Here is a 144,179-nt window from a genome sequence, read left to right on the forward strand (position 1 = left end):
GAGCTGCCAATCATTCAAATTCTAAAATATACTTTTGAAAAGAAATTGTCGGGCCTTTTAATTGTTTCACGTGGGAGTTAGCACTAGTTTTAGTAGTCTATTTTATATGGGTATATGATGAAACACTTTATCTTTCTTTTTAAATTATCTCTAACCCACTATTTAGGAAGTTTTGTTTGTGTACACCGAAATGAACCATTCTAAAGCAATATCTGATTCTCTTTGTCTCTTTAAAAATCAAAAGCAAATATTTTTTGGCTGAGTCTTCTTATAAAAGTGAGTGCTATACAGATCTGTCCTCTGTCTTACCAGGATAAAATTGGACAGATCAGTGCAACCAAAGCTGTATTTGGAATGTTACATTTGCGACAAATTTTATCCAATCAGGTATGACAAGCATTTATTTAGGAATAGGGGTTTACTTAATATTTGGAGACAAATTCTGTACTATTCTTGCAAGAAATCTGACTTGCTACCTGGATTTCCAAGTACGTGCCACAGTTTTAAAATTCACAGGTAAATTTCTTAGTAAGAAATGCATTATCTAGTAATCTAAGGACTTTAACACATCTTAGGGATTCTCAACTAAGAAAATTTAGCCAAATATATAGATGTAACAGTTGAAATCTGATGAAAATTGTGTCTTGGGCTTGAATTTTACCTTCACCAATAAAGAAGTAGTTATATAATTTGGGGAGTCAATCTAGGATTTCTTTTGAAAATTTATACACATAGGTTAATTACTGACATTGTTAGCTGCACAACTTTTCAAGTCTGATTTACAGAACTGAAGACAGCTTATTGAATTAAGTAACACTCTTGTTTTATCTGTGTAAATAATCAGTCTAAATCTAATAAGGTCAGATTTTGTGTGTGTGTGTGTGATCAAGAATAATTTTTGGCAATTGTGATCACAACAGGGGAAAACTGTCAGATCAAAAATATTCCCAACTTGGATATAAGTAAAAAGATTACCAGTTATTAGTGCCACTTCAGGTTTATTTATTAGTGATTACCAACCCTCTCGACTTCCCAGGTTGATGCAGTGGTAAAGAATCTGCTTGCCAATGCAGGAAAATGCAAGAGACGCAGATTCAATCCTTGGTTTGGCAGGAAGATCCCCTGCAGTAGGGAATGGCATTCCACTTCAGTATTTCTTGCCTGGAAAATTCTTTGGACAGAGGATCCTGACAGGCTACTGTCCATAGGGTGGGAAAAAGTTGTACACAACTGAGCACACACATACACAGACACACATAAACGAACCCTCTAGGGGCAGTGGTAAACTTACAGAATTTTGCCTGGTAGAGATATAAATAATTTCTATACAGTAAAAGAGATAACCCTAAATATTGTGATTTATGGATTTGTTGGATGCTAGCCATTTTATATTTTATCCAGCAATCTATAAATTTCATATCTATCTTTATTTCTATTTCTACATATACACTTAATTCTCTCTAGCTGTTCATAACATGTTACCACTTCCATTATTAAATAGTAGGTTAAATATCAACTCTGTCAGATGTTCATTTTATGTTTGTATAAGAGTAATGCTTTACAAAGCTTTTAAAAATTACACACTAACAATTTCTATTAAAAAGTTTCTATCATTACCCTGGATTTAAAGGTGAATATACTCATATATTGTTAGGGCTTATAACTATGTCAAGGTCACACATACAGGACTGAATGAAGTAAGTTTTATTTATTTATTTTTTAATTTATTTATTTTAATTGGATGCTAATTACTTTACAATATTGTGGTGGATTTTGCCATACATTCACATGAATCAGCTGAAGTATGTTTTAAATACAAGCATCTGGTGCTTTAGGATATAATCTTACTCTGCACACTACATGAATAAAATCACCTTAGAACAATAGACCCTATTTCATAATACCACCCTAGTGAAAAATTTTTGATCTAAAACAAGCATGTTTGCAAAATTATCCCCCATCCAAATGATTAGAATATTCTATACTCAAACAGAATGCTTTCAGCTTAGCTTCTAATGAAACTCTGAGAGCTATTTGCAAAATAAATTATGAAAGCATAAATCTCTTTTGAGACTGAGTCTGGCACTTGACTTTACTTGATACTTTTTTTATATATTTTGTATATAAAGGCTTCTTCAGATAAAACATGTTTTTTTGTACTAAACTATTTAATAAAAAGTGTCAACTGAATTGCAAACATGACTTTCTTCTACAACCAACAAGATCTGCACATTTTTTATTATGTTAGAGTAGCGTGCATCTCAGATAGACCATCAATATTACTTGTACTAAAACATAAAATTTCCTATTTGGCATTACTTTGAATGAGGAATCATAATTACAAAATAAATAAAATATTAACCTAAAATTATACCCCCAAATCATCATGGTGGTCCCACAAAAATATAATCATAATATATTTAAAATCAGACACTATAAATTTCTTCAAAGGAAAACTTCACTAATAGCACATTCTACCTAACAAAATTAATAAGTATTAATAAGCATTAATTTTGTTATACTTATAAAAGTATTTATTTAAAAAAAAAAAATGAAATCGCTTTCTCTTCTAGATGAATTGGTAGAATTTTGGGACTCTGACAGCACCCATACAGCACATATTGCCAAAAGAGTGAACAAATATTACATTGATTCTCTGAATGTACTCTGTTCAGTTCAGTTCAGTTGCCCAGTCGTGTCCGACTCTTTGTGACCCCATGAATTGCAGCACGCCAGGCCTCTCTGTCCATCACCAACTCCCGGAGTCTACCCAAACCCATGTCCATCAAGTCAGTGATGCCATTCAACCATCTCATCCTCTGTCACCCCCTTCTCCTCCTGCCCCCAATCCTACCCAGCATCAGGTCTTTTCCAATGAGTCAACTCTTCGCATGAGGTGGCCAAAGTATTTCAACATCAGTCCTTCCAATGAACACCCAGGACTGATCTCCTTTAGGGTGGATTGATTGGATCTCCTTGCAGTCCAAGGGACTCTCGAGTCTTCTCCAACACCACAGTTCAAAAGCATCAATTCTTTGGCGCTCAGCTTTCTTCACCGTCCAACTCTCACATCCATACATGAACACTGGAAAAACCAAAGCTTTGACTAGACGGACTTTTGTTGGCAAAATAATGTCTCTGCTTTTTAATATGCTATCTAGGTTGGTCATAACTTTTCCTCCAAGGAACAAGTGTCTTTTAATTTCATGGCTGTAGTCACCATCTGCAGTGCTTTTTCAGCCCCCCAAAATAAAATCTGTCACTGTTTCCCCATCTATTTGCCATGAAGTGATGGGACCAGATGCCATGATCTTAGTTTTCTGAACGTTGAGCTTTAAGCCAACTTTTTCACTCTCCTCTTTCACTTTCATCAAGAGGCTCTTCAGTTCTTCACTTTCTGCCATATAGGTGGTGTCATCTGCATATCCGAGGTTATTGATATCTCTCCCAGCAATCTTGATTCCAGCTTGTGTTTCTTCCAGCCCAGCGTTTCTCATGATGTACTCTGCATAGAAGTTAAATAAGCAGGGTGACAATAGACAGCCTTGACGTACTCCTTGTCCTATTTGGAACCCGTCTGTTGTTCCATGTCCAGTTAAAACTGTTGCTTCCTGACCTGCATACAGGTTTCTCAAGAGACAGGTCAGATGGTCTGGTATGCCCATCTCTTTCAGAATTTTCCACAGTTTATTGTGATCCACACAGTCAAAGGCTTTGGCATAGTCAATAAAGCAGAAATAGATGTTTTTCTGGAACTCTCTTGGTTTTTCGATAATCCATCGGATGTTGGCAATTTGATCTCTGGTTCCTCTGCCTTTTCAAAAACCAGCTTGAACATCTGGAAGTTCACGGTTCACGTATTGCTGAAGCCTGGCTTGGAGAATTTTGAGCATTACTAGTGTGTGAGATGAGTCCAGTTGTGCGGTAGTTTGAGCTTTCTTTGGGATTGGAACGAAAACTGACCTTTTCCAGTCCTGTGGCCACTGCTGAGTTCTCCAAATTTGCTGGCATATCGAGTGCAGCACTTTCACAGCATCACCTTTGAGGATTTGAAATAGCTCAACTGGAATTCCATCACCTCCACTAGCTTTGTTCGTAGTGATGCTTTCTAAGGCCCACTTGACTTCACATTCCAGGATGTCTGGCTCTAGGTGAGTGATCACACCATCGTGATTATCTGGGTCGTGAAGATCTTTTTTGTACAGTTCTTCTGTGTATTCTTGCCACCTCTTCTTAATATCTTCTGCTTCTGTTAGGAATGGAACAGCAATTTCTGAATGGCCTCTGCAGTTTATATTCTTATTTGAAGTGAATGGAACATAGACTGTTCTTGCACTACATCAAAAGAATTAGTTTCTCAGGATTAGCACAATGCAATTCTCTGAATCCTCCTTTTCACTTTACTGTTTCTATGTGCCTATTTGTTTATAAAAATGTACTATCATTCACTCCAATTCATTAAAAAAAATGCTTCAGCAGCATAGTTCTGTATAATTTTGAGCATCATTTTAAAAAACCTATGCAAGAGAAAACTACATCTGTACAATTTTTTATTCAGCTTTAATACTTTTTGTTGAGACATATACAAGATTTATTTCAGGGCTGATTATGCCAAAATATGATTAAACTGCTATAAAAGTGTGTAAGCAATGACACTTTTTATTAAATAGATTCTTTTTTGTACGAATATTGTTTGTTATGGGCTAACTGGGAAGATGTTTTGCTATTTTCATTATGGAAAAACTATATCCAACTGCTTTCTAGCATTTCCTTGCAAAATGTAGCTCAAAATGGAAATATATGGTGACAACTGACATGCACACCAAGCCTTACCTGAATATTTTGATCACTTATAGACAATGAGAGACCAAAGTGCAACATGTTGTTTTGGATATTCAGAGCATCACTCTGCATTGATCAATTATCTGCAGCACCTTTGAACATTCACTGTTTTATAAAGAATTATCTCTGATCATGTATTTGTCATTTAATCAGCTTTATTGTCTATCAGGTTTTCCACACCTAATTTAATCTTACATAAACCTATCTAAGTCAGATCTTAAAACAGTCCAAATATCTGGACATTCTGTGTCTGAAGCTCTGCACATTTATACATAAAAAGCCCTTTTAATACAGTAGGTAGATTGTCAGTGGACTCACACTAGCTACTTCAAAATGTAGTGGAGAAAGCTTGAAAAAATCTTTGAATTAGGTGCAAATTAGAATGATGTTTCCATGTTACTTGCTAGCCTTTTGTTCCAATTTTTCTATTGGTTGCTGAGAGCCAACTACACAATCACCTTTAAACAAATCAAGGATGACTTGATTTTTGTCTCTCCTCTCTGTTTTCAAATATCCTGTCTGGATTTGTCATTTCTTTCATGATCTCTGCTGATTTTGAGTAACTGATTTCCACATTAGCTCACCTGCATCACAGGTTTGTTACATGTGTTTTTGTGTTTGCTAGCTCTTTCTCTCCAGAAACATTCATTGCATGCACTATATAAAGAAAATAACAAAGCAAAGCAAAAAGCTGGCCCTTATGCATAATAGACTCACAGTCTAGAACAAAAAGTTTTGTGTGTAAATTATGTGCTATGAATACATATAAATACAAAGAACACAACTACAAAAGAAGGATTTCGATAGAAAAGAGGCTCATTAATTCAAAAAGAAAAAAAATGCTTAACAATATTTGTAAATTGCAAATTAAATGAGATAATACTGTTTAACATTATCAATAAATGCATATTAGATAATGAAATATTACTTAACTATTACATTTTTTTAAATTGAGAGAATTTGAATATATATATCTATCACAAAATGTAGTGAAGTAATATATTTAGCACTTCATTCTAAAAGGCAACTCAGATACAAATATTTTAAAATGTTCATATTCTTCATGCCAGTAATTATAATTACATGAATATAACTTTAAGAAGTAATCAGATTCAGGTAAATATTACTGAACTATTATTTTTGTTAAACATCATTAACCTTACTAGGAAATTAGTAAATGAAAAATCAAATATAATATTTCATTAAACATGATATGATAATATATGGGGCTATTATATTATAATAGACTTCTATACAAAATTTTAAATTATTTTTACAATAATTTTGTCATATATATGATAAAACGTGAGATAAAAGAAGTAGAATGCAAAATTTTTAACAGAATAATCTCAAGTACACAGATATGTATGTGATGCACACATATGTTAACAGTATTTATTAATTGGTAATATGATTGTGATTAATTTTCATTTATTTTATTTTGATGTATTTCCCTAATTTTCTATATGGGATGGATATATACTATTTCCAAAGAAACAATTATTTTTAAAATAAACTTACTAAAGGACATCTGAGAATACTGTGACTGCTGAATTTTGCTTTTTGCAATAAGTAAGCAGGATATTGAAAAGCAGACACAAAGGAAACCAATGGAATAGCCTTAGGTGTACTGATGAATCTTCATCATGAAACATTATTTCACATTATTTCTCTGAAGTCACCTTCCCAGGTGACTGATAACATCCAGCTTGGGCTATAAGTGTGTGGGAAGGCTGGGTTTGTATCAGACTCTGGACTCTTCAAAGAATTTTCCACATTCAGGGCAGCTTTGGATAAATACATAATATGGTATAAATTGTGATGTAATAGAATTCTAGCAGTGTTGAATTTTACCTGAGCTCTGTGATTATGAAAAAGAGAAGATTAAGAACATTCTACCTATGTTAATACTCCGTCTCCCCTGTTGCAGTCTTCTCTTCCCATTCTTTGATAACCCTTTCAAAAAAGCCTTTCCTGATAAGCCCAGGTTTACTTTTTGCTTGACAGTATGTTAACAAAGGAATTGTGACTTAAGGAGATAACTACAAAATGTTGTATTTCTTCTTTTCAGCTATGTAATTTCAATATCTATTTGTCCAAAAATATATTTTCCCTTAGATATGCTCGACTTAAACATTTTGAAGTTTGTTAAAACAGTAACTGACAAATAGTGCATCATGTCTCCATAATGTATTATCAACAAAAGAGTATACATTTGGCATGTATGCAAATAGTTTTAAACAATGTATATTTAAAAAGTATTTAATATATAAATGGTATGGTATGTAAATAGTATGTAGTTCTGATACTTTCACAATTTTTTTTACTAAAGAAAAAAGGTGAAGAAAGTGATTCAACAAGTAGATTAACTATTTAAATTTGTCAAAAAATAGAATTCAGGTTAATATTTTATGAAATTTACCTTTTCAATCACGAATATATATGATAATAAGAAAATTTTAACCTACATTGGAAAATATTTGAGATAAATTTTTAATTTCTAAGGTATTTCTGAAACCTCATTAGAAATTTAGAAATTTTGTCACACTCGTTCAATTTCTGCTCTGTGTATGTTTAAGAGAGACAATGATTTATACAGGGAATTTAAAAATGAATTACACCTAACTCCTGCCTTGGAACAGGTACAATGGTGAAAAAGAAACCTAGTTTGACACAGGAGGAGAAAGGTGGATGCACTAGTAAGTATTTTAGGCTTTGAAGGCAATAAAATAATAAAATTTACATATGGAAAACTAAATGTTCAAGATAGCACACAAATTCTTAACTCGCTAAGTCTTCTCATCTGTACAATGGAGATGATAAAATAATGAAGGGGCACCTAATATAGTGTGACCCCAGGTTATTATAATGTGAATTGGAATACTATGGGGATTCTAAGATACAGGGCAATGGAGACAAGGGGAAAAGCAGGGACATTTGTCTGAGAATGTTGGTGAAGAGATTATATTAATCTGGATCTTGAAGTTTTAGATGAATATGAAATCACAGGCAAGAAAAAAAAAGGAAAAGCAATAAATGAACAATGTTGTAAAAGTATTTGTCAAACTAACAAAATATTCACATCCTTCAGTTCAGTTCAGTTCAGTTCAGTGGCTCAGTCCTGTTCAACTCTTTGCAAGCCCATGCACTGCAGCATGCCAGGCTTCCCTGTCCATCACCAACTCCCGAAGCTTGCTCAAACTCATGTCCATAGAGTCAGTGATGCCATCCAACCATCTCATCCTCTGTCATCCTCTTCTCCTCCTGCCTTCAGTCTTTCCCAGCATCAGGGTCTTTTCCAGTGAGTCAGTTCTTTGAGTCTTTAGGGACATATATAAAGCAGGGAAAGGTAAAGGCTATGGAAAAGGGGACTGAACAAGGATTTGAAGTTTATTATGTTTGGGATTTATTGTATATTAAATACAGAATTAACTTTATGTTTCAAAGCAAATTTTATGCTTTAGAAATAAAGATTTAGCAGCTTGATGGTATATAGATTAGAGTTGGGAAAGATTGAAATTACATACACTACTTAGGGGTATATTACAACTGTTCATTCAAGAGATAGCTAAAACCTTGACTATATCAGTACAAATAAAACTCAATGAACAAGGGGAATGGTGAGTACTCCATACTTAAATATAAGTAAAAATATTTTCCAGGTATGAGTGGACAGCTTATCCATTTTTTTGGAAATGCTTTTGTAATATCCAAATGGATATATCTTAATTGTCATTTTTGATAAGTGAAACTCTGACCTGCTGGCTGCTAAACTGTTAAGAGAGAACTGAGAATTGAAAAATAAACCACAGCTTGTCCACTACACCATGGTTCAGAAAAGAAAATGAATCAAATCAAAGTAACCATGTTCATTACAAAATATCTAACTCAATTTTTTTTCTAAAAGCAGTCCATCCAGAGCCATAGGGTCCAAGATGATAATAAAGAAATTGACCTAAGATTTATTCAGCACAAATTCATGGGTTCTTAGAGACTGAATATAAAAATGGACACTTATCAGCCATAAATGACAACAGAGCTCTGATTCGCAAGTTCTGCAACAACCTAACCAGAGAGCCAAACCACACTTCTGTAGCTGTCAGTCCAAAACAGTGACTGTCAGCTTCCCCAGCTTTCATCCCTACTTCTGAGGGCCAACCAGAGAAAACCAAAAATGGTCCCTAAACCACTTACATAAATGCCCAACCTATAGTCATACTGCCCCCACTTTCCTCATGCAAACAGCCTCCTCTCAGAGGAGAATTGAAGACTCTCCTTTATTACCCTCTATAAAGAAAAGAATGAATGCTTTCTCACTGGATGCATACCGATGAACCACTAAACTTCAAGTGATTCTGCCCAACTCCTTTGTTGTAAACAACTTTGAATGAAGAGCTTCTGTTCTCCTTTGGGTTTTCTTTGTTTAGAACTACAATTTAAGTTCACTGACTTCTGAACCATTCCTTTCAAGACTCTCCTACAACTAACTTTAACACAAACCATTCTAGTACATCTACTACCCTTTCTATGCTATGAAATAGTTAATATAACTATACTATTATTATTTAATATAAATAATCTCCCTTGTTCCAGGAGGTAGAGAATCTAATTTTGCTAACAACTGTTTCTGATGGTCTTTGGCTAATGAGTATCTACAGTTGAATTGCTGTTCAGCCACTCAGTCGTGTCTGACTCTTGGTAACCCCACGGACTTCAGCAGGTCAGGCTTCCCTATCCTTCACCATCTCACAGTGCTTGCTCAAATTTGTGTCCATTGAGTCAGTGATGCCCTCCAACCATCTCATCCTGCGTTGTCACCTTCTGCTGCCTTCAGTCTCTCCCAACATCAGGGTCTTTTCCAATGAGTCGGCTCTTTGCATCAGTTGGTCAAAGTATTGGAGCTTCAGCTTCAGCATGAGTCCTTCCCATGAATATTCAGGGTTGATTTCTTATAGGATTAACTGGTTTGATCTCCTTGCTGTCCAAGGGACTCTCAAGAGCCTTCTCCAACACCATAGTTTGAAAGCATCAATTCTTCGGCACTCGGCCATCCTTATGGTACAACTGTCACATCCATACATGACTACTGGAAATACCATAGCTTTGACTATACAGTTGAATTATAAGTACAATACAAGTACATTTCAAGTACGATACAAATATTGGGTAAAATGGCTTCCCAGGTGGTGGTAGTGGTAAAGAACCCTTCTGCCAATGCAGGAGACAAATTTTAGTTCAGTCACTTGGTCGGGAAGATCTCTTGGAGGAGGGCACAGCAGCCCACTCCAGTATTCTTGCCTGGGGAATCCCATAGACAGGAACCCGAGGTGCTATAGTCCATTAGGTCACAAAGAGTCAGGCACAAATGAAGCGACTTAGCATGCTTGGGTGAAAAGAAAAATAGAGTGAAAGGAGTTAAATATAAACATCACTTTAGAAAGGAAGGATAGTTAATATTTCTTGAGTGGTATGTGTATCAGATACTATTAAATATTCTTTTTATGTATTATCAAGTGTAATTACTTTAGTCAACCAAGGAGTAGGGCACTAGTCCCATATGAGAAGAATGAGAATCCAAAGTAAATTAAAGAACAAAAATGTATGCACAAGTAATATACAAGTGGTTTTTGCACAGAGACTCTCTGATTCCAAAGAATTTAGTCAAAAGACTAAAATGCTTCAGAAAGTAAAATAGAATGAAATCTGATTAGATCACCTTCAATTCAGCTCTTGGTCACTGGTATGTCTGGAAAGAGCAATTTCACAATTGTGTTGATGACCAAAGCCAGACTTCTCTGAAGGGCCTAAGGGAATAAGAGCAGAGGCACTGGATATTAATTTCTCAAGAAATCTGATTAGTAAAGTAAAAAAGTGGTAATTTGAGAAGAGGCATGAATATGGCTAGTCTTTTCTAGATGAGAGATGATTGAAATTGATTATAAAATAGAAAAAAATGGAACCAGTAAAATGAAGTAATTGAAGATGCACATGCATGCTAGGTTGCTTCAGTCATGTCTGACTCTGTGACCCTCTGGACTATAGCCCACCAGGCTCCTCTGTCTATGGGATTCTCCAGGCAAGACTACTGGAGTGGGTTGCCATGTCCTCATTGAAGGGATATTCCAGACCCAGGGATTGAACCCGAGTCTTCTGTGATTCCTGCATTGCAGGTGGATTCTTTACTGCTGAACCAAGGGGAGAAGCCCTTACTGAAGATACTGTTTAACAAAAATGAGAGTGTTGTATAGAGTTGTATTTGGGAAAGCTAAGGGAGCAAAGAAAACAGAGCTTTAATGTTTACTCTTGTTAAATAGGGGCAAAACGTAGTCCTTTGGGAATTAATCTGAATTTTGGAAATGGTCAAAAATACCAGCAGTCTGGTTTGATGAATATATTTGAATTTTATGATAAATGTTATAATTTGAAGCTCAATTTAAAGTGTGATGATAATATTGTGATGTGCCTTAAGTGATTTTTCATTTTCAGATGTCAAAAATAATTTTAATTTGTTTAACATTATTTTGTTGTTTAGTCACTAAAGTGAAAGTGAAGTTGCTCAGTCGTGTCCAACTCTTTGTGACCCCATGGACTGTAGCCCACCAGGCTCCTCTCTGTCCATGGGATTTTCCAGGCAAGAATACTGGAGTGGGCTGCCATTTCCTTCTCCAGGGGATCTTCCCAACCCAGGGATCAAACCCAGGTCTCCCGCATTGCAGGCAGATGCTTTTAACCTCTGAGCCACCAGGGAAGCCCTTTAGTTCACTAAGTCAGTCACTAATTATTTTGTGACCCCACGGACTGTAGCCTGCCAGGCTCCTCTGTACATGGGATTTCCCAGGCAACCATACTGGTGTGAGTTGTCATTTCCTTCTACAGGGGATATTCCTTACCCAGAGATCGAACCCACATCTCTTGCATGGCAATTGGATTCTTTACCACTGAGCCCCTTGGGAAGCCCTTTGACATCATAGAACACTATATATTATTTCCTAACAAGCCAACATTCAGGTTAACATAAATTTTAATATATTCCAACTCATATAGTTTATACTATAAATTAAGGAAACACTTTTGTATATGTTTCAATAATATTGACCTCTCAGGAATATTCATATTACAAGAGGATAAGCAATAAAATAACATATGTATATATATAAATATATGTGGGCTTCTCAGGAAGTGCTAGTATTATAGAACCCACCTTCCACTGCAGAAGATGTAAGAGGCACGGGGACAATTCCTGGATGGGGAAGATCAACTGGAGGAAGGCACAGCAATCTACTCCTGTAGTCCTGCCTGAACAATTCCATGAACACAGGAGCCTGGTGGGCTACAGTCCATAGGGTTGCAAAGAGCTGGACACAACCCAAGTGAATTAGCACAGCATATGTATAATATGTGTTTTCTTGTGTGTGTATATATATATATATACATATATAATATATATGTATAGCTATGACATATGTACACACCCACAAGTTAATCCAAACAAAGTGAAAGTGAAGTCGCTCAGTCGCTTTGTGATCCCATGGACTGTAGCCCGGCAGGCTCCTCCATCCATGGGATTTTCCAGGCAAGAATACTGGAGTGGGTTGCCATTTCCTTTCCAGGGGATCTTCCTAACCAAGGGAGTGAACTGGATCTCCCCCATTGCAGGCAGACTCCTTACCGTCTGAGCCACCGGGTAAATCCAGACAAAGTTATCTGTAATTTATTCATTTTTGTGAGAAGTTGTAAACATTGCAAAACCATATTGCAAACCTTGAAATCTTAATATTTATTTTTATGAAAGAACATAAGCAAGCATAAATTCTACATAATCAAGGCCATTATTTCAGTTTACAAATATATAGTGCATAAAAATTGATAGGATATGACAAACTGAGCTCCAAACCTTTCAATAAAATCTAGGTAATAAATTTCTTTTTGAGATAGACGTATAAAAGATTTCTGCTATAAGTTTTCTTGGTCAGAAGAGAGTTTGAGTTTTAATCTTTTTGACATTCTTTACAGCAACTCTATCTTTATCAAAAAGGAACATTTATTGAATCTCTAAGGTGTGTAAAATTTTAGCAATGATAATAAGAATTTTAAAAGGAAAGTCACCTTTAAAAAACCAACAAGGAAACATTTCCTTTTTTATGGCCCAAACCTGATTCTGTTTATATATTCACTGTGAGTATTTACCGTTGTAGAACTAAAAAAGCTTACTGGTGATTCAGTTTCTCTGCTCATCTTATTGATTGTAAAGAAAACTTAAAATGACTCTCATCCTGCTAAAAAATCTTTGTTGTTAATGATAATTTGTTAGCATAATAAACTTTGAATATGGTAAGCTCCGATTTCCAGAATAAGCATAAAAGATGATTGAATGCAAAAAGGTGACTAAATAGAAAGATGAGTTGCACTGATAATTGGAGAAAACATTGTGCTTGAAATGTATTCACTTTAGAATGAAAATAAAATATTACAAAGTCACACGGTTTTGGTTTCATAAAGGACTGATTTTAATGGAGCATCGTGTATCATAAAACAACCTTGGGATGTAGTCCTTACACCATTCTCAATTGCCTGATGCACGCTGTAGTCAAAATAACAACTATCTACAGATATTGTCATAGGCCATTTACCTTGCTAAAAGGATTTGATCTCCTTCAAGAGCTTCAAATATCATTCTTACTAACAATTTTTTCTATCAATCTTTCTGTACTTAGCCATTAGTCAGAGATGCGATGTGGGAGAAAAAGGCAATCATAAGCATCAACAATAAAACTTGGCTTTCTGTGCATTAACCAAGTTGAACAAACAAATAAAATGAATCCACTGTCCAACATGTTTTTAGCCAAGATAAGCAAGCATCAGTCTTATGAGATGTATTTTTTATGAAGTGTATTCTCCTATATGTTGATTCTTTTTCAAATGCTACCAAATGACTCTCAAGTAAATTTCAACTTTATAGAGCATTTTTTTTTTTGAGGTTAATATCATACTTGGAGGTGGAATAAAAACCATAACACCATTAGTGTCAGGTCTCATATATGAACTCTAATAATGCTTGGACAACTAACAAATTGTATTTGAATTTTTAAATTTTAAGTTTGTTCTCCTTCAGCATCCTCCCCACCTCTCACCCTTTGGTAGTGGCAAATTATAATAGTAAATCATAAATCCAGGGGTGATTATACCTGAAATAATAAGCTTCTATGAAGACAGGGTTATTTTTTTATCTTTTTGATGCATAGCATATCTGGAAAATAATCCACCATGCTTCCTGAAAGTGAAAGTAAAAGTCTCTCAGTAACATCCGACTCTTTGCAACCCCATGGACTGTATAGTCCATGGAATTCTCTAGCCCAGAATACTGGAGTGGGTAGCCTTTCCCTTCTCCAGGGGATCTTCCCAACCCAGGGATCGAACCCAGGTCTCCTGCATTGCAGGCGGATTCTTTACCAGCTGAGCCACAGTGAAGTATATTTAAAATATTGAATCCATACATTCTGAAAGTTTCTTATATTTCTACATAGTTGATTTAATTAAAATTTGAATTTATGAAGAAAGAGGTTTATAGCAAAACTCATAAAAAAAAAAAAACTTTAAGGATGTACATTAAGATGCATCATGCATTAATTATCCTAGAAATAATCAAAATAGTATTATAGGCCTATATTTCAAACTAAGATCAGAAAACTTCAGTAATTTTCCCAAACCGAAGCAACCTACTGTATGGAAGAGACAGAATTTAAGATCAGGGCATATATTGAAAAATTTTTTATTTCTCTTTGCCTTTTTTTTTTTTTTTCTTCACTTCTTGCCTTCTATATCAAAAGCTTCTGTTCTTAGGAATGAAATTTTGAGTTATTTTTTTTAGCCACTTTATAGGACTTTTGTGCCCAACATCCTGAAACCAAACTACTGCTTCATGAGAAAATGTATTTTGAGTTCTGAACAATCAATATGCAAACACTTATTGGTTACAGTTCATAGATATGACATGGTATATGGTCTGATTAAAAGATGGATCTCATATAAAATGTTCAATATGGAAACTCAAATAACCCTGAAAATTAGATCATTTGCAAGTGAGTCATCAGCAGGTATGTTTCACAGGGAATGGATTTTAAGCCTTTGAGCTATAAATTGTTTTATGGCAAGCTGTTAATACTGTAAGTACATCAGAAACAATGTGATGTTATTACTAATCTTGGCAGAGCCTCAGCATTCAAATTTCCTGTTCTGAAGTCAGTAAGAATGACACTTCTCTTTAAAGTGTATTAAAGGAAAAGAAGATATTATAACCATTTATATAGAAAGTAAAAGAATGTTGAGATGGAGGAATATAGATAATGCTTGCTGAGACAGGACAAGTCTAATCCATCTTATTTAAAAACAATATTTTTTTTTACTCTAGTTTTAAGTTTCATTTAAGATGAATTAAATTTGTCCTTACAAATATTTAGCTTGGCTAAAGCATTATATATCAAACCCTATTAAAATGTAGCACCAATGTTTAGTGAAGATGTTTAATTTTTAAAACATGTTTGTTGCCTATATTTTTTGAAAATAAAATGAATGAAGGATAAATTCTTTCACATTAAATTGTTTCAGATTTAATCTGAATAAGTTTCTTTAAATGTTTCTGGATGTATATCTGGAAATTAATAGAAACAAAATTTAAAATTAAGAAACTTGTTTTAGGTTGGTGGAAACATACCTGTGGCTTTGTTTGCATTGTTGAAATTTACCATTTGATATTGGAATACATTCTCAGTAAATATGGTTGTCATACATCATTTTAATTTCTTGCTTTATATTTTTTGCTAATGACATTGCTTGCTGTTTATTTTTTATTTATTTTGGACAATGGAAATGATAATGAGACAAAAAATCAAATCTGAGCAATTTTCTTATTTGAGTTCAAAATGGGTCACAAAGCAGCAGAGACAACTTGCAACATCAACAATGCATTTGGCCCAGGAACTGTTAACGAATGTACAGGGCAGTGGTGGTTCAAGAAATTTTTCAAGGAAAACAAGAACATTGAAGATGAGGAGCACAGTAGCCAGTCATTGGAATTTCATAATGACCAATTGAGAGCAAATATCAAAGCTGATTCTATTACAATTACACGATAAGTTGAGGAAGAACTCAACATCAACCTTTCTATGGTTGCTCAGCATATGAAGGAAATTGGAAAGGTGAAAAAGCTTGATAAGTGGGTGACTCATGAGCCGGCCAAAACTTTAAAAAGCCAACATTTTGAAGTGTCATCTTCTCTTTTTCTATGCAACAGCAATGAACTATTTCTTGATCAGATTATGATGTGAAATGTAAAGTAGATTTTATACAGCCAGTGATGACCAGCTCAGTGGTTGGACTGAGAAGAAGCTCCAAAGCACTTCCCAAAGCCAAACTTGCCTCGAAAAAAAAGATCATGGTCACTGTTTGGTGGTGTCTATCAACTCTTTAAATGAGTGTATTATCATTACAGGTATCTTTACCTTTGTGGTGCAAACATACAGGTTTTAGTAAGAAATATGGTGCTTGATGGTCACAAAGTAAATGTGTAAAAATGCTGTATTAATAAAATGAAATATAGTAGAAATTATATTTCCAGTTTTATTGGGATGTAATTCACGTAATACATGGTGTAAGTTTAAGGTATACAAGTGATGATTCGAAAGATGTATATATGTGAAATTATTAACACAATACAGCTAGTTAACACATCTATCATCTTACATAGATGGTGTGTGTGTGTTCAGTCATGTCTGACTCTTGCGACTCCATGGACTGTAGCAAACCAGCCTCCTCTGTCCATTGAATTTCCCAGGCAAGAATACTGATGTAGGTTGCTATTTCCTTCTCCAGGGGATCTTCTCGATCCAGGGATTAAACTCACACCTCTGGCATCTCCTGAATTGGCAGGCTGATTCCTTACCATGAGCGCCACCTGGGAAGCCCTATCATCTTACATTGTTTATTTAATTTCATTTCCTAAAATATGCATTTATTTCTGTAATTATAACATTAATTCCTAATAAATATTAAGATACCTATCAATGCAGACATAAGAAAAGAAAAAGTAACTCAACATCAAACCTTTCCTCTCCTCTTAAGGCTCTAAACAATTTGATGTATATTCTCCTGGACATTTTTCTACACAGGTTTTTGTGTGTCTTTGTGTTTACAAATTAGAAAATATAAGTGGAGTTATATATGCAGTTAGGTTATTGTTATTTTTAAGCAAAATTTCTTATGATTGTCTTTTGTGTCAGTATATAGATACATACATCATTCACTGTAACCCTGGTATAATATTCCATACCATAATTATATTTTCTTCCTTTTTTTTTTGTATTACAAACAATGCTGCAACTAGCATACTTAAATACATATACAGTTTTGTCTACAGGATAGATCCCTAGATAGACAATTTCTAGAATGACAGGAAATATTCACTTAAATTTTGATTAATACAGTTAATATAGCTATACATCTTTGACTGGACTGCTTTTCATGTCCATCAGTGACATTGATAGAATTAATTTTCACATCTAAAATAAATTTAGGTAGAATCAACTGATCAAGTTTTTATTTTTGCCAATAGGATAGGAGCAAAATCATTCTTTCAACAACGATAATTATTGTTTTAAATTGTTTCCAATACCAGTGAGTATTTTCAATGCATTTTAAGATTTACATGTCATGTATTTTTTATTATTCTTGGACTGCATTTCTATCTGACTTGTTCATGTTTCCATTAAATTGTTTTGATTATTTTATTTCAGGATCTTTCAAATATTTTGTATTACAAATGTTATCTGAAACAGAGTCCTTATTAATGAATATGTATTGTTGTAGCGTTTATTTTATTCTATCTTTCTTATTTCTCAGCCAATTTGATTCCATTCACCTCCAAATTCTAAAACAATTCACTAAAATCTCTGGAAAATTAATGGTAAAATTGCATGAGTTTTTCACGCCAATTATGTGCTCATCCTTAAGTACAAACATGCATATATTTACCATCTCGCTAGGATTTGATGAGGGGATGGAATTGCATGCATTACCAAAATGCATTTTTAGACCAAGTCTGACATTAATGGCATATTTAGAATGCTGTATTTTTTGTTGAATTGAAGAACGTTTGCATAGGCTCTTGACTGAGATGTATCTTGCCTAGAATATCAGTTTCTTCATTTAGCAACACATAGATAAACTAACCTATCTAGGACTTATTTTTTGTATGCATAAGAGATATAATAATTCTAATTTATAATGTTGTAAGGACTAAGTAAGAACTGGTAGATAGTTACTCATGAAATTCTAGAAATAGGCAAATTTGATACTATGTAGATTTTTTTCTTGTATGTGTTTGGTGGTGTGAATATAAAAGGATGTCCGTGTTCACGTTTCTCCTCTTATTAAGCATCGGGAGCAAGCATTATATATGATTTCAACCCAAGGTATGAAGACATATAAATCATGATTATATAAACTTTAGTTAATGAAATAGTAATCTTTTAAGAACAGCATGTGTATTATCTCACTCACAACTACACCATGTCTTCCCTCCTTACCAAGGTTTTACATCTTGAGCCACTGTGAGCCAAGAAGGAAATGTGCACTAAAGGAACATGTACAGGGCTCAGCTTGAGAGAAAGAAACTCGATGTGAATATATCACTGGTTTCTGGGAATTAAAAAATATGAGATTTTGATTGCAAGAAGCTGATTACAGATGAGAGCAGAAAGATACTGAGCATCTCTAATTACAGTTACTTTTTTTTTAAGGGTTAACTATGTGTCACTCTTTATCTTAATTTTTTTCCTGTAGTTTATATTGTCTCTATTAGTACATAAGTGCATGTAAAATAACATTAATGGTCACTGAAATTATGAATTTACACATAATTGCACTTAACTTCATAGTTTTCAAATGCAGAAATAAGGGTATGTTTATATTCAGAAAATAGGCTTAAGAAAAAATAAATCCATTAGTTGTGCATTTTTTCTCTTGGAGGTAAAATAACTTTTTTTGATTTTTACATGAAAATTTGACTTTGATATGTACACATTTGTATGAATTCTTATGTTCCCATAGTAACAGTGATACATTTCAATGAAGAACAGTAGTATTTACAGATGGAATTCATATATCTCATAATTTAGAACTGGGGAAAATGATAATTGTATAACAAAGAGTAAAACTATGACCTGATGACTATTCAGATTGTGCTGAATTTACTACTTAGTGTTTGACCAGAACCAACCAGGCAACTGTGAATTTCAAAACAGTGATGGTGCATTTATATAATCAATCAGATTTTTTTTTTCAGAATTTCTATACTTGTAAATCTGATTGCTGTATCAGATGTGTTTTCAACCTGGAGAGTGTCACCCCAAGGGAAAGAAAAATTATTTTTGAAGGGGCTTGGTTTTTATTGGGATTTGTGGCCTTCAGGAAGGCCACAGTACATAAATAGATACACAGTATATCTGTGATATTAAAATTTCATGGAGGAAACAGGAAAAATAATATCTAGAAAAGTGTTTTAGGGAAGAAAGAATTTAGAAAAAAGTCTGAGAAACATTGCAGTAACACAATCCAGACAACAATGTATGGATAGTTATTTTGCAAAAAATATTATGCTCTGTTACACATATTGAGATGCATTTCTTTTATGACAATTTGAAAGCCATTGAGTAACTTCAAGCTCAACATAGTGTTTGTAGGCCTGTGCATAAGACTTTGGTTTGAAGTTTTGATGTACTAAAGCTTGTTTTAAAAAAGTATTCTGAGGTTTGTTTGACAACATATGAGTAATAAAAATGATTCTTATAATGATCTTTAATGAATGTAACTAAGAATAAATATTTGTCATTTTTATAGCAATTCATAGAAATAGAGATTGCATAATATATTTTTCTTTCATCACATATGTTAAATTAAAGGTCTTTCTTTGTCTTTTTGGTTTGTTCATTGTATTCCAAATAATTAAATATTATATAAAACATTTTTTATTCTTCCATAAACAGGAATAATTTCTCACTTCAAGATTTCATTATGTTCTCTAAGGTTGCACCTGATTCAAGGACATTGCTGATACACAATTCATCCTCTGTATGTGCTTAATCACTACTAGATTGTGCTAAGCTTGAGCTATTGAATTTTCTTTCATTCTCCCAAATATAAATTGCGTTATACTACTGACTATGCCTTTTTAATCCAAACCATCCACATCCCTATGAAGATTTCAATTCTTTCTTGTTGCCTTCTTTGTTAGCACATCACTATGAAGTGAGAACTGGAACATTTGCCAGGAGTCTGTAGCTAACTATGGATTTGTAATAAGTTGTTTAATTTTCATGAGCTTCAGTTATCTAAAAATTGAAATAAAAATCAGTCATTGCTCTGTTTTGTATCTTGTAGGATGATTTTCAGAAATAACTATATAACTGGAATACTTTTAAGTTTAAAGCTAAAGTTTCCCCAATATCAGATTAGCACTTGTTCTTTCCACTGTACAAAAAGTCACACATTGTCAATGATTATAAAGTATGCCACAAACAGAAGATGTTCCAAAATTTTATAAAAGTGAGATGGAGTGATTTTTTAGATACAATAAGCATCTATTAAATACCTTCTAAAGTTCAGGCAGTAAAGAAAAAATTAATATTTCTTTCACCCTTGAGGTGATAAAGTGAAAATAGTACTATTTATATTAAAAATATAGTGAAAAAATATAGCTGTTGATTCTAAGACACATCATATGGCATAAAATTAATCTCTTGCATACTTAATAGGGTATATTTTGCTTTACAGTTTATAAGAACATATATATGTGTGTACTACAGATATGTCGTGGAACATGCACAAATCAGCTACTATAAATTGTTTCCAATTCTGAGAAAATAATAATTATTTCTACTTATTGCAACAGTATCTATTTTGAGCACACTGTTGGTTTGTTGCTAAGTTTTTCACATTTCCAGTAACTGATTTAAAAAGTCATGTATAGATAATAAAAATTTCTTAGCATCTATAAAAATTTTAATGGCCTATTTTATTTTTCAAAAAGAGCGTCTTTTCTTCTCCTTATAGGAAATGAGGGAGTAGATGTTTCTGCGTGGTATGGTTCCATCAAATGTACTTTGGAAATAAGAAAACATGTTCCAGCTAGATGAGAACTTAAAAGTTAGTTGGTTGAAAATTTAATTTAATTTATTTTGTTTTTGGCCATATAACATTCCATATAACACTCTTGGACAAAAAATGGTCATTCAGTATCTGTTAGAAAATGTCTATTGATTGGACTTTTACTTATTTCAGAGCCAACTCCTTTCAATAGTAGATGTTTCTAATTTATATAAGCCCTATCTTGTTTTGAATGAACTCACCTACCTGGAAAAATTACCATCCTGCCATCTAGAGTTTTCACATATGTTTCTTGACTACATACAAGGTATCTATACTTTTCACTTTATATATTTGAAAGCAGCAACTGGAATCCGTCTAAAATGTCTGTTATCTAGATTATAGGAAATTCTGGTTCATAGCAAGCATGAGTTTCAGTTACCAATGTTAATAGACCCCTTCCTAGATCTCAACATTGTCATGGCTTGCATAACTCAATGAAGATATGAAACCTGCTGTGCAGGGCCACCCAAGATGAATGAGTCATAATGAAGAGTTCTGACAAAATGTGATCCACTAAAGGAGGGAATGGCAAAACACTCAGTTTTATTACCACAAGAACCCCATGAACAGTATGAAAATTCAAAAAGATATGACACCAGAAGATGAACCTTCGACTCCCACCCCTACTCCTAGGTTGGAAAGTGTCCGATATGCTACTGGGGAAAAGTGGAGGGCGATTACTAATAGCTCCAGAAAGAATTAAGCAACTGGCCCAAAGCAGAAATGATGCTCAGTAGTGGGTGTGTCTGGTGGTGAAAGTAAAGTCCAATGCTATAAAGAGCAAAATAGCACAAGAGCCTGGAATCTTAGGTCAATGAATCAAAATAAGTTGGATGTGCTCCAGTGGGAGATGACAAGAGAGAGCATTGACATGTCAGGAAACAGTGAACTAAACTGTGCAAGAATGGGCAAATTTAATTCAGATGACAATTATGTCTACTATTTTGGGCAAGAATCCCTTAGAAGAAAGGGAGTAGCCCTCATGCTAGAACTGGACATGGAAGAACAGACTGGTTCCAAATAGAGAAAGGAGTACGCAAGGCTGTATATTGTCACCCTGCTTATTTAACTTATATGCAGAGTACATCATGAGAAACGCTGGGCTGGATGAAGCACAAGCTGTAATCAAGATTGCCAGGACAAACATAAAAAACCTCAGATACGCAGATGACACCACCCTAATGGCAGAAAGCGAAGAAGAACTAAAGAGTCTCTTGATGAAAGTGAAAGAGGAGAGTGAAAAAGTTGGCTTAAAACTCAACATTCAGAAAACTAAAATCATGGAATCTGGTCCCATTGTTTCATGGCAAATAGATGGGGAAAAGTGGAAACAGTAAGAAACTTTATTTTGGGGGACTGAAAATCACTGCAGATGGTGACTGTGGCCATGAAATTAAAAGAAACTTGCTCCTTGGAAGAAAAGTTATGACCAACCTAGACAGCATATTAATAAGCAGAGACATTATTTTGCCAACAAATGTCTGTCTAGTCAAAGCTATGGTTTTTCCAACAGTCATGTATGGATGTGAGAGTTGAACTATAAAGAAAGTTGAACGCTGAAGAATTGATTTTTTTTTGAACTGTGGTGTTGGAGAAGACTCTTAAGAGTCCCTTGGATGGCAAGGAGATCCAACTAGTCCACCCTAAAGGAAATCAGTCCTGAATATTCATTGGAAAGACTTATGCTAAAGCTGAAACTCCAATACTTTGGTCACCTGATGTGAAGAACTGACTTATTTGAAAAGACCCTGATGCTGGGAAAGATTGAAGGACGGAAGAGAAGGGGATGGCAGAGGATGAGATGGTTGGATGGCAACACCGATTCAATGGACATGATTTTAAGTAAACTCTGGCAGTTGGTGATGGACAGGGAGGCCTGGGGAGCTGCAGTCCATGGGGTCGCAAAGAGTTAGGCACGACTGAGCCACTGAACTGAACTGAGCCCTCATGCTCAACAAAAGAGTCCAAAATGCAATACTTGGGTGCATTTTTGAGATTTCAAAAATGGCAAACTGATCTTGGTTCGTTTCCAAGACAAACCATTCAACATCAGAGTAATCCAAGTCTATGCCCCAACCACTGATGCTAACGAAGCTAAAGTTAACTTGTTCTATGAAGACTTACAAGGCCTTCTAGAACTAACACCAAAAAAGATGTCCTTTTCATCATAGGAGGTTAGAATGCAAAAGTAGAAAATCAAGAGATACCTAGAGTAACAGGCAAGTTTTTCCTTGTAACACAAAATGAGGCAGGGCAATTCAACAGAGTTACATCATGAGAACTAACTGGTCATAGCAAACACCCCTTTCCAACAACACAAGAGACAACTCTAACATGGGCATCACCAGATGGTCAATACCAAAATCAGATTTATTACTTTCTTTTCAGCTGAAGATGGAGAAGCTCTATATAGTCAGCAAAAACAAGACCAGTAGCTGACAGTGGCTCAGATCATCAGTTCCTTATTGTAACATTCAGGCTTAAATTGAAGAAAGTAGATAAAACCACTAGACCATTCAGATATGGCCTAAATCAAATCTCTTATGATTATACAGTGAAAGTAACAAATAGATTCAAGGGATTATATCTGGTAGACAGAGTGCTTGAAGAATTATGAAAGAGGTTCATAATATTGTACAGGAGGCAATGACCGAAACCATCCCCAAGAAAATGATGTGAAAGAAGACAAAGTGGTTGTCTGAGGAGGCTTTACAAATAATTGAAGAAAGGAGAAACAAAAGACAATGGAGAAAGGGAAAATATACCCAAAATATACTCTGGAATGCAGAGTTCGAGAGAATAAGGCAAGATAAAAGTTTAGCAATGAATCTAAAAGTCAGAATGCTGAAAGTGAAATTTAAATCAAATGTAAATGGAGTTGTAGAAAAAATAGATGATCAGGAAAATTTTAGTATCACCACTATTAGAGAGACTCTAGATTTGCAGCCATAGAAATTTGGTAAGGTCAAACTTATCAATATAACTAAAAAAAAAAAGTGTGATGAAAAGGATGAAGAAACACCACTCACTGACACTGGCATAAACTTCACATTTAAGAGACTCTTGGAGATATTTCATAACATTGAAAGTGCCAAGTATAAGATGCTTGAAGTTCATCTCAATATGTTTAATGAGAAGGCAAACATTGCTTAAACTGCATAAACTTCTCCTTATCTTTTTTACAAAGAAATAAGACACCTTAATTCTCTATGTTTCCAGTATTTTATATTATAGTGTGATAAGTAAATATTGACTTCTATACATGATTTTTTTTTATTTTTGCATACATTTATAACTGATAGTAGAAGAGTTTTAATGTTTTGCCAAAAAATTTAAAAGCCATGCAACAATCACAAATTTTCCTTTTATTAAAGATTGCTTTGTTTAACTTTCAGGGTAATCTAACCATCCCATACTATTGTGCAAATCAGGGGCTTGCTGTAAATGTCCACACTTGCAATACTCTACTTGAGGCCCAAATACAGTGAGTGTATCAGCAATTCTTGTTCACTCAATCTTCAAAATATTGTTACATCCAAATTCTCACCACTTCTATCTGCTTTCCCTCTCATAAAGAGTGGTGACAATTAACCATTATGTCTTAATTTTTTAATACAAAATTTTCCTAGCTGATTTCCCTGTTTTTATCCTGGGAGACTATTTATATCAGAGCAGCCTGAGTGGTTCTGTTAAAAGTGAAACCTAACTGTTATTCTTCTGCCCTCTTCTATCTCATTCAGAGTAATAGTCTAAGTCCTGAAAATGTTCTAAAAAACTCTTATCAGGCTTCTCCTGAGCCTTCATCCCATTGGCCTCATATCTATTTGGCAACAGTTACCTCTGTCATGTGGTCCTGTTTCTATTTCTTGAGCCTCTGCAGATAAGTTATGGCCTTATGAAATTTTCCTTTAGTAGTATTCCTTCCTGCTTGAAAAGTAGTTCAACTATCCACTCACAATTCAGTTCAGTCGCTCAGTCATGTCCGACTCTTGGTGACCCCGTGGACTGTAGCACCCTTGGCTTCCCTATCCATCACCAACTTCTGGAGCTTGCTCAAACTAATGTCCATCGAGTTGGTGATGCCATCCAACAATATCATCCTCTGTTGTCTGCTTCACCTGCCTTCAATATTTCCCAGCATCAGGATCTTTTCCAGTGAGTCAGTTCTTCACATCAATTGACCAGAGTATTGGAGTTTCAGCTACAGCATCAGTCCTTTCAATGAATATTCAGGACTGATTTCATTTAGGACTTACTGCTTTGATATCTTTGCAGTCCAAGGGATGCTCAAGAGTCTTATCCAACACCACCGTTTGAAAGCATCAATTCTTAGGTGCTCAGCTTTCTTTATAGTCCAACTCTCACATCCATACATGACTACTGGAAAAACCAAAGCTTTGACCAAATGGACCTTTGTCAGCAAAGTAATGTCTCTGCTTTTGAATATGCTGTCTAGTTTGGTCATAGCTTTTCTTTCAAGGAGCAAGTGTCTTCTAATTTCATGGCTGCAGTCACCATCTGCAGTGATTTTTCAGCCCCCCAAAATAAAGTCTCTCACTGTTTCCATCGTCTCCCCATCTATTTGCCATGAAGTGATGGGACAAGATGCCATGATCTTCATTTTTTGAATGCTAAGTTTCAAGCCAGCTTGTTCACTTTCCTGTTTCACTTTCAAGAGGCTCTTCAGTTCCTCTTCACTTTCTGCCCTAAGGATGATGTCATCTGCATATCTGAGGTTATTGATATTTCTCCTGGCAATCTTGATTCCAGCTTGTGCTTCATCCAGCCTGGCATTTCACATGATATACTCTGCATAGAAGTTATGCAAGCATATATGTTAAATACCCACTCACTAGTCCTTTTTCTCTCATTGCCATCAGGATTTTACCTAAATGTGACCATCTTTGTAAGGCATTCTCTGATCACCTTTTAGCTAACCAACACTTTCTCCCAACATAGAAGTAGTATGCAAGAAGACACACAGGGAAAACTGGGCCAGAAATAGTGGCATGTCCAAGGGAAGTGTAAGAGATAGGAATCTCAGACCTGTTCCATGATTATAAATATATGTGTAAGATTATCCTCCTAAAGAGGGACTCACCAACTAGATGTGTTTTAGGGTTGAGTTGGTCCTAGATTTAAAAGAAATTGATAAGATTTAAAACTGCTATTTTATTTATAAAAGATGAAGATATTATCAATAAAATTGAATAACTGAAAAATATTTTACAAGTGCCATTTTAAATTCAAGATACTTTTTGCAACTTAATAATTTGATACAGAGAAAAAAATAGAATAAACATGTACTACTGAAACTAAATAACACACATATTTTAAGACATTTAAATTCAGACTTTTGAGAAGATAATGTTTAATACCTCAAGTCAAAGGATCAACACAGAAAATTCAAGTAATATAAATGGTGAAAAAAATGATCCTAATTTGACCAGGTACACAGGGCTCCTAATTGTTTCTTCTTCAAATGAGATGGTGTCATCTGTGGGAAGGCAGGGAAAATGGTTACACACACTGTCGTCCTGGATGAAGCACTAAATGCAGGTCATGATCAAGAGTCAGGATATATACATCCCAATGGCTACCATTTATGTCTCATCCAAGATGGCATGAAAGATTCTACCTCATGAAAGGGAGTAGCATTATTTTGCTCATTTAAATTTCTTGTTTACATAACAGGACTGTTGGAGATGTATGCAGACATCTATCTACCTTTCTCTATATCAGCTTCCAGGGTAGCTCAGCTGATAAAGAATAAGCCTGAAACTCAGGAGACCCCAGTTCAATTCCTGGGTCAGGAAGTTCTCCCAGAGAAGAGATAGACCACCCACTCCAGTATTCTTGGGCTTCCCTGGTGGCTTAAACAGTAAAGAATCTGCCTGCAATGTGGGAGACCTGAGTTTGAACCCTGGGTTGGGAAGATCTCCTGGAGGAATGGCATGGCAACCCACTACAGTATTCTTGCCTGGGAAATCCTCATGAACAGAGGATCCTGGTGAGCACAGTCCATGGGGTCACAAAGGACTGAGCAACTAAACACAGCACACACACATGCACTTGTGCAGCCGCGTACGTGCGCGCGCGCACACACACGCACACACACACACACACACACACACACATATATTCTTGTTCCTAACTGAAATTATTTATTTAAAAGGCAAGGTTACACCGAGGAAACTAAAAGCTAACTGGATAGATGTTTAAAATGTGGTTTACTTTACTGGGCTTACATTATAAAACCAGAACAGATACTGAAAGATAGGAGTGCTAGCATTGTTGATCGTACATTGTAAAGAGATGACTCCAAGGTCCTTACCTTAAGGAAAGATGTTTCTGAGCTGTAAAACCTAACAAGATACTAAGAGACTTACATCTCAAAGAAGCAGAAAAATAATTTCTAATTGTTAGTTTATGAAGCAAATTCTCTTAAGAAAAGGGTGGCATGAGACTTAATAGTCTGAAAGAAACTTGTTTAAAATTTACTCATGCTGAGTTGAACATTGAAGTGGTCTCAATCACAGGCCATAGAGACCTAAGTAGAGGGACTGAATGAGGTTAAAAGAATAAAAAGTAACAATGATGATGGTCTATGTTTATGTATCAAGCACTGTGCTAAGCTCCTTTATAAGGATACTTTAATCCTTTAAAATAAACTTTTAAGGCAGTGACTATACTATTTGCATTACAAATCTTCCTAAATTTTCAGTGAGGTTGTCCTGGCAAACCCATCCTAAGTTGAAAATTAAGTCAAAATTCCATTTAGTGCGCCTAACCTGCTTAGCCTCCGTTCAGTTGCTCAGTTGTGTCTGACTCTTTGCTACGCCATGAACTGCAGCACACCAGGCTTCCCTGTCCATCACCAACTTCCAGAGCTTGCTCAAACTCAAGTTCTTCAAGTCGGTGATGCCATCCAACCATCTCATCCTCTGTCGTCCCCTTCTCTGCCTTCCTTCAATCTTTCCTAGTATCAGGGTCTTTTCCAGTGAGTCAGTTCTTTGCATCAGGTGGCCAAAGTATTGGAGCTTCAGCTTCAACATCAGTCCTTCCAATGTATATTCAGGACTGACATCCTTTAGGATTGACGGTTTGATCTCCTTGCAGTCCGAAGGACTCTCAAGGATATTGTCCAATTCCACAGTTCAAAAGCATTAGTTCTTTGGTGCTCAGCTTTCTTTATGGTCCAACTCTCACGTCCATACATGATTACTAGAAAAACCATAAATTTGACTAGATGGATCTTTCTGGGCAATAGCTGAGCCTGGGCTAACTTAAACATGCTCAGAACAATTGCATTAGCCTGAAATTATGTAAATCCTCTAACACAAAGCCTATTTTATAATAAAGTATTGAATATCTCCTATAATTTATCGAATGCTATAGAGAAGGCAATGGCACTCCACTCCAGTACTCTTGCCTGGAAAATCCCATGGACAGAGGAGCCTGGTAGGCTACAGTCCACGGGGTCGCTAAGAGTCGGACAACTGAGCGACTTCACTTTAACTTTTCCCTTTCATGCACTGGAGAAGGAAACGGCAACCCACTCCAGTATTCTTGCCTGGAGAATCCCAGGGACGGCGGAGCCTGGTGGGCTGCCGTCTATGGGGTCGCACAGAGTGGGACACGACTGAAGCGACTTAGCAGCAGCAGCAGCAGCATAGAGAAAGTAAAAAGCAGAATGGATATATGCGTCCAGAATGGTTGTAAGTGTTAGGGTTGTTATCCTTGTGATCACATGACTGACCAGGAGCTGCTGCTCGCAGTTGTCATCCAGTCTCACAAGAAAATGTCTACCACATATAGCTAGCCTGGGGAAAAGATCAAAATTCAAAGTATAGTCTCTTCTATTCTGTAGCATATTTGAAAGTCTATAACATTCCCACTATTGTCAAATTTAATATTGTACTAATATTATTTGCACACAAATAAACATATATATATTGAATGAAAGAATGAATCTGTGGGAATTGTACAATATTTGGAAAAACAGTGGCCTAGGATACATCTGTAGAAATAATATTGGATCTAACAACCTCTTCGGTTAAGTTTTCCAAACGCATAACCTAATCTTAAATCTCTAAATCTCAATAATACAATACTGAGAAAATCTGAAAATAGAGAACAGTACAGAAATGAAAAAAGTATAGTCTGTTGGATCCTACAGTAAAGCATTTTATTATATCATAAGTAAAATGCAAGTTTTATTTCGTTTTAAATATCTTTATGCTATGTGTTGCAAACAATATTATTTAGAATAAAACAAATGTAATGCAGATTGAAGAGATGGAAATGGGAGGTATAAAATAACTATCTATCCATCTTTAAATGTTTGAACAATTTGTCTTGCAAAAACAATTACATTTATGTTACAGGCCTAAAATGTTGGAAGCAAAATTACATATGTAAACTAAAGAGTATCTGGTTTCTGTTAAGTATCTGATTTCCACTAGACTTAATATTGCTATATTGGCTAAATTAGAAACAAATGTCTTTGAAGTCAGAAACTTCTCCATTATGAGATATATTCATTAAAGATTTTACATGCAGCATTATAAGATAGAATAAAGAATATAACAGGGAGTGATATACGTATTCACTTTTTTAGATTCATGTTTTTTGATTCTGTGTCACTTTTGTATCAAAATACGTTCATTGTATCTTCTCTCTTGGCTGTATCAATCAAATCAACTTCAAATAATTTCACAGTACCACAATCAGAGTAACTCTGGGCCTGGGATTGGAGGAGTATCATATTCATTTTTAAAGCAAAAAAGGGACTGTTTTGGATAGAGAGTAGGCTTAATACATCACTACAGAGGGAAGAACTAAAAGGGACTTTAAAATTCAAATTTAGAAAGGAAGTTTTATAATTAGAATTTTTTTTTTCTTATTTTACATGTGGTTGATTCATGTTGAGGTTTGACAAAACAGCAAAATTCTGTACAGCAATTATCCTTCAATAAAAGACAAATTAATTTAAAAAATAAAATCACAAGTGAAATATCAAGTTACTCATTCTTGGAAGATTTTTAAAAAAAGAATGAGCAAGAACCTTTCAGAAGTTTGTGACAGGATTTTGCAATTTGGTAAAATATTTGGCCTGATGACATCTAAGATGACTCTAACATCAGGATTCATGTTTTATGTTCTTTTACATTATAGAAATAGATATGGTCTAAACATTCTTTCTAGCATATAAGAGAGTTCCCCTGTGTAATGATTTTTCAAAACACCATCTGCCTTAAGATTCTATTACTGTGTAGCCAATGATATACTGACATGAAAATTAGTATGCCACCTGGCTTATGCAGTGTTTGAATGAATCCCGCAGTACTTTGTTATGAGGCAAACACAATGGTTCAGTTGTGCTAGACAGCCACAGTCCATTATGTTAGTAACTATGATATATATCGCTCTTGCACCTCATGATTTTATTTAACAGAAATAAACAAAACAAATATGACTCTTGTTCGTGCACTGGATCAATAAAGTGGAAAGGCCCCCTTGTAGACTCAAGTACTATTACCTTATTATTTGTTTTCCCCTTCCAATATTTAAATTCATTACGTGAAATGGATTTAAATCTCCTATTGAGATTGTACAATTTGAGAAGCTAATGATTATATCTTAATCTCTTATTTTTAAGTTTAGTAACTGCAATTTATTAAAAAATATTTTGTTCAAGTTTAAATAGTTTTTGTAATATGAGTAGAATGGTAGTGATGAACTACATACTAAATTTTAAGAGTAATTCATTTGTGATGCTCTTAGAGTATTTATTTTAACTTTTCTAGAGATGGCACATTCATGTGTCTTTTCATGATGACAGAAAAATATAAATAAATATTGTAAATGTGAATGCACTTTGGCTTGAAATGCTATATTTTAATGAAAATATCATGCTTGTCACATTTTAATTTATGCTTTGGCACTTTTTCACTATGGAGCAGATATGCAAACATAAAAAAAAAAGAGAAGATTTTAATGTGGAGTGCTAATGGTGACAAAATTGCCTTTTTTGAGAAGACAAGTTATTTAAAAGTTGCAGTCATCATATTAGTTCCTTAAATTTTATTTCTAACAGCATTGAATAGGAATGGAGTAGTCACAATAATCACAGTTAACTTTATTGAGTGGTTATTATGTGATTTACTATACATACCACTTGACATTAAATTCTGAATAAAATTTAGAAATAAATTATCTCCTCTATCCTTCCGCTTTTCCTATTCTTACTTTATAGATGAGCATATCAAGGCTAAATTGAATAAATAGAATTATTTTGTTACTGGAAAGATAGGAACCTTGTTTGTGGATGATGGCAGGATAGTGAGAGAGCTTTATACATGGAAGAATGGCAATTAACATAAAATGAGAAAGATGGGAAGAAGAAAGGCCAGATAATGAGGGGCTTACACACCATGGTAAAAATGTCAGACATCATTTTGTAGGTGATCAAAAACTATTTTAGTACTGTGAAAAACAAATAGAAGATTAGATTTTAATGAGCAAGACAGACCAAGTTCTGATATTACAAAGTGATAGATGAAGGAAGAAAAGCAGATACTAGGACAGAGAGTGACAAGTGGTCATGCCACTGGGGGATTTAATTTGGACATTATAGTCAAGAAAAAATCCTTTAAGGAGGTGACATTTGAGCTGAGACACTACTAATGAGAGACATTTAAGCTAAGACTTGAACACTTAGAATGAATAAATCATCTGAAAATCTTGTTGAATAATGTTCTAAGTAAAGGTCAAGGAGAGATCAGATATCCTGAGAGTGAGAACAGTTTGGTGTACTTCTTTAAGGACAAGCATATGCCCAGTGTACATGAAATATAGTAAAAGAAGGAAACATAATTGAAGATAATGTCTGAGATGAAAGACCAGTTCCTGTGTATGTCCCTGTGACACCATACTGAGTAGTCTGAATTTTATCCTAATAGCAATGAGTGTGGAAAACCAATGGGATAATGGTTTTCCAACAGCTGCCCTAACCAGAGCTCTTAGGTACATGACTGACCCATCAATCAGAAAAATTAACACAGGAAAAATAGTAGATGGAAACATGAGCAAGTGAAAAACAGAGAAAATGAGTTCAACTCTGAATATTCTAAGTTTTAAGTGCCATTAAACAATTAACTGGAGAACTTTAAAAAATCACATTCTTTGTGGAAAGACAGATCAGACAGCAAATGGGCGGCCATTTGCAAGCCAAGGAGAGAGGCCACAGAGGAAATATACCTCGCCGGCACCTTGATCTTGTATTTCCAGCTTCCAAACTGTGTGAAAATAAACTTCTGTTTATACCACTAACACACTCCAGTCTGTGGTTCTTGTTATGAGGATGCTAGCAAATACTACAGTGCCTTCCTTACTTGTGCTATTCTTTAGATTAACATCTCTGGTCTCAATCTATATTTTTCCCCATATGCCTCCATCTTTTGGATTTTCTGTTCTATGTGGTCTTAATTCTGATAGTTTGAAATAGTACACTGACGTTTGAACAATGTAAATTTCAAGTCTGATGTCATTCTGTAGTAATCATTCATAAATATTTTAGATATTGGCTTAGATGAAAGTAATAATGCTGTGATGATAAAAATCTGCCAACAGATGCAATTAGATGCCATGATACAGTGAACACAATGCTTGACTGAAGGGGCATCCAAGAGATGAGCTGGCATGAAGCCAAGTCTAATAAAGAACTATTAAACAAGCACAAATATAATACCTTGAATATAAGTCTAAAAACTATATTTATAAAGTAGAGATGACACAGCCAAAAACACATCACATGAAATGCCAAAAACAAAGTCTTAACTATTTTAACTATTTCAATCGACTGTTATTAAAATATTTATCAGTGCTATTAGGTTTAGGTTTGTAATTAACACCAGTGTGAAGTTAGATGCATTGGAAACAATGGCCATTTTTTTTTCTAGGCTACTCAAACTATATTTATATAATTCTAGCTGCTAAAACTTAAGAACCTAATTATTAATCAACCTAATTATGTCCAGAAAGCAGGAATATGGATGTTGAATAGCCTCTGTATCAAGTACAAAAGGAGGGACTGGGTGGGGGGCAGGATTTTAAACTGAAGATGAAAAAAACTGGAGAGTACTCATAACAGAGACTTTAAAATATTTAAAGACTGTCATTGAGACATTTATTTTCTTTCAAAATGATCACAAAGAAAACATTTAGACCAAGGGAAAGAAGTTACAGTCACAGAATGGATATTTAAGAGTTTATAAAAAAATAAATTTGCTTAAAATCTAAAATGAGTTCTGCCATTGATAGGGCTCCAGTTTTGGCTGAGTAAACATTGCTGCTAATGTCTTAAAGAATAGTAAAGCATCTACTGAGGATTTTAAAATTAGACTCCATGATCCTTGTGTGTTTTTCTGGAGTTGCTTAATGAACCACACACCACAGCAGGGGTGAGATGAAAGTGGCTGAGTAGCTGGATTTCTCTAATTTTGTCTTATTGCAAACATAAAAGGCTTGCTTTTATGTGCATCACATGCCAGACTTCTGACTCTTTCCAATCTTCTCTTCCTTGGAATTCACTCTCCATTATCGGGATCCAGGCAATAAAACAAAAGCTACCTCTCTAGAGCCTAGAAAAAGAAAAGAACGGGACTTAGGTTGCAAAATTGTTGGAAGGACTGAAATATTTGAAAAAGGAACGTAGTGTTATCTGGAAGTCAACAGCTTTAGGAAACTGCCACTGCCCTGAAGAAGCAGGCACTTCCCTGATGCAGGTGCCACAGGTAACTAAGCTTATGTTCTGTCCTTTAAAAGCCCCATTGCTTCTGGTTTTTCCTAACCAGTACTTGGGGCTTTGTACTGGCAACACATCCCAAAATTTCAATGGCAAGGAAGCCTAAGAATTGCAATTTCTGGTGGTTATAGCCAAAGCATTACAGAGGGGAGGCATTATGCTAAAATGATAGAAATTCAAAACTGATGACATAAACTCATCTACTATGGAGAAAATAGAAGTAATCAGGCAGGAACCAGTTCCTGCACCTACCAAAGATGCATCAGCCTATGCACATCCTTATTGATATGTTTCCTTCCCTTCCTTTCACAATGCATAGCTATCAGTTCAGTTGATCAGTTGTATCCGAATCTTTGCAACCCCATGGGCTACAGTACGCCAGGCTTCCCTGTCCATCACCAAATCCCATGGTTTTCTCAAACTCATGTCCATTGAGTCAGTGATGCCATCCAACCATCTCATCCTCTGTCATACCCTTCTGCTCCTGCCTTCAATCGTTCCCAGCATCAGGGTCTTTTCCAATGAGTCAGTTCCTCACATCAGGTGGTCAAAATATGGGAGTTTCAGCTTCAGCAGTAGTCCTTCTAATGAATATGCAGGACTGATTTCCTTTAGCATTGACTGGTTTGATATCCTCACAGTCCAAGGGACTCTCAAGAGTCTTCTCCAACACTACAGTTCAAGTGCATCAATTCTTCTGCCCTCAGCTTTCTTTATAGTCCAACTCTCACATCCATACAGGACTACCGGAAAAAACAAAGCTTTGACTAGACGGACTTCTGTTGGCAAAGTAATGTCTCTGCTTTTTAATATGCTATCTAGGTTGGTCATAACTTTTCCTCTAAGGAACAACTGTCTTTTAATTTCATGGCTGCAGTCACCATCTGCAGTGATTTTGGAGCCCCCCAAAATAAAATCTGTCACTGTTTCCACTGTTTCTCCATCTATTTGCCGTGAAATGATGGGACCAGATGCCATGATCTTAGTTTTCTGAACGTTGAGTTTTAAGCCAACTTTTTCACTCTCCTCTTTCACTTTCATCAAGAGGCTCTTTAATTCTTTTCGCTTTCTGCCACAAGTATGGTGTCATCTTCATATCTGAGGTTCTTGATATTTCTCCTGGCAATCATGATTCCAACTTGTACTTCATCCAGCCCAGTGTTTCTCATGATGTATTCTGTATATAAGTTAAATAAGCAGAGTGACAATATACAGCCTTGATGTACTCCTTTCCCAATTTGGAACCAGTCTGTTGTTCCATGTCCAGTTCTAACTGTTTGCTTCTTGACCTGCATACAGATTTCTCGGGAGGCAGGTCAGGTGGTCCGGTATTCCCATCTCTTGAAGAATTTTCCACAGTTTGTTGTGATCCACACAGTCAAAGGCTTTGGCATAGTCAATAAAGCAGAAGTAGATGTTTTTCTGGAACTCTGTCACTTTTTCGATGATCCAACAGATGTTGGTAATTTGATCTCTGGTTCCTCTGCCGTTTCTAAATCCAGCTTGAATATCGGAATTTCATGGTTCACATGCTGTTGAAGCCTGGCTTGGAGAAGTTTGAGCATTACTTTGCTAGAGTGTGAGATGAGTGCAATTGTGCAGTGGTTTGAGCATTCTTTGGCATTGCCTTTCTTTGGGACTGGATTGAAAACTGACCTTTCTCAGTCCTGTGGCCACTGCTGAGTTTTCTAAATTTACTGTCATATTGAGTGAAGCACTTTTACGGCATCATCTTTTAAGATTCGAAGGAGCTCAACTGGAACTCCATCACCTCCACTAGGTTTGTTTGTAGTGATGCTTCCTAAGGCCCACTTGACTTCACATTCCAGGATGTCTGGCTCTAGGTGAGTGAATAGCTATAGCTGTACATTTTAGGTCACTCTTCTGCTTCTTTAAATACAAGCCTCCTCCTTCTTCTATTCCAGAACGTCTCTTCCTTTATTACCCAAGTATCAATATTTCAATAACTCTCTACTGGAGTTTTCACCTAAGACTACAAGATATCCTAGAATTTCCTATATTAACAATGTTTCTTGAGACAGCATCCTCTCTGCCTATAAGATATCCTTTTGCACCTATGTATTTTCAAAATGTTCCACAAAGTGTTGATTCTAGAAACTATATCCATGTCCTCATTTCACATCCTCTCCTCAATCTCATCAGTCTTCCATTCCCTCAACTCCATCAAAGTCAAAGAACTCTTGTTTCCAAATTTGAATTTTTTTTTATTCTTTATCTACTTTTGTCTGCCATCTCCCTTGTATCCCTAGACCATCTTTTGTGTTACCACTCTTTCTTGACTCTTAAATGGTGAAGTTACCACTCAGCTCCCTTGTTTTTTCTTAGTTTGATATTGAGATTAGTCTGTCTGGTCTCCCATAACTCAATACAACCACCACAAGCTATATCTAATACTGATCTTAGAATAACACATACCAACATTAATTATATAACTTCTCCACTAGGACATAAATCTTCTCTGTCTGACATTGTTAAGAGAAAATCCTTGGTTTTCTCTCCACATTTTTACCTTCTTAGGTATTAAATGTACTAACAGGGGCTCTAGGGCGTCTCTTGACTCAGCAGGTAAAGAATCCACTTGCAATGCAGGAGACATGAGTTTGATCCTAGGGTCGGGAAGATCCCCTGGAGGAGGAAACAGCAACCCACTCCAATATTTTTGCTTGAAAAATCATATGGAAAAAGGAATCTGCCAGTCTGCAGTCCATGGGGTTCCAAAGAGTTGGACATGACTGAGTGAATAAGGACAAACACAACAGGTGTTCTATTACTATAACCACTGAATTGCTTATGTCAAAACCAGAGAAATTATCTTTTGTTCACTTAAATTTCCCATCTCAATGTCATCCCACCAGCAAAAGCTATTACTTCTATTTATTTTTTAAAATCCTAGAATCAGTTCAACATCCATTGGATCATAGAAAAATCAAGACATTTCCAGAAGGAAACATCTACTTCTTCATCAATGACAATGCTAAATCCTTTGCCTCTGTGGGTCAAAACAAACTGTAGATATTCTTAAAGAGATGGAAACACCTTACTTGCCTCATGAGCAATCTGTATACAGATCAAGAAGCAACAGTTAGAACTGGACATGGAACGAACAGCAAACTGTTCAAAATTGGGAAAGGAGAAAGTCAAGGATATATATTGTCACCCTGATTATTTAACTTCTATGAAGAGTACATCAAGTGAAATGTTGGGCTGGATGAAGATCAAACTGGAATCAAGATTCCCAAGAGAAATATCAATAACCTCAAATATGAACATAACACTACCCTAATGGCAGAAATCAAAGAGGAACTCCAAGAGCCAATAGATGAAGGTGAAAGAGGAAATCAAAAAAGCTTGTTTAAAATTCAGCATTCAAAAAAACTAAGATCATGGCATCCAGTTCCATCACTTCATGGCAAATAGATGTGGGGAAAAATGGAAACAGTGACAGATTTTATTTTCTTGGGCTCCAAAATCACTGCAGATGGTGACTGCAGCCTTGAAATTAAAAGACACTTGCTCCTTGGAAGAATAGCTATGGCAAACCTAGACAGCATATTAAAAAACAGACATCACTCTATCGACAAAAGTCCATATAGTCAAAGCTATGGTTTTTCCAGTAGTCATATATGGATGTGAGAGTTGGACCATAAAAAAGGCTGAGCAGAGAAGAATTGATGTTTTTGAACTGTGGTGTTGGAGAAGACTCTTGAGAGTCCCTTGGACTGCAAGGAGATCAATCCAGTCAGTCCTAAAGGAATCAACCCTGAATATTTATTGGAAGGACTGATGCTGAACCTGAAGCTCCAATGCTTTGGCCACTTGATGCAATGAGCCTACTCATTGGAAAAGACCTTGATAATGAGTAAGATTGAGGGCAGGAGGAGAAGGGGACAACAGAGGATGAGATGGTTGGTTGGCATCATCTACTCAATGGATGTGAGTTTGTACATACTCTAGGAGATAGAAGTACATGGAAGCCTAGTGTGTTGCTGTCCATGGGATCACAAAGAGTCAGATAAGACTGAGGGAATGAACAACAAGAAGCAGTTCAATTTTGTCCATCTCCACTATCATACACATAAATCCACACCACCTTGAAAATTACAGTAGCTTTTTAACTTGTCTCCCAACTTCTGCTCTTGGTTCCTATAATTTTTTGTCTACTCTGCATAGTAGGGCTTCCCTGATAGTCCAGCTGCTAAGTAATCCACCTGCAATGCAGGAGACCTGGGTTTGATCCCTGGGTTGGGAAGATACCCTGGAGAAGGGAAAGGCTACCCACTCCAGTATTCTGGCCTGGAGAATTCCATGGACTGTATAGTCCATGGGGTCACAAAGAGTCGGGCATGACTGAGTGACTTTCACTTTCTGCATAGCAGCCAGAGTGATTTATTTCAAACTAAATCAGACCATTTTACTTACTGCTTTAAATAATTAACAGACTTTTTTTTTTTTTAAGTGAAATGAAATAGTCTACTATCTGATTTACAAAGTGTTAATGTGAACTGACTTTCATCTATCGGACTAAAATGTTCTAACGCAGATCACCCACTTGTCTGATGATTCCAGGGAACAGACCTGTTTCTTGAATATGTCCAGCTTGTTTTAGCTCTAGAGCCTTTCTTTAGTCAGTCCCTCTTCCTGGAACGTGTTCTAACATTTTCTTTGTGCTAGGAAAGCCTCTCTGAAACCCAATATAAAGTAAGTAACTTCTCTTCCTATCAATTTTTGGTTTTCTGTTTAGTATTTAATGCTGACTAATTATGCATTACATTTGCTGAATTTTCCTTTCTACTGAACTTTAAACTTATTAAAGGCAAACACCTCACCCATATTGGCGACTGTTGGAAAGTCAGTCTCAAAAAGATCCCAGTGCTTTGATTGAGATTAAAAGTATTTATTTATTGAATGAGTCTTAGGTTGAAGAATTAATTGCGTATAAAATTATTAGTCTGACTATAATTCAGAAATATATTATCATCGCTTTAATTTAGGTATCAATAAGCTTTTTGTGTATATTTCTAGCTAGCACATATTTTAGGCATTGGAATTCATATGATTTTGTTGCAACTATTCAACTCCTGCATGGCAGCACAAAACTAGTCCTATATAATAGGCAAATGACTGGACATAGATGGGTTCTGTTAAAATTTTCTTTATGAATACAGCTCACAGGCTAAATTTTGCCCACGATCTGCAGTTTGCTAATCTCTGATAAAGACTTAAGAATTATACTAAATCTTGTGCAAAATTACATAAAATGTACTAATTTTAGGGGAAAGTACATAAAAATACTGTCTTTTTATCTTATATTCTTCGAGCAACTTCATTCTTTTTATTTTATCTATTCTGTATAGTCACTCCTCCAGTTTTTACATCACCTTGTCTTCCATTTTTGCATAGATTTTAACTTTTATATTTTCAATTTGTTATTTATATTTCTCACCCTTCCAATGTACATGTTATCTGCTTTTCTGAAAGGAGATGTCTTACTTTTGTTGGAGAAACACTTCCATTCTTATGTGAAAAGAAAATGTTTATTTTCTTGGTAAATAATGGATTGATTCAGTCAAATCCTTTTCCAGTATTGAACCAAGCATCTGAATAAAGTTAAGAGAAATAACACTCTATTTCCTGAACATTTGAGCTCATAATAGTGAATGATGATTAATTACTGTTGTTCAGTCATTCAGTCATGTCTGACTCTTTGCAACCCCGTGGACTGCAGCATGCCTGGGTTCCCAGTCCTTCACTATCTCCTGGAGTTTGCTCAAAGTCACATCCATTTAGCCTAGAATGCCATCCAGCCATTTCATCCTCTGTTGTTCCCTTCCCCTCCTGCCCTCAATCTTTGCCAGCATCAGGGTCTTTTCCAGTAAGTCATCAGTTGGTGTCAGGTTGCCAAAGTATTGGAGCTTCAGCTTCAAATCAGTCCTACCAATGAATATTCAAGGTTGATTTCCTTTAGCATTGACTGGTTTGATCTCCTTGCTGCCTAAGAGACTCTCAAGAATCCTCTCCAGAACCACAGTTCCAAAGCATCAATTCTTCGACACGTGACCCTCTTTATGGTACAATTCTCACATTCATACATGACTACTAGAGAAACCATAGTTTTGACTAGATGGAGATTTATCAATAAAGTGATGTCTCTGCTTTTTAATACACTATCTAGTTTGTCATAACTTTTCTTGCAAGTGTCTTTTGATTTCATGGCTGCAGTCTGGGTCTGCAGTGATTTTGGAGCCCAAGAAAATGAAATCTGTTACTGTTCCCATTTTTTCCCCATCTATTTGCCATGAAGTTTATATACTATTGGATTAATTATTGGAACTTCATTATTTCTAATCAGTTTTACTATTTATTTTGCCAGTTTTTCTTTCCACTATCCTGAATAACTATGTCATTTTTTCCAACGTTCTTGAATATCTCATCTTCCCTTATCCTCATTCTTGTCAGATGACTTTTGATTTCATCATAGACAAAGTAAAGATTATAAATGGGGATTTTCTAGCCTTTTCAGCACCGAATTTAAGATCACTTTCAGTTTGTGATCATCCTCTATAGTGATACAACTAGACAGAAGTGTTCCCTCAAAGTCTGGATGCTTTATCTGTTATTTTGATTTTGTTCCTTTGCATCTCCCAAACCGTGTACTGTTGATTATTCTCTAATTCTCTTTTATCATCAACATTTTCATTTACACTGGAACTTTTCACTCCATTTCATATGTTCTAGTTTATCACATCAATAAATAAACAATGAAAGTGGTAAATAATATATTAATGATGACTGTGCTCTGCTTAGTTGTGTCCAGCTCTTTTTGACCCCATGGACTGTAGCCTCCCAGTCTCCTCTGTCAATGGGGATTCTCCAGGCAAGAATACTAAAGTGGGTTGCCATACCTTCCTCCAGGGGATCTTCCCAACCCAGGGATCAAATTCAGGTCTCCCACATTGTAGGTGGACTCATTACTGACTGAACCACCAGAGGAGCCCTTACTGTTAACAATTTCTTAAAAAAATAAAATAAAAGTTCTAGTAATTGACATATAAATAATCAAATAAATCAATTTCTGCACATTCTTCCATCTATTTCACACAGCTCTAATTATTCCTTTCACTCACCTTTATTTCAGAGTTAGCTTTCTAAAAAGAGTTTTTCAAACTTTTAATAAAACTTTCTCTTCTTTAGCTTACTTTTCAACTTATTTAATTCTGAATTTCTCTGTTAAAACAATGCTATCCATGTTGATATGTTCAAACAAGAGAATTCAGTTGAAAGACTGTATTTTCCTGAAATCACTTGGATCTTTCTATTCTTATAACCTTTTCCACAGCCCCATTTACCCTAGATGGAAAAAATCCACTCTACCCCAAGTTAAAGCAAGGTTACTAGCAATAACAACCTGTACCTTTCTCAAGAAACCTGCAGGGGTCCTTTTGTTTTTACTCACACCAACTGGTGTCCTATTTTGCTGAAAGCTTGTATGTCAGAATGTTTAAAGTCTTCCAGTTTGCTTTCCCAGAATCACTCCTACTTGTCCTTAGCATGGCTCCATCGGCAAAAGCCCTATAAATCCCCTTCTCTGTTTAATCACTTTCAAGCAGTTTCATTGGAGGCTGTCATCCCTGCTGTGCATCAGCTTATAAGAGAAAACTGTATGCTTTCAGATCTCTTTGTTTATTTCAACACAGGCTCAATTATTTACTGATTTTATGTTTTGTTTCTACATATCAGTGGACAGGACTAGACACTCTTTATGGAAGAAATATTATCACACTGTCCTGGTTTCCATCCTACTTCTTTGGCTACATTTTTGGTGTCTACTTCTAGTTTTATCTCTTTTGCCTAATCCTTATATTTTTATTTCCTCTGGATTTGGCATTAAAATTGCTATACTTTTGCTTTAATCATTCTCCTTAAATACCCTCATCCATTCTTATACCTTCAAGCACAAAATACATCTCAATTAATCAAATAATAAAGTGTATTATTCTGAGCACAGTCATTGACATTGAGCATCAGAATTATATAGCATTTTTTGCACTCATCCTTCCTATTTGCCAAACAAGTTACAGGAAGTCTGAGATTGAACTCATATTCCACTCAACTAGTGTCCCCTCTAGTTAACCTACCCTAGTAAATAAACTAGCCTCCAGAGCTTATGTTAGCCGTAAGTATGACCTCTGCCTCTCTCTCTGTCCGACCTGTCAGTCTCACTTCTATCCTTTCACTTTTTTTTAACGAACTGCAACTACTCTGGACCTAGTCACAGTCACATCTACCCGAGTGCAGAACAGATGACTTTCCCTGGTCTCCTTGTAACCTCTCTGATTCTTCCCACACCAATCTTCATTAAACCCCTTCTCTTAAAATCTCCACAATATTTCCTTGTCTGCTTTATTTCTGCTGAGTTTCCCACACCAAACTCAGGTATTTGTACATATCAGAAACTCAGTGAATTGTTAGGATAAACATTAAACTCCATGAATAAATGATAGAATGGATTTGTAAGTTAAGTTCTTGACAGTGTAGCGCGCTTAGTCACTCAGTCGTGTCCGACTCTTTGTGACCCCATGGACTGTAGCCTGCCAGGCTCCTTTGTCCTTGGGGATTCTCCAAGCAGGAATACTGGAGTGGGTTGCCATTTCCTTCTCCAGTTGACAGTGTAGAGAAAATTTTAATATCTGGATGCTAATGAGGGAGACACAATCATTGAGCCAGTGGGTAAAGTTCTCAGTGATCAGAATCTGCACTCTTTACAAGAAATACTTCTGCATTTCTGCATTCATTTAAAAAAGAAAATCTCTGACAGTAGAAAACTATATCTATTACGAAAAAGATTTTTTTATAGATGTCATGCATTACCTGCATGAATAGAATATTTTTTAAAAATCACTAAGAATCATAAAAGGACTTGTTAAAGACTTTAGATTCCTTCAAAAAAATATTCTTGACTAGAAACAAAACACAAAAGAAGATGAATTCTCATTGCTCAGATTTAATATCAGTTACTTTCATGGGGAAATATTCTAGCAGTTCTATTATTTTGACTCCATCCAGTTTCAAGATTTATGTGTAGGATGGCAGTGCATTATATGCCCTTTGCCATTAGATTCATATTCTAAATTTTTGCAAACCCTTAAGTGAAAACAAAGGAAGAGTCAGCATATAAAGCTGACTTGAGTGCATTGTGGTTGTACACTCAAGCCATCTGTTTCCCACTGAATTAAATGCACTTTTCTTTGGCCAAGAAAGACATTGACAGACTCATGATAAGCGAGTAGCAGAAGAGTAGTGCCCTGAATTTAATGCTGATCAAAATATACTTGTTATTTTCAAAACTCTACATTTTTTTCAGCAGCCCCTATTGAAAAGCCAAACTCTCTAAGCAGAGAAGAGGCTCATAACTCTTTCAATTCAGATCAGACTGAATGAAACCTTATCCTGCCACAAGGGAGCGCTTTGCTTTTTCTGCAGATGACATTGTATCACTTACTCTCTGCATTACCCATTAATGAATTCCCTGTACTATAAGTGAGATTATGCACTATTTGAATACCAAGTTGTTCTCATGCATAAAACTAGGATGCGGAGAGGAGGAAAAGTAGTTTTTATTGTGAATGCACTGAGCCACTTAACTGGCTGTCAAGTGTTCTCAGTTCAACAAAATCTTTTCCCAGCATCCCCTGGGAAGTTCAGAGCAGTCCTTTGGAAATGAAAGTGTTTTTCTTACCACTCCTACTGCATTTTTTTGAAGCCCATATACAAGCCATTATTCAAAGAATGAATAATCCTGAAAATTCTCCAGGGAGTATCATCCTGACATACTAAATATAATGCAAGACAGAAGACAGAATGAGCTAGCTTTTTGTAGATAGCTGAATTTTTTTTTTTTTTTTTTAAGGAAAGCTAAAATAATTTTTTGAAAGTTTTTCTTCAAATTATATGTGTGTGTTTATTTCTGCATTAAACTGCCAATTATTAAAAGCCATCTGTGGCAGCTAGATTAAACTTTAACTATATTTTATAAACATCATGGCCTGTACCACATTTAATCCTTACATTTTCACTATTCCATGCCATTAAGCTATTTTACAAGGCTTCACAGAGCACATGGAAAATACTCGAAATTGATTGAACAGGGAGGCATAGGCACTGGGTTCAGAGGAAGGAAAAGGATGTTGTCAAACTAAATCTAAAATATGCTACAATTTTTTAACAATTGTCTTTAACAATCCAAACCTCAGGTGAATTACAATAAAACACGGGAAATCTAACAATACTCAATAATTAGCTTGACTAATATAGATTTTCTTCTGAATTTAAGTTTGCTTTCTACAGTAAAATATAAGAAAAAATCCTCTAACACATTTGGAAATAAGTAGAAGTCATACTCCACAGTAGCAATAACAACTCATATTAAATATTTTCTTTATTAAAATATTAAAAATGTTAAAATGTTTTTCACAAATAACTCTTTCAAGTTTTTTCTTATTTCATTTAAAATTGGCCATACACAAATTTTCTCTTTCAAACTATAAAGAAATATATAAGAAAACAAAACAGAACATGGGATAGGGTATGTGAAGATTACTGTACTGTGGGTGATATCAGGAAACTAATCTAAGGAAGTAATCTTTGATCTGAAGCCAGAATAATGAGGTAGTCAGTCATGTGAAGATTTCAGAAAAGAGCATTGCAAGTTGAAAAAGCAACAAATTCTAACCCCCGGAGATAGGAATAAGCTTAGAATTATTAAAAGAACAAGAAAGTCTATATGGCTGTTGCACAATTAAAAATAAATAAATAAACAAACAGAAACCTCAATTAAATAGGTTTGGAAAACCAAAACCAGGAGTTCTCATGCCTTGCCTTGCAAAGATACCAAGAGTCCAACAGGAAGAGAAACTCCTGTTCTTTCCTGGCAATGACCCAGCCAATGACAAGCCATGGTCTCCATTTACCAGAATCCCTCTCACCCCCGCCACTTCCTTTTCCCCTCTATAAAAGAGTTCTCCTTCCCTTGCTGTGTGGGGACTCAAACATGATTCACCATGGTTCAGATACTGAGTTGAAATTCTCTGCTGATCCTGAATAAATTCATTTTTGATGGAAAAATGACTGGCGGTCTATCTTTTTAGGTCAACAAGAGTATGATGGTGGTAATATGAAATGAAGACAGGGCTAAGCCATGTGGAGCTTTGTACTCTGGAATAAGGAATCTGAGACTTATTTTCAATGTGAAGAGAAACCATTGGACATATTTTAATGGACAGAGCATCATTTGATATCTGAGGATTCAGGGAAGAGTAGAAGCAGAGAGGTGAGTTAGGAGGCTGGTGCAGTAGGATTTGGACTATGGAGATAACAGTGAAAGCGGTGAGGGGAGGATGGAGGGATGATCAAATTTAGAATGTATTCTATACATAAAGTCTGTGGAATTATCTACTGGATTACATATGAAATGTAACGGAAAGTGAGGATTTACGAACAACTATGAGTGTGACTTTCTGGATAGTAACTTTAGTTATGAAAGTAGGAGAGAAACAGACTGGGTAGGAAAGTTGTGAGTGTATTTGAAAGTCACACTGTTTCATTCTTATGAATGTTTCATTGACATTGTTTAATTGTCAACTAGCAAAGGGGAGATACTAGAATAAGTTGCAATGACCATTCTCATTACATTTTAATCATAACTGGACAGTTAAATATGACATTTCTTGTCATACTCATTTTAATTATTTGGCTTTTCATTTGCTTTTCTTTCTTTTTCTTCTTTGTTTTTGTTTTGTTTTACTTTGTTTCGTTTTGTGGTGCATGTATGCTCCATCACTGTAGTGTCTGAATCTTTGCGACCACATGGACTGTAGCCCACCAAGCTCCTCTGTCCATGAAATTTTTCAGGCAATAATACTGGAGTGGGTTGCCATTTCCTCTTCCAGGGTGTTTTGTGGTACTTGGTACAATTAAAAAAAAAAAAGATACTGATGATTTTTAAAATCTGGAATATTGTCCCTACTCTGGCAGTTTTTTGATGTATACCTCTCATCTTGTGGGCTGGCTAGCCGGTCCAAGAGCCAGAGTCTTCTCTGGGAAGCTAATTTATCCTGATGTTATAAAACAAAAAATCCAATCTGAAGGTAAATGGCTCTCTGTGGGAGATGTTATGTTAAGCATATAAGTTCGAAACCAAAGTCTTCTCTTTGATCCAACTGACTGGTTCAAAATTGGAAAAGGAATACAACAAGACTGTATATTGTCACTCTGCTCCTTTAACTTATATGCAGAGTACATCAAGCAACACGCCAGGCTGGATAAATCACAGGCTGCAATCAAGATTGCTGAGAGAAATATCAACAGCTTCAGATATGCAGATGATACCAGTCTAATGGTATAAAATTAAGAGGAACAATAGAGCTTCTTGATGAGGGTGACAGAGGAGAGTGAAAAAGCTGGCTTGAAACTCAACATTAAAAAAATTAAGATCTTGGCATTCAGTCCCATTACTTCATGGTAAATATTAATAGAACGGGAAAAAGTGGAAGCAGTGATAGATTTTATTTTCTTAGGCGCCAAAATCACTGTGGATGTTGAGAAACCATGAAGTTAAAAGATGTTAGTTCCTTGGAAGGAAAATTATGACAAACCTATGCAGCCTATTAAAAAGGAGAGACGTTACTTTGTCAACAAATATCCATATAGTCAAATCTATGGTCTTTCCAGGAGTTATGTATGAATGTGAGAGTTGGACCTTAAAGAAGATTGAATGCCAAAGAATTGATGTTTTCAAATTGTGGTGCTGAATTGAGAGTCCCTTAGTTTTGTAAGGAGATCAAACCAGTCAGTCTTAAAGGAAATCAACCTTGAATATTCACTGGAAGGACTGATACTGAAGTTGAAGCTTTGGCCATCTGATATGAAGAGCTGACACCTTGGAAAAGACCCTGATGCTGGGAAAGATAGAAGTCAGGAGGAGAAAGAGACGACAGAGAACGAGATGTTGGATGGCATCATTGACTCAATGGACATGAATTTGAGCAAACTTCGAGAGATAACAGAGGACAGAGAAGCTGGTGTGCTATAGTCCATGGGGTTGCAAAGAGTCAGACATGACTTAACAACTGAACACCAACATGTAGTATTTAATATTTTTTCAGGGAATTGAATATGAGTTCTACATATACTAACTTATTTAATTTTCACAATAACCATATGGATTAATCTTTATGATTATTTTTGTTTTAGAGAAAAACAGACACAGAGGGGTTAAATAAACATGTCATGATTATAAGGTTGTTAAGTTTAGTAGTTGTGATTAGAGCCCAGCCTATCTAACTCTTTAACATTAGAAAAATTCGGAACATTAAAGAACAAGCTGGCATAAGTTTGGAAATAGCTTTCTCCCAGAAACCATACAACCATGACATATTCCACTTGTAGAAATAACATAAAATATATTTCTAATATATGTGCACATTGTCATAGACATTACTTTTACAAAAAAAACAATTAAAATTTTTTTTCTTTTTATTCATTCAATTCATGAACATTTATTGAAAATCTTTATTGTAGGGTTTTGGAGTTCATTGATGAACAGAAAGATTTTCACCCTCACTGAGTTTACTTCCTCAGAGAGGGAATTGTTGAGAGGCAAGATTGGTTTATTTCCATCTTTTTCTAAAGAGATGGGAATATATATTATTAATCTTTCAGTGAATGCCAGGTGGATCCAGACCTGCAAGGAGAGATTTAACCAAGTATGTCTCAGGGCACTAAGGCATAATCCATTTCACAGCTTCTGGCGTACCATTCTTTTACAAGTCAGCAATGAGTGTTCCTCAGTGTCTGCAGGGATGAACTAAAGTTTCAACACACTGGAAATCTATGAGAACTGTAAGAAGGAGCCCATTCCTTAATTAAATATCAATACTGTTTTATGGAAAAGGATTTTTGTTATTGTTTCACTTTCACTAGTGCTTGCAGGGCTTATAAGACTTAAATCTGCTGAGAATTTCTGAAAGTTTTAGTTGGTTATGCTTCAAAGGAAAAAATCATTCATGACACTAATCTTCTGAGATTTATCTGGGATAACGAAAGCTACATTTTAGTACTTCTCTGAATTCCTCCCATTTTGGATAAGTGATACAAATAGTATGCTGAACAGTGTCATTGCATCTTCAGCCGCTGAGAAATGGTGTTCTATATTGCTCTCTTAGAGAGTCTACTAGGAGAGCAAATCATCAGATGACCTTTGTGTCTGGAATATCTTCCTTCACGTTTTACACAAGGAGAGATTTATTGTGCATATTAGTGTGTTCACGTAATGTTTTGCTGTTGTTTTAAAGTGATAGCATTTTAATGTGCTGGGTACTAGTCTTGTTAAGATGAGGGTGATTATTTATGAATACTTGCCAAAGAATAGATAGTGAAGATTTTGTGTTTGAGACAAGTCAATAAAAATAAATAACTGAAGTACACCTGTAAAACACATTTGCTATGACCTAGTTAAGACTTTTGTTTTATCGCTTTAAAAATGTTTTCAAACCATTAACGATCATTAGAATTTCCTTCTGAAACTTGCAGGTTTCTGTGCTGTGGCTTGTTTGAGAAAGATAGTGTGAGTTCTTAGCAGCACAAACTCAGGCATCTCAGAGAACCATGTTTAAACCTTTTCTTCTCTATTTTTATGAGTAACCTTGCAGCTCAGTATGAGAACTCCTCTGTGTAAATTGACAGTATGCCAGTGTTGTGGTGTGAATTGCAGTATGCAACTTTGCCTTAAGGAGTTTAGCAGCCTAGAGTTGAACTTTGATAAAAATGAGTGGATTGTTTCCCACACTGGGAAAAGCTGAACAGCCTGGCTGCAAGACATTAGATGGTGAGTCAGAAGTCATAGCTTTGTCACTTACTTGCTGTGTGACCTTGGGCAAATCAATTAACTTCTCTGAGCCTCAGGTTCTCTGTCTGTATAATGAGGACTGTGATACCTACCTTAAAAGGAAGGTGGAAGGATTAATGAGGCAATGTCCACAAAATACATTAAGCTCCACAGAAGAGAGGAGCTCTATAATTACAAGCCATTATTACCCAGTTTAAAGGAGTAAAATGGAGCTATTACTTTATCTTCACATGTAGGAGTTATTTCAACTGAAACAGTATTAGAGAGAATCTTGAAGCTGAATAGCTTATTTAAATTGGTTGAATTTTTGAAAAATTTCTCTTAATTATATAAAATATCAAATTTTCAATATAATAAGATCTATGGATTAAGATATTTATATATGTTGGCAGAATACAAATCACAAAGTATTGAGCTCCAGATGGCCTCATATTTATTCCACTGCATAGACAGTACTGAGCCTAATTCATCTCAAAGAGATCGTTATCTATTTGATCTTTACAATCTTAAAAGAGAGTGTTTCTAAGACCTCCCATACTAACCTGTTCTAGTTTTCAGCAAAGAGCCTTTCACATTTAACTAAAGAGTTCTTGCTCAATTTAATAGATTTTTTTTTTCTTTAATTCTCAGTGAAAGAGAGTGGTCAAACTTTTGTATACTTAAGGAGAATTTTGAAGTTATATTTTTGTCTCAATGATTAATACCTATAATTTTCATCATTTTTCAGAGGTTCATCTCTTACAATAATATTATCTCTTTCAACTTTGAATCTGATTCAATTTTTCATAGTACTTTACTGTTGCAACCTCCAAGCTATGAAGAAATATAGCTTCTACATGTTTTACCATCAACCAGTTATTTGAAAAATGTGTAACTTACTCAGTCTTCCAGTTGGCTAGTGTACTTTTTATCAGCCTGAAAAGGTAGGACTAAATCACAAGATTTGATTTGAGCACTCATATTATATATTGCTATGTATTTTTTGTTATTTTATCATTAGCTTATTGAACATCAATGAGATGTTCCAGGCTATTTCTATGATTTGGCATACTTTAATCATTTCAACAACTTTCTGAAATATAATTACTTTTTATTCATAAGGAAATTGAATTCAAACAAGAAGTACCATGTTGCTTGTAGTTAAGTTCCTGGACATTAAAGTCAGAGAGATTTGGTATAGGATCTAATTAGTTCACTTTCCTAGCTTTCTTTTTTGTCTCTACAGCCTAATAATACTTATTTGAAAGTTTTAATGAAGACTAAAGATCAAATTGCCAACATCCTCTGGGTCACAGAAAAAACAAGAGAATTCCAGAAAAACATCTACTTCTGCTTTATTGACTATCCCAAAGCCTTTGATTGTGTGGATCACAACAAACTGTGGAAAATTCTTCAAGAGATGGAATACCAGACCACCTGACCTGCCTCCTGAGAAATCTGTATGCAGGTCAAGAAGCAACAGTTAGAACTGGACATGGAACAATAGACTGGCTCCAAATTGGGGAAGGAGTACGTCAAGGCTGTATATTGTCAACCTAGTTATTTAACTTATATGCAGAGTACATCATATGAAATCCCAGGCTGGATGAAGCACAAGCTGGAATCAAGATTGCCAGGAGAAATATCAATAACCTCAGATACACAGATGACAACATACTATGGCAGAAAGTGAAGAAGAACTAAAGAGCCTCTTGATGAAAGTGAAAGAGGAGAGTGAAAAGATTGGCTTAAAACTCAACATTCAGAAAATTAATATCATGGCTCCTGGTCCCATCACTTCATTGCAAATAGATGGGGAAACAATTGAAACAGTGAAAGAATTTTATTTTCTTGGGCTCCAAAATCACTGCACATGGTGACTGCAGCCATGAAATTAAAAGACATTTGCTGCTTGGAAGAAAAGCTATGACCAACGTAGACAGCATAGGAAAAAGCGGAGACATTACTTTTTTGACAAAGGTCCGTCTAGTCAAAGCTATGGATTTTCTAGCAGTCATGTATGGATGTGAGAGTTGGACTATAAAGAAGACTGAGCACCAAAGAATTGATGCTTTTGAACTGTGGTGTTGGAGAAGACTCTTGAGAGTCCCTTGGATAGGAAGGAGATCAAACCAGTCAATGCTAAAGGAAATCAGTCCTGAATATTCATTGGAAGGACTGATGCTGAAGCTGAAACCCCAATACTTTGGCTACCTGATGTGAACAACTGACTCCTTGGAAAAGACCCTGATGCTGGGAAAGATTGAAGGCAGGAGGAGAAGGGGACAACAGGGGGTGAGATGGTTGAATGGCATCACCGACTCAATGGACATGAGTCTGAGCAAGCTCCGGTAGTCAGTGATAGACAGGGAAGCTTGGGGTGCTGCAGTCCATGGGGTTGCAAAGAGTTGGACACAACTGAGTGACTGAACTTAACTAACTGAGCTGAAATGAAGACTAAATGAAATCATATGCAGTAATGATGCCAAAGATTTGGCCTCTGTGCCCTGGTGCTGAATTGAATCTCAGAGACAGTGTTTTGGGAGAAGTAGAAAAGAACGGCTTTATGGCTTCCCAAGGCAAAGGAAGGAATAGTGTTATCGTGCCTCAAAAACTGTATCCCACCCTAGGGTGAACTGGTGAGTTTTACAACAGTGGTTCAAGGATGGGATTGCTGATAATGGTCAGGATCTGTTCAGGGCCCGCCATCTTCAGGTGATCTCCTGAAACTGAAGTTTTAAAAATTCATCCACTCATCTCTAATTTTCATCAGGATCTGAGCCATGATTTCTCTTTGTAATTAAATATGATTGTTAATTTTTTTGCTGCAGAAAAAAAATAAGAAAAGAAGAGGTAGGAAGAAAACTATGATCACACTATGATTCATAATATGCAAACTAAAATAACCTGACTTTATTATGCAAAAGCTAAGTCAGTATGATTCTGGCCGTTTATGAATGGATATAAGATTGAAGAGACCCAGAAAAACTTTCTCCAGTTATAGTGAACTGTTCTTTGATTCTCATTGCCTTCCCACCCAACATCCAGCCTCTCTGTATCTAAGAGGCAGGGTTGGATTGTCAAACAGATCCCTAACAAATGCAGTTTTACTTTTACTAATCAAGTGTCCTAAACATTCTGAACCCCATTTTCTTCCTTTGTAAAATGATATTGACTTCATAGCAGTGAAAGAAATGTAGAAATGTGCAAAAAAAGCATAGTATAGTGTCTGGTACAGAGGAAAAAAAAACAAAGAAAATTATTTTCTTTCTGCACTGAACATTCTTTTTGCCTGCACAAGTATTTCTTTCTGTCTTTTCATTTCTGAGCCCTCCTTTTCTTTCAGCGTTCCACTTAATTTTTTTTTTCTTTAGAAAATGTTACTTCAAATTCTGGGGGAGATTTTCACTGCTGAATTCTGAAAGTAATTTCCTCCATCTCTTTATGGCAGCCATAACATTTTTACATTGTATGAGAATCAGATTGGTACACGCCTTACTCTCCTACTTGTCTATATGCTCTTTAATAAAATTCAGTTTTGTTCAAAATTCATGGAACGTCTCTTAAGGGTCAGAATTCATATAAGTCATTGGAGATTCAAGGTTAAAAAGAATCCCTGCCATTAAACTCCTTACAAAATGGTAAGAAAGATATGACTTAATAGCCTTCATACCCTAGCATAGAATTAGAGGGAACAAATCATTGATCTATTATTGTGCAGATGAAAGAAATGAAGTAAGTCATTATTAATAACTTATTTATTGTCATTGAAATGTATAAATTTCATCAACCAATTGTTTAGTAATTATATAAAGTTTTTGAAATACATATATGTAAATTTCTTTTAAGCAATGAACATACATATAAATGTAAGTATGCATATTCAGGCATAATAAATAAGCCAATGCTGCAGGAACTTCATCCAATAACTGGTCTATGTAGTATCAGCTACCTTGAAGGAAGGCAAGAAGAAATTGAAAAAATTACCTATTATTTCTAAATAAGTTTTCATTGTAGGCACCTTAAAACCTAGCAATAGACTCTGAATAGTGACTGGATTTGGGCCTTGTACAAATTTGCATAAAAATTATGGTTCTGCCTTCTAGATATGTTTCCTGGAATAATAAATCAGTACCATTAATCACAACCCCAATCACAATCAAACACAGTAAGCTACCAAGAAATTACCAAGTTTCTAACATACCAGACATATAACACATTACTGAAACCAAGCAGGACACTATGGGGCTCCTAGAAATGGAAGACTTTCTGTGTTCCCCGTTGCTCATTTGCAGGGAAGAGATGCCAGTCTCCAGGAGTTACGAAGGGTGGATTTGCACGGTTGCTAGCAAAGGAAGGGAGGGGGTACAGAGATAAGAGAAAAGCAGTTAAGAAACAATAGTGCAGCCTTGGGGCAAGGTCCTGGTTCTGCCTCCAGGGATACATATAACACACCTTTAAACTCTGCTGCAGAACTAAAGCCCCCACCAAATGGAAGATGTTCCAGAGAAGTCACAGTTTGAAAACTTCAAGAAGTTGCAGAAACACACATACATATATAACTTTTGTCATATTTTGCTTACTAATTTTATTTAATTTTATATTTAACATTTGATAGTACTTATTTCTCTTGAAATTAAATTGTTATGCCTATTACCATAATTCAATTAAGTGATCACCTATTCTTGAGCGTTTGAATTATTTAATTTTTTTTTCTGCTACATATAATGATTTCATATATAAATCTTTGACTTTTCCCCCGATCGTTTACTTTTCAGGAAAAAAAGCCTCCATTTCCAAGATTGAAATTGGTAGACTTATAGATACATATGATTTTTAAGACTGCTCATACATCTTTTCAAGTGCCTTTCAGGATAACTATCCTGTCTCATTAGTTTACATTCTTCTTCTTTTCTGTGCTGTTTGGAATAGCCCTTTGGTTTTCTTCCTTTTGTTCTTTTCCTTATTAGCAGCTTCTGGAGAAGAGAAAGGCTACCCACTCCAGTATTCTGGTCTGGAGAATTCCATGGACTATATTGTCCATAGGGTCACAAAGAGTCAGACACAACTGAGTGACCTTCACTTCACTTCCTGGCAGCTACTCTAGAATCTCATATAAAATTATTCTACTGAATGTCAAAGTTCTGAAGATCATTCACACAACTTTCTGTATAAGTGCTCTGCCATTTATTAGAGTGGGAAAAAAAAATGGCTTTATTTTTATCTACTTATATCTTATTCTATATTTTCATGATATTATATATTTAAAGGTATGAGAAAAGTTTCTCTGAGAGATTTAAATACAACTTTCTAAATTCAAAAGTGATTTAATATGCTAAATTTAGCAAAGTATACACATTGATTTAGATCCACTTTTATTGAGCTTAGATTGAAAATATTTCTTCACCAAACTGCTTGTCAATATTAGTGCCAAAAGCCTAAAGTTATTATAGAAAGAGTGTTTTGAAAGTTGGAACTCTTGAAACCTTTAAATCTCTTGCAGCATTAACTTAAATTTAGTCTTTTGGGACACAATTATTTCGTGTGATGTGTCACTCTTCTAAAATTAGCTACTTTTATCTACAATTCTCTAAAACTAACTTGCATTAGGAGCTAAGAACAGATAATAACACATCTATCAGTTTATTGAAAATAAAATTATAAAAGTGGCATCATCCATATGCATTACTATTTTTCAAAAGGATGGGTTTATATTTATCATTTTAGTATCAGGTTATTTATGACTTGTATGTGCTAAAATAATCAAAGATAGCAAGAAGATATGCAATGATGCTATAGACTGAAGGTTTATGTCTCCCCATAATGTACCGGATGAATCGTCATCCTCAAGATTATGATATTGTAGGTAAGGCTCTTGGGAGATGATTAGGTCATAAGTCCTCATGAATGATATTAATATCCTTATAAAACAGACCTCAGAGAGCTCCCTTGATCCTTCTCCCATGTGGGGACACACTGAGAACATGGCCATCAATGAACCAGGAAGCAGGTCCTCACCAGACACCAAATATACTGGTATCTTGACCTTGAAATTCACAACCTCCTGAATTGCGAGAAAAAAATTTTCTTCTGTTTATAACTTACTGAGTATATGGTATTTTATTATAACAGACTCAGTGAAGTAAGACAAATGATAATTTCACATGCTGAGGGCAAGATTAACCTTTATATAATTTAGCATGCTTAGAAAAATAGAATTGGATACTAAACTAAGATGAGGTCCTAGAATATACTGAGGCATTTCTAGTTTGAGGTAATGATTTTGAGTTAACCTTTCTGTTTAGTCATAAGCACTCAATGCTAAATAATTTAGAGTTTTCTTTCATTTTGATTTCAATGAAATTCTGTCATGTCAGATACCAAGCTTATAAGATTATTTGACTTCATTATTAACTTATCCTTTGAGAGATAATTATTGACTAACAAAACCCATCATTCCTAAAGTGAGATTCATAATTCTTGTGCAGAAGATAACTGTCTCTTAGAATAACTTGATGGGATATGTGGATATGGAACATTAGGACAACAGGCAGGTTCATGGAGAGTGCCTGTGTGCGTACTAAGTCGCTTCAGTTGTGTCCGACTCTTTGAGACACTATGCACTGTAGCCTGTCAGGCTCCTCTGTCCATGGGATTCTCCGGGCCAGAATACTGGAGAGAAGTTCCATTTCCTTCTCCATGGGATCTTCCCAACCCAGGGATTAAACTTGCATCTTTTACATCTCCTGCACTGGCAGGCAGGTTCTTTACCATTAGCGCCACCTGGGAAGCAGTTATGAAGGAGCTGCTGCTGCTGCTGCTGCTAAGTCGCTTCAGTCGTGTCCGACTCTGTGCGACCCCATAGACGGCAGCTCACCAGGCTCCGCCGTCCCTAGGATTCTCCAGGCAAGAATACTGGAGTGGGTTGCCATTTCCTTCTCCAGTGCATGAAAGGGAAAAGTGAAAGTGAAGTCGCTCAGTCGTGTCTGACTCTTAGCGACCCCATGGACTGTAGCCTACCCGGCTCCTCCATCCATGGGATTTTGCAGGCAAGAGTACTGGAGTGGGGTGCCATTGCCTTCTCCGTTATGAAGGAGAGGGTTTAACAAATAGAGCCTCAATCAAACTACTTGATAATAATGTGAAATTGTGCAGGTTTTTTTTTCCCCCTTAATATAAGACTATAAGTGTTTGAAAGAATTAAAGTGTTAGATAGAGCCTAACAAGGAAAAGAATTTGGAACAAGATGAGAAAGGTGAAATTCAGATATATTCAAGGCAAAGTTGGTAAGTGGGCAGTGTTCAATTTACCTCTAAAATCTGCCTCTCCTCTTTATTTAAGTAAAACTCAGCTAAAAACACTGATTGTGTTATTTTAAAAAGACTTATAGAGGAATCTTGAAGGGAGGGGTGTGTGAAATTGTGTGGAAGGGAAATATACAAAAGGCTAAACACAAAAGCAGAAAATGAAAACTCAGGAATATCATGAATGTGGAAACAGATGTTGAGGATAAATGTCAGTCCACCAAGAATACCCATATATTTGGAAGTATAGTAAATTTCCTCTGAATGCATTGGATGAAGTTGGCATAATTGTGTTTAAATCAGTTTTTTTTTCTTTTTGACATAATTAGTTATTATTTATTTTTTAAACTGGCATATAATTGCTTTATAATGTTGTGATAATTTATGCTGTACAACGAAGTGAAGTGGCTATATGTATACATATAACTCCTCCCTTGTGATTCTCTCTCCCACTCCCCAATCCCACACCTCTAGGTCATTATAAAGCACAGAACTAAACTCCCTATGCTATTCAGCAGCTCCCCACTAGCTATTTATTTTACATGTAATAGTGTGTGTGTGTGTGTGTATATATATATATATATATGTATATATATATATATATATATCAATGCTACTCCTTCAAGTCTCTGACCGTCCTCTTCCACCCTGTATCCACATGTCCATTCTCTACCTCTATGCTTCTATTCTTGCTCTGCAAATAGATTCATATGTATCATTTTTAGAGATTGCATATATATGCATTAATATACAATATTTTTCTCTTTATAACTTACTTCACTTTAATGACAAACTCTAGGCCCTATTGCATCATTACAAATGAGCTAATGGCATTCCTTTTTATTGCTGAGTAATATTCCAGTGTATATATGTACCATGTCTTTATCCATTCATCTGCTGATGGATGTTTAGGTTGCTTCCATGTACTAGTTCTTGTAAATAGTACTACAATGAACATTGGAGCACATGCATCATTTTGAATCATTAATTTTTTCAGGCATATGCCAAGGAGTGGGGTTGTTGGGTCATATGATAGTTTTTTAAGGAACCTCTATACTGTTCTCCATAATGGCTGTATCAATTTACATTTCAAATAACAGTGCAAAAGGGTTCCCTTTTCTCCATACCCTTTCCAGCATTTATTATCTGTAGATTTGTTGATGGCCATTCTGACTGGTGTAAGGTGACACTTCATTTTGGCTTTGGTTTATATTTATCTAATAATTAATTATGTTAAGCTTATTTTCATATGTTTGTTGTCCATTTGTGTGTCTTCTTTGGAGAAATGGCTGTTTAGGTCATCTGCCCGTTTTTTGATTGGGTTGTTTGTTTGTTGTTTTTTGATATTGAGCTACATGAGCTGCTAGTACATTAATCTTTTGACAGGTGCTTAGTTTTCAAATATTTTCTTCCTTTCTGAGGGTTTCCTGACTTCATAATATACTTTGAAGCCGCAATAATCAAGACAGTATGGTACCAGCATAAAACAAAAATATAGATTAATGAAACAGGATAGAAAGCTCAGAGATCATCTCATTCACCTACAGTCACCTTATCATTGAGAAAGGAGTCAAGAATATACAATGGAGAAAAGATAGTATTGTCAATGATAGGGTCCATATAGGGTCTCACTGATAAGATGGCTCATTATGTTGACCTGGAAAAGAACAAATCACAGTGATCCTTGAGACTGACCAAACTGCCCAAATGGCATCCTGTTATCTCACTGGCGTTTATTTTCTTAAAGCTCGAGACTGCCAGATTCCAGACCTCCGGCTATGTGACCATCCCTTCAGAGAATTTTTCATTGGTGGGGTATAAGAAGGACTCCACCAGAAAGGGAGGATGCTGGTTCTCCTTAAGGGCCAGTCACCCTCTCTTTTCCCTCTAATAAATTTCCCTTTTCTTTCCTGACTGCTCGGCTCACTTTCTTTTTCTCTGCACTCGCTTTATAGTCAATAAGTAATGCTGGGAAAACTGGACAGCTACATGTAAAAGAATGAAATTAGAACACTTCCTAACACCATACATAAAAATAAACTCAAAATGTATTAAAGACCTAAATGTAAGGCCAGGCACTATAAAACTTATAGGCGAAAGCATAGAAAGAACATACTTTGACATAAATCACAGCAAGATCCTTTTTGACTCATCTCCTAGAGTAATGGAAATAAAAACAAAAATAAACAAATGGGACCTAATTCAAATTAATAGCTTTTGCACAACAAAGGAAATAATAAAGATGAAAAGATAACCCTCAGAATGGGGGAAAATATTTGTGTTTAATCCCAACCATACTGAAAAGTTTAAGGCTGATATTTGAATTTTGTCTTAAAATGATATTAATACCTTACACCAAATCCAGTCCTACAAAAAAAAGTCATCTTATCTTTATTTAGCATATATGTTTTTATACTTAGGATGTTAAAAAATGCTATATTTCTTTATAAACTATTAGTGTTACCTTGTTTAATATCTGTTTTGGTAATATGGGAACATGATTTCTCTTTTTTACCTTATTTTCTCATTTACTAAAAATATGCAATCGGTATATACTTTATTATTATTATTATTATGACATAAAATAAGTACAAACTTTATATTAAATTATTGAACTGATAATTCAATAAACATGAAGGACTTAAGTTTCAAGAACTGGTGATAAAATGTTGAGGGAAGTAGGCATATTCATAGAGACCATATTCTGCTGAAAGAGACATTAGTCAAATAGTAAGAGAATTAAATAAAAAACATAGCCATGCTAAGTGTTATGAGAGCATGAGATTTAGGAGGGCAGAGAATGTATTCTCCTTGAGTAAATTTTGCCCAGGCTTAAATCTGAATGTTACTTAGGAGATAACTGATGAAAGAAAATGAAAGAGCCCTATGGGGAAGGGGGGTAGTAAGCATAAAGTTGTTATTGCAGGAGGGAGCAGGTAAAGATTTCCAGAGCTATAAGAAGCTCTGTATCACTAGAGCAGACAGTGAAAGAGAGCACAAGGTATAATAAAAGCCTGAAGTGATAGGGAGAGTCCTATTTCATGCTGGGCCTTTCTAGTCTCTTTCAATAGTTTTGGCTTTGTTTTAGGACCAATTGTAAACAAATAGAGGATTTAAGCATGCCTAAAACAAGCAGGAAAGTGGATATGGTCAAATATGTATTTCAAAGACAATCCCTATTTCCAATTGTAGAATTTAGATTGAAAGTATGAACAAGCAAAATCATCTTGAAATCTGTTATAGAAATCCAGAGGAGTGATAATAGTAACTTGGGTTATTATGATTACTGATGCAAATAGCTATAGTCAATGGGTTTGAGGTAAATAGTTAAACTTTACAACAGAAAAGTAAATTGGGTATTTGGAGGGGTTAGCAAAAGATTGGAAATACTTAAGAACTGCATTGTGTTTCTGCTGTGCAGTACTCAGTAGGTGGTAGAGTGATTCAGTAATACAGGCATCTTTGAAGAAGGGCAGATACACGAGGATCATTCATTATTTCACTGGAATACATGGGACAGCTTGTGGTTTTGAGATTTTAATAGTAAACTGGACATAACAATCTGAAATAGAAGTCTAGTTTACCTACAATGACTTCTGACACCAAGTATACAGATCTAAATCAAACCTAACAGATTAAGTATACAGTCTTCCACAAAACTACTCTGACTTCTGATATCAGATGCAAGTTGCTGGGTCCCCAGACAACCTTCACTTGACTTCTTATTTGGGGGATCCCACTTGTTTCCAGTTTCAATAATTCACTAAAACATCCCATATAACTTAAGAAAATGTTATGCTTATGATTAGAGTTTTATTATCACAAACAGATTCAAATCAGAACCAGCCAAAGGGAGAAATGCATATGTAATATTCAGAAGAGTTTCAAATGTGAAGCTTCTATTTGTCTTCTCCTCATGAAATCAGGACACATTAACCTCCCAGCACACTGATGTGTGACAGTACATAGGGTACTGCCAACCAGGAAAGTTTACCTAAGCTTTAGTACCTAGAATTTTGTTGACATTTCATTATCTAGGCATGATTGATTGAATCACTGGCCACATGATTCAAGCTCAAAATTCACCCTCCTCCCCTCCTCAGAGGTCAAAGTGATATCACTTGGCTAAGAATCCCAACCATCTAATCACATGGTTGGTCTTTCAGGCATGATTAGACCCAATCTTCAGTTATCTCTTTAGAACAAACTGTCTATGACTCATCCTGAGTCACCTTGTGAGCACATCCCATCCCTTTCAGTATTAGGGGCCCACAATGAATAACAAAGATATCTCTATCACTTAAGAAATCTCAAGGATTTACAGGTTAACACCCAGGAACAAGATTAATATCAGCTATTTTACTACACAATAGTAATTCAAAAGATGAAGATCATGGCATCCAGTCACATCACTTCATGACAAATAGATGGGGAAACAATGGAAACAGGGACAGACTTTATTTTCTTGGGCTCTAAAATCACTGTGGATGGTGACTGGAGGCATGAAATAAAAATATGCTTGCTCCTTGGAAGAAAAGCAGTGACAAACCTAGATGGTGTATTAAAAAGCAGAGACATTACTTTTCTGCAAAAGTCCATATAGTCAGAGGTATTATTTTTTCAATAGTCACATATAGATATGAGAGCTGGACAATAAAAAAGGCTGAACAATGAAGGCATGATGCCTTTGAACTGTGGTTTTGGAGAAGACTCGAGAGTACTTTGGGCTGAAATGATATCAAACCAGTAAATCCCAAAGGAAATCAAACCTGATATTCATTGGAAGGACTGATGCTGAAGCTCCAATACTTTGGCCACCTGGTGGAAAGAACTGACTCATTGGAAAAGACTCTTACACTGGGAAAGATGGAAGGCAGCAGGAGAACGGGAAGAAAGAGGATGAAATGGTTGGCTGGCATCACCGACTCAATGGACATGAGTTTGAGCAAACTCCGGTAGATAGTGAAGGGCAGGGAAGCCTGGCAAGTTGCAGTCCAGTTCAGTTCAGTTCAGTTCAGTCACTCAGTTGTGTCCAACTCTTTGCAACCCCATGAACCTCAGCACACCAGGCCTCCCTGTCCGTCATCAACTACTGGAGTTTACCCAAACTCATGTCCACTGAGTCGGTGATGCCATCCAACCATCTCATCCTCTGTCGTCCCCTTCTTCTCCTGCCCTCAAACTTTCCCAGCATCAGGGTCTTTTCTGATGAGTCAGCTCTTTGAATCAGGTGGCCAAAGTATTGGAGTTTCAGCTTCAACATCAGTCCTTTCAATGAACACCCAGGACTGATCTCCTTTAGGATGGACTGGTTGGATATCCTAGAGTCCAAGGGACTCTCAAGAGTCTTCTCCAACACCACAGTTCAAAAGCATCAATTCTTCTGCGCTCAGCTTTCTTTATAGTCCAACTCTCATCCATACATGACCACTGGAAAAAACATAGCCTTGACTAGACGGACCTTTGTTGATAAAGTGATGATTCTGCTTTTTAACATGCTGTCTAGTTTGGTCATAACTTTCCTTCCAAGGAGTAAGTGTCTTTTAATTTCATGGCTGCAATCACCATCTGCAGTGATTTTGGAGCCCCCAAAAATAAAGTCAGCCACTGTTTCCACTGTTTCCCCATCTATTTCCCATGAAGTGATGGAACCGGATGCCATGATCTTAGTTTTCTGAATGTTGAGCTTTAAGCCAACTTTTTCACTCTCCTCTTTCACTTTCATCAAGAGGTTGTTTAGTTCTTCTGTTTCTGCCACAAGGGTGGTGTCATCTGCATATCTGAGGTTATTGATATTTCTCCCCGCAATCTTGATTCCAGCTTGTGCTTCTTCCAGCCCAGTGTTTCTCATAATGTGCTCTGCATATAAGTTGAATAAGTAGGGTGACAATATACAGCCTTGATGTACTCTCATGATGTACTCTGCATACAAGTTAAATAAGTCGGACTCCTTTTCCAATTTGGAACCAGTCTGTTGTTCCATGTCAAGTTCTAACTGTTGCTTCCTGACCTGTGTACAGGTTTCTCAAGAGGCAGGTCAGGTGGTCTGGTAGTCCCACCTCTTTTAGAATTTTCCATTGTTTATTGTGATCCACACAGTCACAGGCTTTGGCATAGTCAATAAAGCAATAATAGATGTTTTTCTGGAGCTCTATTTCTTTTTCGATGATCCAGCGGATGTTGGCAATTTGATCTCTGGTTCCTCTGCCTTTTTTAAAACCAGCATGAACATCCAGAAGTTCACGGTTCACGTATTGTTGAAGCCTGGCTTGGAGAATTTTGAGCATTATTTACTAGCATGGGAGATGAATGCATTTGTGCGGTAGTTTAAGCATTCTTTGGCATTCCCTTTCTTTGGGATTGGAATGAAGATTGAACTTTTCCATTCCTGTGTCCACTGCTGAGTTTTCCAAATTTGCTGACATATCTAGTACAGCACTTTCACAGCATCATCTTTTAGGATTTGAAACAGCTCAACTGGAATTCCATCACCTCCACTAACTCTGTTTGTAGTTATGTTTCCTAAGGCCCACTTGACTTCACATTCCAGGATGTCTGGCTCTAGGTGAGTGATCACATCATCATGATTATCTGGGTTGTGAAGATCTTTTTTGTACAGTTTTCTGTGTGTTCTTGCCAACTTTTCTTAATATCTTCTGCTTCTGTTAGGTCCATACAATTTCTGTCCTTTATTTAGCCCATCTTTGCAGTCCATAGGGGTCACAAAGAGTTGAGCATGACTGAGCTACTGAACAACAACAAAAATGGGTAAGTTCTCCTAGGTATTTGAATGTTGATTTGGGTATAAGTTTAAAGCTTTCAACTGGAGTTTAGAATCTCTAAAATCTGGTGATTAGTTTGAAGAAGGTGAACCACTAAGGAATAGAAAGAGGGAGCGAGTAAACAGGTAAGAGGGATTTAGGGTGGGTTTCTGAAATTTAGAAGAGATTAGACATACAGCTGTTGCTGTAATGTATTGCAAGAGGAGGCCTGAGAACTTTTTATTTACTGACTTGGATGTAATTTTGACCTTTTATGCTCATTTTTTTTTTTTGAATTAAAAAAAATATTTCATATTGGAGTATAGTTGAGTCATAATGTTCTATTATTTTTGGTATACAGCAAAATGACTTACTTACATCTACTTAGTTATACATATTGGAGAAGGCAATGGCACCCCACTCCAGTACTCTTGCCTGGAAAATCGCATGAACGGAGGAGCCTGGCGGGCTGCAGTCCATGGGGTCACTGAGTCGGACACGACTGAGCGACTCCACTTTCACTTTTCACTTTCATGCCCCGGAGAAGGAAATGGCAACCCACTCTAGTACTCTTGCCTGGAGAATCCCAGGGACGGGGGAGCCTGGTGGGCTGCCGTCTATGGGGTCGCACAGAGTCGGACACGACTGACGCGACTTAGCAGCAGCAGTTATACATATGCACATTCCTATGGGCTTCCCTGGTGGCTCAGACGGTAAAGAATCCACCTGCGGTGCAGGAGACCCAGGTTCGATCCCTGGGTAAGCAAGATCTCCTGGAGAAGGGAATAACAACCCACTCCAGTATTCTTGCTTGGAGAATTCCGTGGACAGAGGATCCTGGTGAGCTACAGTCCATGGGGCTGCAAAGCATGGACACAACTGAGTGACTAACATATTTTTCATGCACACTACTATACGTAAAACACTTTATTAACAAGGACTGACTGTGTTGTACAGGGAACTATACTCAATATTTTCTAATAACGTATATGGGAAAAATCTGAAAGAAGAATAGATATATGAATATATAATGTTGACCTTTAGCAATGCGTTTTTTGTAGCTAAATGGGGACTGGAAACTACATGAGAGGATGGCTGACTAAGAGAGATTCTGCAAGCATGCTTGATTAACCAAACAGTGTTACTGAGGAAACAAATTGTATCTGGAGGGAGAAAGCAAACACATAAACAAACAAACAAATGGGCTCTTAAAGAGACCTACCTGAGCTAACTTCTGTTGTTAGGTTGAGGCTGGGGAAATGCCAGGTCTGGAAGGCCTTCTTATGGATGGAGGCCACTGTGTTGTTCCTCCAATCCTGGGATTCCAAACCACTTAGCCTCCTTTATAGCAGTTTCAGAAATTTCCATACATACCTCTGGTGTTATTTCAAGGGTTTATACTTGTACTTAGTGGAGAGAAAGAACAAAAATTAGGCTATGCTATATTGTCTGAGCTCAAAGTCTCAATGACTTTTGTTAATAGTTTTTGTTTACACTATGACTGATCTTAATAAAACTCTTACTCTTACATTATACACATTTAGAATATTGAAAATATTTATGTGGGACTATCTTCATGAAAAACATAAGCATATTTATCTTTTGATACAGATGTAAAAATTAATGAGAATATCAACAAGGTACTTTTAATATTTGAAAAAGAATAATTTAAATCATGGTTCAAAAACACATGTATACAGAAGTTATTTATATGCATACATGATCTGTGGAGTCCGAATCTGTTTCATGACATTATTAAATTAATTAATTAGAGAAAATTTTGAATATCTCACATTTAGGGGTTTCTAGCCTGTATCCAGGGGATAGAACAATGAATTGAACAGATAAAACCTTTTGCCTCATTGAACAAACATTCTTAGAAAAGAATAGCATTTAATACCTGTTCAAAATAATATAGTGATTAAATATCCAGTCACATTTTAGGGTTACTTAAATCTAAAAGATTAAAATCATCAAGTTTATTTTAGAAAATAATCTATTCAGATTCTGAATTCTTAAAATTTGTTATCTATTTATCAATCTCTGATTTTAAAATCTATTATATATACAAATGTGTTTTTATCTTGAATAAACAAATTTCTTGGTTGGATTACTTTAACAAAGGCATTGCAGGACAATTTTCAATCTTTATATCATGAGTTGGTCAAGTGAAATATAGTTTGTGACACATTTATGCCTAAATACATGTTTGAAGAAATAACCTGGCAAAAATTATTATTTTCTCACAGATATTTCAAATTCATCTTTATTTCCTTTTCAATTAAAATTTTGTTTGCCTTTCTCACTGGTGATGTAGCATATGTGAGTCAGCCCCATAAATGGTATAATTTATGGAGGATAGATAAGCAATTAGTAGTAGATGAATAATAAGTTCAAATTTTAATTGTGCCCTAGGGTAGTAAACCTTATTAGCAAAGATGCAAATCTGACACTTTTAAGCCAGAAAAAAAAAAGTTCTCGGGAATTTGATTTTACATTGGCACATCCACTTGCTGCCTTCTGGGTTATGCCAAGCTCTAGCTATGCTTTCAACACCATTATTTAACACTAAGAACTCACTCCTAATGACACCATCCTTTGAGCAATACACTAATAGATCATGGGCTGATGATGTTCATTAATGATTAATCACACTAATATATCATTTTCTCTGTCACACAGGTGTTTTATCAGATTAATTCCATCAGTGCAATGACCTGTGATGATGATGCATTGCTTAAGGATGATGCAATTCAGAAAGAAATGAAATTTGGAACTAAATATGTATTCAGCAGCTTTGAGGCTTTATTAGCAAATTTTATGGAAACAAAAGATATGAATGAGATGTGCATTCAATGTTAAGTACATATTCTAGTGTTTATAATGGAAAGAGAAAAGCAGTTCATATTTCTATTTACAAATTATTTTTTAAGAAACACTTTAAAATCCTAAAACCATAGCATTTAACTTCTTGAAAAATATTTTCTGTTTGGGTATGAAAGCATCATACTATAAATGTATTTTTGTAAAGTTAAAATGCTGTTGCTCTGCCTTTTTCTAGACATAAGTAAAATTAAATTCAGGAGTTTTGTTTTTGTTTTTTTTTTTATTTTGGACATTTAGAAAAAAATAACAGCGCTTTACATATTAAGTAAATAAAAGACAGTGAATTTAGATTAATTTAGAGAGTTTTTCTTAAAGTTTATTGTAACGTCTATTCAAAGGGAATGTATTAAAATCATATTTTTCTCAGTGTATATGAATATAATTTTAAAAACATCCAGAGAATTTTAATTAGATTTCTCATGGTGATAATGAAAAAAGTGTTAATTATATTCTTATTATTCCATTTTCAATTATAAAGTTGGATTAATCAGTATCCTATTAAGTTACTTTTATGTGATTGTTACATATATACACTTGAATGCATTTTTAAGGATATATTTAATCATGTATTTTAGAATTTTCTTTTTACAAAGCAAGTGTTTTTCTTTTCTTCAAATCAAACCCTAGTGCTTCAAAGTATCACATAAATGTACCATTTACATTATAATTCCTGGAATCATTTTTAGTCCTTCAGTATTTACCATAATGTTTCAAACTTATCTAGATCCATGACAGATATATATGTTTTTTCTAACATCAGTTTATAACAAATGATACAAATGATATCAGTTGGTGATATTCATATTTAACATAAAAAGATCCATGCACACTTAAATAATTGAGTCAATTTATTGATTCCTAAATCAATATTTAGGAATCACATTTTAAATAACTTTGAGTTTTGACTGAGACATAGATATTATATTATCTTTTACTAATGGATACTTGATCTCATCTAGATGGGATCTAATTTGACAGCAAATCTATTTTCTAAAGATGATGTCTCTTCTATTTCTTCTTCTATTTCTTATTTTTAGATTTTTATTATCAGACAAGTGTAGCCATGTCATATCTTATACTTATATCACCTTGGGTATCTCACCTGTTGGATAAGCATTATAACAGCAGGAAAGAGAGATGCAAGCCTTGACACTCTTCCACTTTTGGCCAAGATAATTATCTAAACTAAATTGTATCTTAAACAGATTGGAAGGAATTAGTGCCTCAATCAAAGATTGAAAGTAGTCAAGGGCATTTTCTCTATCATCTCTCCATTTATTATTAGTTTTTCTTTGTTTGGCTTTAGAACAATGAATTAGACTGTGGCAGATGATGATGAACCACCAAAACTTTTACCAAATGGCTATCTTAATCAGAGCCATTATGTTAGAAGTGATATATTTATTGGAGCAGAAGAGCATAGCCTCTAACACTTGCTATATAATTATTGACCTGGAAAATTCATTCTTCTCAAGCTTCAACAGTAATGAGAATCAAAAGCAATAGATGTACCACTACTGCAATAAAATCTTACTCAAGAGTGTCCCTAAAGGATACTGGAAAAAACAACAACAACAACAAAGAAAAATCTATTCTGCCAGACGGGATGATTAAACCTTATTTATTCACTTTGTTTGGAGACAGAAGTAGAGAAGTAGCCTGAAGTTGATATACATAGGCTTCTGGATAGTAGTACCTGGCTTAATATATTGGTTAGTGACATGAAGAAAAAACATGTGTATGGTATGAGAATGTGGACTTACTTTGTTATTTTTTATCTTGTCAGTGATCTCTATAAGAGGAATGAAGAAACTAAGTGGCCAGGAAGATTCACTCTGTAGAAGTTAGCCAGGCTAAATTTGAGCCCCTTGATGCTGATATAAACAAGTTGATGATAATGGCAGTTGTAATGGCTATATATGGGCTGAACAGCAGGGGTTTACTTCTTAATCAAAGATGTTCTAGATACTGACACTGCAGAATGTATTCAAGACTGCCATAGGCTGAGACTAATGCCAAGTCCTTAGCATTTACTATCATTTGATGAACTATATCAGTCAATTGCTGGCATGTAGATACCATGGGGAGATATTATTTCCCATCAACAGAGCAGTGACTTGTCCTTAATAGAACTGGTATCATTTCCGTATATGCTTGTCTTTCATAACCATGGTGTGTCTCATATCCAAATATATATTAAAAAGGTCTGATCAACTACTATGATCATTCACGTAATATTGACTCAGACCAAGAAATTGACTTTCCAGCAAAGAAGAAGCAACTATAGGCATATGAACATGGTTTCCACTGGTCTTACAATGGATTCCATATGTCTGAAGCAACTAGCCTACTTGAAGAGTGAAATAGCCTATTAAATTCTCAACAGACACACTAGCTTAGGAATATCAATCTGTAGAAATATGATACATTGTCAGTTCTTGATAAATGGTGATGTACCCCTAACAGGTAGATAGAAGTCATATGTGTTGTGTCTGTGCTAAGTTACTTCAGTTGTGTTTGATTCTGTGTGACCCTATGGACTGTAGCCTGCCAGGCTCTAGGCTCTTCTGTCCGTGGGATTCTCCAGGCAGGAATACTGGAGTGGGTTACAATGCCCTCCCCCAGGGGATCTTCCTAACTCAGGGATTGAACCCGGGTCTCTTATGTCTCCTGCATTGGCTGCTGCTGCTAAGTCGCTTTAGTCGTGTCTGACTCTGTGCAACCCCATAGACGGAAGCCCACCAGGCTCCCACGTCGCTGGGATTCTCCAGGCAAGAACACTGTAGTGGGTTGCCATTTCCTTCTCCAATACATAAAGTGAAAAGTAAAGTGAAGTCAGCCATGTCCGACTCTTAGCGCGACCCCATGGACTGCAGCCTACCAGGCTCTTCCGTTCATGGGATTGTCCAGGTAAGAATACTGGAATGGGTTGCCATTGCCTTCTCTGCTGCATTGGCAGGTGGGTTCTTTACCACCAGTGCCACCTGGGAGGCCCAGAAGTCATATAGATTTATTTTATCTTAATAATAACTTTAAAATTTAACTTGGAAAATTTATGCTGTCACCACTGTTGTATGCTCTGCTAAATTAGAGATCCTTACTCCCAGTGACAAAACACTTCCTCTAGGTAGCACAGTAAGTGTTCCATAGAAATTAAAATTGTGACTACTACTTGGCCAATTTTTACTCCTCCTCCTTCCAACTATCAGATAAAACAAACAAAAAAAAAAGAGTTGCTCTATTAAGGGGATAGCAGCCAGTTACCATAAGGAGCCATAAGCTACATGATGGAGGATGGTAAGAGTACATCTTAAACCTGGAAAATTAAATGAGATTTCTTTTGCTTCTTTCCTACCCTGTAGTAACTGTGTTTGGGCAATTGCAACAATCATAGAAGGACAATGATAAGACAAACAAGGGTTCATAACTCTTGGGAAAGAAGATCTGGATCAACCCACCTGGCAAGAAATCTTTACCAACCATGATAAATGCCAAGAACGAGTGAAATTTAGCATAAGTTGTGGGAAAAAAAGTGATGAATGTTAGCCATTACATTGGGGATGCCTACTGTTGCTGGAGAAGAAACTGTTTTCTCTTTCTATTAAATGACTTCTATTGTAACATTTAAGAGAATCCTCTTCAACCGGCTTCCTTTGTGGCTCAGATGGTGAAGAATCCATTTGCAATGTAGGAAACCCAAGTTCCATCCCTAGGTCAGGAAGATATCCTGGAGAGGGGAATGGCTACCCATTCCAGTATTCTTGCCTGGAGAATTCCATGGACAGAGGAGTGTGGTGGGCTACAGTCCATGGGGTCACAAAGAGTTGGACACGACTGAGTGACTAACGCTTTCTCTTTCACATACCATTTAAGAGATGGAGTTAGCACCTCGTTGAGGCCTCTGGCTGACTGACTCTAATACAGCTACATGATAAAAATAGTTGATGGCAGTGGACATATTTAGATACTATTGTAAATCCTTAGAGTCTTTCTTGCTCCCAGCACTGCTAAAGCAACTATTTTTAAGTAACTTTTTGAGAAACCTCGCAGATACAATGAATAGTGTCTCAGGCTGAGCCTTTTCCTGCCTATTACTTCCACTCCCAGAAACTCTCCTTCTCTAATCTATTGATGTACAATGCCCGTAGGGATACACTTAAAAGCATCACGTAAGCAATCTTGAATGTTAGGGCTTAAAATGTGTAGGACAGCTACTAACAACTAGGCAAATTAAGGCAGCAGGTAACTATTTCCTCTTGTATGCCCAAAAGGGATAATTCTGAGATGAGCTTTAAGAATTTTCAGGAAGGTTAAGCCCAAGAAATTCATAGCAGTGGTCAAAAATAGGCCATATATATATATATATAGATATATATATATATAGATATATATATATACTTAATTGGTAGTCTGTAATTTCCTATTCCAGTCCCCTAAATGCTCACTGCAGCTCCCTAGGTGATCAGTACATTTCAGTTGCTCAGTCATGTCTGACTCTTTACGACCCCATGGACTGCAAAATGCGAGGCCTCCCTGTCCATCACCAACTCCCAGAGCTTACTCAAACTCATGTCCATTGATTCGGTGATGCCATCCAACCATCTCATCCTCTGTCGTCCCCGTCTCCTCCCACCTTCAATCTTTCCCAGCATCGGGTCTTTTCCAATGAGTCAGTTCTTTGCATCAGGTGGCCAGAGTATTGGAGTTTCAGCTTTAGCATTAGTCCTTCCAATGAATATTCAAGACTGATTTCCTTTAGGATGGACTGATAAATCAGACTAATTTCTTACCTGAGGGCCTTTGTCTTGGGCTCTCTTTTTGTGGAGACCGGGGCTAAAAACTTCATCAACAAGGTAATTCACTGTTCTTCATTTGACAAATATTGAATAAGGTGGTATATTTAGGCCAAAATCTTTAAACTCAGTGGTGAAGCATAAACCAGGTAAAAGGCATTTCCCATCCACGTCAAATTTGTAAACACAAGACAAGAGAAATTAACATATAATGGAAAATAACAAAACCATTTTCATTCATATTTCAAATGACATGATGGTTTAACATTAGTTCAGTTCAGTTCAGTCACTCAGTCATGTCTGACTCTTTGTCACCCCACGAATCGCACCACGTCAGGCCTCCTTGTCCATCACCAGCTCCCGGAGTCTACCCAAACCCATGTCCATCAAGTCAGTGATGCCATCCAGCCATCTCATCCTCTGTCGTCCCCTTCTCCTCCTGCCCCCAATCATTCCTAGCATCAGGGTCTTTTCCAATGAGTCAACTCTTCGCATGAGGTGGTCAAAGTATTGGAGTTTCAGCTTCAACATCAGTCCCTCCAATGAACATCCAGGACTGATCTCCTTTAGGATGGATTGATTGGATCTTCTTGCAGTCCAAGGGACTCTAAAGAGTCTTCTCTATCACCACAGTTCAAGAGCATCAATTCTTTGGCGCTCAGCATTCTTCACAGTCCAACTCTCACATCCATACATGACCACTGGAAACACCATAGCCTTGACTAGATGGACCTTTGTTGGCAAAGTAATGTCTCTGCTTTCAAATATGCTATCTAGTTTGATCATAACTTTCCTTCCAAGGAGTAAGCGTCTTTTAATTTCATGGCTGCAGTCACCATCTGAGGTGATTTTGGAGCCCCCAGAAATAAAGTCTGACACTGTTTCCACTGTTTCCCCATCTATTTCTCATGAACCAGATGCCATGATCTTAGTTTTCTGAATGTTGAGCTTTAAGCCAACTTTTTCACTCTCCTCTTTCACTTTCATTAAGAGGCTCTTTAGTTCTTCTTTACTTTCTGCCATAAGGGTGGTGTCATCTGCACATCTGAGGTTATTGATATCTCTCTCGGCAATCTTGATTCCAGCTTGTGTTTCTTCCAGCCCAGCGTTTCTCGTGATGTACTCTGCATATAAGTTAAATAAGCAGGGTGACAATATACAGCCTTGATGTACTCCCTTTCTTATTTGGAACCCGTCTGTTGTTCCATGTCCAGTTCGAACTGCTGCTTCCTGACCTGCATACAGGTTTCTCAAGAGACAGGTCAGATGGTCTTGTATTCCCATTTCTTTCAGAATTTTCCACAGTTTATTGTGATCCACACAGTCAAAGGCTTTGGCATAGTCAATAAAGCAGAAATAGATGTTTTTCTGGAACTCTTGGTTTTTCGATAATCCATCGGATATAGGCAATTTGATCTCTGGTTCCTCTGCCTTTTCTAAAACCAGCTTGAACATCTGGAAGTTCCCGGTTCACGTATTGCTGAAGGCTGGCTTGGAGAATTTTGAGCATTACTTTGCTAGCGTGTCAGATGAGTACAATTATGTGGTAGATTGAGCATTCTTTGGCATTGCCTTTCTTTGGGATTGGAATGAAAACTGACCTTTTCCAGTCCTGTGGCCACTGCAAAGCTTTCCAAATTTGCTGGCGTATCAAGTGCAGCACTTTCACAGCATCATCTTTCAGGATTTGAAATAGCTCAACTTGAATTCCATCACCCCACTAGCTTTGTTCATAGTGATGCTTTCTAAGGCCCACTTGACTTCACATTCCAGGATGTCTGGCTCTAGGTGAGTGATCACACCATCGTGATTATCTGGGTCGTGAAGATTATTTTTGTACAGTTCTTCTGTGTATTCTTGCCACCTCTTCTTAATATCTTCTGCTTCTGTTAGGTCCATACCATTTCTGTCCTTTATCGAGCCCATCTTTGCATGAAATGTTCCCCTGGTATCTCTAACTTTCTTGAAGAGATCTCTAGTTTTTCCCATTCTGTTGTTTTCCTCTATTTCTTTGCATTGATTGCTGAGGAAGGCTTTCTTATCTCTCCTTGCTATTCTTTGGAACTCTGCATTCAGATGGGAATATCTTTCCTTTTCTCCTTTGCTTTTCGCTTCTCTTCTTTTCTCAGCTATTTGTAAGCCCTCCTCAGACAGGCATTTTGCTTTTTTGCATTTCTTTTCCATGGGGATCTTCTTAATCCTTGTCTCCTGTACAATGTCACAAACCTCTGTCCATAGTTCATCAGGCACTCTATCAGATCTAGTCCCTTAAATCTATTTCTCACTTCCACTGTATATTCATAAGGGATTTGATTTAGGTAATACCTGAATGGTCTAGAGGTTTTCCCTACTTTCTTCAATTTAAGTCTGAATTTGGCAATAAGGAGTTCATGATCTGAGTCACAGTCTGCTCGCAGTCTTGTTTTTGCTGACTGTATAGAGCTTCTCCATCTTTGGCTGCGAAGAATATAATCAATCTGATTTTGGTGTTGACCATCTGGTGATGTCCATGTGTAGAGTCTTCTCTTGTATTGTTGGAAGAGGGTGTTTTCTATGACCAGTGCGTTCTCTTGGAAAAACTCTATTAACTTTGCCCTGCCTCATTCTGTACTCCAAGGCCAAATTTGCCTGTTACTCCAGGTGTTTCTTGACTTCCTACTTTTGCATTCCAGTCCCCTACAATGAAAAGGACATCTTTTTTGGGTGTTAGTTCTAAAAGGTCTTGTAGGTCTTCATAGAAACATTCAACTTCAGCTTCTTCAATCTTGCTGGTCAGGGCATATACTCGGATTACCGTGATATTGAATGGTTTGCCTTGGAAACGAACAGAGATCATTCTGTCATTTTTGAGATTGCATTCAAGTACTGCATTTTGGACTCTTTTGTTGGCTATGATGGCTACTCCATTTCTTCTAAGGGATTCCTGCCCACAGTAGTAGTTATAATGGTCATCTGAGTTAAATTGACCCATTCCAGTCCATCTTAGTTTGCTGATTCTTAGAATGTCGACGTTCACTCTTGCCATCTCCTGTTTGACCACTTCCAATTTGCCTTGATTCGTGGACCTAACATTCCAGGTTCCTATGCAATATTGCTCTTTATAGCATCAGACTTTGCTTCTATCACCAGTCCCATCCACAACTGGGTATTGTTTTTGCTTTGGCTCCATCCCATCATTCTTTCTGGAGTTATTTCTCCACTGATCTCCAGTAGCATATTGGGCACCTACCGACCTGGGGAGTTCATCTTTCAGTATCCTATCTTTTTGCCTTTTCCTACTGTTCATGGGGTTCTCAAGGCAAGAATGTTGAAGTGGTTTGCCATTTCCTTCTCAGTGGGCCACATTCTGTCAGACATCTCCACCATGACTCGTCCATCTTTGGTGGCCCCACACAGCATGGCTTAGTTTCATTGAGTTAGACAAGGCTGTGGTCCATGTGGTCGGATTGGCTAGTTTTCTGCGATTATAGTTTCAGTGTGTCTGCCCTCTGATGCCCTCTTGCAATATCTACCGTCTTACTTGGGTTTCTCTTACCTTGGACGTGGGGTATCTCTTCTCAGCTGCCCCAGCAAAGCACAGTCGCTGCTCCTTACCATGGACAAGGGGTAGGCTAAGTCGCTTCAGTCGTGTCCGACTCTGTGTGACCCCATAGACGGCAGCCCACCAGGCTCCCCTATCCCTGGGATTCTCCAGGCAAGAATACTGGAGTGGGTTGCCATTGCCTTCTCCGGACAAGGGGTAGGATGTCTATTAAAATATTGTTGTATTGAATTTAAGAAAAATAAAAGTCATATGATTGCCATTTTAGAAAGACATTCTGTAATACTGAATACAGCTCTTTATAAAATATATTCCAGATAAAATATTAAATCAAACATTTTTACTGAGGAAAAAAACATGAAAAATTGAACATGTCATTTTTCTAAGCATGATCAAATATAAGATGCAAAAACAATATAAAACTGGATAAATTTAACCACATTTAAAAATTCTATATAAAAAAGATTACCATTCACAAAGTTAAAACACAAATGACAAGGGGGAAAATAACTGCCTCATATTATATACGTGCATATTAAAATCAAAAAGACTTGAGTAAAAAACTCCTTGGGAGAAATGGACACTGTAAAAGAATAAAGTGTTTAAAGAAACAGAAAGAAAGGAAATAAAAATGGTTCTTCAATACACAAACACATGCTCACTTTCATTATTAATAAGGTAAACAAAAATTAAAAGGACAATGAAATGCCATTTTAAAGTATCAAAGTGATATCACTGTCAGGTTACTGTGGTATACTCAAGAATATATCTGGTCTTTGTTACCAATTCCTGGCACAGTCTGTCAAATAAATAAAACATTCCCTTCAACCGCAGAGCTTTTGGGTTTTAGACTATACTCATGAATATACTCACAGAAGGGTAAGGGCATTCATTTCAGCATTAGATATCAGGAACAATCTAAATAAGGTTTCAAATAAATTGAAGTAGAGTCCTGAATAGAATAGAATCAAATTGAAAAGAATGAAGCAGTTCAATCTCTAATGTACATTAACAAATGAAAAAGGCAAGGTATAAAAATCACATATAGTTTACTATAGTTTGTAATAAAATTAGTATGAATATATTTGCATATAGAAGGAATATCTGTAAACATATATAATGCAAGAACATTAGAAAATGTCTCTTAGGAGGTGATTCATGTGGTAAGGGAACCGAATTGGGAGGAAGATTTATCTGAACTATGTATGTTTTCAGTTATATGTGCTTTCCAATTATTTTTACTTCTTTATGTTATAAATTATGTGAAAGTTACCTACCAAAGTAATAAATTGCTCATTAGCATATTTTAAAAATTATGCATTGTACAATAAGGCATTACAATAAATATGTATTTGTAATTAATTGTTTATGCAGAATATATGCTATTTTGTGTAACAAAGAGAATGTTATTATAAATAACAGAGTGGAATATGAAGTAAATAAGTTTCAAAAATTTAGTCTAGTCTATTAATCTGGTCAAAATAATGTCTTCAATCAACCCAAAGAAACTGACTTAGAAAAATAATCAGTGTAGGAGAGCACAACAAATGAATATTCTTAAATTGCTGTCTGTTTTCACCTTATAATTATATAGTTTTAAATATCTAAATATCTGAGCTGAAATTAACTACTGTTTAACTGAAAAAATATATATACATTTACTAGTGTCTGATTTTTGCCCACAATGAGATTGTATACTATGTTTAGAAAAATATAACTTTTTTTCTTTTGATCTTGTTTTCAAATTTGTGTAAATCTTATATTTTTGTTCTTAAGTAGAGAAATTTTAAAACACAGAGTTAAATTTGTTATGAATGAGTACAATCATGAACTTCAATTAAGGATAACAATGTATTTTTAAATATTTAAATATTTTGCTTAAGAAAATGAAAAATAAACATTTCAAACTAGCGTAATTTTTCATATTTTAGTGCAATTTTTGGTAATAAGTTTTCCATTCTACTTACAAAATCCATTGCATTTAATTGGCTAAAGCACTATGTTTCTATATTTCATTTTTTTTTCTATTTTGCATATAAAATATATTCCATATATTGCTTACTTTTTAAGCTTCTGTGACTTTTATACTTTGAGTTACTGTACATCTTTTCTATCATTTACATAGTCTGTAAGAATCATACATAAGGGAATAATTGTTAGCTGTCTGATCACAGTGTATTTTTGATCATATTCCATCAGTGACACATGTTTTACATTGTTAAGACTTCCTGTCTGAAAAACAAAACTATGGAATGGAATTGTAAAAAGCCCATTCTTTTAGATTGTTTGAATTATTCATGAATACAACACCTTGTTGGCACTTAAAATGCAATCAAAATATAAATGATGCATGTGTGTGCTGTGTCCAAATTCCACAATGGATGTTTCTAAGCTATACACAAGTATTACTGTTTTCTTTAAATAGCAAAGTAAAGTTGTCATTTTGTAAGAATGTATTGTCAGATCTAATTAATTAAAACATTTTTAGATTTAAATTTATCTATCATAGCCTTAAATGTGAAATACTCCCAATGTCTCTATTAAAACTCAAATATGTTATCTAGTATATAATGAGCTACCTCACAACCTCTACAAGAAAATAAAACATATTTATGTATATTTTGGTAGGTTCTCATGAGGTTTCCTGAAATTTCATATTAACAACTATCCAAAAGTTTGTGTTATTCTATTTTAATAAATCTAGAAGATTTGAATGGGGAAATTCAGTGCTTGGATTGTGATATATAAGGGCATAGTTTTCCATTAATTTATTCTACAACTAGCAAGTAGTGCATATTAAAAATGTTATACAGTACAATTAGTAGATTTTATGAATACATAAACCTAAATTTCACTGAATAAATATATTATTAATTTTGGAACTTCATAAGGATCTGAGATAAGAAATGGGATGTGCACATATTCTAATATATATGTGTACATATATATATATTTATGTGTGTATAAATAAATAGGTAGACAGGTATATCATATTGGATAGAGATAAATAATTTGACAAAATAGCTGCCTTTAATTAGTTTAGGGACAGAAAGGGAGAACTGATTACTATCTAGGAAAAGAAAAATAACAGGATGAAAGAAGTGATAATTGATACTAAAGATAACTGGAATGAGAGTTTATAATGCATTTATTTAGCAATTACTTCAACAACATTTATTAGCTCTTCTTGTATGTAAAATATGTTGCTATACCCAAAATATGTCATGAAGAAGACAGATAATATCCCTGATCTTATAAAGATTCAAGGCTGAAATTGTTGGACTTGATTAAATAAGTAGGTTGCTTATAAGATATACATCCTAAGTGTAAATATACAGAAATATCAAAAGTAAATCAATGGAAAAAGATATACTCTAAAAATGTAAACCTCAAGAAAACTGAGAAGCTGTATTAATGCTAGGAAAAGTATATGGAAAAGAAGAAGCATTAATAGAGATAAAGAGAAAAGCTTATAATGATAAAAATGTATATCCACAGAAAAGGAAATAAATCTAAATGTGTGTAATCATCTCATGCTGTCAAAACATATCAGATAAAAATAACCTTATCTGAAAGTATGAATAGACAAGTTTACAATCATTGTGAGATATTTTTAGTACTTCTCTAAGGAACTGATAAAATAGATAAAGTACTAAAGACGCAGAAGATGTGAACATGATTCACAAGCTTGACCCTAATTGACACATAAAGAGTAATGCATCCAACAAATGAAGAATACTTATTTTCAAGTGCACATTCAAGTGCAGTTATCAAAATTGACCACATACTGAGTCATAGTCAACAAATTTGTGAAGATTTATGTTATTCCCCTAATCATAGTAAAAGTAAGAAACCAATTACGAAAATGTAACTAGAAATATTTGAAAAGTAGGTGATATATTTCTCATCTAACCATGGTTTGATGGATAATTTTATGTGTCAACTTGATTAGATCACAGAGTGTTCAGATATTTGCTGGATAAGATTAGCAGTTGAGTTGATAGACTGAGTAGAGCAGATTGCCTCTCCTCAGTGTGTGTGGGCCTCATATAATCCATTGAGGATCTGACTAGAACAAAAAGATGGAGAAGGGGAATTTTTCTTGGCCTGATGCCTTGAGCTCAGCATCAGTCTTCTCTAACAGACTGAGACTTACACCACTGGCACTATGGTTCTCAGAACTGCATCACCAACATTCCTGGGCTCTCAGCTGGTAACAGCAGATTATGGAACTGAGCTTCAATAATCACATGAGCCAATTCTTTATAATAAATATCTATACATACACATATATACACATATATACTATGTTGTATCGAAGTATTAGATAATATTTAAAGACACTATACTACTTTATTATTCAAATATATATATATTTTACACATATATTTCCTTTTGGTTCTCTTTTTTCTAGAGAACTCTAATACACAAAAAAATCAAACATCAGTAGAAATCCTTTTATGTGTGGTAATAATAATACAATCTAGAGTCACTCATGCTGAAATTGACCATTTTTATTCCTTCCTCTTTCATTGTGTAAATAATTGCCAAGCTATGTATAGTTTGCCTCCATTAAGTCTCATCTGTTTCATTATTTCCAAGGCCGTTATCAATGAATGTGTTTGGGTCCTAATTATGTCCAGCTTACTGAAAACTACTGAAAAGTGATTCCCATGTTGCTCATTCTTCCTAAACAAAGCTGACAACATAATCTTCCTGAATCAGTGTTTTGTTTAGGACTTCCTTTTTTGCCTATACAAGTAAACTAAAAACCCTCTGCATGGATATATAAATATACTTGGACTTCTCTCAACTTCCAATTGCCTCTACATCTTTCCTTCTAATATCGTCTCTGGGTTAATGCCTCCTCCTTTTTCTGTTAACATCCTATTTATACTTCAGTTTTGATTTCACAAGCTACCTTCCCAAGAAACTCTGACTAGTTACCTCTAAACATCTCTGACCTTCTAATTTGTTAATTCTTGTACAAGTATGTTCTATGTTTCTCTGATTGCCTTGTTGTTTAGTTGCCAAGCTGTGTCCAACTCTTTTGACACCCCATGGACTCCACTGTCCATGGGATTTCCCAGGCAAGAATACTGGAGTTGTTTGCCATTTATTGGATGGTACTAAAAAGTGATTTGCTTATTCCTCTCATATATCTACTTATTTGCTGTCTTTTTGGTTCAATTTAAATGATGTCTTGCTTATCTTTTTATCATCAATTTGGCATAATATAATATATGAAAAAGTACATGGAGATATGTAAACACAAGGCAATGTGCTGAGATTTGTTTTGGTTTGAGATTTTGAAGGCCATTATAAAATTTATAGAAGGTAAGATTCAAGTTGAATTTAACCTTATAAGTATATGCATAGAGAAAAAATATAGTTTGCAGTAAGTAGCTTTGAATTATTTGAAAACAGTATGAATTTAATTTTAATTTATTATTTAGAAAATAAATTTTCTTAAACATTTTTTATTATATTCCTATAATTGTCAGTACTTGACCAAAACTGTTTTTAAATTTTTTTCTTAGGTTATACCTCATCAAACTAGCAAATTTCTTGCATGAAAAGTAAATTAATGAAATAATATCTTCTGCAATAAACTTTTAGTATACTGTATTTTAGAATGCTGGAGTTTCCCTTCTTTCCAATCTCCGGTAACTTAGTGAATCTGACTGCCTTATATAACACTCATCGTGTCTTGCTTTAACGTTCTGACAACTTAATTTAGTGGAAATGAATATTAGAAGTTTGAAATAGGTTAGAAATTGCACATCCCAATGATTCAAAATATATCTACATGCCTTAAATGAATTAGAATTTCATAATAGAATAATAAATTTAAGTGCTGAACATTTCCCCAGCTTATACTTAATATAGTGAATATTAATTATAGTCTTTAATTTTAAGACTCTCCAAGTGTCTTTTATGTAGAATATATTTACAAAAAAATAAAATTTATCCTAATAAATTATTTTCACCTATTCATTATTTTCAACAAAAAGACTATTAGAAATATTTTTCTATTAACTCTTGAATTATCAACCAGAAACTACTATTAAAAATAAAATGCAGAGTTTTTAATGACTAACATTATGGAATACCATGGTGATAGAATTTAATGGGATCAATCAAAAGGATCTGATTGATTTAATTCTTTTTAAGGAAATAAAAATTTTTACTATCATCATAGAAATACTCAAAGTATATTCCAAAGTTAAGTTTTAATAAAATAGTTGCTTTGCTTCCTGATGAATACATCTCTTTTCAATTATTTATATTTATTCCATTTTGAGGTATAGGAATCTTCCATATAATAATTTAATTTTTGCTATAATAAAGCAAGACAACCAATATCAGATATTGGAAATATTTAATTGTGATGATTCATCAAAACTGTCTCCAAATAATTTTTATAACCATTAAACATCTCATTTTTCTAATGCCACCAAAATTTTCTTAGATTTAAACTTTCTAAGAGTTTTAGTTCTGTCACAAAATGTTTTGAGGGTAATCTCCCAGAAATAAATTTTGATAAATTGGAAGTGTACATTTGGCTTCAAACACTATGTATTTCTCTAGGGGATAATACATGTTCATGGAAAGTAAGACAAAAGTATTCTTTTTTAAAGTGAAGCATAAAAAAGATATCTTCAATATACACAGATGAATACTGTATTCATGGGAAAAAATGGGAAATGTCAGCTATAATGGGTATGATGAATCTGGAGCAGAAATGATTTTTCAAAATTTTTCTATTTTGTTTTTTCTATCAGACTTCATTATAATTTCATAGACTCAATTGGATAAGGAAAAAAAGAGAGCAGGCATAGATTAGAATATACATGATAGGAAAAACGAGCTGTAATCTCTCAGTTGCCTTTCTCAAGTGTGGTAAAACAGTAGAAATCAAGTTAAAGATACATGAAAAATATAGTGTGCTAACTGAGTCTGCTAGGAGACTACTAATGGTAACTTGTAGTCAATTTATTTAAGTGACTTCTCATCTCTAAACTATGGAAGAAGATGAAAGTTGAGATATATCCCCAAGTGGACAGCACATTTTCCATGACTGACTTTAACTTGAAATTGTTTACTGATGCAGAAAGTACGCAGAGATTAAGTATGTGGTTCAAGCTCCCTTGTGCCCTTGTAGATTACTTAAGACCTGAACTTAGGAAGTGAAGAGAATATAAATGTTGCCTAGATAGCTAAGGAGAGATGCAAAGTGAAAGTGCAGCTAGACTACTATTTGATCATCATCAAAGTAGTGGAAAAACTACATGGATCAACAGCATCAAAAAAGGAAGAGTGAGTATGGAAAAACTTCAAATTGGATAAAATTTTCCACATCAGTAATCATAAAGGGTTTATACAATGACTTTGTTGTAACCCACATAAATTTATAGAAGGCATTCTGAATTTTATTAAATAAAACATGAAAAAATTAATTACAAATTAAGTAAAACTAGCCAAAATAAGGGCTTCCCAAGTGGTGCTAGTGGTAAAGAAACCGCCCACCTGTGCAGGAGACTAAGAGATGCAGGTTCAATCCCTGGGTCAGGAAAATACCCTGGAGGACATGGCAACCCATTCCAATATTCTTGCCTGGAGAATCCCATGGACAGAGGAGCCTAGCAGGCTACAGTCCATAGGGTGGCACAGAGTCAGACAAGACTGAAGCGACTTAGCACACATGCATGGCCAAAACAAAATGAAGATGTGGATAAGGAAACTTTAAATCTTCAAGTGCTAATGGAAGCAAAATAATGAATAAAGATTGTAGGAAAAGTTATGCTTTGGAGCATAGATTTAAAAATTATCCTCAGAAAACAATACATTGACAGCAAGAAGGTATATAATAATTTATTTGAAAAGGAGTTAGAGTCAAAGGAAGAGAAATTATATTCAAAGATGTTTTATTAATGAATATCTGAAAATGGAACACAATAAAAACTTAAACATAATAATAGCAATAGAAGAAAAGAATGTTCCTGAACTGAAGGAAGATGTGAACAGTAAAGGGAAACAATTCATGAAATGCTGGTCAAAAATAATTGAGAGAAAAATGACCATTGACACATGCACATGAAAAGGCATTTCTAATTCCCATGTAGAGTGGATGAATTAGGATGCTTTTCTTCCGTTTAGTGTGCATGTTAAGTCACTTCACTCAAGTCCGGCTCTTTGAGACACTATGGACTGTGGCCCACTAGGCTCCTCTGTCCACGGGATTCTCCTTGATTGGGTTGCCATGCCCTCTTCCAGGGTATCTTCCCAGTCTCGGAATTGAACCCATGTCACTTATGTCTCCTGCATTGTCAGGTTGGTTCTTTCCACTAGTGCCACCTGGGAAGTCCTCTTCCTTCTAGAAGCCTATACAAATATTATAATATGTATTATGAGAGTGAAAATCTAATACATAACTGAACTTTGAGAAAGAAAGGGAAATTCACGTGTCATTTTACACAAGAAAATTAAAAAAGGCTAAGTTACAAACCAATGAGGTAATGCCACTGCAGCCTGAAGAAATGTGGTTTCTAGATATGGGCTCTTTAAACATACTGTGAGACACATATTAGTAAAACTGCAGAAAATCTGGCATTTTGTGCCGATTTGTTCACTCAACTCTCTTTTAGATGGCTTTGTTCATGATAAAAGCCAGAATGTTAAAGTCTACCCTTTCTAGATTCCCTAACATTTCATGTTTTACAAGTATTTCAGCTTGCACCTAACATTCAGGTTCACGTGTTACCTGTAAAGCATGAATAAGGGAAACAAAGTTCTTTTTTTTTTTATTTCAATTGATTTTGCCAGCAGAGTCATAGAAGAATTTAATTTTTCTGGAGCAACAATGCACAGGACTCAATATATAGTTGTTAGCTTGAGGGACAGGGCGTACAGCAACTATTTAATAGCATGCATTTTGTGAAGCTAGTGTAGCCCTAAAGCCAATGGTCACTGAGGCAACTATTCATCCCTAGGTCAGAGGATTATGATCCATGAGTCAGAACAGTACAGAATTACATGGTAGGGACCTTCTAGTTTTTCATCCTTTTAATACTCAATTAAGGCTTACAATGAAAGACTTTGAAGTACTGGAAACTCCTCAGTATAATAAGTAAGGATCAGATGGAGATGTTGGAATCGATCATTCTGGGTGACACACCAAAGGACCTTCACCAAGCAGATCTCAGGTTACAGTCTCCTTATCAAAGCTCTAAAAATTACATTAATAGGCAGCAGGGGAAGTATGGCAATTAGGGCAGATACACACAGCAACAACCCAACATCAAGTAGAAGTAGTGTATTTAAGACAGTGTTAAAGGCATATGAAAGCTGTGTGAACCACTGACTTTTTCCCAGAATGCCTTCTCCTGATACTCTCTTATTCTTTCTGAAGCCACCACACCTGTGAACCACCAAGAAGCTCTTGTGACAAGTTGATTTCAGAAAAACTACTGAGTGTACTTTAAAATAGTTCTGTACACATCCAGAAATGTACAGATTCTTTCTCACTGAGATGTGATCCTATAGGAAAGTTTGGAAGAAATTGCCCTATAAAGAATGAAATTTTGAGAAATATGTCATAGTTTACTTGATAATAATGATTATTTGAAGTCATATATATATATATATATGTATATATATGTATATATATATATGTATGTATATATATGTATGTGTATATATATATGTATGTATGTATATATATATATAAGTTTTGGAGACTTCTTGTAGTTCAGAAGGTAAAGAATCTGTCTGCAATGCAGGAGGCCCGGGTTCAATCCGTTGGTCAGAAAAATCCCCTGGAGAAAGAAATGGCAACCCACTTCAATATTCTTGTCTGGAGAATTCCACAGACAGAGGAGCCTGGTGGGCTACAGTCCATGGGGTCGCAAAGAGTCAGACACAACTGAGTGACTAACACATATGCCAACTTTAGAGAATAACACTGTCCAAAGACAATGCATTTGTAACAGAGGAAAACAAACCTATACCTTTAGCTCTAATCTCTGTGCTCTCTTGCCGCTGCTTAGTCATGCTGGCTCTGGACCTTTGTAATAGAATGTTGAAATATACATAATAACCCTTTCTCAAGTCTCTGCTTCCCATGCTTGGCATTTACAGGTATAACAATTTTTAATTCACAAAGAGATAAAAGTTACAGAACTTTGAGAAAATAATAATTTCCTTGTTGAAGGTTTACAGGAACATTTTGGGCAGACCTACCTGGGCAGCTGTTAAGAACAAAGGATTATGGCATACCCTCCAGGGTCTGCTCAGTACCAAGAAGTTTTCAACAACCAGCCAAGCTCGCTCCTCTTTTAGTATACAAGAAGCTTGGATTCTAATTCTGGTAAGATGATTCTCTGGGACACCAGTCCACTATATTCTTGGTCTGGTAGCTTTCTCAATAAAGTCCTTATTCCTTGCCCAAACACCTTGTCTGTTAAATTATTGACCTGTTGTAGGGTGAGTAGTTTGAAATCAATAACATATTTACTTTAGATAAATAGTTATGATTCAACAGGTGGTCAGACTTGGGCAAAGCAGGATTGAAAGATCTAGTGACAAGGAGAGCTTTGTGAATGGACTCCTTAGAATATAATGTGGTAATACTTATCCTTGTAAATGTCACTGCAGGGTATCCATTAAACACGATGTTTTCAATAATCAGATGAACAGTGTGACCCACCAGTTTGATTGCAATCAGTCTCTCCTCAGCCACACCTGTGCTTACTCAATAGACTGATGAACCCAGTGGCCATGGAGACAGGATGATAGTTTTACATGGTTGCAGTAACATGTTTCTCATTCAAGACTATGTCCCAAACTGAGTACCCAACTGGTTAGTAACAATGAACATCTTTAGTCTCTGGCAGGCAATATATTACCAGGTATAAATTTGCCCCCAAATTACAGACTGGAAACAATGGTTTTTCCTCCAGATTAGAAATATAAATTCTGGAAATGGATTTACTTTCTCAATATGTCATGTTGTTTTAGCAAACTCATACTCGAGTTCAATCACTGGTTCAGGAAGATCCCCTGGAGAAGGTCATGGCAATGCATGCCAGTATTCTTGCCTGGGGAATCTCACAGACAGAGGAGTCTGATGGGCTAAGGTCCATAAGGCTGAAAACTGTAGAACATGACTGACGTGACTTTGCATACACACATATTTTTACCATAATTTGTATTTTAAATATATGTTGAACATGAGGTCTCAAATACAAATAGAATATTTGCATATATAAGTCACTTTCCTTGAGTACATGAATCATGTTTTTCAATTTTTTGAGATATAGATAACATAGAATTCAATGAAGTATAAATAAAACTGTATTTAAATAAATAGTCAAATCATATTTACTGTGATAGGTAAGCTCTGGAAGCTTCGCTTTTATTGCCAAAGATCATTCATGAAACCAAGCTTTAAGTATCTATGGATGCTCAACATAAAACAAATCTAAATTTAAACATAGTATATTAGATTTCAGCTTCATTCCATAGATATGTATACAATCACTTTTAGATAGTATACTGACACCAAGAATGATAGTAGAGTAAGGAATTTTATATTCAGATATAAATTGGAAATCTGCAAGTAAGAAAGTGTTTAGAATTTCTCCAGATTCTCAGAACTCTTTCTGTTTAACAAAGTGAAATAATATTGCTTCATAACAGTGACTCAAAGACAATAAGATAAAAACAAATGATAAAGAGCAAATTAATATTCTCTTCTTTTGTGAATTCCATTTTCTTTTATTTTCTGTTGTATTTTTTTCATTCTTCCTTGAATATGCCTCAGGGATGGCATGACAACCTTTAAATGTAAATGAAAAGAGAATCTGTATGTACTTACATAAAATTTTAGTGTAGTAACTTAAAATGCATGATAATTGAAAATACATGTATAACAGCTTTTGTAAAAATGTGACATATAGCATATTAGTCTGTGATCTCTTTAATTTCAATAAATGAACATAAGTAATGTGAGAATTGGGCCATAAAGAAAGCTGAGCACCTAAGAATTGATGCTTTTGAACTGTGATGTTGAAGAAGACTCTTGAGAGTCTCTTGGACTGCAAGGAGATCCAACCAGTCAATCCTTAAGGAAATCAGTCCTGAATATTCAATGGAAGGACTGATGCTGAAGCTCCAATATTTTGGTCACGTGATGCAAAGGACTGACTCATTGGAAAAGATCCTGATGCTAGGAACAATTGAAGACAGGAGGTGAAGAGGATGACAGAGGATGAGATGGTTGGATGGCATCACGGACTCAATGGACATGAGTTTGAGCAAGCTCTGGCAGTTGGTGATGGACAGGGAAGCCTGATGTGCTTCAGTCCATGGGGTCACAGAGTCAGACATGACAGAACGAGTGAACTAGTAATAACCAATAATATTAATATTTATATGTAAAAGAAAAAAAAAACAGTTATGCTAATAGTGTTATATTCACCAGAAAGAGGAGAATGAAAAAGCTGGCATGAAACTCAACATTAAAAAAAAAAAAACCTAAGATCATGGCATCCAGTCCCATTGCGTGCCTAGTCACTTCAGTTGCGTCCAACTCTTTGATACCCTGTGTACTGTAGCCCTAAGATCATGGCATCCAGTCCCATTGCGTGCCTAGTCACTTCAGTTGCGTCCAACTCTTTGATACCCTGTGTACTGTAGCCAGCCAGGCTACTCTCTCCATGGGATTTCTCAGGCAAAAATATGGGAGTGGCTTGCCATTTCTTTCTCCAAGGGGAACTTCTCAATCCCTGGATCAAATTTGCCTCTCCTACATTGACAGGCACATTCTTGAACACTGAACCTCCTGGGAAGCCCATAACAAAAGTAGATGGCATATTAAAAAGCAGAGATATCATTTTGCCCACAAATGCCCCTATAGTTAAAACTATAGTGAAGCTACAGTCACCACCCACAGTAATTTTGAAGTCCAAGAAAATAAAATCTGACACTTTTTCCCATTATATTTTCCATAAAGTGATGAGACTATTTGTCATGATAGGTTTTTTTAATATTGAGTTTCAAGCCAGCAGAATAGATATTTTTCTGGAATTATCTTGCCTTCTGTATGATCCAACAGTGTTGGCAATTTGATCTCATGTTCCTTTGCCTTTTCTAAACCCAGATTGTACATCTGAAAGTTCTCGGTTCATATACTGCTGAGGCCTAGCTTGGAGGATTTTGAGCATGACCTTACTAGCATGTGATATGAGTGTAACTGTACAGTAGCATGACCATTATTTGACCCTGCCCAATAAAGGGCTTCCCTCATAGCTCAGCTGGTAAAGAATCCTCCTGCAAAGCAGGAGATTCCAGTTCGATCCCTGGGTCAGGAAGATCCACTGGAGGAGAGATAAGCTACCCACTCCAGTATTCTCGGGCTTTCCCGGTGCCTCAGCTGGTAAAGAATCCACTTGCAGTGTGGGAGACATGGGTTTGGTCCCTGGGCTGGGAAGATCCCCAGGACAAGGGAAAGGCTATTAACTCCAGTGTTCTGGCCTGGACAATGCCACAGACTATACAGTCCATGGGGTCGCAAAGAGTTGGACACAACCGAGTGACTTTCACATTCTTTCACTTACTTCTTTGGATTTAAATGAAAACTGAACTTTTCCAGTCTCTGGCCACTGCTGAGTTTTCCAAATTTACTGACATATTGAGTGCAGCACTTTAACAGCATTATCTTTAGGATTTGAAATAGCTCAGCCTGAATACCATCACTTCTACTAACTTTTCTCATAGTAAAGATTCCTAAGGCCCACTTGACTTCATACTCCAGAATGTCTTGTTCCAGGTGAATGACCACACCATTACGGTTATCCTGGTCACTAAGACTTTTTTTGTATAGTTCTTCTGTGTACTCCTGCCACCTCTTCTTAATCTTTTCTGCTTTTGTTAGGTCTTACTGCTTCTGTCCTTTATGGTGCCCATCTTTGCAGGAAATGTTCCATTGATATCTCCAATTTTCTTGAAAAGATCTCTTGTCTTACCCATTCTATTGTTTTCCTCTATTTCTTTGCATTGTTCATTTAAGAAGTCTTTCTTTTCTCTCCTTGCTATTCCCTAGAACTATGCATTCAGTTGGGTATACGTTTCTCTTTCTCCCTTGCCTTTCACTTTTCTTCTTTCCTCAGCTATTTGTAAATTCTCCTCAGACAACCACTTTGCCCTCTAACATTTATTTTTTGGGGGGATGACTTTGGTTACTACCTCCTGTACAATGTTATGAATGTCCATCCATAGTTCTTCAGGCACTCTGTCTACCATATCTAATCCCTTGAATCTATTTGTCACCTCCACTGTATAAACATAAAATATTTGATTTAGGTCATGCCTGAATGGCCTAATGGTTTTCCCTACTTTCTTCAGCTTAAGCCTGAATTTTGCAATAAGGAACTGATGATCTGAGCTGCAAACAGCTCCAGGTCTTGTTTTTGATAACTATATAGAGTGTCTCCATCTTGGGCTGCAAGGAACATGATCAATCTGATTTTGGTATTGGCCATCTGATGATGTCCTTGTGTAGAGTCGTCTCTTGTGTTATTGGAAAAAGATGTTTACTGTACCAGTGTGTTCTCTTGACAAAACTCTGTTAGCCTTTGAGCCGCTTCATTTTGTACTCCAAGGCCAAACTTGTCTTTACTCCATGTATCCGTTAACTTTCTATTGTGGCATTCCAATACCCTTTAAAAGATAAATTTGCCCATCCAGTCAATTTTAGTCCACTGATTCTTAAGATGTCGATGTTCAATCTTGCCATTTCTTGCTTGACCACATCCAGCTTACCTTGATTCATGGACTTCACATTTCAAGGACCTGTGCAATCAGACTTTAAATTTACCAACAGACTTTCTACAGCTGAGTGTCATTCCCATTTTGGGCCTGCTGCTGTATTCTTACTGGAGCTATTAGTAAGTGCCCTTTACTCTTCCCCAGTAGCATATTGGATATCTTCTGACCCTGGAAGCTCGTCTCCTGTCATCATGTCTTTTTTGGCTTTTCATACTATTTGTGGGGTTCTCCAGGCAATAATACAGGAGTGGGTGATACTTGTGATCACAAAAGACCCTGAATATTTCATTCAGCTATAAGACTTACTATACTCCTCAAGATATTGGAAAGTAAATCATATTCCCTGTAGTCTATTGCTTTTCACAGATAAACGTTTTTCCTTTCTAAATATAAATGCAAGTTTGCAAGGAATTTCTAATAATTCTAATCTTCTTAGCTTTGAAAGGTGATATTACAAAGAATATTTATTATAAAGTATTTTTCTTAAGTAATGATTTCTATTAAAACCATTTTCATATATATACTTATGCACAAAAATAAAGAATTAAAACTTAGGCAAGGCCACTTTGTTTTTTATCTATATATATATGTCATGGATTTTGATTAAGTCCTGAGAGGATGCTAGATCTGCCTGAGTATTATCTTGCTTACTCATTGCAGTCCTTTGATTGAGGCTGAATTACCATTTTCCTGAGAAGTTAAGAGAGATTTAGAAAGTTTGGATGAAGGTTTCAATCATTTAGCTAGTGTTGTCTAATTCATGTTATGTGCAAACTTAGCATCTAGTATACTTCCTTGCAGCAAAGGACTTCATGGAGTAGATAGAATTGGATGCTGTTTTAAAATAAAAAAGGAGGACATCATGCTCAGCTAAGTGAACATTCTCAGCTAATTCATAAAATGACATGAAATTTGCATGAGGACAGTACAGTTTGGGGAAAATAAAATCAATTTCCAAATATGCTTTTTTGTATTTCCTAGCAATAATTATATTCTGCTTCTGTTTTTGAGGTTTATAGCAGTAACCAGGTGATTTTTACATGCAAATAAGATGATAAATTCAATCTAAATATCTCTTGTAAAGAGGAAACACCTACATAAATCCTTATTAAAATTTATACTTACCATAGAAACTACAAACATATGTCAACCCCAAAATAAATCCAATTTGAACATGGAATGTTTCTTTCAAGTAGGAGGGAATGTAATTATATGAAAAATTTCTCTACCCTTGACCCTGTATCAAAGTTCAGCCCAAATCATTTGTGAAGCATCCCAGAAGTGTAAATGAAGCCAGAGTCTCAGTATTACAATCAGAGCAGAGACTATCATCTATAATTAAATTATGTATTATGATAACTTTATTACCCATCAACTTGGCATTAAATAGTGTGAATCACAGCATGGGGTCTCTGTCAGCTAATGCTCCTGTGTGGAGGGTTCAGATGAGACCATTAGAGCTGAAAATCAAAGCCAGCTTCCAATATTTAGCAAGGAGATAATGTCCTTCCATATTGTTTAAAGCAAATGATAGGATCCAGAACAGAGGCAATAATTTCCCCATGGGGAAGATGTATTTGAAAACATTTCTTAACTTTCTTAGAAAATAAAAATATGAAAAGTGGTTTAATTGATGTCCTTTACTAGATATATTTAATACAAAATATGCCCCCCAAAGGGGAGAGCACTAAATGATAAACAAAAAGAAAGCTATCCTCCTGTCTTACCTCTGAGACAATTATAAAATACCATAAATAGAATAAACAAAATAAACACATCCTTGAACAAGCCAACCACCAGATTTTTTTTTTCAGTTAGACATTACACTCTTGAATTACTATAGAAACTCACCAACTCATCCAAATAAAATCAAAATAACAAATGCTAATGGTTTATTGATACTTCTGTCTAAGCATGGTTTTACCATTAATGGTTTTTTAATACTTCATGAAATAATTTCTTAATGTCCAACAAGGCTTTCTGAAAAAAAATATCGTTCTTCCTTCAGAAAAATATTTGTTCTACAGGTTAAATGATTATATAACTATAAAGGATTATATAGGTCTAAGTCTTATGATTTACTTATAGGTTTCAACTGAAGTAGGTGGTTTCGCCATTTCGCAAAGAGGGAGCTGAGAAGAGCAAATTGCGACCATAAACACACAAAAGACAACATAGTAGGTGTTGAAGATGGATCCCAACCCACAGTCTGCATGTCACTGTGTGTATGTTGTCACTTCGTGGATGCTGTGGTTTTGTTCACAGATCACCGAGTTTTACTTGATTTGTAAGATTCAGGGATGAGATAATCATGCAAGTACTGTCAAAACATAGATTCAAATTTTATTGTTACTACTCTTTTGTTTTTAACAGTAAAAATGTTTCATGTGTATTTTAAAGATCTGAATATGTGAAGGAGGCATATGTTTGAGAAAAGAAAAAGGGCACTGTTGCCAGGTTCCGCCTCGAGTAAGCACAGCAACAAAGCACAATTAGTTTATCTTTTGACAAGCATGATGCTTAAATAATAGCCATGCTGTTGATAACAATCAACACTTCAGGAAAATGCTAGTGGAAAAGGAGGGTCAGTTGCAGTCACTCCTGTGTAGTAGCTTCTTAACTCCTGCTTTCACTGATGGGCTTTGCCTCAAGAAACTAAAGCACTCTTTTAAGTTCCAGATGATGCTATGATTAATTCAAACATTTCTATATGCCAACATTTATTCAATGATAGATATGTGAGTCTGCAGTTTATTTAAATACACCAGGCAATTAGGTAATTTCACTCTGGTGCACCAATAACTTAAGACTTATTTAATAAATCTCTATTAATTCTTTAATACTGCCTGCAAGTTATAGCAAACCCCACACCCATGTTTAAATGATAGAGGGGCAAGTTGTGCAGAGTTGCTTAGTCTCTTCTAGTACAAATGCCCAAACCCTGGAGCTTTTGTAATAGGAGCTCTAAAATGCGAGGTAGGAAAGTGATGCCTAAGTCCGTGTCTGGAGCATAAATTAGAAAGATTTAAAGACCCCTGGAATAGAGATCAGGATGGAGCAGAATGGTGCATTTGCCTTTTACTCTTAGGGACACAAGTTTTAAATTTATTAAAAACAAAATGATTTTGCTAACCTCAGACTTTCACAAGATCTTATGAGACCTCCTTTATATGAGATGGAAGGACATTCCCTCGAGGAAGTGCATGAGCCACAGGTAAACATTTTCATATCTGTATAGATATAGATCTATAACACATATACATGAGGCTTCCTAGGTGGTGCAGTGGTCAAGAATTCACCTACCAATACAGGAGATGCAGGTTCAATTCCTGGATCAGGAAGATTCCCTGGAAGAGGAAGTGGCAACCCACTCCAGTATTCTTGGCTGGAAAATCCCATGGACAGAGGAGCCTGGAGGGCTATAGTCCATAGGGCCAAGAAGATTCAGATATGACTGAGTGACTCAGTATGCACGCCTACAAACATATATATGTATGTAAATATCTGTCTGTAAAAAGGAGCCTGATGTTTATCATTTAAGGTAAAGATAATAAATAATTTTGTTGCCAAAATGAATGTACTTTTTAGGACAATTTTATATTATTTTCTATTTTATTGAGGAAAATAATTTTATGTTACATAATATATTAGTACTAAGACAATAACATATTTTGTCTTAATTGTCAAAGTAAATTTTTAACACAATGGCTTTTTCGGGATTAATTTTTACCATGGAGAATTTTGGATCCACTTATGTAACACTAGGTGATGTAAAAAAAAAAAAATCCAGGTTTGAGAGATATGTTATCTGACAAGGCAATACATATTTAATTATTTCATGGCATTAAAATTTCAGCTTCATTCAAACATATTTTACTCCCTGATTTTATACAATTATTGTTATTGTTTTGGGTTACATAATGACAAATGCAAAATACTTGCCTTATTAAACAAAATAATTATAAGCTAGTTAAACTGCCTGTAGATGTCAAATCATACCTATTTAGAGAATTGGTCATAAAATATATTTCAATTAGTGGTTTGATTCAGTTTTCCTATGAGATTTATATGCAATATAGAATTTTCCAATTGTCCTTCAGAAGTCAAGGCATCCAGTTCTAGTTCATTTTGATGAAGGTGAGTTACTCTGCATCATCTGGAAGGAAGCTTGTGCTATTCTTAGTTGCTATAACCAGCTGCATTACTGAAAGCAGTCTCTGTCCTTTCACATTATAGATGGATAGCTTCAGATAAGAAAAAGCTATCTTGGTGAATGGTGGCCAGAATTTTGATGTTTCTGTCTAGCAGGTGATAGGGTTATCATTCACATCTCTAGGTGATTTGACAAGATGGCTGTCGAGAGCAATAGATAAAGACTCATTCGACTGTTGCAGAGGAAAAGGAATCTAAGAAAAGCATGTGAATTCATTACAAAGAAACAAATGCTATAGTTTTCAAGCTAAGGGGAAAAAAGCAAAGAAAATATGTGAAAAATCAGAAGCATTTTTCCTTTTGCTAGGCATGTTCTGTGTTATTGAGTTATATAAAAAAAGTTAAAAAGATATATTGAGCTTCTTGATTATTTTCTTTTAATCAAGCAACAGGATGACACATTTGTAATAAAGTTTAAGGCAGTTTGATTCAAATGATATGATTAACTGTAAATGATATGATCTATACAATATGCTTTCTAACAGAACAAAGGAGGTCACATGTGCTAGGATCAGTATTATGTTCAGAGGATTCTTTCTTATTCTTTCAATATATTTTATTTTATTTATTAAAATTATTTTAAAAATAATATCTGATGGCTACTGGGATGTTTAAATTACATACATAACAAAAATAAATATGTTATTTCTTGACTAAATATCTTGTAAACATACAGGGAGGAATTAATTAGATGAGAATAGAAAATCCAATCTATTTTGAGAACTTATAACATCAACAACATTTTATGAATGGCATGGAATAAAAAAAAAATTAAAGAATCTGTATTTGGACAATGCGGACTTGCCTCAAGACTTTATTAGGAGTGCATCTTAGAAAATATACTTAATCTCTCCTTGACCCAATGTGCTTGACCCATTTTTCAAAAATAACCCTAACCCTAACCCTAACCACACAAGATTACAGAAAGGATTATGGTGAATGAAAATTAGTCATACCCACTGACTGTTAGTCACTTTCTTTTATCTTTCTGGAGATTTTGTAATAATTTCTCCTTTCATGCTTACTTACTGAAGTAGGGAGAAGTTTCTAAGTTTGGCTGTAGAGAAAGAGTGGATGTTGACTCAGTTGGTTATTATTTTAAAAAATCACTCAAGTGACTGTAAACACTTATTTTCTAGAATTATGACTCTGAATACCTTAGCCAAATTTTTAAAAATTGTAAATTAGCTAATCTGATCACAAATTAATTTGGCCTCATAAACATTAATATCTGAGTCTTAGATATGAGAATTATCATATAAATATTGGAACACCTTATATTGATATTGATAAGTCCTGTCCTTTCATATATATTTTAAAATATTTTTTGTTTGTTCCAATGTGATTGAAGTAAACAATTTTAAACCTATAAGAAGTAGGATTGCATGCACTGAAAATTAGGTAGCATATTTCCTAGAAATAACATTTTTAGATGCTTGCTTTATTCCTTCTTTTGCTGGTAGACTTCTTTAAGGCAGGGAATATTTGGTGTAATAGAATTAGCTTGACCTTCCTTGTTCACTTTTACAGACTGTGATAAGAAAGTGTAATTTTATTCCAACATCAGTGTGTTATTAATAATATTTAATTATTAGTGAGTTAACATTAGGAGAGAATGATACTTAACTAGGCAATATATTAAAATAATGAAACTACGTTCCCAAATAAACTAAAAAGTAGTATGTGTTCAAGGCATTCTCTAGAAGCTGTTGATCTCTCAAAATAAAATTCTAATATGTTTTACCTACTTGTAGGTCACTTGTAAAATAATTTCCAGCTTTTTAAATAGTTCTGAAATGTGACTTAAAGCTGTTAAATATTTGGGGTAATTTTGAGTTACATAATTTTGAAAAATAATATATGTATTCTTCGTCCCATTTTCTCTCTCCTCTATAGCTATTAACTTTGTCTCTAAGAATTCTGAGCAAATCATACTACTTCTCTACTTAGGTAATTCCTGTTTATGTTTTAAATAAAGTTATGTTTACTATCTGTTCTTTTAAGAAATTAATGCATATTAATATAAAAACTTGTAAAATGAAGCATAGCACCACTTCAATGTGTATATTTATAATCATTTTGAATTTACTTTTTATGCAGTTGATAATATAACAGAAATGTTTCCTCAAGCCAATTATTACATTTAAACTTGCATTAAAAGGTGATTAATATGCGAAGAGCTGACTCATTTGAAAAGACCCTGATGCTGGGAAAGATTGAGGGCAGGAGGAGAAGGGGACGACAGAGGATGAGATGGTTGGATGGTATCACCGACTCAATGGACATGGGTTTGGGTAGACTCCGGCAGTTGGTGATGGACAGAAACACCTGGCGTGCTGCATTTCATGGGGTTGCAAAGAGTCGGACATGACTGAGCAACTGAACTGAACTGAATATATAGAGTAACCGTATGTTTTGGTTTGCCTGGACCAGTCCAAATTTATACCTATGGCACTGGCTTTCTTCCAAATTATCCTTGTTAAAAGTGTCTCCAGTTGTATGAAAATTTATATGTAACTTGAATAATATGCTTCTGAGTTAAGGTCCACTCTGTGTATTCAGATTTCTGTATGTTTATCTTTTTACATTGTTTCCCAAGTTTAATAATGTAAAAAAATTCTGATAACACTTATAAACACAGCATTTTTAACTTAGAATTATTTTTTGGTAAAATTTCCAAGGTAGAATCACTGACTGAGAAGTGGCATGCTGTTTTCAAACTTTTGTTGCATGCGGCTAAATACCTTTGTAGTGTATTTTTTCATCGTGGAGTTGTGATGTTTTCCAACCTTTTTTCTACGACATGTCCTCTATGCTGTCACTGCACAGTCCTGTCAGTAAATGCAAACTCTGCACAAATATTTAACTATATTAAAATGTGAGGAGTATGAAAACTGCTTTCTCTATCACAGATGACAAGAGCAATGTGTTTCTCATTTAATCATCTGCAGCTCAACACTGAGCTGAGACATTCTTTTCAAAAAAAGTTGACCAGGTTTCATTTTAGTATTTGCATATATAAAATGTATACACACATACATATACATAGTATACATAAATATACATATATATTTGAATTTTGGGTTCTCCAGAACAATACAAATAATATTTTTTTGTACTAAGAACACCATCTTTAACCTTTTAATAGTTTTTTTAAGTGTACAATACATAGTAGCAACTATAGATATGAAATCTCTGAAAGTAATTCATCTTTCATAGTTGAAATTTTATACACATTGGTAGGCAACTCCCCACCCCTCTCTCCCCAGACCAGGAACTATTATTCTATTCTTTGCTTCTATGAGTTTATTTGTAATTACTAATATAAATGGGATCATGTATTATCTGTTATTTTGTGAGTGGCTTATTTCAGTTAATATAATGTTTTTAAGGTTCAGATTGACTTCCTTCTTTTATAGGTTGAATAATATTCCAATGTATGTATATACACTTCCTTTAACTTTTCCAAAATATCAAAATGTAAGGAATACTTCCAAACTGATTTTATGAGGACAATATTTCCCTGATAATAAAACTAGAAAAAGACATCACATAGAAAGATAGCTGCTGGCCAATATACCTGATGACCCTAAATAAAAAAAAATAATAATAATAAATAATAAAATACTTGGAAACCAAATTCAGTGGCACTTTAAAAAGACCATAAATATGACGAAGTGTGACTTAACCCTGGATAGTTCAACATATGAAAGTCAATCAAAGTGATACACCACATTAACAGAATGAAGGATAAAAAAAATTGCATGATCATCTCAATAGATACAGGAGAAGCATTTGACAAAATCAATAGTTTTTCATGATAAGAACTTTCAACAAACAAAGAATACAAGGACACGTTTGTTGTTGTTCAGTCACCCAGTAGTGTCTGACTCTCTGTGACCCCATGGACTGCAGCACGGCAGGCCTCCCTGTCCTTCACCATTCCCTAGAGTTTGCCCAAAGTCATATTCATTGCATTGGTGATGCCATCCAGCCATCTCATCCTCTTGACATATCTTCTGTCTGATAAGTAAATAGAATTCTATGAATTATTTATTGGAATTTAGTCTCAAAGCACTTTTGTTTTCAATTATATTTGAAGTAAAACTACAATTGTTGGAATTATCTTTAACTTGTTCACTATTTTGAGAAAGCTAGGTCAGAGTGAGTTATTTTACTTTGGAAAAACCCTAATGCAGAGACTATTCTGTCCTTTCACTGAATATTGGAAAAATCTGCAGAGCCTGAAAAATTAATTACAGATTAAAACCAGTGATGATGGCTCAAGGTTTCCTCTTTTTATAAAAATATGCTTTCTATAAAGGTAACTATAGGAGAAAAGCCTGTCAACTGTGAATTGTTTTACCAAGTATCCTTCAATGTCAATAGTATGAAAACCATAGCAAATTCATTCTTTTAGAGAAAGTTACGCTTGTTCAGAGTTTATAACTTTGGTCAGAAAACAAACCATGATATTAAGCCAAAACTGTTATATTAACAAAAAACACATGAAAACGTTATTTTAACATACTTATATCAAACAATTTAAATGTTTATGTGTGCATTATGAAAACATGCAAAAACATCTAATTCAGCTTGGGCCTTGTGAATCCTGGTGTTAAATTGTGTGTGAAAATTAATTAGTAAATTCTGTACCTTATGGTGTTGAAAATGTTTGCAAATATTCTTTTCTTCAGTTTACAAGGGTTATAGTGACAAATTTTTCAAATTTAAAGTCCTAATGTCTATATATACATCTATATCAATATCTATATAGTTTGACACCACATTAATTTCAAACGATTTTGCCATGCTGACTTGGTATGTTCACATTGGAAAGTTGACTTTTATATGGTTAGTAATCTGGTGAATTTACATATACATTCTCATATTTTTATCATAGATTTTATATTGAAAATTTTCAAAGGTTTTCAGGTCATTGAAGTACATTTTAAAGGATCCTTTATATTTGTCATGGTTTTCTCTTACACAGAGTACTTTAGCTGTCTTGTCAAAGATTAAGTTATGATTATATCTTGTAACTTTATAAATTATGTGGATGTATACCTCTCTATTTGTGATAGACAAAACACTCAAAAACTATGTTTGCCACAAAACTTCATTTTATTTTATGACATAACCGTATGGTTAATTAGTAGTTTGAGGGTGCTAAAAAGATGATCCCAACTTGTATTATAATTTACTGAATATTATGATTGCCACTTTTAATGATACCATCTACAAAGGCTAATGATACACTGGATAGTATAAGAATGCCAATTAAAGGGTGATGGTCATTTCAAAGGTTAATGCATGTAACTCTTTAAAGAGAATAAATTAATGTAATGCAATCCATTTTAAGGGAAAAAACGTCCCTTCTATGATGATGTGACCAATTATTCTATTGGCAGGTCAGTAGACATATAATCATTTCATTCAGTACCATTAAAATGCTTTAATAAAAGCTTTTGTATGTGGAAAATATGGATATTTTCATTTAACATCCTTAAAAAGAGATTTATATGGAATATAATTATTTTAATAAGAGAAAAGGAGAGCTGTTTCAAGTTTTAGAGAAGCTAAAATGCACCCCAAAAAATGTCACAGCCATATTAAGCAAATCCCATTGCTGTATGTGCCATCAACATGGATGCACATAATTATACATGAAAGAGACGCGTGTACCCCAGTGTTCATCGCAGCGCTGTTTACAATATCCAGGACATGGAAGCAACCTAGATGTCCATCAGCAGACGAATGGATAAGGAAGCTGTGGTACATATACACAATGGAATATTACTCAGCCATTAAAAAAAAAATACATTTGAATCGGTTCTACTGAGATGGATGAAACTGGAGCCCATTATACAGAGTGAAGTAAGCCAGAAAGAAAAACACCAATACAGCATACTAATGCATATATATGGAATTTGAAAGATGGTAATGATAACCCTATATGTGAGACAGAATAAGAGACACAGATGCATAGAACAATTTTATGGACTCTGAGGGAGAAGGTGAGGGTGGGGCGTTCTGGGAGAATAGCATTGAAACATGTATATTATCATATGTGAAACAGAACACCATTCCATGTTCGATGCATGAGACAAGGGCTCAGGGCCGGGGCAATGGGATGACCCAGAGGGATGGGATGGGGAGGGAGGTGGGTGGTTTGTCCAGGAAGGGGAACACATGTAGACCCATGGCTGATTCATGTCAATGTATGGCAAAAACTATTACAATATTGTAAAGTAATTAGCCCCCAACTAAAATAAATAAATTTATTAAAAAAAAAAAAAAAACACCAATCAGAATTTATTTTCCCTTTGAAAAACTCAAGCGTTTATAGGGTGACACAGATAAAAATTGATTGCTCTGTAAATAATAGGTTAGAAGAAAGAACTCTCATATCTGAGCATTCTGAACCTCACATCATTCTGGAAAGGAGCTGAGGTAAGTGAGAGAAATGGTCTGTTGGCTTCTAATTCATGAAGTGGCAGTGATGAATGAATGGAAGTCAGCTCCAGCTGTAGCTGTATTTTAGCTCTTGGATACTTTTTTCCTACTAGAGGCACTGAAAAACAAAATTTCCTGTTAGCAACCAATAAATACTTTCTTTAGAGTTGTATCTAAACAATGTCCGACAGGGAGTCAGTTCATTTTTCTGAGGAGGAACACTTCTTTGTTAACAGCTACAAAAACATCTGAAGGCAAGTGACTCTTTGGGGAGGAGCCACGTTAGATATCTGAGAAACATTGTAATCAGTAGTTTCAGGTTTTCCAAAGTTAAGCAAGTTGAACAACCTGTGGAAGGATAGAAGAAATAGTGTTTATGTTAAGGATGTTCATCTTTGTGCAACATTTTGAAAAGAAAAAGTTCCAAAGCAGCAAGCTAAATTTAAGAAGACAAAAATAAACTAATGATAGTACTTATTGCCTTACTTTCCTAGGGACAATTTAATCCTACTACTCTATAAAAACTCTTCCTTAAAAAGTCACCAAAATCTGACTGGCAAACCCGAAGTCCTACCTGGATAGGTCTTCTCATTCATTTATTCTTGGTTGAAACTAAACTCTATTTCCAAAGCTATGAAATGAAATCAATGTTTCCATAGTGACTCCTTTAGAAGCAATTATATAGGAAGAGGCAGGAATTTCAGACCAGAAGATCATTGCCTAATTTTGTTGAATTCAAATTCTACATCTATAGAATAAGAATTAAAAGACCTAATGCATATGCATACTATATATATATATTAAATAAAAATGTGAGCTATCTGAAAAACCTTAGCTGATTAATAGTCACTTTAATTGTCACCTCTTATCCCATATATTGCCTTAACTTTTTTCTTTTCTCTGATATTAAATAATCTTGAACTACTATAATTATTCTAATAGTTATAAATGGACTATGCATATACTTTTTTAATAACTTTTTTCTTACTCTCTCCCTCTGCCTCTCATTTATGTATATAAGATTACGTATTTCAGAAAAGTACTATTACAATGACAACAAATTATTACTTATTGAAGAGGCAAAATGTCTATGTACATATAATCAGCTTAAGTAATAGAATATTTTATCAATAAAATTGAGTCTTCTATACATACTTCCTGGAGAAGGAAATGGCAACTCACTCTAATATTCTTGCCTGAAGAATCCCATGGACAGAGGAGCCTGGCGGGCTACAGTCTATGGAGTCACAAGAATCAGATACAATTTAGCAACTAAACCACCACCATATATACTTCTTCAATTTCACTGCTTTCTTCCCCACTCTCTCAAAGAGAAAACCAATTTCATTGTTTTCAAAAATATTATTTACACTTATCTTCCTTTTTACATTTATGGCATATACTCATAATATATATCTATAATGTTGTATTCAGTTCAGTCGCTCAGTCGTGTCCGACTCTTTGCGACCCCATGAATTGCAGCACGCCAGGCCTCTCTGTGCATCACCAACTCCTGGAGTCTACCCAAACCCATATCCATCGAGTCAGTGATGCCATTCAACCATCTCATCCTCTGTCATCCCCTTCTCCTCCCTCCCCCAATCCTACCCAGCATTACGGTCTTTTCCAATGAGTCAACTCTTCACATGAGGTGGCCAAAGTATTGGAGTTTCAACTTCAACATCAGTCCTTCCAATGAACACCCAGGATAGATCTCCTTTAGGATGGATTGATTGGATCTCCTTGCAGTCCAGGGGACTCTCAAGAGTCTTTTCCAACACCACAGTTCAAAAGCATCAATTCTGTGGCGCTCAGCTTTCTTCACTGTCCAACTCTCACGTCCATACATGACCACTGGAAAAACCATAGCCTTGACTAGACGGACTTTTGTTGGCAAAGTAATGTCTCTGCTTTTCAATATGCTATCTAGGTTGGCCATAACCTTCCTTCCAAGTAGTAAGCGTCTTTTAATTTCGTGGCTGCAATCACCATCTGCAGTGATTTTGGAGCCCCAAAAAATAAAGTCTGACATTGTTTCCACTGTTTCCCCATCTATTTCCCATGGAGTGATGGGACCAGATGCCATGATCTTAGTTTTCTGAACATTGAGCTTTAAGCCAACTTTTTCACTCTCCTCTTTCACTTTCATCAAGAGGCTCTTTAGTTCTTCTTCACTTTCTGCCATAAGGGTGATGTCACCCACATATCTGAGGTTATTGATATTTCTCCCAGCAATCTTGATTCCAGCTCATGTTTCTTCCAGCCCAGTGTTTCTCATGATGTACTCTGCATATAAGTTAAATAAGCAGGGTGACAATATACAGGCTTGACGTACTCCTTTTCCTGTTTGGAACCAGTCTGTCGTTCCATGTCCTGGCTTCTAATCTTAAATAAAGAGTATCATAACTTTATCAGACATGCATAAGTGGGCTTCTGCTGGGGCTTGTGCTTGTAGGTGAAAATAATCAATAAACAACATATAATAGGAATAGACAAAAAATATTAGCATCAAACTGAGGAAAACAGTCTAAGGAAAATAGATTTGAGTAGCATTTGAATTGCGTTCCACAAGACCACAAAATTGGGGAGGCTTACATAGGCAAAAACCTCAGAGTTTCAATTAGTTACATGAGACGTTTATCAAGAATTAAAATGGGAGCTGCAAGAAGGTAAGGATACTTGTTAAAGAAAGATTGATGGGGATACAAAATAGTTGAATGGTTACAAGAGGAGATCTTGAGACCATGGGTTGCAACTGGTAGCAGATGCTGTTTTGATAACAGCAGGTAGTGTCTTTGGTGGTGGTCAGATACTCAGTCGTGGGCTCCTCTGTCTATGGGATTTTCCAGACCAGAATACTGGAGTTTGTGGCCACTTCCTCTTCCAGGGGATCTTCCTGACCAGCATTTCTTATGTCTCCAGCATTGCAGAAGGATTCTTTACTGCTAGCACCACCTGTGTCCTTGAGTTTAATGCAATTCAGAAACTTCCAAGTTTTCAGTAATGCAGGAATGTCTGAAACATCTGCAATGGCCACCCAGCTTCATTTTGAATGTATGAACCAGTTACTCTATTTTTTATTTTTAATGTGTTCTTTTCTTTAATGGTTAAAGCGAATGTACAAATGCATGTTTGACAGCCCATAAGACAGGATGTCCTAGTTAGTATAAAGTTCAAGCCATGTATAATTCGGAATAACTTTTCTATATAAATTTCTTTCATCACCTTTCTCACCTAATAATGTGTTAGTGAGATTCACTCATGTTGCTACACAAACATTTTTTTTTAATGGCAAAATGATGCTCTTTTTTTTCTTTTTAACCTATGACATAATTATTTTATCTCTTATTATGTAAGGTCTATTTTCTTAAACTTAGTTTCTATTATATGCATCTTAGTCTGTTCAGGCTGCTATGACAAAATACCACTGATTAAGTGACTTTATAAACAACAGAACTTTTTTTCTCACAGTTCTAGAGGATTGAACACCCAAGATTATGACTCAAGTAGATTAAGTGTTTTGTGAGGGTTTTCTTTCTAGATAGCGATAATTTGCTTTTTCCTCACTTGGTGGAAGAGGCTAGAGAGTGTTATGGCATCTCTTTTAAAAAAGAATCGCTAATCCCATTTGTGAGGTCTCCACCTTCATGACTTCCCTGGCGGTTCAGTGGTAAAGAATTTGCCCACCAAAGCAGGAGGTTCAGGTTCTATCCCTGGATAGGGAAGATTCCTTGGAGAAGGAAATGGTAACCCACTCCAGTATTCTTGTATGGGAAAACCCATGGATAGAGGAGCCTGGTGGGCTACGGTCCATGGGGTCACAAAAGTTGGACACAATTTAGCGAATAAACTACCACCACATCTTCATGACCTGTTAAGTCCTGAGGCTGGAAAGTCGATTCTAGGCACAAGAACATCCTTCTCTTGCATAGGCATTAGAAGGAAAAACCACCTCCTTGTTTTACACTCAATGAGCCCATGATGCATGGAGGAATGGTATTTGAAACAGAAATTTGGTAGCATCTGAGCAAGAAACTCTGACCTTGAAAACTGTGGAATATGCTCAAATAAGTATGCATGGGTTGCTGGTAACTGGATAAAAAGACAAAGTAGCCCCCAAAGCCTCCTCATTCTTGTGTCTAGAATAGTTTCCAACCTGCAGCATGAGCAGAGGGGATCTCATGCCATCCTCTAGTAATCTTGGCTATGGTGTAATATAATTATAATCTCACTAGAATTGCAGTTTTCATTCCCTCCTCCATGGGTTTGGTTAGCTACTCATGAGAAAGATTCAAAATTGTCCCTGGTGGAAGCCCACATAAGGAATTTCAGATGACACACTTGTAGGGGAAGGAAAATGGGGGTCACCCTCATCTAAACCCTGGAAAATTAACCCATATTAACAACCTAAACTGCCCCTATTGCATGCCCCTCACTAACTGGTATGCCCACAACTCTTCTCTTAGTGTGTAACTTTTACCCTTCCCTGAAGTTATGACCAACCTAGATAGCATATTAAAAAGCAGAGACATTACTTTGCCAACAAAGGTCCATCTAGTCAAGACAATGGTTTTTCCAGTAGTCATGTATGGATGTGAGAGTTGGACTGTGAAGAAAGCTGAATGCCAAAGAATTGATGCTTTTGAACTGTGGTGTTGGAGAAGACTCTTGAGAGTCCCTTGGACTGCAAGGAGATCCAACCAGTCCATCCTAAAGGAGATCAGTCCTGGGTATTCATTGGAAGGACTGATGTTGAAGCTGAAACTCCAATACTTTGGCCACCTCATGCGAAGAATTGACTCATTGGAAAAGACCCTGATGCTGGGAAGGATTGGGGGCAGGAGGAGAAGGGGACGAACAGAGGATAAGATGGCTGGATAGCATCACCTTCTCAATGGACGTGAGTTTGGGTAAACTCCGAGAGTTGGTAATGGACAGGGAGACCTGGCCTGCTGCGATTCAAGGGGTCGCAAAGAGTCAGATACGACTGAGTGACTGAACTGACTGACTGAAGTAAATTGCTACTTTGTTTGGTTTGCACATAATGTGTTTCCAATGAATTCAATACCTGCCTTATAATCTTAGTCTCTGTTGATTTCTTGCCTCAGAGAAAACAAGACTGAAGTCCTCTTGCCACCAAAGTCAGCTCCACCTCCATAACATCATGGCTTTGAATGTGAGAATTCCAACATATGTAATTTGAGGATACACAAACTTTGAGATAACAGCAATGATATACCCAGTATTTTGATTTTCATATATCCCTATTATATTTGATTTATTTTGTATTTATTAATCTATATCTATCTTTATATATATACATATGTACATATGTATATATGTATATATACTTATATATATATAGCTTCTTTGGTGGTTCAGACAGTAAAGAATCTGCCTGCAATGCCAGAGACCCAGTTTTGATCCCTGGGTCAGGAAGATCCCCTGGAGAAGGAAACGACGACTCACTTCAGTATTCTTGCCTGGAGAATTTCATGGAGAGAGGAGCCTGGTGGGCTACAGGCCATGGAGTCACAAAAAGTTGGATATGACTGAGTGACTAACACAGTCACTTCTTTACATTTATTTTAAAATATGGTCAATCTTGAACTCACCACTCAAAACAATAGCTAGATGTTTACCAATAATTTAGTAATACCTACATCTTCACTCTACCTTTTAAGTTTTTATATTCATTATTCCACTGCTCTTCTGTTTTCTGTATTATTGCCACATATATATGTACCCGCATCAACACTGCATTATTTAGATTTGTTTGGATTTTAATTTTATAGAATGAATGTGAACCAATTTAATCTGGGACTTTTCTTCACTGAAAATTATACATATTATTTGGATTTGAGAGATATTTCTTCAGGATACAATTTTTTAAATCACATACATGATTTGTAAATATATTTTTCTGAGTCTATGGCTTGCTTTTTTATTTTTTAACAATGTCATTTTCAGCACAAACATTTTTATATTTGATCAATTCTAATTTGAGAATTTTCTTCTATAAAGGTGATTTTGGTGTCATATCTAAAATCTCATTGCCAAAATCAATACCACATGAATTTTCTCCTATGTTTTCTTCCAAAGCTTTATAGTTTTACATTTTTACATTAGAATCTAGTATCCATTTTGAATTTTCTCTTTTCTCTCTTTTCCGGTAGAAGATGGGTGTGGGAATGGTGTCATGGGTTTGAGGGGGACTTTGGCAGTGGCTGCTGTTTTCTCCTTGATGCTGCAAGTTCAAACGATGATTTTCCAGGTATCTTCCTTTGTCCTTTGTTCTATAGATTAAGGTAGATTTTTGTAGGACAAGAGGGGAGATGGGCCTAGGGAGCTTTAGCAGTGGGTGCTGTGACCCTCCTATAGCCAGCACCCTAGAAGAAGCTTTTTCCAAAAACTCCACAATCTTTCTTGTGTCTCTGTTTTCCTGAAGAAAATGTCTGCAGAGTGGTGAAAATTTCCAATATCATGGCTCACAGGGATTGCACACTTTCATTCTAATCAACACATAGCCATTATTAATTATAAAAATTGTTTGTTCAATCTCCCTATAGGCTTATGAATTGGCCTATTTTTCCTTTTTTATTTTTGCTCCATATATTTTAAAGTACTTTTAATAGGTCTATACATACTGTGAGTGTTTTGAATTTCTTTTTGTCACTGTCCATTTTGTCACCCTCAATGCATTCAAGTTCACCTCATCTATTTCTTTTTTAATTCATTTATTTTTGGTTAAAGGATAATTGTTTTACAGCATCATTTTGGTTTCTTCCATAGATCAACATGAATCAGCCATAGGTATACATATGTTGCCTTCCTCTAAAACCTCCCTCCCAACTCCCTCCCAACTCTACCTCTCTAGGTTGTCACAGAGCAACAGGTTGAGCTCCCTGCATCATACAGCAAATTCGCAATGGTTTTATATTTTGCATATGGTAATGTATATGTATCCATACTACATTCTCCATTCGTCTCACTCTCTTTCCCCCACTGTGTCCACAAATCTGTTCTCTCTGTTTGCATCTCCATTGTTGCCCTGCAAATAGGTTCATTAGTACCATCTTTCTAGATTCCATATATATGTGTTAATATACAATGTTTGTTTTTCTCTTTCTGACTTATATCGCTCTGTATAAAAGAGGCTCTAGGTTCATCACCTCCTTAGCATTGACTCAAATGTTTTTTTATGGCTGTGTAATATTCCATTGTATGTATGTACCAAAACTACTTTATCTATTTATCTGTTGAAGGACATCTAGGTTTCTTCCATGGCCTAACTATAGTAAATAGTGCTGCAACAAACCCTGGGTTACATGTATCTCTTTCAATTATGGTTCTCTCAGGGTGTACACATTGGAAGTGACAAACAGATTCAAGGGATTAGATCTGAGAGACAGAGTGTCTGAAGAAATATAGACAGAATTTTATAACATTGTACAGGAGGTGGTGAACAAAACCATTCCCAAGAAAAAGAAATGCAAAAAGCCAAAATGGTTGTCTGAGGCGGTCTTAAAAATAGCAGAGAAAAGAAGCAAAAGGCAAAGGAGAAAAGGAAAGATATACCCATCTGAATGTAGAGTTCAGAAAAAACCAAGGACAGATAAGAAAGCCTTCCTAAGTGAACAATTCAAAGAAATAGAGGAAAACGATAGGATGGAAAAGACTAGAGATCTCTTCAAGAAAATTAGAGACACCAAGGGAACATTTCATCAAAGATAGGCACAATAAAGGATAGAAATGGTATGGACCTAACAGAAGAAGACAATATTAATGAGAGGTCACAAGAATACACAGAAGTACTATACAAAAAAGATCTTCATGACACAGATAACCACGATGGTATTATCACTCACCTAGAGCCAGACATCCTGGAATGCAAAGTCAAGTGGGCCTTAGGAAGGATCACTATGAACAAAGTTAGTGGGGGTGATGGAATTCCAGTTGAGCTACTTCATATCCTAAAAGATGATGCTGTGAAAATGTGGCACGCATTCTGCCAGCGAATTTGGAAAACTCAGCAGTGGCCACAGGACTGGAAAAGGTCAGTTTTCATTCCAATCCCGAAGTAGGGCAATGCCAAAGAATGTTCAAACTACCACACAATTGCACTCATTTCAGATGATAGCAAAATAGTGCCAAAATTATGCAAGCTAGGCTTCAGCAGTACTTGAACTGAGAATTTTCAGATGTTCAGCTGGATTTACAAAAGGCAGAGGAATCAGAGATCAAATTGCCAACATCCATTGGATCATAGAAAAATCAACAGAATTTCAGAAAAACATCTACTTCTTCATTGACTACGCTAAAGCCTTTGAGTGTGTGAATCAGAGCAAACTGGAAAGTTCTTAAAGAGATGGGAATGCCAGACAATCTTACCTGCCTCCTGAGAAACCTGTATGCAAGTCAAGAAGCAACAGTCAGAACTGGACAGGGAAGAACAGACTGGTTCCAAACTGAGAAAGGAGTATGTCAAGGCTGTATATTGTCATCCTGCTTATTTAACGTATATGCAGAGTACATCATGCGAAATGTCCGTCTGGATAAAGCACAAGCTGAAATCAAGATTTCTGGGAGAAATTATCAATAACCTCAGATATTCAGATGACATCACCATTACGGCAGAAAGTGAAGAACTAAAGAGCCTCTTGATGAAAGTGAAAGAGGAGAGTAAAAAAGCTGTCTTAAAACTCAACATTCAAAAAACCAAGATCAAGGCATCCAGTCCCATCACTTCATGGCGAACAGATGGAGAAACAATGGAAAGAGTGACAGATTTTCTTTTCTTGGGCTCCAAAATCACTTGAGATGGTGACTGCAGCCAAGAAATTAAATGATGCTTGCTCCATGGAAGAAAAGCTATGACGAACCTAGACAGCATATTAAAAAGCAGAGTCATTTGTCAACAACGGTCTGCAAAGTCAAAGCTATGGTTTTTGCAGTAACCATGTATAGATGTGAAAGTTGGACTGTAAAGATGGCTGAGCATCGAAGAACTGATGCTTTTGCACTGCGGTGTTGGAGGAGACTCTTGAGAGTCCCTTGGACTGCAAGGAGATCAAACTAGTCAATTCTAAAGGAAATCATTCTTGAATATTCATTGGAAGGACTGATGTTGAAGCTGAAGCTTCAGTACTTTCGCCACCTATGTGAAGAGTCAACTCACTGGAAAAGACCCTGATATTGGGAAAGATTGAAGGCAGGGGGAGAAGCAGACGACAGAGGATTAGATAGTTCAATGGCATCCCTGACTCAACGGACCTGAGTTTGAGCAAGCTCTGGGAGAAGGTGAAAGACAGTTAAGCCTGGCATGCTGCAGTCCATGGGGTTGCAAAGAGTCAGACAAAACTGAGTGACTTAATAACAACAGGGTATATGTCCAGCAGTGGGATTTTTGTGTCAGATGGTAGCTCTATGTCTATTTTTTTTAAGAAACTCCATACTGTTCTCCACAGTGGCTGTGCCAATTTATATTCCCACTGACAGTGAAAGAGAATTCCCTTTTCTCCACGTCCTCTCCAGCATTTGTTTGTAGATTTTTTGATAATGGCCATTCTGACTGGTGTCCAGTTTATCTATTATTAATGTCTTTGCACCCCTTTTCTTAAGCTTAATGTTTTCTTGGTACACTTTTGTCTCTTTTACTTTCCAACTAACCTCATCTTTATGTAAAGTGGGTGCATTTCCTCCCTTTCCCCCCTCTTTCTTTCTCTCTCTTAAATTGGAGACATAACTCATTTATTTTCATCTTAATTACTAATATAATGATAAAGTCTATACAAATCCTTTTGCTGCTTGAATTGCATCTTCTGGGTTCTAATATATATTTCATTAAAATTAGTTCTTAGTGTTTACATTTCTATTCTAGTTACTCTTTGATCTATGAGTAATTAAGAAGTATTTTCCTAAGCTTTAAATAACCTGGGGTTTATTTACCTATTATGAATTGATATATAATTTTGTTATATTATGGTCTAAAAGATAAAATACAATTCTTTACAGCTTAGTAAATTCTTAGTTTTTCTTATTTATTATATACCCTTTTATATTCACTTTCTGATATTTTATGCAGATATATATATTATAATAATCTGGTTATTTTTTCAGTCCTAGATTTAATTAAATAATTGTGACAATAAAATATAAAATTTTTATAGCTCCTTCTATTTGTCAGAGATACTAGAATAAGTTTTACACAAATTAATTTAATTTTTAAAATGAATCTATGCTATAAGCACTATTATTATTATTCTCACTTTATAGGAAGAAAATTAAGCTTGACATAGTAATTTATCAGATATAACAGCTAGGAAGGGAGAAAATGACATTGTAATATAGAATAATCAGAAAATATCTTTTAAGAATAGTTTAATAGGGGAATTTTATTTCTCACATTTCTAATTGATGATATATTTTCAGGTTATTTTATACGCTAACATTCCCTTAGTGCTTTTAATATGTATATTTCTCTAATCTAGAATTCTTAATTTTTCAGTTCTAGCAATCCTGATTTTGATACTCTTCGGTAGTGCATGAGTGTATATGTATGTGTGTACTTCACTTAAAATGATGATGTTAATAACGTATCTTATAACTTTAGTCTGAAGCTCACTACCCACTGAAGGTATCAGCTGTTCTCCCAACCATTAGATACTTGGTTAAGGCCGAGACCCAGTGCTAGGGACAGCAAATTATTTCAGTGGTAGGAAGAACATAAGATCTCAGTTGAAGAACTCCAAGAAAGTAAAATCACAATCATTTCCCCATCCCACAAAACATTTCATCAGATCAAGGCTCCATCCTTTGCTAAGCAGGAAAAAACAGCATTGGAGCTGCTTGTCTTCAGATTACTTCCTATCAGGTCAGGAGGTTTTCATAATGTCAAAAGTAACATTCAGGACTTAGTTAGTTATCATCATTTTCCCAATTGCTCAAAAGTACAGGAATTCTGCATTGATTTTGTTACTGAAGTACCATGTGTGGCTTAGATGCTCAGTCATGTCCGACTCTTTGTAACCCCGTGGGCTGTAGCCTGACAGTTTCCTTTGTCTATGGCATTTTCCAGGAAGAATACTGGAGCGGGGTGCCATTTCTTTCTCCAGAGGATCTTCCTGACCCAGGATCAAACCCGTGTCTCTTAAGTCTCGTGCACTGGCAGGTGGATTTTTTGCCATTGGTGTCACCTGGGAAGCATCATACACAGGTCTAAGAAAAATCAGGGCCAGGGCCAGATACTGTTTCTTCCAAGTTAACAATGAGCGAGTGCAAGAGAGTAACTGCTTGTTTGTTTGTTTTCACCATTTCATTCATTCATGTTTGACTGCCTCCTGCTGTATGCCAAAGCCACTGTGCAAAAATGCACAAGATCAAAGCAGTTTCCCATGTCACCCTAATTACTTCCTAGAATATAATGTGTTTCTGGTTCCTTTCACATTATATCTGTTACTTATCTTGTGGACTGGAATGAGTAGTCTGATTCAGAATCTTGATAGGAAGACATTAAATGCCACTAAAATGTGTACAGTTAGGAACACAAATTGAAGAAAAGGAAAGATTATCTGAATGAAATACAAAAATCCATGAACTTATAAGAAATATATTCTAATGAATAAAATGTTTGAAAGAAAAAGGATGGAAAAGATACTGATGCAAAAATTAAAATAATATATAGCAATATTAGACAAAATACATTTTTAGAAAGGGGCATTGTATGAAAAGTCAGTAATTTCATAACCACTAAAGTTTAGTTCACAGGAGGTGTATAAAATTAATAAATTTGTATAAATGTAATAATATAGCCTCAAAATATGAAGCAAAAACTGAGAGAACTTAAAAAAGAAAGACAAAACTATAGTAATGGGTAACTTGAATACATCTCTCAGTAATTGATAAAAAAATGTAAAAGAAAATTGCCAGCAAAAAATAGAAAGTTTGTGCAACTTCAATTTTATATTTGACCTAATTGATTGTGTAACATTGTATTAAACAATGATAGAGATATATGTTTTGCAAGAATACATGGGACAACTACCAAAATTGAATTTATGTGTGGCCATAGATCAACTCTCAAAAATCTTACAAATAGAGACGTCATAGAGATAATGTATTCTGGTTTATCATGCAACTAAGCTAGAATACTTCCATTACTACCACTACCTCCATCACTTCTATACTGCAAATGCTACTGTGTATCATTATCACTATTATCATTATCATTACCATTAATAATAATACAATGAAAATAAATAAATCTACCAAATCTCACACACTTTGAAATTTAATAATACACTTCAATCTCATTCATGAGTCAAGAAATCAAAATTAATTTAGAAGACATTATTTGTTGTTGTTCAGTCCCCCAGTTGTGTCCAACTCTTTGTGACCCCATGGACTGCAGCACATCTCCTGGAGCTTGCTCAAACTCATGTCCATTGAGTTGGTGATGCCATCCAACCATCTCATCCTCATCACCCCTTCTCCTCCAGGCTTCAATCTTTGTCAGCATCAGGGTCTTTTCTAATGATTCAGCTCTTGGCATCAGGTGGTCAAAGGCATCAGGTGGTCAAAGTATTGGAGCTTCAGCTTCAACATCAGTCATTCCAATGAATATTCAGGATTGATTTCCTTTAGGACTGACTGATTGGATCCCCTTCCAGTCCAAAGGACTCTCAAGAGTCTTCTCCAACACCACAGTTCAAAAGCATCAATTCTTTGGTGCTCAACATTCTTTACAGTCCAACTCTCACATCCATGCATGGCTACTGAAAAAACCATAGCTTTGACTAGATGGACCGTTGTAGACAAAAGAATGTCTCTGCTTTTTAATATGCTGTCAAGGACTGTCAGAGCTTTTCTTCCAAGTAGCAAGCGTCTTTTAATTTCATGGCCTCACTCACCATCTCCAGTGATTTTGGAGCCCAAGAAAAGAAAGTCTGTCACTGTTTCCATTGTTTCCCCCATCTGTTTGCCATGAAGTGAAGGGACTGGATGCCATCATCTTGGTTTTTTGAATATTGAGTTTTAAGCCAGCTTTTTTACTCTCCTCTTTCACTTTCATCAAGAGACTCTAGTTCTTCTTTGCTTTCTACCATAAGGGTGGTGTCATCTGCATATCTGAGGTTATTGATATTTCTCCCAGCATTCTTGATTCTAGCTTGTGTTTCATTCACCCTGGCATTTCACCTGATGTACTCCTCACATAAATTAAATAAGCAGGGTGACTATATACAACCTTGATGTACTCCTTTTCGAACTTTGAACCAGTCTGCTATTCCATATCTGGCTCTAACTGTTGCTTCTTGACCTGCATTCAGGTTTCTCAGGAGGCAGGGATATGGTCTGGAATTCCCATCTCCTAAGAATTTTCCACAGTTTGCTCTGATTCACACACTCAAAGGCTTTAGCATAGTCTATGAAGCAGATGCTTTTTGGAATTTTCTTGCTTTTTCTATGATCCAAAGGATATTAGCAATTTGATCTCTGTTTCCTCAGTCTTTTCTAAATCCAGCTTGAACATCTGGAAGTTCTCAGTTCATGTACTATTGAAGTCTAGCTTGGAGAATTTTGAGCATAATTTTGCTATCACGTGAAATGAGTGCAATTGTGTGGGAGCTTAAATGTTCTTTCACTTTGCCCTACTTTGGGATTGGAATGAAAACTGACCTTTTCCAGTCTGGTCACTGCTGTGTTTTCCAGTTTGCTGGCATATTGAATGCAGCACTTTGACAGCATCATCTTTTAGGGTTTGAAATATCTTTATTCACCTTGATGCTTCTTAAGGCCCACTTGACTTTGCATTCCAAGATATCTGGTTCTACGTGAGTGATTACAGCATTGTGGCTATCTGGGTCATTAAGATCTTTTTTGTATAGCTCTTCTGTATATTCTTGCCACCTCTTCTTTATATCTTCTGCTTCCATTGGTCCATGCCATTTCTGTCCTTTATTATGTAACAGTAATTTAAGAAGTAAAATATCATGGAAACATTAATGTGGCTAATATCAAATAATGTCCCCCAATAAATGTACTTCCTCCTTCTATCATATCTTGTATCCCTGGGAATCCATCATTGCTACTCTCAGAGAGATTCAATTTCTCTCTTCCTTTTTTTATCTGGACTGTTTTATTTTGGTAGCTATTCTTAAAGATGGCCCACAATGAACTGTATCTCCCAGTTATCAAACTTCTGTGTAGAATCTTCTACATTGAATCTGGAGGGCTGTGTGATTATTGCATCCAGTATAATGTAAAATGGAACACTTTTAACAGTTTTAGATTTATACTTTACAAAAGCCAAAACACTTCCCTTTAAGTAATTTTTGAGAGCTTTGAGCTGTTGTGTAAGAACTTTAGCTATTATACTTTAAGAGATCAAGTAGAAAAACAATGTTATGTGGCAGCCTGGATGGGAGGGGAGTTTGGAGGAAAATGGATTCATGCACGTGTTTGGCTGAGTCTCTTTGTTGTTCACCTGAAACTATCAAAACATTATTAATTGACTATATCCCAATACAAAATAAAAAGTGTAAAATATAAAAAAAGAAAAACAATGTAGGGTGGCCATGTATAGGTGGAAGGAAGATAGGAATACACACCTCTTATGGCCCTGAAATTTTCCTGTTGTCTTAGGAAGAGAGTGAATGAAAGAACTCACAATGACATGGAAGCAACCTAGATGTCCATCAGCAGACGAATGGATAAGGAAGCTGTGGTACATATACACAATGGAATATTACTCAGCCATTAAAAAAATACATTTGAATCGGTTCTATTGAGATGGATGAAACTGGAGCCCATTATACAGAGTGAAGTAAGCCGGAAAGAAAAACACCAATATAGTATACTAATGCATATATATGGAATTTGAAAAATGGCAACGATAACCCTGTATGCGAGACAGAATAAGAGACACAGATGCATAGAACAGTCTTATGGACTCTGAAGGAGAAGGTGAGGGTGGGACATTCTGGGAGAATAGCATTGAAACATGTGTATTATCATATGTGAAACAGAACACCGTTCCATGTTCGATGCATGAGACAAATGTTCAGGGCTGGGGCAATGGGATGACCCAGAGGGATGGGATGGGGAGGGAGGTGGGAGGGGGGTCCAGGAAGGGGAACACATGTAAACCCATGGCTGATTCATGTCAATGTATGGCAAAAACTACTACAATATTGTAAAGTAATTAGCCCCCAGCTAAAACAAATTTATTTAAAAAAAAAAAAAGAAAGAACTCAAAACTTCTATCCTAATCAAGACCCCCAGATAAATATATCCCTAGGTGATATCTCTTTAGATCTATGACTGACTCTCTTTTTCCCTCTTCACTATCTCTGTATCTACCTATCCATCCATCCACCCAATAAGAGAAACTCAGTTTACCACTTTCTTTCTTTGTGACTTTATGCAATCTACTTGAACTTTTCAAAGTGTCAATTTTCCTCTCTTCTAGAGATTATATTACTGGTACCCATATTATTTTGAATGTATTGGGAATTAAATGAGAAAATTAAATGAAATTAAAATTAAATGAAAAAATTATAGCATGTACCACAGGTGTTGAATAAAAGGAATTAATGCTCATATTGTTAGTATAATTGTCATTTTTAAACAAAGAATAATGTATAAAATTATTTAAAATTAGAATGATTACAAAGTCTAAGTACTTTTACTTTTAAATACAGTGAAAGATTTATTAATAAGCTATTTATAAAACCCCTGTCCTTACTCCATGGAAATCACTGACTGTATTATACACTATGTTTTATAATGTGCTCTTTATGAGGACCCACTGAAGAAAACATTTTTAGATCTAAATATCAGAAATCACTTTCCACATTAAGAACAACTAATATAATCTTTGAAAATTTTGTGTAAATTAAAATAAAATTGCCCTTTGCATTGATTGTTAAAAATTTCCAAACCAAGCAGAGGTCTCCCTCAATGAAATAAGTGTACTGGGCTTTGCGAGTGGCATTGTGGATTCCAGCCTACATCCTGGCTTTACGCAATGAAATTTTGCATTAGGAAAACTGTTTCTGAAGTTAATCTGAATTATATCCAGCTCTTACTAGTTTAAATACTTAATATCTTTATTCTCTAAAATTTAGGAAGACATAGTCCACTTTGAACACAGTGAATATGAACTTTATTCTATTGCCAGTCCCTGTCTCACAGTAAGAACAAAGTCAATGTTTACTGAAGGAGTGTAACATAGATCATGACAGAAAATAGAAAAACAAGAAAATTTGAATCAATTCGTTATTACATTTATCTTTGATTTTTATCTTTTTCAATTTTTATCTCAATGTTCTCAGGATTTGGCATTTCTGAATGGTTATTAAAAAAAACAACAACTGCATTTGTGCATGTGTATCATTGTGCTTTCAGAGATTGTGATCTACATAAGGTCACATTACACAGATATGACTGCATACTAGCAAACCTGTTAATCTAAGAAAGTAGTAATAAGTAAAAAGTTTATATCACTAGAAGGCAAATCTGGGCTCTTTCTGCTTATGACCTTGTGCAGTTTTTAAATCTCTGTGTTTGAATGTGACCAAACATAAAATGGTAATGATGATACCACTTACTTCGTGAACATGTGGAAACAATATTTTTTAATGAATTAATGCATGAAAACTTTTAGAACTGCATGAAACTTCAATAAAATATCTCTCCCATGGTGGTTGTTGCCTTTGGTCTTCAGCATTGCTGGTTGTCAGAAAATGAAGAGCTGCACAGAATAGATCTGTTTGAGGGAAGATGCTTATTGTCTAAGCTGGCATTTAGAAATCATTCTAAATTCTTACGTACAAGTCACTTCATAACTCTTTGATTTGCTTTCCACTTTTTGTCTCTACACACTCATGATACTTTCATGTTTTGTCTCTGTTTTTCTGGATTTATATACATGCATCTTCATTATTTTATTTTTTATTCAATGAAATCTGTCCCCTTTTCCTATAGCTTTTTTGTTTGTTTGTGTGTTTGCCTTTGTGTTTAGCAGTATAGGCATTTCTTCAACAGTCACTTGTATTTTCTTTTCTAGAATTTTAATTTTATTTCCTTAAAGATGTATCTACCTCTTTGGAAGAACCAAACTATACATGGCTCACACACATAAAAGAAAACAATAGTTATAATGGAGACCTATTGTTGTGAAGAATTACAGATATAAATCTTTCAGTGTGATTTTATATTGTCGATTTAAGTTAGAAATTTTATACAGACATGCATAATGTTTGTTTGTGTGTTTAGTGTATATTTGAAGTAGAGTAATAGCTAAAACATATGAAGGGCCCATGTGTAATTTCTTCTGAGAAACAATAAAGCCTGTCAGAGTTATTTATATTCTCTTCTCAAAAAAAATAGGACACATAAAAAGGTATCCTATCTCTGTAGATCTTTGAGTATAAGTAGATTTTGTATCAAATTAGCAAATGTACAATAAAGTGAAGTGAAAATACACAATTAATTTTCCAAACAAGTACAGAATCGGAAAACCTGTGGTTTTTGATATTTTGAGCTATAAATAGCATGTGCTTTAAACATCTTTCAGTATCACTGGAATTTCTCCGTTCCTTTCCTAATCCACTTTAAAAAGCTTATGCTTATTTCCAAGTGCTCCATTTACGTAAATAATTTGTACCTTGTATATTATTTATAGCTAGTTATACGCATATTAGTTTATGCAGTTTCAGGAACATAGAAAAACTATTCTCATGTTACTGATGCTATAAATAAATAATAATAGCAGCAGCTTCCTTTTTTAGTGTGTTCTCTATTCCTTTGTTCATTGATCATGAAAGAATAGTGAAGATCAAATAATGAAATATTTTTTAATATAGGAATATATTTCTTACCGTTACAGATAAGTTTGAGACATTGTCTTGTTTACATATTCAATGTGAAAACTAATACTAAGTCTCTGGCTTTTAAATGTTGTCTGTGACTTTTGTTGCTTTTTGACAGTTGCAACAGACATTTCACTCATCATGCAATATAATTGACATTCTGCCACAGTCACTAAACCCAGCCACAGATTATTAGCTCTAGGGAACTGCCAGGATGAAGTAAAGCTTTTTCAAACTCCAAGTAATTAACAGAAATGTTTACAAGGGGGAAAAAGTGGTATATCAAACTTTCCTTTGAAACATCAGTAGTTGCATTTTGAACTTGTCCTAAATTTGAATATTTCAACAGTTGCGCTAGGATTCTATTATAAAAATACCCTCTTATAAACTTTGTCAACATTTATTCCTTAGCAATCACATAAATTATATCTATAAAGATACACAGAATTGCTTTCTAGAAAATATTATATTCTGCATAAGAGTATGAAGTGATGTTGTTAAGGACAAGAATGATTGAATTAAGTGGTATTAGGTACATAGATAGATAGATAGATAGATATAAACTTCTTAAATTTATGTGTGAAAGGAATTGTAAGTTTTAAAAGACAGATTTTTAAAATTTCGGGTTTGGATTACTACCTAAGATAAAACTGGCTAAAGTTGCTCATAACTGTTCATTAGGTGGAAGTTTCTGGATTGACAGATTATTCTTGATCCGTTCAGCCTCATATACCATTTCTATCTTTCTCAATTCACAAAAAAATACAAGTTATCTGACAGCGCTGATTTCTCTCTGGGGTAGGTTGGCTACAATTAAACACAGAAGAGGCACACTGCTCAAAATTTTAATTGCTACAACCCACTATGTAAAAAAAAAAAAAAAAAAAAACTTTATTATTTGAAAATTCTTCAACTTTGTATAAATGAAAATCAATAGAGGTTTTCAAATATTCACAGAGCTTCCAGGTATTTGAAAATAAATGTGAGCTTTCTAGTTTAACTATGTGTGAATTCTTTATTTAAGGAAATCCTTCTCATTAAAAAGAAGAAAAAAATAAATCTCCTTGAGTCTACATAGGAAAATATATAGGAGTATTTAATGTTTGTTTTTTATCATTGGAATGAATTTCATTTTTATTTATTTTTAACTTTATTTTATATGGAAGTATAGTTGATCAACAATGTTTTATTAGTTTCAGGTGTACAGTAAAGTGATTCAGTTTTAAATTGTTAAACAAAATATTTTAAAAATGTACATGCAGTCAATGAATAAATTTTATTTTCATTTAAATTACACATATGTAGTAGGCATTTTAAATTCACACTCTAGTTAAGTGTTTTCTTGTATATGATAAATAGGTAGATAGATAGAAAATTAAGTCAAAAGGTTTACATGTGACATCATGGCATCCAGTCCCATCACTTTATGGCAAATAGATGGGCAAGAAGTGGAAAGCGTGACAGGTTTTATTTTTTTGGGCTCCAAGAGCACTACGGATGGTGACTGCACCCACAAAATTAAAAGACACTTGCTCCTTGGGAGGAAAGCTCTGATACACCTTGTCAGCATATTAAAAAGCAGAGACATCACTTTGCTGACAAAGATGCATATGGTCAAAGCAATGGTTTTTCCAGTAGTCATGTACAGATGTGAGAGTTGGACGAAAGGAAGGCTGAGCAACAAAGAATTGATGCTTTCAAATTGTGGTCCTGGAGAAGACTCTTCAGGGTGCCCTGGACAATGAGGAGATCAAACCAGCCAATCCTAAAGAAATCATCCCTGAATATTTTAAATTCACGCTCTAGTTAAGTGTTTTCTTCTATATGATAAATAGGTAGATAGATAGAAAATTAAGTCAAAAGGTTTACATGTGGAGACAATATGAATTGTTACATATCTATTAAGAGTTTTTTCTCTAGTTAAGGTTTTTATGTATGACCTAAAGTTGGTTGTCTGGTTTTAGTTACCCATAATGGTTATATACTTTTTTGTATTAAGTGTATTTTAAACAGGAAGTTCTTTAGTTTATATTCTTAAAATTAAAAATGTAAACATAAGTTAAATATAAAATGACCTATCTACTGAAGTACATTATTAAAAGACTCAGTTCACTGTTTTCCAGTATATGAAAATACTATTATAAGGAGGAAGTAATAACTTCATAAATCAAATTACTCAGGAAGATACAAGCATGAATCCCCGTAATACTCTTTCAACAGACATTATTCACATCCTCCATTCTTTCTTCAAACTTTTGTTAATTTGTCTGATTTATTTGTCAAATAATTTGTGCCAGATAATTAGAAACATTTTTTTTTTCAAATTCCCATGGCTTAGATGCATACATCTTACCTGAGAAGCTGCAAATGAATATTAGAGTCCAGTTGTCTCATTTACTTATTTATTCCTTTATACATTATTCATTTATAATTTGTCAGGAGTTTTTCTAGACCCAGTAGTCATGTATAGATGTGAGAGCTGGACTATAAAGAAAGCTGAGTGCAGAAGAATCGATGCTTTTGATCTGTGGTGTTGGAGAAGACTCTTGAGAGTCCTTTGGATGCAAGGAAATCCATCCTAAAGGAAATCAGTCCTGAGTATTCATTGGAAGGACTGATGTTGAAGCTGAAACTCCAATACTTTGGCCATCTGATGCAAAGAACTGACTCATTTGAAAAGACCCTGATGCTGGGAAGGATTGAAGGCTGGAGGAGAAGGGGATGACAGAGGATGAGATGGTAGGATGGCATCACTGACTTGATGTGCATGAGTTTGAGTAAGTTCTGGGAGTTGGTGATGGACAGGGAGGCCTGGCGTGCTGCAGTCCATGGGGTACCAAAGATTTGGAAATGACTGACTGACTGAACTGAACTTGCTATGAACATTAGCATAGATCAATTTGTCTAAATCTACTGTTGTGTTTGGCAATTTAGAAAGCACCAAGAATAATATAAACAATATAAAACCATGCAAAACAACATGACATAATGCAATGGAATAAATTAAAGGAAAGCTTACATTTTAGGTGAACAAAGAACTTGGATGGATAGGACACATCAAGTGATGTAGAATCAGGAGGATCAACTTTGCTGATGGTTGACAAGGTGAGCACCCCAGAGTAAAACTATGATCAACAACAGTGGTTTTTGCATTGATTGTCCACCTCTGGCTCAACTCTCTAGCACCCTTTGCCCTACTCAGAGGAAGAGTATTTGCTCAAAATCCTCTAGAGGCTCACTCTGCATTTTGTTGGAAACTAAGGAAAATTCCAAAAGACTCCTGAAACAGAATGCTAAACCTTTAGGAGTGACTTGTTCAGCACACAGAGCAAACTAAAACTGTATTTATATATATATACATACATATATATATATATATATATATACATATATATATATATATATATATAAAAAACTCTGGTGTAAAATAAGAGACTATTTTAAGAATATTTAACCAAGGATAATAAGCCATACCTTAGACCAGGCTTAACTTGCCCACATTGATTCCTTAAAGATATTCTTAATTCAGTATGTAATTTCTTTCAGCAATGTGTTGGGTGGTTCATTGAAAAGATTGGCTCTGGATAAGGAACTTATATAGAATAAATCTTTGGCATAACTTAAGAGAAAACATTTAAAAATCATTGAGATGTGAGAATGCTAGGTTGACTCTGTCAAGAGACATAATAACAGTGGTTTAAGAGCACAGATTCTGGAGTTACAGCACTTGAGTTGAGCTCCTTTCGGCTCTGTCACATACAAAGTGGGTAGTATACTTAAAACTGTGACCTGAAATGATACTGAAACCATTTGAAGTAGTGTTTGTTAAACTTTAGTCTGATTTAAAATGTCCTAGAAAGCTTGCTAAAAATGCTGATTATTGGTTTCTATCATATTTTGATTGATAGATCAAGATAAATCTATCATTGGCAACCATATCAAAATTCGAAGAGTACTTATTTGAAATGCTATTTTTTTTAAGAAAAGCAGATCAATTTTGAATTTTTTAAAATCTTCTAAGTCAACTTCTGAAGGAAGTACTCCTGGGAAAAGTAGATTATTGTATAAGCTTTTTGATTCCTAAAAACATATATGCATAACAAAGATTCTCTTCAACAATTTGTATTACATGAATTCTGTATGCAAAGAACTCAAAATCTACAATTTGAGTGTTTCATACCTTAGCAATTTTTTAGATTGAATTATCAATCCATATTAAATAAACCTACTTTGTGAATGCATATTAAACATATTTTTAGGCAAAATGGGAGATAGTATATAAATGAGTCAAGCTCATTATTCTTGAGTATTTTACAATTGTGTTGTTTTTAGTAGTAACTCAAAACTTATATTCTATATTTGGAATTTTAAAATAATGCATTTATTCAGTAGTCTGGACTAGTCTAGACAAGATTAGATGCATGCACCTCCAAAGCAAAACATGACAGTGTTCACACACACACACACACATGATGCTTCAAAGATACTAAGCTTCACTAACATTTCAGTCATGAATTGATATGGGTGTTCTCTCACATCCTCTCATATGAAGGATTTATGGTAAGCAGAAAATGGTAGGATTTCTCACATTTTGGGGGCATCAGCAATTGTGTCTTCATTTATTCTTTGACTCTTCACATATTACAGTTTGTATGTTTCTGTTTATGTGGATTTACATATCTGGCATGTAACTACTTTGCACAAAATCAGTACAAAATATTGAGAACTTTTGGCAATGAATCAAAATTAATTATAAGCACAAAGACACAAGAAAATAATGAAGTTGAACGCTTTTTTCTACGATGATTTATCAGCAAAGTTATAATATAAAAATTGACTTTTTTGGTTTGTTACTTAATATACATGTCTATCTTTTTCTTTAATATCCACATGATGTTTTTAAGCATGAATGAAGAAATAATAGGTTTGCTTTTGTTTCAGTAAGTACATTTTATGAAGAGAGAACTTTGAAAGTGTTATGTAGAACAGTTTCATGTTTTACCTTGTTATCTGTGATGATATTTCTATCATTTATAAAAGCCCTCTCATATTCACATTTAAAAATTATAAGCAAAATATTTTCTAATATATATATATATAAATACTTCAGAGAAATATATGCTCTAAAAATATAAAATCAAAAGAAGCATTACACTAGTTTATAAAAACAATCAAATAAAATTAAAGAGAATAAAAATTTACAAGGAAAACTTTAACAAAAATATTTGCATAATGGTTAGATTGACTTGGAATCTAATCACCATAATTTAGAAAACATAGCTAATAATGTACTTCCATTTGAATCTGCATATCTAAGGTTGTTGATATTTCTCCCAGCCTTTTCATACTGTTCAGTGAAAAAGCTGGCTTAAAACTCAACATTCAAAAAACTGACATCATGGCATCCAGTCCCATCACTTAATGGCAAATAGATGGGCAAGAAGTGGAAAGAGTGACAGGTTTTATTTTCTTGGGCTCCAAGAGCACTGCTAATGGTGACTTCACCCACAAAATTAAAAGACACTTGCTCCTTGGAAGGAAAGCTCTGATACACCTTGTCAGCATATTAAAAAGCAGAGACATCACTTTGTTGACAAAGATCCATATGGTCAAAGCAATGGTTTTTCCAGTAGTCATGTGTGGATGTGAGAGTTGGACCAAAAGAAGGCTGAGCAACAAAGAAATGATACTTTCAAATTGTGGTCCTGGAGAAGACTCTTCAGAGTGCCTTGGACAATAAGGAGATCAAACCAGCCAATCCTAAGGAAATCATCCCTGAATATTCATTGGAAGGGCTGATGGTAAAGGTGAAGTGCCAATACTTTGGCCATCTGATGTGAAGAGACTCTGATTGGGAAAGAACCTGATACTGGGAAAGATTGAGGGTAGGAGGAGAAGTGGGTGCCCGAGGATGAGATGATTGGATAGTATCACCAGCTCCATTGACATGAAGTTAAGCACTCCTGGAGAGAGTGAAGGACAGGGAAAGCTGGCATGTTGCAGTCCATAGGGTCACAAAAGTTGGACACGACGGAGCAACTGAACAACAATAGCATTTGGATCTACTTATCTGTGAAATCTATTTTTCATTTATATTAGCCATTAAATACAATGAACAAAATAAACCTTCGATGCCCAAAATTTTATGCTAAAGCTATAAAAAAATAATGAAGCATATTTAATCATGCTGCCATTATTAAATAGTAAAATGGATGGTCAAATGTAGAATGCAATAAGCCACATGATAAACCAAAGATTTAAATTCAATGAGCTTTTTATATAGGAAAACCAACTACATCTATATAACAGAAAACAAAGTGTGTTATACTTTTATCTCATTCCTTTTAATTTATATTTGTATTATTCATAACTTTTATAATGTAAAATATTTTATCACTGTATCATAGTATATGATAAATATTTTTATAATAAGCACAATAAATAGACATTTTTTAAACCATTTTACTAGTTAGATTAAACATTACAAATCTTGAAGACTAATTACCACTGGCATAAGCTTCTTAGACTGTGACAATAATTTAATAACCAAATACTATCTGCTATCACATGTGGAATTTAAAAAAACAATTAAATTTATATGCAAAATGGAAACAAACACAAGTATAGAAAGCAATCGTGTGGTTACCAAGGGGAGAAGGAAGTGGGATGACAAACTACGGGTATGGGATTAATAGATACAAATTACTATCAATATATATAAAATAGATTAGAAACAAGGATATACCGAGTAACACAGGAAATTATACTCATTGTCTTGTAGTAACCTATTATAATGGAATAAAATCTGTAAAAATACTGAATCACTATGCCATACATCTGAAAGTAACACAGCAAGAAAAGCTATATTTCAGTCAAAAAATGAAGCTATTTATTCTAAATTTCAAACTAACAGAAAAGGCCATGAGAAAACACACACATTATCTGTATACATTATCTTATTTACTTTTGCAATCATGAATCCTGGAGTTGTGCATGATATAAAATATATTTTAAAAATGAAATACACATCCCTCTGAACTAAATCATCATGCCTAGATACAAGCATAACAAGATGATCAAAAAACTGTTTACATGCATTGTATCTATTTTGAATATTAGTAGATATTGATGAAAAATCACTGCAGCATTAAGTGTGAAATGTTATTTTAAAATGAAGTGATTTTGATACTTGGTTATTTCCTACAGGTATATTAAACACAAAGAGGTTTTGGCTAAACTTATTAAATTTAATGCAGTCAGTAATTAGCACCAGTACAATATAAATAGACACATTTGTGTGCAGAATGTGAATACATAGTCTATTATATTTCACATGTAAGATGTTCTAATAAAAATGTTGTTGTGAGAAAATGAAACTTGAATTGCAGTCCACGTTCCTGCAAATTCTAAAAAAAATGAAGTTAAAGAACTTCCATCAGTCTATCCATACATAAAATAATGTATTATAAGGGAGCTTAGAAAACACAGCTCATTACTTATTTTCTAAATGCTTTACTATGAACCAATGCATAAACACTGACTCTCAATAGCATTAATATATTTGCAAATATGAAACTATATATATTCAATAAAGATAGTACATTATATAATATAGCATAATAAACAATACAAAGTAAAGAATATGTGAAGAAAATGAAATAATATAAAACAAGGTTAACAAATTTTAAAATCTATATTTGGTTGCATATTAAATATGAGGGAAATTTTTTATTTCTAGAAAGAACTATTTTCTCCCCGATTCTTTGTGTGACTTGGAAACATCAGACACTATCCCTAATACATACAAATACCCAAAGAACAGGTGAAAAATGACAACAGACATTGTAAAAAACAACCTGGAAGTAAGGACTATGGTGGACAGTAGAACATGTGCCCAGTACTTATGGCCACTCAGGGCCGTAGGAAAAGTTGGACAGGTTTTCTTTTCAACAGATACATAGATTCATAAATGAAATCTACTGATTGCTTTTTGTCAGTGCCAGTGTTTCAATGAGAGTGATGGCAAACAATGCATTCTGTTGATTGCATTTAATCCATGGACATTACATTTCCAGATAAAGCCTCTATAGACACTGATGATGTCATTATTCCTTTTGTGGAAAAAATATTAAAAGTCCTTGCCACATTTGCAGTAAACTTTGTTTTCCAAAGTGAAGGCTAAATAACTGTTTATAAAACATGGGTATCATAAAGAGATAATCCTTTATTATCACCCTAAAGTACAAAAGAAAATGAAGAAGGGTCTGTACAGGAAGCCCATACAAAACCCAGGGAAAGAAACTTGTTCCAGGCATGATTGTAGAGTTAACCCACTTGATGAAGACACACATCAGTTCTACCTGTGTGTGTGGTTATACTTTCCATCTAATTTATTTATCCTCTGCTTTAACATTCTTCAAATCCAGGAGAGTGACTATTATGAAAAAGTAGGATGAGGTGAAAAAAGCATCAGCTCTGAAGCTGTTTATCATTGAGTTTGAACATCACTTACTAGCTGTATGATGTTAAACAACTCATTAAATCTCCATAAGTTTTTATCCCATTATCATACCTACTTTATAAGTTTTATTGTGATGATAAATATATGAAGCCTCTGTACTACGGAATGATGATAATGGTCATTGATGAATGTGTGTTCTCTCAATGAAGACTGTTTAGATGCCTGAAGAAGTTTAGATTTTGAAAGAATGCACATTTATATACTACTAGCTTTATATACAACTATAGTTATTAAGGAGAATGATTCAAAATGTCTGTATGACAAATAGAAAACTATGAATGATTATGCTAATTAAGATAAGAGAATATAAACTGGTTTTAGTATTCTCATACATGACTGAAGCAAATGCAAAATGAAACAGACACTGTGAAAGATAGTTTGACAAGTTCTTGCAAATGTAGGTATAATCTTAACATACAATTTGGGATTTGTGCTCTTAAATATTCACCCAACTAAATTAAACGTATGTCCCCACAAAACCATTTTCGCAAGTGTTTATATTTTCACCGTGTGTTATGTGTTCAGTTGCTCAGTCGTGTCCGATGCTGTGATGCTTTGAGAATGCAAGCCACCAGGTTCCTCTGTCCATGGGATTTTTCAGGCTAGAATACTGGAGTGGGTTGCCACTCCCTTCTCCAAGGGATCTATGCAATCCAAGAATTGAAACTAGATCTCCTGCATTACAGGTGGATTCTTTACCACTGAGCCACCCCTGCAAGCTTCACTAATACTAAATATTGGAAGCAACCACAATTTCCTTCAATAGGTTATTGGATAAACAAACATGTGGTACATGTTCAGAAGAGATCCAGTGATTCAACAATAAAAAGAAATGAGTCCCCAAGCTAGGAAAAAACACGGAGGAAACTGTGTATCACTGAATGAAAGAAGTCCATCTGAAAAGACTACATACTGTAAGATTCTAACAACGTGCTGTTCTGGAAGAGACAAAACTGTAGAGACAGAAAAAAATATCAGTGATCGCTGTGTGGAAGAAGATGAATGGGGGATAGTTGAATATTTGAGTTAATAAAGAGCGTGACTCCACTTATTGATATTTGATTCTTCTAGCTTTTATTCTTCATTATTCCTTTTTCCCTTTCTGTCCACATTTGGACAAGCTCATAAGAAAATTTGAGTGTTCCTTCTTTTTAGCAGCATTGAGAATTCAAACCATCATGAGTCTCTACCTTTGGGAAATTTTCACTTTCTGCCCTACTTTTATTAATAAAATCCAAGCCAATTTTCATACAGTGCGCTCTCAAATTACTTTCACACCTGTTTGGGATCCACTCTACTCTCCTTACCAAACCTGATTATGTGCCCAATTAACCTTTGTACAATCTTTTCGTTTGTGTGTGGTATCATTGTTCTCATCAGAACCCAGGTTTTGTGGAGATCCATCTGGGGCGTGTTCACACCAGTTGGTGCTATGAGCAGTTGCTATTTCTGCTGCTTCCTGGCAGTATATTCTTTGTGTTACTGCTTAGTGGTTATCTTGCATTTTGAGCTCTGATGCTTTGTGTTGTGTTTTCTGAGTTTTACCCAGTCTCTGTCTTAAATTGTGTTGGGGGTTTCAAGATTTGGCATTTAGAAACAGGAATATGAATTTAGGGTCCTCTTTTTGGTGGCTGTGTTCATATGTGCTGTCCTAGACCTGTCTTTGTTTTTCAGATTGAACTGAATGCCTTGGGCCCAGAATGAGCAGTGGCTGAGGCTAGCTAAGTTCAGGGAAACAAGTGTTCCTTGTGACGGCTAGTTGTGTTTGTCAGCCAGGCATTACCCTCTTTCTGTATTCAGGGGAAAAGAAGATACTGAAGCGATAACACATATTGACTGACTCATGTGCAGCAAAAGGAGCTACTATTTGACATACAGAGATAGTAATTGTAAATGCAAATGGTTTACTAAGACTTCCGCTTTACCTTTGCTGCTTTTTCTTCCTATGCTTCTATCACTAGAAGTGATCTTGATCTTCATGGTTATCTGGAAAATTTCCCAAGGCATATCCATAATTACTGTGGCAAATCCAAAGTTATTCCATTGATGCCATGGAAAAGCCCTAAATTCATTAAGCCCTCAAATTATATTAACTTGGGGTTCTCTAGAAGAAAATCATCTTATAATTCTGGGCACGGTAGAGAGGAATCCCTGAAGTCTAACTTGTCCACCGAACTACCAAAAAATGACTTCATTCAATAGACCACTGGTAAATATTTTGAGGTTGTACAGTTGGCTAAATATTTTGTACATGGCTAATTCAACTTTTAGATAAAGTTTTAACCTTACCTTCAAAGGTCACAGCAAAACTTTACCTGGCTATAAAACGGACACTTCAACCGCCTTGTCATCAGGCACAGTCTTTTCCGGCAAGGTCTTAATCTGATCCAACTTTTTACAGAAACACAGGTATGACATCACATTGATAGCTTTCTCCTCAGAAGGGATACATTTCACACTTATTCAAGGCATAGCAATACTTACAAAGGATCTTCCAAAATGGGGACAGGCCATTGATTCACACACTGAAGGTCTATGCCATCTTGGTTAAATTCCTAAAAACTATTTGGTAGAATGAGGGCTGTTCCATCCCTCACACTTGGCAAGAAACAACTATTGATCCTCTTAGCACTCATAATATTAACAACAAATCCAACATCTTTTAAGCCTTTTTGTGTTCTAGAAGCAAGCTATTCCTTGCTTTAAATTTTTAGTTAGGCCATTTATACTGTTACTTGAAAACTGATTCATCTTGAATGCGGTATCCTATATCAAAAGGGTCTAGAATTTGTCCAAATTGCAATTCAATAGGCATTACTATCGGAGAAGGCAATGGCACCCCACTCCAGTACTCTTGCCTGGAAAATCCCATGGACAGAGGAGCCTGGTGGGCTGTAGTCCATGGGGTCGCTACGAGTCGGACACAACTGAGTGACTTCACTTTCACTTTTCACTTTCATGCACTGGAGAAGGAAATGGCAACCCACTCCAGTATTCTTGCCTGGAGAAACCCAGGGATGGCAGAGCCTGGTGGGCTGCTGTCTACGGTATCACACAGAGTCAGACACAACTGAAGCGACTTAGCAGCAGCAGCAGCAGGCATTACTATTAGTGTCTCTCAGAGATGGCTTCATTTTAGTATAGTGGAGGCTCTAGTAACCTCCCCTCAAGCCTCTTCGAGTCTCTGAATAATTCATGATTGCAAGAAACTTTCCTTGACCTTCTGATGCAAAATGCTGTCCTCTCTGGCACCATGCTATATGCCCCTTGATCAACGATTGCTGTCCTCATGCCATGCTCTCCTGGAAACAGAAACACTCCAAAGCTTTGATCCCTTGAGAACTTGATTCTCCATACGTAGCTTCCCACTTCGGCCATATAGCATGCAGCAAGCTTGACACAGCTACCTAGTCCTCCTCATTATAAAATGTGGCCCGACTTGTGTCCTCTGTTATATCTATCTTGCTAGAGGGGTGATAAGACCTACCTTGCTCTTAGTATGAGCGTGAATGCCAGATACCACAATGCTGGAGGAGGATAGTCCTCTCTCAGAAGTTTTGACTACCTGAAGAACCCCTTGGGACCAAATGAGTGAACAACAATTAGAGTACATACACTACACAGTTGTTTTCAGCACCATTATATATTATGAAGCTCTCTGTAGATGTTATTATGTGTTTTACATTGTATGTTATTATAGATTATATGTATATATAACATCCCTGGAGATGTTACTATATGTTATGCTCTCTCTGGAGAACATCCCTTAGCCAGGAGGAATATTACCACATTTGATAAGTCTGCCTTAGCTTTTGATCACTACTTAGTCAGCCATTTGTCTTCACCACTTTATGCTTCTCTGCTGACAACTTCTTGTGATGTCATCTCTTGAGGATACTACCAAATCACTGTTTTGCTGGGATCAACTGTCTTAGTTGGCAACAAAAGGTGAGACACCCTACTCCAAACCGTGGATTGACAATATGCTTTAAAATTAAGTTCTCTTCAATTTTATCACACATGTATGGTGTTTTAGAAAACAGGTAATTTTAAAGCAAATCCACCCAATTCTAACGATGCTACCAAACTGCGTACTAGTGGGGGAAAATGCATGACACTAGCACTTCCTTCAGAATGAACATCAAAATAGCATGGGCAGGAGGAATTGACCTTCTATTTGAAGAAACACAACAGAAATCTCTGAGCCTCAAAGTGTAAAGCCTCCATTCCTCAGAGAAAATGTGATGTCACCCTCACCCAAAACACAAAAAGCCTTTCATTGCTTCTCACTCAAGATGAATAGCAGTGTAAAATCTTTCTATAAAAGAAAATCCCACTCTAATCCCTGAATGTAGTCCATATGGACCAGAAAACTTCCCAGTAATTTCCTAATGTTGATTTATTCATTCACAATGACATTGTGCTTTATTCCCTAGTTAAAAAAAAGCATTTCTTACAAATTAAAGCACTCTTTTATAATAATTCTGTCAGTAAAGCTGAAAAAGACAAATTTAAGGCTCAAATATATTTTGTCTCAAGCATTGCTAGCATTCATACAATGACCAACGGAGTGGGTGTTGTGCAAGGGTTTAGGACATAAATCACTAGTGTCAGGAAGCATTTAACAGAAGGCTTCCTGTGTGCTGTTTTCGGTCTTGCATAAATCCTCTGTTCCTTATTAGCTCCTAAATGCAGCGGCAAGAGGAGCCGCAGGCGTTTCCGCGGAACAATAGGAATCTATGCGTTACTGAACTGAACTGATGCATTACCTTCTCTAGCCTTTCCATATGGTGAAAAGTAACCATTTACAACTCTCTTCCCTTCTGATATGTAAAGTAACTATTTACAACCTCCTCTCTTTGAGACAGATTCTAGCCTCATGTTTCCTAGACGAATTTTGATCCCTATCTCTGCTGAAAAAGCTATCTTGTAAGACAGTATATATATGTCCACAATATGTTTAATAAAGGCCTTTGTTCCATCAGAATATCAGTCTCCGTGTCTTACTTCATTTCTTTCTCTCTCTCTCTCTCTTTCTCTCTCTCTCCTTCAGGCTGCTTCCACAGAACACAGGTGTCTGACATGTCTACTTACTTGCCTGGGCTTTCAAGATCTCTTTGAGAGGGCTCCCTGAGTCTACAGTAGACGGTGCTAACTCTTTGTCCTAGAGTTACATTGGCATACTGTGTAAATCAAGGAATATCAGCCTCTTCTTTTCTTCCTTCTTTCTTTTACTTTGTTATCATCGACTCCGTACCACCAGGTTCCAGTCCATTAAAGGACCCCAACACATTAGAATGATACAGAACAAAATATAAAACTGGACTTATTAAAGAAAACTTAAAAACATAAAAGTTGTGGAATACACACTATGCTTTAAATATCTAACATCCTAAAACTTAGGATGGACACTAATAGGATATATATAGCATGACCTTTGAAGGCAGAATGCCAAAAAATTGATACCTTCAAACTGTGATGCTGGAGTAGACTCCTGAACGTCCCTTGGACTACAAGGAAATCAAACCAGTTAATTTTAAAGGAGATCAACCCTGAATATTCACTGGAAGGATTGATGATGAAGCTGAAGCTCCAGTATTTTGGTCATCTGATGCGATCAGATGATTCATTGGAAAATTCCCTGATGCTTGGAAAGATTGAGGACAGAAGAAGAGGGCATCAGAGGATGAGATGGCTGGATGGCATCACCGATGCAATGAAAATGAACTTGGGCAAACTCCTGAAGACAGTGTGGAACAAGAATGCCTGGCATGCTGTAGTCCATAGGGTGGCAAAGAGTCAGACGTGACTGGGTGACTGAGCAACAACAGCATGACCTTTATGTTAATGAAGAACCATAATCAAAGTGATGGTCATACAAATTCAATGGACTGGGAGGCAGAGTATATTATCAAACTCTGCAGCAATGGGAGCACCTTGGTTAGCAATGTGACTTTCTTGGAAAAAGTGGGTCGTGGCAACCTAGTGCTTAGTTTTAATCTGTTCTTTTGTTGAGCAAATTCAAACCTGCTCAGGCACCAAACGGGAGATGATATGGATATCAAAGTATATATTTTGTCTGTTCATCCTGTAACCTTTGAGATCTTTGTACATATAAGTATCTCTGTTTCAATTGATCAGCAGATTGTAAAATGTAAAATCACGGGGCAGAAAAGTTTCTGCAGCTTGTCTGAGAGCTGAACATTAATGATAACCTCAAAATGCTAGGCCAGGGACAAAGTGATGTATCTATTAACTTTGAGTTTATATTATGAGTCAGTTTTAAAACAGCTGTAGAAGGCCATTTGTGTAAGTTCATTCAGCTACGTAATAGCAAAAGAGAGTCATTTACTCCCTCATTCCCTATCCTCTTAAAATGATCAGTTGTATACATGCTAAACCAATTGAAGTCTGTTTCCTACCCTGGTGGGGGATACCCCTTTCCCCCAAAACCCCCAGCAAGGGATAGGTCCAAATCTTTTTTCTTTTTTTTTTTTTTTGTGGAGTTAAGGGGATCAAGGAAGCCTAGGAGTCACAATTTCAGGCATTCTCCAAATTCGTTCTGTCCAGGTATTCTTGATCTGAGCATCATGGATTACACAATTTTTTCACTGAGGTTATGTGAACTACCCATCCATCTCCTCAGGCCAGTGCAAGGTAGGTGGGATGGGAATGATGGAAGGAGAGAGGAAGAGAGAAGAGAGAGAGGAAAAGGGAAGAGAGTGAGTGAGTCCTGGAGTGAGGCTAGCTTGCAGTGACTCTCAGTTACCTGAGAGTTCATCCAAAACAAAAAGTGTATGGTTATATGCAACATAAAAATAATTGACAACAGTTGAATTTATGTTCCATGGAAGTTATTGCTAGAGAAGCTGCTATGTTAGTGAATAGCATAGTTTATGAGTTAAAGTGACTATCAACACACTTAAAAATATTTTTTCTCTGGGTAATTGAGTCCACTGTTATAGTTTCATTACTATGATAGCTTTTGTTATTGATCAAGTGAGCTATAAACGTAATAGCCACAAATATTTGATTTGGATTCACCAATCCAAATGTTTTTCTCTAAATGTGTTCAGCTCATAAGGGCGTATACATCTGCCACATAAATATTCAGTACGTGAGGAGTTTGTTCTGTTTCCAAAGGAAGAAACCCTAATAGGTGTGCCTTAATAATTCAGTGCTGTGGTCCATTAGCCTTATTATTTAGTTAAGCAATTAGATTTGAACTATAAGTCTATATAAAGGTATATATAGGTCAGTACGTCCATAGATAAGAATACCATGTGATGTTCAGCCCATCATAGAAAGGATCTCATGTCTTTTGCTACTGACAACTCTTTGCTATTATGATGCACCATTTTATTGGTTTATCCACCTTAGAGGTAGGTGATTAGGAGATTGTCTGTTTTTAATGAGTGCAGAGCCATATATTTATAAAATGGCTCAGGCCTTAGGGGTCAGGTTTATCTTTCGATTAAAAGCTTACCTAATTAATGCTTAATACTTATTTTGTTAACCAAAGTAGAAACTTAGGGATTTATCCTAAGTTATATTTTTTTCAATAAGAGAGACAAATTTCAAGATGAGAGGGCTGCAGTGGAAAATATTGGGTGCTTTTTAATGATACAATAGTTTCCATTAAGATCCTGTAACAGAGCAGTTAGTAGCTACTCAAGACAGGTAGGCACTCTGAAGTCCACAGGCCCGAACTGGACAATATCAGGTTAGTCTTGCTGACAAAAGTTTTTGTCAGCTCTGAGATTGACAGCCAATATTTTCAATCTCACAGGCACACAAAAAAGTTCAGAATCATCCTATACTCCAATATAAAATATAAAAGTATAAAAATTAATAAAGTAATAACTTGGAAAACAAAAAAAATGATTTTATTTTTAAAAAATGTTCAGAGACTCCACAGTAAAGTTTAATTTATAAATTTTTTTACTGCATCTAAAGCTTCCTGGTCTAAGGGGTTCCATTCAAATTTAAATATATAGCTGGCTTTTTGGTATAAAGGCTGTAGCAAATTCTAGACATAGAATGTGCTATTCCCAATTTACAAATAAGTCAGTTGGTCTTAGGCCAGTTTATTTATAACTGGTGGCTGAAGGGTCAGTAGTTTGCTATCAGCAAAACGTTCATACATCTACCATTGTTTCATATTGTATTAGAGATTATTCAACATTCTGATGTCAGGTTGCTGGCATACCAAACCAAATGCAGAGAATCTTATTTTTTTATTTTTTTGGAGAACTATAAGACGTAAAGCATTGGTGATGTCCAAAGCAAAATACCAATTGTGGTTGTTTTTGTATGTTGCTTTGGTGATACAGATATAGATATAGAAACACAAACTAACAACACACACAATTAGGGGGTCAGTACTGTAAGTGCAGTGGTGATTATTTTTTTAACCAAGACTCTGTCATCCACAGAAAGCTCCAAGTACCACTAGCCTTCATAGACCAGGAAGAGTTATTACACTTGAAAATCATACTTTAATAAATTTTCTGTGAGATGATATTCTTCTTCTTCTCCTGACTGTGGTATTATTTCAATTGTAAAATTGTGGCAGCCTTAATGGATAAAGAAGGTTCTTGCTGTGTATAACATTGATTTCTGTAGAAGCTAATGATATGAGTAGCAATGCATGTATTCATCAATATGTCCAAAAGATGGCCCTGAATGTTTATCATCCATTTTTTGGTGTCTTAGCCAAGTGTTGGCTCAGCAGGTATGAGTTAGTTCAACAGAAAATAGGTTAGTATTAGTTACTGGACTCATAAGTGTTTCAATTTTTAACAAGGGCAGTTCTCAAACTAAGCAGTTCTCACTATTACATAGTTACATGGATCATCTCTGTTTCTCCCAAACTAAACATATAGAGAGCATTATGTAGATGGGATGCCTTTCTATTGGAACTTGGTTATGACATTTGTAGACCATCTGTGCTCAGTCTAAGCCATAGGATAATGAGAGTTTGGGAGAGTATGTGTTCTCTGCTATGAAGTCTTTCTCCCATTAAGCCCTATAACTGCACCATTTGGTACTAATGATGTGTGTCCATGAACATTTTACAAGACAGTCTGACAAGGTTTTGATAAGCTGAAGTGTCGTGTGACTCAGGTAAATTGTATGCGAATGACTGCTTATCAGAAAGAGAAATTAAGGTAACAATCCTATTTACCACTGCAACAGGAAGAATAAAACACCTAGGAATAAAGCTACCTACAGTGGCAAAAGACCTGTACCCAGAAAACTGTATCTGTACTCAGAAAACTGTAAGATGCTTATGAAAGAAATCAAAGATGACACAAACAGATGGAAAGATATACCATGTTCTTGGATTAGAAAAGACAATGTTGTCAAAATGATTATACTAGCCAAGACAATCTGCAGATTCAGAGCACTCCCTATTGAATTATCAATGGCATTTTTGTAGACCTAGAGCAAAAAAAAAAAAAAAAACAAGTTAAATCTTATGTGTAAGCATGAAAGACCAAAATAGCCAAAGTAATCTTGAGAAAGAGAAGGAAGGAAGGACTGCCTTCCTGTCCTTGAGAACAGGAAGGAAGAATCAAGCATCCTGAATTTAGACTATACTACAAAACTACAGTAATCAAAACAGTATGGTACTGGCATAAAAATAGAAATATAGATCGATGGAACAGTATAAAAAGCCAAGAAATAAACTCACAAACTTATGGTCAATTCATCTATGAAAGAGGAGGCAAGAACATACAATGGAAAAAAAGATAGTCTCTTCACTAAGTGGTGCTGGACAAGTACACTCAAAAGAATGACTCTAGAACATTCTTTAACACCATACATAAAAATAAACTCAAAATGAAAATTAAAGACCTAGATGCAGGACCAGATACTATAAAACTCTTAGAAGAAAACATAGACAGAACACTCTTTCACATAAATTGCAGTGACGTCTCCTAGAGTAATGAAAATGAAAGCAAAAATAAACAAATGGTGCCTAATTAAACTTAAAAGCTTTATATAGCAAAGGAAACAATAAACAACATGAAAAGATTACCCTCAGAAAGGGAGAAAATACTTGAAAATGAAACAACAGACAATGAATGAATCTCCAAAATATGCAAACAACTCCTGCAGCTCAATATAAAACAAATAAAAAAATACAATAAAAACTAATCAAAAAATGTGCAGAACTGAATCCACATTTCTCCAAAGAAGCACATGAAACAATTCTCAACATCACTAGTTACAAAATAAATGTAAATCAAAACTACAGTGAGGCATTTTCTCACAATGACCAGAATGGCCACCATCAAAAAGTCTGCAAACAACTATTGCTGGAGAGAGTGTAGAGAAAAGGAGACCCTTCTGTAAATTAGCACCACCACTATGGAGAATAGTATGAAAGTGCCTTCAAAAACTAAAAAGAGAACTGTCATGTGATCCAGCAATCCCACTCCTGAGCAAGTTTCTTGGGGGGAAAAAAAAAAGAAAGAACCATAAATTGAAAAGGTGCATACATCCCAATATTGACAGCAGCACTATTTTTAATAGCCAAGACATGGAAGCAACCTAAATATTCACTGACAGATGAATGGGTAAAGATGTGGTAGAAGAGAATACACAATAGAATAGAAGAGAAAGGAATATTCCCATTTGCAGCAACATGGATGCTCAGCATACTGAGTGAAGCAAGTCATACAGAGAAAGACAAATATATCATATCACATGTGTGAAATCTAAAAAAGAATTACACAAATGAACATAGTTACAAAATAGAAACATACTCACAGAAATAGAAAACAAACTACGGTTACCAAAGGGGAAACTTGGTGGGGGGAGACATAAATCAGGAGTATGGGATTAACACATACATACTACTATATCTAAAATAGATAATCAACAAGGAACTGCTGTATAGCACGGGGAACTATTCAATATTCTGTAACAATCTATATGGGAAAATAATTCTGGCAAAGAATAAATACGTGTATACCTTTTACTTAATTGCTTTGCTGTGAACCAAAAACTAACACAACGTTGTAAATTAACTATACTTCAACATAAAATAAAACTCTAAAAAATCACCTAACTAAATTAATAATAATAATAATAAATTCTAATATAAGTAAAAAGAATAATATATTTGAAGACACAAAATTAAAATAAATCTGCTCATAACAACACTGTGAACAAAGTCGGCGTTTAACTAGAAAAAATCATCGTTATGTATGTGACAATGAATTTATGTACTTAGTGTAAAGAGCTCTAATATGTTGATAAGAAAATGAGAAATACTCTAATAGAAAATATTTGAAATATTTTATTGCCCAATCCATAAAAGATAAAATCAGCAAATGAACTGTCAACAATAAAAAACACTAAACACTTTGAGTACTTGCTGTGCTTCCTGAATATATGCTCCACGATTTATAATTCTCATTCTGTTTTCAATCTTTACCCAACCTGTCTGTGGAGTTATATCAATTTTTCATATGAGGAAACTGAAGGAGAGAAAGGTCAAATAAACTGATAATATTATATATGTTAAAGGGTTTACTTTGTCAGAATAAAAGAAGAAAAATATATCTAACTTTTGCACTGGCAAATCAAACTACCGTACATCACTGAGAGTGAAGTGAGGTCTGTATTTTTCAAATACCCTTACTAGAAAGGTAAATTATAAAAGCATTCTCATGGGCGATAGAGGATGACACATTAAGACTTTAGCAATATTTATATTTTTTGATCCAAAATATAATTTCTAAGATATAATCTTGAAAAAAATTGACTACAATATATCTATGTATTAGAAAGTATAACATAGCTTCATTGTATGATCCCAACAATAAACATTTTAATAAATATGGTGTTGAATTAGAGAGCTTCAATAACTTTTATGTGGAGAAATGTTTGTGATAAGAAGGATATAACTATATATATATAAGGCAAATGATTCAGTAAAAGGTATTTACTGAAAAGCAATTCAGTAAAGGTATAAATACATTTATATATAAGTCTGGGTGTATGTGCATGTGTACATGTGGGTTCACATATATATTTATATGATATATGACATTGTGAATGTATGCATAATAATAAACACATTATATGCATTCAAACAGTATAAACATAATATGTATACAGTACATTCTCAATTTTGTTTTTAATATGTAATTACATGTGTACAGTTAAAGCAAATTTATTAAAATGTTGAATATTTTTAACATGATTGCTGATTTATCAATTTTTATTTCTTATATTTAATACTTTTATAATCAGAACATAGAAAATGACTGTAAGTACCATTCATTTATTTGCATTGATTAAGGGCTTTAGTAATTGAGTATCCTGAAAACAATTATCTTTGAAAATTTATATGGTTCACAATACCCTTCAGGATTTTTATACTGTGTGGCATTAACTGTGGAAATTAAAAGTCTACCTATACCTTGTATCTTAATACTGTAAATTTCAGTGCCCTCCTGCTCTAATTCCGGCCTCAACATGTGACTTTCTTCATCCAGCTGGATATCACTGAACAAGCAGAGGCTTGCTGCTAAGTCGCTTCAGTCGTGTCCGACTCTGTACGACCCCATAGACGGCAGCCCACCAGGCTTCCCCGTCCCGGGATTCTCCAGACAAGAGTACTGGGGTGGGCTGCCATTTCCTTCTCCAGTGCATGAAAGTGAAAAGTGAAAGTCAAGTCGCTCAGTGGTTTCCAACTCTTAGCGACCCCATGGTCTGCAGCCTACCAGGCTCCTCCATCCATGGGATTTTCCAGGCAAGAGTACTGGAGTGGGGTGCCATTGCCTTCTCCAGCAGAGGCTTGAGAAGTACGTGTATATGACTTCTTGCTTTCTGTTTGGTGACTGAGATTCTTTCCTCTTGAATGCTTGCTTCACCCATAAGAATACGGATGACCCAGAGGGATGGGATGGGGAGGGAGGTAGGAAGGGGGTTCTGTAAAGGGAACACATGTACACCCATGACAGATTCATGTCAGTGTATGACAAAACTAATACAATATTGTAAAGCAAAAAACAGATTAAAAAAAAAAATGAATATGGCTAGAATACTATAGGAAAGTGAAGGCTGCATGGAAAAGAGCCCAGTGTCCCAGCTGAGGCAATTTTAGCACCAGCCATAATCCACTGCCAACCTATCTCAAATAAATGAATGAGCACAGATGAGTTCTACCCAAAAATGACCCAAATCATCAAAACTACTCTTCTCATCCACAGACACAAGAAATATAATAAAAGATTTTTGCTTTAAGCCACTCTGGGTGGTATGCTATGCAGTATTACTTTAGCAATGGATAATTGCTCTTCCTTATATGATAAGTTTATATCAATCAGTACAATAGAGATGGTCGATACTTTCAATTATTTTGTTTATATAAAACAGACAAAATGAAGATCTAGGATATTGGGATTAAATAAATGGAAATAGTCTTATTTAGAACATATGCAGATGTATCAATATGCATTCAAAGAATGTCATCTTTCTAAATGTGCAAATAGTTACGTGAAAGTTTTTAATTTTTAAAGTGTTTTTCTGTAGCTTATTATACATATTATATATATATACACACACACAATATTTGTACACACTTATGACTCTCTAGGAAGTAAATACTTTATTACTGAAGTCTTTTATGTTTCATAAGGAGTTGGTTGTTTTAGCCCTTTATATAATACCCAGTAGAAGCAATTTCATTTGGCTCAAAGAAAACTACATCTACCTTGCGCAAATTTGTGTCAAGACAAAATTGTTGGATAACTAATTCTTTATAAGATAAAATCCTGTGAAATTGTTTTAAGTCATTACTATAACATAATAACTTGGTGAAAGATCAAGATAACATAAAATAAGAAGCTTTAAAAATAACCCATGACTGGAAAGTAAAGTGTTTAAATTTATGTGGGTACATTTTCAGTCTTACATTATTTGTCTCTAAAGTATGCAGATTTGGGTTAATAATTCACCTTGTGATTCTTAAAGCAGTTTTTAAGCTGTATTTCAAATCACTGGCGTATATCCATAGTAATAGGAATAGCATTTCTAATTCATCAAAAACATTAAATCATACAACACTGGGAGATATTTAATTCAACTTAACTCTTTTACATTTGAAGTAATTTGCCTGAAGTTGCACTGCTGGTGCTGGTTTGGAGCTGGGATTAGTATTCTGGTCTCTTGGCTACTCATTTAGTTCTCCTTGCACTCATCTTTGTTCACTGATACATTATTTATGACACGCTTAAGAGCTAAATTTAAGGCAATTAAATTATAAATATATCATCAACAATGGGTTATAGCTACCTCTAGATGTCAATGGGGCACAAATCCAGCAAGAAAATCAATTACATATGTAGATAGGTAAAATTGATATGCATATTTATGATTATTTTACTATGATTTGCATAAAAACATTTCTTTTTCAAAATGACTGCTATGAGGGGCTGTGTCTTCACATTGTCCAACTAATAAAAAGGGCACTCCTTCTTCAAAGACTACTTCCCTACTCCTCCCTTGTTTCATCTGTTTATAATGAATATTTGAATCTGTTTGCCCAGTATCATTTCCTATAAGAACAGCATGTGAATTCTATTTAAGTCTTGGATTCTGGATGATGATTCATTGTTGTTGTTGTTCAGTCGTTCAGTTGTGCACAATTCTTTGTGACTCCATGGACTACAACTCGAGAAGCTTCCCTGTCCTTCACCACCTCCCTGAGTTTGCTCCAACTCATGGCCTTTGAGTCGGTGATGCCATCCAGCCATCTCATCCTCTGTTGTCCCCTTCTCCTCCTGCCTTCAATCTTTTCCAGCATCAGGGTCTTTTCCAATGAGTCGGCTCTTCACATCAGGTGGCCAAAGTATTGAAGCTTCAGCTTCAGCATGAGTCCTCCCAGTGAATATTCAGAGTTCATGTATATGTGCATTTTAAGTGATATTTAAATGCATGGATGAATAAACGACTAAAACAATGAATGGCTCCTGGGTGCACCAGGCATACAGAATTGATCTAAAGGACCACCTACCACGATTATTCAAAGGCAGCTGCAGTAAAATATATAATTGTGACACTGAATATAATTTTAACAGGACTTGTAGAGTTAACAAATTTCTAGTGTGTTTGTATTGGGAAGAAAGACCCTGCAGTTTCACCTTTTATTATTATCTGAGAGAACACTGAATTCTCTCTGCCCATTCCCCCATGATTTCTCTTCTATTTTCCCTCAAAGTTTAGAGAGTAACTTAATTACTCACAGCTGCTTGAGAGATTTTCTAAGATCACAAAGGATCTATGAAATTTTCTATGGAAGTGTACACTTGAAATGTTGCCATGGATTTTTAAAATAATTTTAATATAACAAATATACAGTTCTTACCATGTGCTAAACCCTGTTTAAGTGCTTTAAAAGTATTAATTAATTTATTCCTTATAACAGCTACATAAAACAGGTATGGAATTTATCTTAATTTTACTGGACTTCCCTGGTGGCCCAGTGGCTTAAGAATCCACATTGCAATGCAGGGGACCTGGGTTCAATCTCTGCTCAGGGAACTCAGATTCCACATGCAACAGAGAAACTAAGCCCATGCCTCACAACTATTAAGCCCCCACTCCATAACAAGGGATCCCACATTCAGCAACTAAGACCTGATGCAGCCAAAGGGGAGACTCTTCCCAAAGGAGAGACTCTCTCTGTGAGTTTGCCTGTGTGCCTGTCTGCAAGTACTTAAAAAAAAAAAAAAATGAGGAAATTGAGGCACAGAGTGATTATCCAACTTGCCCAAGGTCATACAACTAAGAAATGAAGACAATGGAGAAACCCAAACTCTCTCCAGTGCTAAGATCGTACCCTTACTCTCTGTGACCACTGAAGTCTTTCTAATTTTACTTATCTTTTAGCATGTTTATATTTCTCAAGTGTATCACTTTGCATTTTACTGCGAGGGCTTCAGAATTTAAGATTTTTTCTCAGAATTGTTATGTCAAGTACATGTTTTCATTTGACACCAAGTTTGCATTTGGGTTTCCCTGATAGCTCAGTTGGTAAAGAATCTGCCTGCAATTCAGGAGACCTGGGTTCAATTCCTGGGTTGGGAAGATCTGCTGGAGAAGGAATAGACTACCCCCCCAGTATTCCTGGGCTTCTCTTGTGGTTCCCCTACAGAAGGGAAAGGCTACCACTCATGTATCCCGGCCTGGAGAATTCCATGGACTGTATAGACCATGGGGTCGCGGAGAGTCAGACACAACTGATGTGACTTTCACTTTCACTTGCAATGATAGGGCAATGCATATTCTTAATTTTCTGGTATTGCTGTATTTATTGATGTATTATTAATGATCTGGGCTTCCCCAGTAACTTGGTGGTAAAGAATCTGCATGCCAATGCAGGAGATGAGGGTTCAATTTTGGGGTCAGGAAGATCCCCTGGAGGAGGGCATGGGAACCAACTCCAGTTTTCTTGCCAGGAAAATCCCACTGACAGGGGAGCCTTATGGGCTACGGTCCATAGTGTCTCAAAGAGTCTGACACGACTGAAGAGACTGAGTAGCAGCAACAGCGGCATATAGCAGGTTATTAATTGGTTCTGCAAGGACATTTGTAGAAATTCAGAGGTTAAAAAAGATTAACAGGTCTTTAGAACATTCAAAACATATATCCATGCAGATTATTAGGTGCATTAGTTGCAACAGAACAATTCCCACCCCACTTCCCCCCCCCCCCCCGCCACACACACACACACAAATATTTCTAGGGCTTTATCCACTGTACAGGTGAGCACTCAGAGACTGTTATTGTTGTCACGTTACAGCAAGGGCTTATGAAGACCATAACCCTCTCACACTCATTAATGTTTCTGCACAACCAAAGGTGAAGAGAGATTTTCTTGTCATTCTTGAAAAGTTCTCTTTTTCAAACCATTTTTCGTTTTTAGGAATAGAATGGGAGAGAAAGAGAGGAGAGAGAAATAGAGCAGATATATCCCCTTCCATAGTTATGAAACGACTATCAGTAGGATGAAGCTGTATTGGCAAGACATCTCACTGTGGTATTATAGAGTATCTGTCTAAGAAATTGCACTGAGGTTATTTAGGAAAGAAGCTTTCTGTTGCTTAACTGAAATAACCTAAACTTTCACTGTGCATTCTACTATGCAGAGTATGATAATAAAGATTCTGTCATAGTTCACTAGCAGTTACAAATGCATTGGAGCTAAGGCATACCAAGAATACCGTAAATATGTTCACTGAGAGCAATGCGATATATTTTTATTTACATTTACATGGATAATCAAAAAATATTTTCAAATATATTTCACTGAACTGAATGTCAGTTTGGAAAAGTTTGGGTAAATGAGTTCTTACAATAGGAAGCTTGCAGGACTTTTTTGTATTTAGCCAAAGAAAAATTCTGAGTGGGAAGAGAGGAATAAATGGAAAGATATAAGAATATAAGAATTAAAGAGAGCAATCAGGGAGACAGCAGCAAAGAAAACAATTACTTCTGATGAAGTTATTCATTATTTTTCCAATAAACAGAATATATGCTAAATATATAATGCATATCTTGAGCACTTAAGTATAATCTAATTTAGTTTCTTTTATTGTTTAAAATTAATTTGGCCTGTTTTTAGCTTCAAAAAGTGCATCAGTGATCTAGTACTAAATCTTGATGCTTACATGCTGCTTAGTGAGGAAAGGACACTTTATATCGTTAAGTTGGAACTCAGGGCTATATTTAAAAATAGAAAAATAGCTTATCAGATTGACAGTAAGATATAATTACAGTTGGCTCAGTGATAAATGGAGAAGGCAATGGCAACCCACTCCAGTACTCTTACCTGGGAAATCCCATGCACTGAGGAGCCTGGTGGGCTGCCGTCTATGGGGTCACACAGAGTCGTACACGACTGAAGCAACTTAGCAGCAGTGATGAATAATTATATTGTGTCCCATAAATTCTCATCAGTTTCCATATTGGCAACTGACATAACACGTGCAGACTCAAGCTACTCCAAGACAAAGGCAATTTATGACAATAAACTATAACTATTAAAAAATAAAACTAAAAAATATTTTCTTCACGATCATTAGGATTTTCTGGAACCTAGAAATAAAATGTTAAATATAGAAAGAGAAACTCATTGTAATATAATTAGCTATAGAATAGGGTATATTTATACAATGTGACCTCATCATTAACCTACATGACGTGTGTGTTAGTTACTAAAGTGAATAGAG

The sequence above is a fragment of the Giraffa tippelskirchi genome, chromosome 12 (genome assembly GCF_054371585.1).
Source record: "Giraffa tippelskirchi isolate mGirTip1 chromosome 12, T2T-mGirTip1v1.2.pri, whole genome shotgun sequence".
NCBI classification, from domain to species: Eukaryota; Metazoa; Chordata; class Mammalia; order Artiodactyla; family Giraffidae; genus Giraffa; species Giraffa tippelskirchi.